This window comes from Gallinula chloropus (genome assembly GCF_964237585.1).
Source record: "Gallinula chloropus genome assembly, chromosome: 6".
NCBI classification, from domain to species: Eukaryota; Metazoa; Chordata; class Aves; order Gruiformes; family Rallidae; genus Gallinula; species Gallinula chloropus.
Window position 1 is genome coordinate 29,385,477 of NC_140091.1, and position 144,179 is coordinate 29,529,655.

Consider the following 144,179-nt stretch of genomic DNA (forward strand, 5'->3'; position numbering starts at 1 on the left):
ATACAGCCATGTATCAATATACCAGCTGTGGGTGGGCTTTTTTTATCTCATTTTCACAACAGTTCTTAAACATTTTCATTTCATTGCAACTGAGCTACAGTAAAGATTTTAAACACTTCAAAACCAATGAAGCAGGCTAAAAATTAATTGAAGTGACTATTTCTTGATGGTTAATGGACTCCACCGTACATGATCCTCAAATCTCCAAGGTACTGAAGTTTATGCAGATTTTAGATCTGCATAAAGGGACCACAAGCTGCCTGTTTTTACCAGGTTGTATTTTCATATCCCCCTGTTGTGAAAAACTCTATAAGATAATGGCCAACAGCAATTCAGGTCCCACTATTGTTTTAGAAGCATCTTCTCTTCATTGCACTTGACATCATCCAGTTTAGCAACATCTGTGACTCCTACCAGGCACAAAAGAAAGATGCAAGGGAAACACATTGCAATTTAGGATTTAATAAGCATGAACAAAACAATGGTAGTGTTGCAGAACTTCAATGCTTTCTGTACTAACAGGGCATGGAGAAATCAGAACTCTTGACATTTTATTCAGAAAAGTAAAAGAGTGTCTGATTGGTAGTTAAATATATATTTAACACTGTTGACTTTGATATATATCAGGAAGGAAGGGTCATCCACGCATCCGATAATAAAGTCCAAATAGTTTTGATGCTGGATTACATAAAGTTGTTGCATGCTCTCTTCTTTCATAAACCCTGTATTTTATACCCCCTGAATCTCATCCACAATTCTCAGGAATAAGCAAGCCAAAATGCCCATTATCCTCTGTTAACTGAAGAGAGGCTTCAGCATCATATTTCACACTCTTATAAAAATTAAAAATGTTTTAAGCATCAATGTGTAAAGGTCTCTCTCCTTCAGCTGCTGCTTACAGCTTGCTATAACCTCATGGCAAATTCAGCATCTTCTCACTAAAATGTAAACTTTATTGTTAAGGGAATACTTGAAGCAGACAACAGTACAACAGATCTCTACTGAAATGAATACAAACTGCACCTCAGAGACAGAACAATATTAGTATTGCTTAGAGGGTCATATGTGACATTTCTAGACAAGCCTTCCTAAAATCCATTCCAAAAGTTACAGAAAACAGCTGTATTTATGGTGAAATGTCTTACAAACACAGAAGTATTTTCACAGGTTTATTTTCTACTTGTGCAACACTCCACTGTTGTAATTCAGAATTCTGCCATACACAGTTTTTCACAAATTGAATAAATATCAAATTGTCAGATATTAGGAAGAGAAATCATCATTTCAGCATAGGAATAGCTACATACCATAGTTTCAGGTTTGTTCCCATCGGTTTACTCCTGTCATTCTGCTGGTCTTGCTCCAATAAAATTTTATTTTTAAAACAAGCTCGTTTCAATCAAATTTGAAAGAGCAATGGAAATATCAAAGGAGGGAAGAAAACAGGCCCTATCTGAAAGTATCTGGAGAGGTAAGGAAAGACTAAAAATTACTGCTGCCAAGGGAAGTAAAACAACACAAGAAACACCTTCAGAAGAATCTATACTTCAGGGTTTTTTTTTCCCCATAACAACTTGATTTTTATTCCAGAGCACAAATAGCAATTTTAATTGCAGCCACAGATAGTATGTCATGAGGCTTCTTTTTGGTTAGAGTGAAGTGTGAGGTGTGAGGAGAGCCTCCTCTTGATTTTGCCAAGTGGTGGACCTGACCCCTTCAGTCCTTGTAGCTTCATCCCAAACCTCAAGGGAGGGACTAATGACCTAGTTCAAACGCATACAAGAGCTATACTCACACTTTTTATGGGTGTTCTAAGGCTGAAGATAACAAAAGAGACAGCAGAAGTCCACCTCTTTACACAAGAAATTGTTACCTTTACACAAGAAAGGTAACCTACACATTTATCTCTTTACTGATCTGTAGCAACATGCTGAATAAGATAGATACGAAAGGACCAGATATAGAAAAGGTCTTTCACCATATCTCCTGCTTGTTAAATTTCAGTCAGGATTCACTTGGAGAAGGTTTTCTACGTTCAAAATTTAAAATTTGCAACAAGCATCTTGTTAGACACCTCTACAAACTTAACTTTGTTACTGGTTTTAATGAAACAGAAAACCCAGTTACATAATATAGTAATTGAAAAGAATACATGAAAGCGTTTCTGGAAATCAGGCATCAGTTAACTTTTAACTCTCCTGCATCTGAGAGACTGTCCCAGAAAAAAATTAACAATTTCAGGTTTCCACTGAATGCAAACCTGACATGGAGAGTAATCTAGTTTGAGTATGTATCAAATACAATAAAAATAACATTCCTGAGCACAAGAGCAAAAAACACATGCAAAATTTGGTGCTAAAATTTAGCAAAATATTGTTAAAGTATAATGCTGACAGAACTTTTTTAAAAAGGAAACAAGAAAAAGGAGAAAGCAAAAGTCATACTACCAGGATAAAGATCACTTTCCTTTCTCAGGAAGGCATGAAATGAAAACGTTGCCACTTAATAACAAGTTTTGGAATCTTTTTTTCAGGGTAACTTTGCCAATTCCTTAAATTGGAAGAATTGTTGAAAAAAGCCTCATCTTTTTAGAGCATGCAACATGAAGCTTCAGTTAGGTGCTTCAGTTAGGTTCTCTGCAGTGGTAAGATCTGATTCGTGCCGAATTACTCCAGATTTTGGCACTGCCACCTAGGCGAGTCTGAATAAATCAGTGCAATTTACATTTATACTTTAAATTATGCTAAAGTGTTTTTCTTAAGCCACAATGAACAAAATACTGTCAGTGTGCATTAAAAAGACAGTTCATATTTTACCTCCTACCTGATTTTTATCTTAATGTCTTTATGATGCACTGAAATGATACAGTACCTTACCAGCCTTGATATATTAAAATGCCCTCATAAGTTATATTAAAATAGCTTTATTAAGTATTCCTAATATAGTATCATACTGGTGATGCCTGAATCCTAAATGTTTTTCTAAACACGTTAGAATTGTTTTTTAGCATTGGATATTCTGGTGTAATAAGACACTCCTGTACTAAGGCAATCAGTGGAAATTAGCAATTGGCATGAAAATCACTGTACAATAAATTGTGTTGGGTCTTCCCCACACTCTATTGCCATTATGGCTTTGCAAACCCTTTAAAAGCATATTAAAGTGGAAATTCACAACTAGGAAAAATGGAACAGCATGAAAATATTTTTCAGAATTAACCAGAAGTATTTTTGATTGTGATAGAGACTACTTAAGGATAATGACAGAAAGAACTCATCCCTTCAATCTTATTTCAAAACACATTCAGCTGTCATTACATGCAAATCAGACACGAACTCATGGAACATATCCTTTGCAATGGATGTAATCCCTGCCAACCTCAGATATAGCACCAAGCTTGTTCTGATACTTCTTTTTTTTTTTAAAAAAGATGCATGTAAAGCTCCCTGCATATAGGATAATGTAGAATAAATGGTGGATGGGTAAGAAAGTTTTGCAGTTTCCTTTTTTTTTTTTTAAAATCAAAACCAGTTCAAACAAAGAAACCTTGTACCCCAAGTGAGTTCTGAGACACTAGCCACTTGCCATGTGAAGTACTGTGAAGTAATGCAAATAGATGCCAACACCAACATGAAGATACCCATCTTGCTTATTTATTGTTTTCAGTTTTCTTGGAAGTTTAGTTTGATACCCATTTCCTGCACCACTGTACAAGACACACAGGCTAAGGGGATCTGAACTAAAATAGTTTTGAACCAAACTATTTATACCACATCTAAAGTGCATTTTATTTTTATTTGCTATATTAAACCCATTCTTCCTTTTTTCTTTCTTAGATGCACAGTGCACTTATTCTGCATGCTGACAGGTTTTTGGCTTCTTGTAAATCCTGAAAATATTGATCAGTTAAAAATATTCGGATGCTTGCATCCCTCAATTCTGCTTACCACAGCCTTTCTTCCTGGTCAGCCAGGAGAGCACCAGCAATTTTGTTATAATGATAAATGACCCTCACAGACAGGTCACTCTTTTTTACCTAAAGCCACAATTTGCTCCTTCCTTTAGGTCACCACCTGATTTTTCAGGGTGACAGATTTATTACTTTCTTTGTGTGCTAAAAAACAAATCACTAACAATTGCTCAAAATACAGTCCTGTCACAATAACTTTGAGCACTTCCCAGCCAGAATGATGCAACACAAGAGGGTTTTTTTTCCTGTTTTCAAAACAGCAAAATCACTTGTACATTTACCACAGCTGTTGTGAAGAGCCATTTGGCTCATTTCATTACACACAACATGGCCGGGCTGCTCCCAAGGAATAAAATATTTAAAACATTATTAAAAGCACCATTAAGTCTTTTCTAATAGGAGATGTTTGAGTTTAAGTAAGGGTCATGAAAGAGTAGTTTCAGACTGGCCAGATTGTGGTCCTGAAGAAGAAACTTTTGGGTGGAAGTAGCAAAAATAATGCTTGCCAGAAAACAAGTGAGCTTTATAGGTACTTTATCAAATCCCAAATACCTGGGATGCTGGGTCAACTCAGGATTATTCTCCATTAAAAGTTACTGCTCTTCGTTTTCTCATGTCTCCAGGAACACTTCTTTCTAATGAGCCTGAATAACACAATGGTCTCTGAATGCAGAAGTTTCCATGCAGAAACTAAGACTTCTTCTGGATTTGGATTTTACTCAGATCCTCAGTCCTTAAAAACTTGGTCCGGCTATAGTTCCCTAAATAGGAAACTCATTATGACTAGAATAGGGTAGCAGGGGAGAACTGAAGCAGAAGAGCTACACAAGGCTTCCCACAACACACTACAGGACACCACGCTGACCTTCCATGAGCATAGCTGGAAGACAGGTACTACATCTGGCAACTTAGCAAAGTCATGAGTAGCCCTGGACCAGGGAAACCTGACCAGAGCATCCCAACTTAATATACCAATATATAGTATAGAGATATTCAGGATCTACACCAATCTAGTGCAGAATCAGTGTCCCCAGTGTCCACAAAGTATCCACCACATTAACAGCATTAAATTACTATTTTGAAGGTGAAGATAAGTAAGCCTGCAATGTTAACTATTACGTTTGGAGGAGTTATGTATGTTATAGGAAAACAGAAGTGGCAAAGCAGCAAGCCAGTGGTTGATCAAGACCAGGAGCTTTGGACCAAATACACCAAATACACACTAGCTGTGACAAGTTATGCCATCTTGTGAGAATCTAATTTAAAAAGGCAAACAGAGCTGAGCTCAAAAGTGTACCATTTACTATGAAAATAGTAATTTTCTGAAGAAAAAGTTCTCTTGGAGTCTCATATCTGTAACCATCTTTAAGATTAAGACATCAGACCATAATCAGCACTAAGCCAGTTCCCCATCTCATTCGGGCTCAGTGAAGTACTTAAGCCACTTCATACCTAGCCTCACCCAAAAACTAAAACAATACAATATTTGCTTTTACCTTCATGTCCTCAGATCATAATACCATCTGAGCAAAGACTAATATTTACCATACATACCAACAGCTAGCAGAACAAGGATATGGATTGTTTTGGATGCCTGAATGCTAGTTCTTCAACCAAACACAATGAATGCTCCCTGATGCAGCTTGCAAATAAATGGGTTCTTCTCTTAACCTCTTTACAAACCTGCTACCAGGAACAGTTTAATTCTATTGCTGAGATTTGCAACATCTGATCGTATAAGATTGGTGATCTGCTTTCAGTGCCCCTTTAATGTGATGCTGATAAAAGGTGATTGCTTTGTGAAGAAAACCCCATATCCTTCAAATATGAACAGTTACACAAACACTCAGATCATTCCAAAAATACATGGTTTGGCACAGCTGAAGTGCCACAACTGAGCTCCAGCCCTATAACCATCACACGGGCAAAATTACTGCCAAGTCCAAGGTGTTTTCCCACATAAAAGCATGGGTACATTTTGATGCACAGGGAACATTTTATAGCTGGTACATTCCCAAATGCTGGTCTGTCCAAACTTCTCATTTTACACAGAGTTCCAAATCCTGATTAGTTCAGTTTTGTAGCTCATGACAATACACTTTTTACTGAGCTGGTTTCCTTACACTATGCAATGTTTGTAATATTACACCATTAAACACACACACTGTAAACACATGCTGCTAGGTAATGCATGGTTTTAGAACACCTTTTGATAGCCTGTGTGTAGTACTGTAAAGTTCATAAGGTAGAAGATACAAGCACAAGGAAATAAATTAACCAGAACTATTTCATTTAGAAACTAGTGCATCCTTTGGAGTAACTGCCAAATGAGATCATTGGAGTGAACAGCAGAGCTGAGACTTATATAAAAAAGAGACTCTGCAGAAACAAGCACTGAGAAGTCCAGAGACAAAGCAATTAAGTGAGGCCATAGAAAAAGACCTTTTTGACATGAAAGACCTCCTTATGTCTGTACATTTGATGCCATTGTAAGCCCAAACATACTGAGCTTGAGAAAGTCCTGATTTTCAGTCAGCAACTGACATTATGCCTCAGTCTTTTACATACAAATAGAGACACACCAGCCCTGTACAGCTTTTTCTCTCTGTGTTTGCCTTACGCTTGGGGATACCAAGGTTTCTCAAGATCTGGCTATAATGGTCACTTTTTCCTACTGCTAATTTATAATGTAGTTGTTTGCAAGCGTGATCGTTTTCTTGCCATTTCACAACAGTTTTCCCTGTTCTTGAGTTCTACCTTGCACATAGCTCACAATACATACAAGCACAACATAGTTGCTTTTAAGGAATTTAGATTGCACTCCCAGCTGCAACCTTGTACTTCTATATGGCTGCCTCCAGCTGGCAGCCCTCCATTTCGGGAGAGCCACATAACACACACACGTTGTGTTTTATTTCTCCCTGATGCTTCTCAGTTTGTCTTGAAGTGTCTTCAATAAAAACATAAAATCACACAATCCTAAAAATTGACATGCAAGACTTCCACTGGCGTCCATGGGAGGTGTGCTTAAGAGCATGGTCTTGATAGAAATGCTCAGATCTACCCATCAAGCCAGGGAAGCACACCATACTCACACTCTTTACATGAGAACACATGTGATAAGTAGCCTTTTTTAGGCTATTTATCTTTACTGATATGCAAGGAAGACTATTTTCTCTAAGATGCTTTTCGTATTGTTGAAAGAAATGGCCAGGTTTTCAAACCTATCCCCTGAAAGGAAAGAAAATAAAGTTGGTGATCATTAGCCAGCTTTATTCTATTTGCTGAGATAAGGTTTATAGCTCTGATACAACAAAATTCTCTCAAGACAGCTCACACTAACCTTTTAGCACAGAAAATATCAGAATACTGAAAGATGCTGTGCTATCATGACAGCTGCTGCAGGGTAGAGACTAAACGAGCAAAAAGTAACCGAGTTGTTCTCTGTTGTGTCAGTTTATTGTCACCAGGCCAGAGTATTCCTCTTGGCAGACAACTGTTTTGCAAGCTATAACAAGACAAAGATGTGCTGCTTTAATGTAACCTGTCTTGCCCTTATTTGTACAGGTCACATTCTGCAAATACACTTCTTTCATATCTCGTGCCTGAAAACTGGCCCAAAAAGGGTCAGTTGAATAAACATCAGGTTTTTCTTTTCTTTCCTGTTAGGGTAACAGGTGAATACCTTAACCAAGAAACTGGTAAGTAAAGAAGCCTTACCCACCTAGAGTCTTCAGGAGGAAAAAAATCTAATGATTTGCAAGCCAGTTTGAACACACAAAACTGTTAGGATGCTGCTCACCAGAGTTGTGAGCAAGCATCTCAAAAGCTCATCTGCCAGACCCTCTCATGATTACAAGCCGGAACGTGCCCATTAGGCTCAGAGCAAAATAAAAACCATACTGTTGTACCAATACAGTGGGAAATGCTAGATTTCCTTGCATGGGTGCCAGCCAGCACAGCTGCTAGAACAAAAGTTAACGTTCAGAACAAAATCACCGTGCTGTGACCTCATTCTGAGCATAGCTGCTTCCACGCTGAAGGGACAGACAAACAAGAGAAGAAGGGAAGAGTGGCCGTGGAGGCCTGCCCTGCTCCCACCTTTGCTCTGGGTGAAGCAAAACTGTGCCTGCTAATCCAGAGGGAAGAAGTGAATACTGCGACATGTATGGACAAACTTTAAAACAATTGTCTCTCACCTAAGTTTTCTTCTGTAGAGTTTGAAAAATAACAAGCAAATGTAAGCAGAATGACCCTTGGGAATCACATATACACTGACCAGTTTAACTTGATTAAAGGGAAACCTTGGGAATTAGTGAGATCTGAAGAAAGTGCCACTCCTGAAACCTAGAGGTTTTAAACAACTCTGTTGGTACATTTGCATTTTTTTGCTCCCAATAAGCCTTCCCCAATGTGTCTGTTTTTTCCTGTTGATTAATTGAGATCACTTCCTCATAAGGGCGACTTTGTGCCTCTTTCCCTTTAGGAATCCAAGGCAGACAAGGAAGTCACTCGTTAGAGAACTCTGGCAGCCAGAATCACAGGCTTCCCTCCCTGACTTGGCTTATACATCACTAAATTGTTGATAGTCTTGCTCACTGCTTCCCTTCCCATTATAAAGCTTTTTGTGGTTTAATTAAATGTTTACCAAGCTGTTTGCAATCTTCAAATCAAGGCCTGAAGAGCATTACTCAGCTAACAACTCTTGAGATCAGGAATGACAAGGATTTGTCTCAGTTTACCTGTTTCAACCAAAAAAATCCATATCAGTGACAAGACAGATAAAGTTCTGCTCACCACAGTTTAACTGCATTAGAATAAGGACCAATGCCACAAATTTCTGAACCATGTTTTCTAACTGTATGTAACACAGGTGATTCTGTGTTTCTGCAACAGCCCTTGTAACTGACTCTCAAACAAATATGAGGGATTTTCACTCAGATTCTCAGTTTTGATTACGTGCACAGGGCTAACTAATGCTCAATTCACAGCTGTAACCTGCCTGAGAACAGCTCAGCTGCAAAGAATGAACCATAGACATTTGTACCTATGAGTATCAGCTGCTACTTTCAGCTAAAGCACCATTTCTGGCACTGTCAATCACCAGGACCCAGCAGGACACACACTATTTGATTGCACAAGACACCTACATATGCTCTGTGGAGCCAGAATGGTGAAATCCCAACAGAGAGATAACCACCAAATGAAAACAGTAGCAGATTTAAATGCATAACGAGGCAGCTTTATCAGGGAAGACAGAGGTTTTGGCAGGACATCCCAGAGCATACCACTCACTTCTCCCCTCCCTTCAACTTTTACATGCCCACCCTTTAAATGCCTCAGTCAGAAATCACTGATTTTTGACTTGGAAAACACAGAAGCACTTTTCCTTGAAGGATCAAATCACAACAAATACTGAACAGTCACACATTTGTTGTCTTTCTGCACACATGGAGCAGCAGCACAATTATTCCTGAGGTGTAGTAGTCCTATATGTACATATATCTATATATATGAAATAGGCTTTCATTAAATGGCCTAAAATTCAAGTGCACAGAACTTGCATTCCCGATGTGCAGCCCAACCAAATAAAGCTAAATGAGACTGCACTTTCTATACCTAAAGCACTTGTCTGACACAGACTCCTTTCACATGGACTCCTCCTAGCTTTCAGTATCTCCTCACAAGTTGCTGAGAACAAGCCTCCCTTTTCCTAGGCAGCAGTAACAGGAATATTTACCCCCCACTCCTATAACCCTCCCAGACTGTTCTTGCTACACAGTACATGCGCATATTGATAATGCAACAAGCAAACTTCATTGGAATAACCAGGCAGCTAAAATGCAAAACAAAGCCACCTAAGACAGCACTTCTCCACACCTTAAATGGTACTGGCTGTTCAGACCATAATAATATGATGTTGAGTTTTACTCTTGGGTCTTTGAACTCCTCGCCCTCCACACGAGATCAGTGAGCACTGAAAAACTTCACATTGGCTAGTCCTCTTTTTAGTTTTTACCTCCTTAAACCTTCAGTTCTCATCTCTTGGCAAAATCCATTTAAACAGGGCTCACAAGTTAATGGTTAAACTTGTTGTTTGTAGTACCATTAATATAGGTCAGGCAGCACAATAGTTACAACTGCTGAGAGGGAAGGTACATAAAGACACAGTAAGCAGTTCAGGACCTTATTACAACACGTCTATCAAATGCAGGGGTACAAACAACGTGCCTGATTCATCAAAAAGATAACTTTTGCTGACAGTACACACTGTTCCCTGGAGTCTCCTATGCATGGCTCAAAAATTAAAATTGGAAGTGTAAACTACACAGACACATTCTTGCAAATGGGAGGATGTTTCAGCACAGTGAGCATTTCTATGCAAAATACCAGATACAGGCAGCGGGACGAATTCAGCACCCATTTACATCACTGAGCACTGAGGAAATCAGCAACAGCTATGACTTTACTCTGCATTTTCTCTCAGGTAACCAAGGGAAGAATCTGTCCCACCAGGCCCAAGGACACACATTTTTCACCATGGGATGCACATGCATAATGCCTACAAGAGGGATTACCTCATGCCTTATTCAAGAATATTCAAAAGGACAGACCTCTATGCCTCAGAAGTTAGTATTTCAGGAATACTGACAGCAAGTACTTTTTCAAAACTAATGGTACCTTAAAGCTTCACAACACAGATTACTTATGCTCAGTGCCAGTCATTCACTGCCTGCCAGTTCAAATAGACATCATTACTGATTTGGCTTCCAAGCCCCCTAACCAAGGTTCCCTGACCAAACTAAATTCCCAGACACTCTGCTGAAGCAAAAGCAGAAAGAATGGCCAGGCCTCAAGACTGACAGGGCCTACCACATGTCACTGAGATACCTTCCTCTTCACACTATTTGTATCAGGATAGCATGCAGAAGCATCAATCAAGTCAGCAATGTAAAGTGCATCCTCTGATTCCCTCCCCCATCAAGACCAAACACAATAAAACTGACTTTTCTGACCAAGCACTTTGAAAGTACAAATAGCATTTCAGCCTCTCCCTTTTCAAAAGGGATACTTCTAAAATCCTTTTTTCTCAGTTTCTACATTAGAAAACTCTGTTCATGCCCAAGATCTAGCAACTGTCGTTCCAAGAGGACCAGTCTGACTATTGTTAATCTACAGGGCAGGTATGAAGTTGAATTAAGCAGGATATTTTTTACTACATACAACAAAATATAGAACTGATACTAGAAAAACAGAAGTCGTGGCAGATTAGAGTTGTAATATGCCTAAGACTAGGCCTATTAGTAAAAATTGAAGGCAGCCTTCTTCCATTTATCTCCCTAATATAATGTTTTGCATTTCTGTGGTGCCTGTTATCTCCTGTTTCATTGCGCTTTATGAACCTTGGACTAGATCTTCAGCAAGCGTGAATCAGCATCGCTCGATACCAGCGTTGACAAACCCCCTGAATCACGCTACCTGAAGAGCCATTAACTGCTATGGCACAGGCCTGGAGACAGAGGTGGGACATGTAACAATAACATGACATTAAAAACCAGACATTCTCAGGTAATGCTACTGATTTTGTTTTACATGAAAACATCCTGTGGCATCATCATTTCAAACACTGCTTAAAGCTCACCAAAAGCATTCTACCTACCTTGTGTATGTTACATGCTACGATGCATGTCACTCACATCTGGCATGTTTTCCAGTAAAATAAATTCTGTGCCACAATTAAAAATGCACTTTTGACACTCTTCAGATTAACTCCAGTGCATCTTAGATACACTACATAATACAGATCAACTTTTCCATTGTATCCATCCTATGAGGGCAGCCCCTCATAACAGCTTGGATTATAAAATGTTTTGCTTCAACACAAATATCAGCATGATAAAGGGATTTTTACACATTCATCTGGATACTTTTTTCTACTCTGTATCACAGGTCGTGTCTAATAGCTTCATATATTGCACTTCCCTCAATAGGATGAGATGTGCTCCACTTTAGCACAGATGTACAGGAAACCCTGCTACAGAATAGTTCCTCCCCATTAACATGGCTGAATCCTTTTTGTGCAGAAACTGTTTATATTAATGAAAACAGCATTGCTTCACACTATTGTTTTCCTGAAGACCAATAAAGATTTAATGCATTTGATAACTACAAAAAAGGAGGAGAAAGAGGCACAGACAAAAAAAATATCCACAGAAAACTTTGAATAAGAAATCTAGGAGGCTACAGAACTGTAATTGCTTGGAGAACACGTGACACGGTTGGAATAAGGGTCCTTCCTTAGGTCCTCAGGGGAACTCTCTGCCTAGTCATCCAGGAAGCATGTGGTGAAGTGCCCTGCTGATGTTCAGATTTCTAAGGGAAGAAGGAAAGGACTTTTTCTTCTCCCACCCACCACCACTGTTTTACCCTAAGATACCTGCTGAATTTCAGCTCATAACACCTCCTCCCATTTAAAATGGGTAAATAACAAGGCATAGATGAATGCAGCAGAAACTGTAAGTCAGCCAAATCGGTTCTATTCGCCGCTGTGCAAAACGTTGTTCCGATTGTGAAGCGCTGTGTTGTATGTCAGGGAAAGTCTCCTCCTGCTGTTATGACTGTCCAGTATAAATACAGTTTTAGGATGGATACAACTAAAGCTGTGGATGTAACTGAAGCACTTGATAGACATTGATATATCAGAACAATTCCACATTCAGGTGTGCTTCCATTAGGTTAGTCAGGACAGTAAATCACCTGTTTTCTACTAAAATGTCAATAGAAATATACCTGCCAATAATGAAGCCCTAATTTAACATCACACCTTAGTAAAACTGGTACAAACTTCTGTGGAGATCACTAAACCATAATAAACCCATTAATATATCTAATGAAACCTAATTGCTTGTAAGTGAATCTGTATACCCACTTACAAAGCAGGTGGATGGCCCTGAGCACTTGCTGTGAAGGAATACAGCCTGTATTAGCAGTGCCTTATCTAAAGACCTACATACTGTGTAGGAAGGGTACCAGTGTTTGTCTCCAAGTTACGTACTTAATTAAGGAATCTCCTTTTGTGTGGCATGCTTGAAATGTGATAAACTATTCAGAAAACTACAAGTAGCAAATTCTGCTTTACAGCACTTTGGTAACCCAGGAGGACAATAGAACCTTTGTGCTTTGGAGTGACTCTAGGACTGAATCATATCATCACAGCGATTCAAAATTCTCTAAATGGCTTCTCAGAACAATGGTATAAAAGCAATTGAGGCTTAAGAAGAAGTACAAAGTACCACACACTACAGACAACTTTCAACACTGCAGGTAATGAAATCAAATAAGATAAAGGGAGGGTCACTATCCAGCCATTTTGGTTTGTTGGCTTTAAAAATGGTTCTTTTCCCCTTCCCTAGGCAGAAAGCTGCAGGTTTACAGGTCCAGCCCAAAAAACTCTGCCAAGTCTGAGTTGTCCTCTTCACACAAAGGTCTTGAGCTGAAGGCTAAGGTTTCTTGAAGGTTTCACTTTAACATGCTTAACTTATTTTCCATTAAGCTCATCTTAAAGATGGTTTGGCAGAATCAAAAATAGAGCTGTGGGAAGTCTGAGATGCTTTGAATTTGAATACATTGGTCAGACTTGAATATAATGAATGGGGTCACAGTGGTTTTTATAGCAATCAAGGTAGAGAAGATGTTTCAAAAGATATGATACCTTCTAGTAAAGATTATTTGGAGCTTAGCCCAACAGACTCCTCCTAGATATGATAAATGTGTATTCACTTTTGATGTTATCAACACAGTCACCTCCTACGTATGAGGCAGTGTGGCTCAGGCAGCCATGTCAATATATCTTTCTCAACCAACAGACTTTGCAATAGGATCAGGATCAGCGTCAAACCCCATAAGAATATATTACAAAGTCCCAGAGCTAAAGCTTTTAGCTTGTTCTGGGGGGATTCTGGGGGGTTTTGTTGTTGTTAGTTGTTTTTTAACAGAACAGGGCCTTTTTATGTGGCAGAAACACTGAGGTTGTAGTTTCACACACTGTTCTGCTCACAGAAAGCTGAAAGGTTTTCCCTGTGCAGCTGCTTTCAGTTCAGATCAGATCAGGAACGGGGTCCCAACAGCCCTCAGCATCCAGTTTAGGCAAAAGGACTTCAGAACTGAAGCCACACTGTGGATTACAACTTTCAGGCAGAACAAAATTACCTACATGCTGTGCTGCAATTGAGGCTGTCCTAGAGTCACTATCAAAGGAGGTGAAGAAATATAGTACAAGTTCAAAGGTTAAAAGCAATCCTTATTCTTTAAAGGACTACAGTGACAGAGTACTGTTTTGGACTACTAGTGTTGCCTGCCATTTTAGTGGTGTGTATCTAGAATGTTTACTGTACCTCTTTTATATAAAGGAATAATTTCTAATAACAGCAGCACTATTACTGCAAGCAGAGCAAAAGCCTGAGTGGGAACATCCTCACCATCTGCATTTCAGAACATTCTCAGTGCAGGTGCCAAGACAAGATTTCAGATATGTATGGGAAGCAGCAGGCAGAGGAAAGCTGTCTGCAGCAGGAGACAGAGAAGGACCAGGCAAAGAGAGAAAACAAATAGACCCAAAGTCAAAAGGGAGAAGGAATAAGATCAGACAGTAACAATGAAGCAGCAAAAGAAAAATGTTTATGTTTGAAGTAAGAAAATGTGGGTTTATTCATGTTGGGGAAACATTTTGAGCTACAACAGTTTCACTTGAACCCCGCTAGTTTCTCAAGTCCACTGTTACTACAGAAGTGACACAGAAATGCTTGACTCCCTGTCCAAGCCCTGCAGTCCACTGCAAAATTACAGAACACTTTCCAAACTTTTGAAACCTCAAAACAATGAAGTCTCAGCTCTTGTCCCTTCCCAATATTTTACACAACCACAGTGTCAGTGACTTGACTAAAGCAGCTCTCACCAAGACAAGTTAGGAAAGGCTTCTAGATTTCTTTTTATAATGAAAATTCTAGAGCTGGTTGGAATCTCCATCCACCAAAGTCAGGGTCTCTCTACACTCGCCTGAACACTATCTTGATTCAGAAAGAACTTCCATTCCATTCCTCTTCTGTCATTCAGTATTTGTCCTTTGTCTCAGTGTGCTTTGGGTAAATAATTGATCCAGAACGTTTATTTTAAGCATAGTGGATGCTTGCTCCAAAACTGAAAATCATCACAAAATTGTGTACATTTTACACTTTGCAAAACTCTCATGCTTCACCAGAGAATTCCATACAGGTTCTTGAGATACAAGCAAGGATCCAGGGAAGGCAAAAGGACACCTCTTTTACAGTCAAATAGGAATGCCCACACCAGCTTCCTACACTCACTATCAGATACAGAGCTTGCCATGCCATTAATATGAAATGAAAAATCAATAGTTATTGTTCAGTCATTACCTCTCATCAGCTGATGTATGCAGGCCAAACATGACAGTCACTTAGTAGTAACAGAGGGGTTATTTTTCAGAAACAGGCTTGATCCACATATTACTCATATCCTGTCTCTATCCTCTCAACTGGGCAAGCACTCATTTCACTCTCCAGGCACTAATAAGCAGTTAAGAAGGGGTGCATACCCACACAGCAACCACCTGGCTTGGAGCTGGTGCAAGTGTTCACAAACAAGAGCTTGTGAAGGTCAGTGGTTCCCTGTCCAACCACCACCAAAGGAAGACAGCATATTCTTAGCTACCCTTTGTTGTGAACTATATGGGCAAAACCCCAAACTATATCTCTATAACGAAAACCCCAAGACAACCAGACTTCTCTTTGAAAAGGCCCCACATTCTAGCTGCAAAGCACATGCAAGTCCCCAGGACAGCACCTAAAAACGCTGTGGAGAAACAGCAAGGGCCAGCTGCACTCCAAGGAGGCAAAGTAGGAGCTAAGGGCAGCAACAACATAGTCTGGATAGGGAACTCACCGTCTCACAGTGCAGGAGATGCTTAAGAAAAGCAGTAGCAGGTCCTACCAACACTCCAATGGTCACTGGGCTAAAGGAATAAAATCAGCCAGGTCTGAAGTCATTCCATGAAATCCAAAGAATAACAAGCCTTCATGCAGCACAGCTCAGGGAAGGAACCGAGTCACCAGCTGGAGCTTAAATGAGCCCCTGGGGCTGGGTGGGAGCACAGGCCAGGTGAAGCTGATCAGGGTCTTTAAGACCCTTTAGTGACCTTTGGGCCCTGACAAAAGCTGCTTTTATTTAAGCATTTTTCTACTATTGTTCTATTAAATATCTCTTACTGGCTCTACATATGTATATATTGTTATATATCATTTTCCAGAGGTCATGATCATGTCTCCATCTTAATTGCACACACTGTTGTCTGGACACTGAGGATAGGCAGTGGTGACCAGAGGAAAAGAAATGTAACAGTTTTAGAATGAGAATAATGTGATTTTACAGATAATAAGGGTACCTGAACATCTGTTCGTATTTCCTGGTGTGGTAGAAGTACCCTGAAGCCCTAGTCAGAGATGAAGAACTTTATCTAGGCACTACACAAACAGAATAGCTGAACATGGGCTAAAGATTTGCATGCCACTGCAGATGCATTAACAGTCTGATTTAAAGCTGCTCCCTGAAAGTCAGGGCTCCTTAGGAATCCCAGGTGCTCCTGCTCTCCCCAGAAATACAGGCACCCAAATTCCAGGGTCAGACACATTTTTTACTGTGGTCTAAGCATGTAAAATTGAATAAGTATACTGTCCAACAAACTCTGTGCACATTATATAAAAAGCTATAAAAAAATTAATTAATAGGTTATACTAATCGATTATTCATGTAACTGCACTAGGGAGACTACGTTCTTGAAGGAATGAAGTCTTTCTCAGATCTTAAGTCTACTTTTTCTGTTTTTTAAGAACTGCAGTATTTACCAAGAGTGGTGCCTAGATGACTTGGAAGACAATGAATGCTTTTTCAGCACTGTATATGCTTATGAAATACATCCATTGGAAAGAATATACGTGATATTTTATTATGAAACCTACATTTACAGTACTTATTGATGTTCAGATTTCAGCATATGCCTCCAGAAAACAGCTACCTTAAATTTCAAATTGCCAAGAGAAAGACTAGTGTTCTGTTTAATTATTAGTGCCATAAACCAGAGCAATATTTACCTGCCTATAACAGAGCTTAGGAAAATCCACTTATCTCTCCTGCCAGGTGCTACATTTCTCACAGTTATTAATAAAATGATCAGAAATTCTTATTGTGAATGGCCTTTCACCTACTTTTCTTCCTGTCCAGTGTCCTTCCCAATGAAAGTCAGCTTTCAAATTGGAACAAATTCTGAACTTGCTTATTGGGAAGACAGAAAGAAGTGGAAGACCTTCTCTGCACCAGATCTGACTAAGCCTCAATTCCTCCTCCTTTCAGCTGGAATGTGGCCCATTGAGTGTGTAACACGTTCTGCACTTTATCAGCCTCTAGACATCCTTCCATTGCTGGTTCAATAAATGAGTTTCAGTAAGGAGACCCCCTCTGCTTAGACAAGAAATGCCATTCTGAACTGCTTTCTTTTGCCAGTCTTTCTCACCTTCCATTAGCATTCAGCTCGCATGTACTCCATGGTCTCAAGCAAAGCCGGCTGGTGTGCAGCAGAGCACACATGCAGCTTCCTTCAGGGGCAGAACTTAGTCAGAAACTCATCAGAGCACTCAGGGTCTCTGGGGATTTAGTTTTCTGAAGTAAGACTTAGTATTTCCACCCTGCCTCCAGCTAAGGTGTCGCAGGGTTTTGGGTTAGGGATGTGGGGGTTGTAACGGTGTCATCCCTGCCCATATCTACACAAAAACCAGACAATTTATCTACCAAATTAAAAATGGTTTAAGTTCCACTTAAGATCCAATTTAAGATTCTTTCTACTCCCTTTCTCCTCTTCTCTGTCCAAATATATTCTGGATATTTTATTAATAGTGGTCTAAGAAGAAACTTCTCTGCTCCCGAGTGCAATGTGAGATGATGGATGAGTTCACAACACCTGTTACTGCTATGTATGTGGAAGTAATTTCCCCCTGCCTGTTTCGCAGAAATCTGTTCTTTTCTCACAAAGTCAAACACTCTGCTCCTATTTCTAGTAAATGTCTCCAAGATAAGCTTTGAAAAGATTCCGTAACTAATTAATATAATTTCTCTTTGTACATCAATAAGTTAGCATATTGAAGAAAACGTGTGCAATGAAATAAAATTGAAGCTGCTTTCAGACAGAGAGAGAGAGAAATAAAATTTGCCTAGACAGCTCTTCTTACACCAAGAAAAGGTTTTATTTCTCCAGAGCAGAGACCTAGCACTAAATCTGTGTCCCACCAAAACTCATGCTACTCCTTCAGTTAAGACCAAAAGAGGACGTCTCTGATCCAAACCATATGATTTCTTCTGCACAGAACTGAGTTTTCCCCCTTAACAGTCCTGAAGGTTGCTCATTTAACCTAAGAAAGTACTTACAAATGTCTGCATGTATGTCCTCTTCTACTAGCAGAAATATTCACTGAAATAACTTTTTGTAAGTAATTATTAGGGAAAAGTCGCAGGAAGCAATTTTACAATTCCTACAATTCATTATTTATCTCCAAATGTGGTTTATATTAAATTGTGCTCATCCAGAGAGAGAACAGAAACATATGAGAAACGAAAATATTCTCATTAATGTAATCAGGAAAATCAGTTTGCATTTAGAACAGCCACAAAGAGCTTACCATGCTTCTGCTTACCAAAGTTGCATTTCAATGTGCTGAAGATCACAAGTGCAGATCAGCATATGCTGAAATGTATTCTAGTGTCACTCCATTCTCTTACTGAGGTGATAAACATAACATGTAAAATATATGTAAGAAAACGAAACTAACAGGGCATTTAATAGTGCAGTCATACTGTAAGACCAAACAGGAATTGAGAATCAAGGGATGGAAATAATTTAATAAATTAGAACTTTACATTTCAGTACTGCAATTACTTCACTGAAAAACCCAAAAGGTGAAAATCACCAGATAATTATTAAAGCTCTTAACTTCTTTCACAGAACTACTAGGGAAAGAACATACAACTGTATTTTTAATGTTTTGGTTTCACACATGTAAAATAATATGAAATTCATGAAGGTGGAGAAAATACACTGAAGCATCTAAAAGAATTTTAAATGCCTATGATAGATCAGGAGGAATTCCAGAATGACTGAAATGAAGAAAATGTTTATAAGAGCGATTTCCAGATCAAAGATGAGAGTTTGTAAATCCCTTTCCACCTAAGCAAACCTCCAGCTGAAACCAACTGGTCTTCTCTCAGGACCAGACAGTTCGTGTCTGGGAGGTGCCGTGCCGGGGTGAACGCCACGGTTGCCCTGGGCTCTCAGTAGAACAAGGTGGACGTTGGCCAAGTTGTATTGATAAAGTTAGTGATACCTTGAGACAGCACAGAAAGACAATGGGGAACATACTGGATTCAGAAAAGCAGTTCCAGGAAAATTACAGACTCCTGACTGACCTCACTAAATTTACACCATCGTGTACAAGATGGGGATGAAAACACTTTGAAAAGGTCACTGTTCATTCATCGAGTCATTTCCAGAGCTTGTTTCTGAACATCCTTACATAGTCAAATGAAATACTGCTACTGTAGATGCCCACTGAAGTAGAAACTCCTTCTGACTCCATTTTTGTGGCAAATGGTTGCAAAATAATTTGATGTGCAAGAGTCAAAGCAGGGATTGTAGCCAAGCTTTTGAAATCAGGTACATTTTCTTTGAGGGACATTTGTCTAAGGGACAAACAAGGGACAATTTCATCATACAAGAACTGGGGGGAGACAGAGGACATGACCTACGTGTTTATTAATTAATTACCTTCCTGAAAGAACAGGGACAGAAAAGCGTATGTGAAATAATAAAACTACCTTCCTAAAGCCCTGTCTCACCCTCTCAGGATGTCAAGGGGAAAAAAAAAGGGGGGGGGGGGGGGGGGGAAGCATGAAAAACACGGAGACTGAAAATCAGTTTACGATGTTTTAACCACAGTTATGAAAAACTGACCCCAGTAAGGCCAGTGGCTGCTTTACCACAGACTTCCATGTGAAGTTACAATTCAAAATTCCTGATCAAACAAAGTGTTCAGCCATAAACTTAGGACCTTAGCTTCAGTGGTACAACTGGTATGCCTCATTACACACACCTTTTTCAGCTGGGGCAACTGTCCTGGAATTGCCCTGTAAGTTTCTTTTTCCCTCCTGGACTAGGTATAAAGAAAGGCAAAGAAAGCCTGTCTGGTTGTGCACCTGGCATACATTCCTCTGGCCACGGAGACAAAGTATCAGAAAGGAAAAATATAACATTTTTCAGTGACCCTGACATTTGATACTGATGCAAAAAAAGGAAAGGAATGACAGAGTTTGAAGCCAAAAGCATAAAGTTTCTTTATATTTCCTATGATTTAGTATCTCTCCCCCCCCTCCCCCCCCCCCCCCCCCCCCCACATATGGCAGATTCCTTTATAGAGACTCTTCTATATGGGCCAACAGTGCTCCGGCAGTGTCTCTGATGACACAGTGGAAAGTTTCTAACCACAGTATCATTTGCAGCATTTCCCTTTTATTTTATCCTCAGTCCCCAAAGCCATGCTTTTTCTGTTGGAATAAATGATCGCTTTCTTTTTTTATATATAAATAGAATTGAAAATCTATTTAATGACCAAATAAATTAGACTCGACAGAGAATCAGATTCTTCAGGTTTGTATGAAACCTGTTGTAAAAGTTGGCCTCCAGCTTTCACTCAGTCTAAATAGATAAAAAATATCAGTGACCCTGAAAAAAACATTCATAGTATCTGTTTAACCAGACTCGTAAATTAATTCTTTTCCCTGTAATAAATAGGAAGCTACTATTGCATTGCATGTTTTGTTTTAAAGCATTTCATAAACATTGCAAGCCAACAATATTCACAGCATTGCTGTGAAGTAACTTGGTACAGTTTGCTCATTTTACAAGTATGATTAAAAGTATATTAAAAAAAAAAAAGAGGAAGAGAAACCTGATTTCTGGATGTTTCTGGTGCACAAATCTATATCATTTCACTTGCTGCATGTACCACAGACAAAATAAGTATTTATGACTGGGACTTATTAAATAGGTGAACAAACTTCTGGTTTATACACTGCAGCATGGTAAAGAAAGCATACAAAATAAACATGCAATTGTTTAAAAATCATTTGGAAGAATCTGGCCATACGTCTACAGCCTGCCATCCCTGGCCCAAGGGGCTCAAGAGGAGGGCTGTGCTGCTCAGAACAAGGGATAATTCAAGGGTCCTGGCTGTAAAACCCAAGGCACTGCAGTTGGCCACACCAGCCCCATTTTCAGACCCGCTCTCTAGTTCTCATCCTGGCCAAGAGAAGCCTGAAAAGCAGTTCAATTTGAGCACAAAATGACTTGCATGCCACTTTATCATCAAAGTCTAACTATCATGGCAAAGTATATAAAAAAGCATATGCTGCTTCACAGCCCTCCGCAAATTTCAAGAGAAATAACTCCTGCTGACTTCAAGAGGCTTCAGATCTAGCCCACGGTGGAATAACTTGTATCTGTTTTTCAAGAGACTTGAAATATCAAATATCATCTGATTATTCAGGCTTGAGTCTGATCTCACGACGTGTGTGCAGACTTAATCTATTGGGCTACAGCTGCAAAGGCTGCCGGTGGCACTGCGGTGCGAGGAGAAGCTGCGCTGCACTCAGGCTGCTGTCAATACAGCACAGTCACGCCCGGGGAGCTGACATGTCCCTGTGCTTCCTCTGGTGAGTGTGAAAGCAGAACCTGACCCACTCCCAGCTGAGCTGAAAAGTCACCCAGCCATTTACACAGCTGCCCACCTTTATAATGATCAGTTACAGCAAAACTCTTGTCAGTGGTTCACACGCTGTGAGCGGGTATCGTACCTTGCAGCCTCAGAGGTGAGAGCAATACTGACTCTGTATCATAATCCTGGGATATCAATGTTTAACCATGCTGTAAAGCTCATTACTGAGAAAGTAGTGTACGCTTTCAACTACACAGCTACAACCTGGAGCTAGTCTCCAGCCTGAGGACGGGGGCAATAAAACAGTTTTGTCTGACAAACCACCACCAGAGATGTGCTGGTGCTGTTACTCAGAGTGTGGAATCCCAAGCACATCCAGAAGCCTCCTCTAAGGAATTAATGCTTGCTTGTTTTGCCATCCAAAGAGTGTTTACAGAAGCCAAAACAACCATGCTTGCTGTCCACTGTGCAAAGAGGTGATGACATCAAGACGACAGGTCACAAGTCTGAGTTTATAGTCATTACACTTACGTTGGTATGGCTTTTCATCCACACAGTATGATCTTATGACCCCACAACTTTACAACCTTCCACTCTCTGGGCTTCATAGCACCTCTCCACTCTAGGTTAATCATTTCTCTGCCATTATCTGCCAAGAGTTCTTATCTCTTTTGCTGTCACTTTATAACAGGGTCCTCTTATCAAGCTGTACAAAATCACGTGACAGTGCCAAACCTATCACAAGTTCCAATTCCTCTGATTAGAGACTATCATGAAATGGGATACATAGTTTACAGCAGGTCACTAATGCTGGAAAAAGTACAGAGTCCACTCAAAGACATGCCTGTTACTTTCTGAATTCTTGGATAATTTTTTTTGTTGTTGTTGTTCATCACGCCGACTTTCACTGAAGGTTATTATAGCCTGGGTCTCAAGGCCAGAGAAGTTTACAGGCTGCACTTCTGTACTCAATGCGGTACACCTTGCACCCAAGGGTACCCTATATTTACACCTAATGATGTCTTCTGGTTCCCACACAGCCATCATACAGGAATCTATAAAACATGGACTTACATCAGTTGGTAAGTAACAGCTTTCTAACTGTTCTGAAGAGTCTTCATGAATATATTAGACTTGGGGCTGCCCAAACTGAAAATATCGTTACAATTGGGCAAGCCAAAAAAACCTGATTAATTTGTATGCATATTTAGGCAAAAAAGAACTTTATGATACAATGTAAAAATGTAAAAAAACAGCTGGTAATTCAGTGAGTAACACTTTTCTCCAGAGATAATGTAGTTATCAAATATATAATCAAATAATTAATGGTATCTTTATTATCTTTTATTACAATTGCTAATAACTGTGAAATTGTGTGTGCATGCATGTATAAACATTCACAAAAATTAGATTTAAATTGCTTCTAGCCTGACTATTCTTGTTGAAGAAAACCTCAGGAATGTTTTCAGGTCTTTTCTGTTACATACATGTCAAATGCAGATTCCTTTTTTGTAGCTAAAAATGCAGGTATACCGTCACCCATGGGGGGTAGGCTGGATGGTTAGACCTCAGAGCAGTGAAGAAGAGAGCATTTTCAGTAGCATATGGAAGCAGCACCCACTCCCCATGAGAAAGCCAGCAGGCACAGGTTGCTCTGGCTTGCAGGCAGGAGGAGCTTTGCACACCCGGCTGTCCGGGGCTGCGGCAGCTGTGGCCGAGCCCAGCAAGTGCCTCTCTCGGCCACCTCCCTGCCCTTCTACTCGCACTCCCTATCTCAGGTCATCCCGCCTCTCGCCGGGCAGACGCTGGGAGCGAGGTGCCTTTCCTGTGACAGGGCGGTAGCATCCCTTGCCTCTCTGCCAGGGCTTAGAAGTGCTGGAGGAGCCCTGCCAAGGGAAACCTCTCTTTTGTGGAGCAGAAAGCTCTTCACAAGCTGGCACAGCAGCGCTGCAGGTTCCACAGCCCAGGGTTTAGCAAGGCTGCGTCTTGGCACAGCAATTTATGGCAAGGATGAAAGAAGGGACCTTTGGCCCCCGAGTCGAATCAGGGCTTGCTCTCCTCCTCTTGCCCCCACAGTGCATCATCACATGGAAGGTGAGGTTCTCGCCCTGATGCTGGGTGTGATATGGTCACCTCACCATCCAGGGAGGCTCTGGCCCTGTGGGGATGGAGGGCACAGCAACAGCTGCAGGAAATAGCCTCAAACATAACAAACCCAACCTTAATCTCCTGGGTGGAGCTGCTGCTTCTCCTGGGGAAGAGTGCCAATGGGAAGGGCCCACCTCAGACCTCAGTGTCCCACGCAGCTGGGCCCCAGGGGTTCCCTTCTCACGCTCTTCACCTCTGCCTACACCTCCCACACCAGAACCATGCCCAAAACCACAGCGAAGTTTGCTGGGCTACAAATGGTTGGCACTGCCAGGCCTGCAACTGCCTGCCTTTCTGGCTGACTGTGCCTGGTGACCTGTTGGGCTCCTGATAACTCTCTATGGAGAGTGTAACCTGTCCACAACAGCCAGAGGCCTCACACAGGATGATCTCAGGCTCTTGGACATAGCTCTGGCCAGGGGGTCTTGTCCCAGCAAAGCCACAGAGAAGTCAAAGCCAGAGATACTCTGGTGCTCCTCTACAGGTGTGGGGTGCTCCTTCACACAGCTCTGCCCCTAGAAATACATGGACAAAGGGTGCCCAGATGGGCCTTGCTCTGGTTTTTGCTGGTTTTGGCTGCTGGGAAGGGAAAGGTGCTGGAGGAACCTCTGGTCCTCTCTGTTCAGCCTTCATGGGATAGTAGAATAATAATACATCTCATGTATTTGAAAATTGGTCACTCAGATAAGGTTTCTTTGGGTGGAAGGATAAAACCCAAGGGGAAGGGAAAATAAGATATTCCTATCTGTCATATTTAGACCAAGTACAGGTCTGGGTTCCCTAAATCATGTGGATATGAGAAACAGGTTGGTGGGAAACACGAGTTAGCAGACCACTGCTCTCACCATACCTCCAGAATGCACTCATGCCTGTGCTGTATCACAGACATACCAGGAGAGCTTTGCAAAGCATGACCCAGAAAAAGCAGATCTACATCCTGTGAAACACTCTGAAATCCTGTGTGCTCTGAGTTAGGGGGAGGAATCTACCCTTGCATGACACTGGATGGTCAGAGCCCACAGTGGCATCCCTGAAAAGCACATCTAACTTGGCATTGTGAACAGATCACTGCATACTTGCAAGGGTTAAATGTAACCAGCACTGCCCTGCCTGCCTCTGCTTGAAGGTGAGGGAACCAAATAGAAAGGAGCTGGATTCTGTTTTTATTTACTCTTGGAAAGTAATTCCTTGGAAGAAAAATATGTCCTCCCAGGGTGTAAGTACACTCAGCAGCAGAGCCAAGTGCTCTGAAGAGTATATCCCAACCCTGGACTTTCACTTTTGCAAGTTCTTGCCAGAGCGTCCTTGGCTTTTTCCTCTATAATCCAGCACAGAGCAGGTGGGTTTGTGAGGACCTGCCATGGTCTCTGCAGCCCCCTATCCTGCCAGCCCCTCAGGCCACAGGCGTTCTCTGCTTCCCACAGGAGCTGAGAGGTGTCCTTGTCAGGGATCACCTGCTTTACAGACATGCACCCAGTGCCTTCCCCCACCTGGGGATAAGGTAGGGTTTGGTATAATCAGTCACATGCCACAGCACGAACCACCTAGCTTTTTCCCCAGCAAGGAGGGTCTCATGCAGCTCCCATGAATGCAAATCAGACCCCACCAACTTAAATGGGAATGGATCTGTCTCTTGGACAGCAAACACAACCAGCCTGGGGCTGGTGCATGAGTGGGCGCTACCTGTTGTTGACACCTGCTTTTAGGCTTATTAGCCATACAGTCAGAGGCAGCTACATCTTAATAGTGTATCCTATCTTCCAGATGATGAACATCATCAGGACTTAGGAAAATGTTGATGGAAGTGCCACAGTTTTTTTTCCATCGGATGCCGGGGCAACAAAAAGCTAGTTGACTAGTTTTATTTTTCCTCTAACTAGCCCCTTGTTTTAGTGTTCTCAGGGAAATTATGCATTTTTATAAGCTTAAAAAATAATATTTAACAGAAATAACTGTTTTCTTAACTTTTTATAAAATGGTTATATAAAAGGAAAAATTACTTGTAGTTTCTTACTGTGATTTTTTTTTCCCAGCTTGTATAATACTTACTGCCATCTTAATTTTAATGTATGTCCTCGGGCAGTTTACAGTATTATAATTAGTGCTCTTGAGTTTGGCAACGGGCTTTTTTATATTACTATTATTATTAAAATGCATATATAATGAAATTTCATATGATTAACAAAGACAGTAAATATTATATATTTAAAGTTTGGATTAGGATCTTGGCCAGCAATAATGCAGGCAATTCTTGCATAGGAGTGAACAGTTTGGGCTGTGTGAGGACTGGAAGATAAGGGCTGTTGGAAATTTTTTATAACAGTGAACTTTTGCTGTTATTCTTTACTTTTATCCATTTTCTTCCCATTAAATACCTGGTTATACTGCAAATGAGATCTCTACAAAACTGGCAGTATTTACATTTACACGCAGTTTTTTTCCAGTCAGTCTGATCTTAAATACCCAAATACATGAAATAAAGTAACAGTGATGCTGCATGTGGTCTCCAGAGGGAAACCTCCAATGCTGACAAAACGCCTCCAGTCACTTGTCCGTGTGGGTAATTTAAAGGTCACCTCTCAAACTTGTCTTCATATAGTGTGAAGGGGAAGAATTATCTACAGCAGGAGTCGTGTTTGGCTGCAGTATGGGGGAAACCGTTACAACTTCTCATGCCAGATTATTATTAACGCCTAGAGTTTTCTCACATATTACAGGAGTACTTTATATATATTACATAGATATCCTACCTTATATATTAATACATTCCTATACACAATGAACAGACATGCATATGTACACAGTCCTTATCAAGATTTCTCTCTCTAGGTTATGCCTGGTTCATCTTCTTATAGTTTGTTGTATAATTCTATGTTTATATGTGGAGAAATCTTATACGAGATACAGATATTTACAAGCTTACACGTTTTTCGTTATAAAGATCAATTATGAAATTATTTTAAAATAAAGTTTTCCAAGCTTCAAAACATAATTATTGGGGAGGAGAAGCAGACCTAAACCATTCTTTTTTTCACCAACAGATCAAGGTCAGTTGCCTCAGAAATTTCATTGTTAAGCCTGTCTGTGCCGGATAGAAATCAGTGATCTGTTCTGATGCCCAGACTGGCGCTCAGCCCTGGCAGGAGCCTTGCTTTCTATACGAATAGATTTGGAGGTTTTGTCTTTCCTGACCAAGCCCGAGCTTTTTTAACTAGATGTCCCACACTCGGCTCCAAAAGGGCAGCACGGGCAGAAACAAAAGAGCCCCGTCAGAAAAGTGACTAGTTATCAGTGCTGAAAAGGGGCGGTGGGTTCACCGGGCAGCCCCGGGTACCACCGCCAGCGGCGTCCCTTCGGCCTGGCCCCGCCGCGGCTCCCGCTGGCAGCGCCGCCGCCCGCGCCGCACCGCGGAGCAGCGCGCCGAGCCGCGGGGCCGCTTCTGGGCGGGCCGGCGCAGAGAGGAGCTCCTTGCTTTTGGATTCACCTCCTAGCCCCCCGGCAGGGAGGAGAAGCCGCCACCCCTGCGGCAGCCGGGCAGCCAGCAGAACGAGCACGTTTTCCCGTCGCACCGTGAGCGGCAACAGGTCCGAGCAGTGCGGGACCAGGCGGCGTTTTCCCTGCGGAAGTCGTGTCATTTATCGGGGGAAAAAAAAAGTAATCTAGCAGGGATCTTGCTTGTAAAACTGGGTCTTTAAGTGTCCTAGCGCATAGGAGCTGCCGCGTGGAAAAGGCTGCTAAGGTTCGCTGCTAATGCCATTGATCCGGGAAACCCCTCGGCTCGCTGCCTCCCGAAAGGCGCCCGGGGTTGCCTCAGCTTTCGCAGCCCCCCGGGGCCTCAGCCCTTCCACGCCCTCCAGTTCGTTCAGCTAAATCCCCGTCAGCAAGCCGGCTCGCAACACCAAGTGACTAACCGTCCCTGCCCACACGCGTGCCGCCCTCCGGGCGGGCGGCCCCGCGGGAGGGAGCGCGCCCCGAGCCGGGCGGGCCGGAGCAGACAGCGGCAGGACGCGGTGAAGTGTTACGACACCTCGCTGATGACTCACTCAGCAATAAGAGAAAGGCAATCACGGAGATGCTTTACCACCCACTTGGGCCGGCTCACGCCTCACTCCGGAGTCTCCTGCCGTTTTGCATCGCGCTGCTGCCGGGTGCATTCCAGCGTGCGGCAGAAAGCTTGGCTGGGCTAGAAAAACACCTTCTCGGTCAGCAATTGTCTGTTTGGAAATGGTTCTCTGTGTCGGACCAGAGAGGATCGACATCTCCGTAAGGAAACAGTGAATGACTCGCAGCAGGAAAGAGGCAATAGGCTTAGGAAAGAGATCTGTGGCGTGAGTTTTACCACAGGCGGTATTCCAGCCTGAAGCACCCACTCTGTTCGGCCAACAGTGGGACACACAGACACACTCAAATATATTGTTGCGTTTGGGGTTTTTGATTGTTTGGGTCTTTTTCGGTTCTCTAGAGGGGACAATTTACTTTCTAAATCCTGAGCTGGAGCCACTAACAGCCCCCGCTCAAATTCATTCCCATGAATAAAAAGCAGTGTTTCCTCGGGAAAGTGATGAGAGGAGCCCGTTGGCTACGTGATTTTAGAAGGTTTCGAGGTACCGTCGCCTTCGTACTGTGGGGTGATCTGTTTACAACAAGAAGCAGGGGGGGAAAGACATGAGATGAAAGGGAGGGGAGGAGAGCAAGGAAAGAGCAGAGAGAAGAGAAGAGAAGAGAAGAGAAGAGAAGAGAAGAGAAGAGAAGAGAAGAGAAGAGAAGAGAAGAGAAGAGAAGAGAAGAGAAGAGAAGAGAAGAGAAGAGAAGAGAAGAGAAGAGAAGAGAAGAGAAGAGAAGAGAAGAGAAGAGAAGAGAAGAGAAGAGAAGAGAAGAGAAGAGAAGAGAAGAGAAGAGATAAGAGAGAAAAGAGAAGAGCTTGCATTGAATACACTTTTCCTGGTACAAACAGTCTCGTAAAGTTAGGCGTGAGAGGTGTGTGAGGTGAAGCAGCGAACTCAGGTGATAAACTTTCCCAGTTGCCAGAGGGGTCCCGTGCCTGCCGTATTGTCACACGCTGCCTCCCCCGGGGCATTTCCCGGGGCCGCGCCTCTCCGTGCCCGGGGCCCTGCCAGCTGTGCCCGGGGCTGTGTGGCTTCGACGGGGACTCTCGCCCCGCGCCTGGCTGAAGCCACGGGCTCCTGTGAGGGATTGCTCAGAGCGGCTCTGGGCTGGTGGCAAACGGGAAAGCTCAGCGGGAGAGGCGGAGGAGACAGGATGCGGATTCCTCTCCTTCTTAAATACTTCCCTCTGAGTCGTTTTGATCGCTTTGGATTTAGACTTCCCAGAAAAAAAAGGTTCAGTCCTCCATTTATGTATTTATTTCATTTGCCTCTGCGAAGTTGGTTTTGAACATTCCTCAAAAAAAAGTTCTCTTTCTCTAGAGTTTGCTTGCTGGGAAGATAAATCAAACCTTCTCCGGGACACTTTCCGACACAAAGCTAGAAGGGAGCGTGCTATTTGTTGCTAACCGAGCAGACTCTCAATGTTGGAAATGTCCCTGCTTAGGGAAAAAAGGCTTTGAAATTTGCCCAGGTTCTGTGGCCTCTTTGAAGCTGTAAGAAATCGGAGCTTGCCTTGAAATATCATCACACAGAACCCTCTACCTTGAAAACAAAGAGGTGGAAGAAGCTTCAGATTGTTTAGAATTAGACCGTGTTTTTTTAATGTAAATGTACATACATTTAAATAGGGAAGTATAAAATATTCCAGGTCTTGCTCCTTGTACTAATCAAGGCTGCTGGAGGCTCCCCGAGCCATCATCTTTTATAATTATAATTACACGCGTCAATCAAGACCTTCAGGCAAAGTCAGAACAAGGCAGGCAAACTCAGGAGAGAAATCACATTAAAAAAAAAAAAGTTTGGAGAACTTAGTAAGGAATGGAGAAGAGATTAGAAGAAAGGGTAATTAAGGTTGCTCAAGGCAATTGTGAGAGCTAGAACTCCATGTTAAATTAAATGTAGCCACAAGGGACCAGGTATCACTTCTAATATGTACTGCCCTAAACTGTTACTTCGGAGAAATGTGGACGTGTAATAACCACTCCAAAGTATTTTCATCCATAACGATAGCTCGCGGAGTGGCTTTACGATGCTCAGTTTGAACTCCCCAAACGGTTCCCCGGCGGAATTACACTAAGCCCATCAGTAGGAGCGAAGCGCCCAGGTACTGGATGCTGCGGCTGTGACCGAGACGTAGAGTTGGCCCGGCCCGGGCCTGCCCCCGGGAATTGCAGCCCGCCTGGACACGAATGCGCTTGGGCTGGTTTCTCCTGCCCTGTCCAGTTGCGGGGTTTCCTTCCCCGGCTTTCGCCTAAAACACGGATGCCTTTCCTCGAGCGGCAATAACGAGAGCGGCGGCACAGAGCGCCCCGGCGGGGCGTCGCCAAGCGGCGTGACCCACCCGGTAGCGAGAGGGACAGAAGGGACCTCTTTCCCCGACGGAGCCCAGCGGGCTACAGGACCCAGGTCCGTCAGTGTCCTGCCAATGCGTACTAAACCTGCCACGGTCTGCGGTAAATGCAGCCGGAGCTGTGGTCTGACAACGCTTCTCCTGCGGGGAAGGGCTGCGGGGAGGCGAAGCTCCTCTGCGAGCCGCCCTCGGGGTGCTCTGGCCACCCGTCGGGCAAGCAGCAGGCTGAAGCTGCCCGGCTGCAGGCTCGCAAGGCCGGAGGGCCGCGGCACTGTCGCGCCACGGAGACCCCCGGCCCGCAGCAGCGACCCGCTCCCGACAGGCGCCCGAGGGAGCGGAGCCTCCGCTGCGCTGCGGACGCCGCCGGTGCTGAGCCGCCCGGGCTCAGCGCAGGGCGATGCTACATGGCGACACCTGCCAGAGGAGTTGTTGGTAATTAACGTATCTAGGAACAACTTCACAAGAGCCGAGATGGGGTCTCAGAGCCAGCATTCCCTCGGGATGGTTTTCAGCCGCCTCCCCTTGGCCATCGAGCTAGCGCTCCGCAGCTCGCGTGTCGCTATGCTAAAACTTACTCGCAGGCGAACTGCTAAACTGTGAAATTACAGCTTGATAAATAATGCCTTGATATAGATCAAGAGTTCACCCGCTGGCGCTCCCGCCGAAAGGGGAATGGGGAAAACGTGAGAATAGAAGGAGCCCGAGAGGTCCGAGCCTCTCTGCCCGTTGCGTCCATCTCCAAAATACCCAGCCCTGCACAGAGAATGAAAGATAAAGACATTTTCTACTCCAGTGGTGCTCGTGTTGGGCTCGTTCGGGATCTGCTCTGAATTAAGCCAAGGTCTTTTCTCCAATTACTGGATGCGGAAAGTTTGAAGTGTCTAGGAAAGAGTTCAGCCGAGTCCGCTCTCTGCACGTGGAGGGCTTGTCCCACCGCTGGTCACCTGCGATCATCACAAACAAGCATTTCATAAGTTACAGCAAGGGTCAGCTTTCACACACTCAGTCCCAAGCGATGGAAAATGCCACAGCCCGCGCTGGAGGTAGTTCCGCGCCTCACTGTCAATCGGAAGCAATTTTCACCGGCAAATATTTTCAGCTCTTAATATACACAACGGAGATGAAAGTGTCAGGGTAGTACGGGCAACCAAGCGTTCGGGCGGGGGGCTCGGATGCTTTCAAAGGCGCAAATATCACTCATGCCACATCCCCAAACCTACGCGACGCCGTGGGAGCGGAACCCCCCAGACGCTACCGGCGTGGAAGGGGCAGGAAAGGCAGCGGGGCGGGGAGACCCCGGCCCGGCTTGCCGGGCGGCTCGGCACCCCACCGCCCCCGGGCCCCCCGCCGCGCCGCGGGGCCGCCCGCTCTCGCCGCTTGCGAGAAACGAGTTCTTTGGGACAACTTAGAAACGAGTGCCGCTTGCTGCACCGTGTGCCGGGGAAGGGAGGCTCTTGCTCAAGCGATGGCTCTGCCAGGGCATTGGCTTTTGTGCAAACGGTGCACCTGCACCCACAGATTTCGCAAGAAGTTTAGAGGAGAGAGAGACCCAAAAGCCAGAATAGATAAAGCGAGCTCAAGCGCGGCTCCCGATGGCTTTTATCAGGCTCCAGGGCTGCGCGGCGGCAGTGTGGCCGCAAGAACTGGGGTTCCTCAAGGGCAGGGGGGTTCTGCTATGCTCCCCCGCCGGCCCGAGGGAAAGCGAGGGCTGGTGTCCCGCAGCTGGCCGGACGGGAGGATTGCCCCGCCTGCCCCAAGGCAGTTAGAACGGAGCCGCCCGTCGGCAAGAAGGCACACGGCGGGTGTGAGGCCAGACCGGCTCGGAGGGGCCGGTGGCCCGTCGGGCTCCGCTGGGGCGGAGAGGGGTGACCGCAGCCCATGCCCCCAACCCGCAGTTAACAACCGGGGCGGGGCGGGGGGGAGAGCGCTGGGCAAGTGTGTGTGCTCCTGTGCGTATGTTGGTGCGTGTGTGTGAGCCGAGGGTGTCGCTCATCCTGCCTCTGCCTTATTGGCTGCAAGGGCGGTGTCAGGGCCCCCCTTCACCGGAGCCCCCCGCACTGTGCAGCCCCCGGGCTCTGGGAGCGCCTCCCTACGAGCCCGGGGCTAGAGGTCCCGATTCGGCACCTCCGCTCTTGTGGCGGGGGGAAGAAGGGGAGGAGGAAGAGGAGGAGGAGGGAGGAAGGGAGGAGGGGGACGGGGGTGGGAACCCTGTCCAGCAGCACCAGCGCCGGCAGAGCGCTCCTGTGCACTGTGCCGCTCCGCATGGATCGGGGCGCCCGGCTGCCGCCGCTCTGAACCCCGGGCGGAGCTGCTGCCGGCTCCCGGGGTTCCTCCTTCCTCCCCGGCACCCCCCGGTCTTCCTCCTCCTCCTCTCCTCTCCGCCCCCACCGCCTGCAGCCCGACTACCGCTCCGCGGCTCCCCCAGCCGCGGGCACCCGGCGGCGCTTCCCGGCGGCCGGGGCCGCTCGGTGCTCCCGCTGCAGCAGGGCAAGGGCTGGCGTGGAGCAAAGGGAGGGAAGAGGAGGAGGAGGAAGAGGCAGCGGCTGCCGAGCGCCCCTTGCTCCAGCTAAATCTGTGCTGCCGTGTCCAGGTGCTGTTGTCGCGGACGGACACGGAGCCCACAACCCGGCCCGCAGCCGCCTTGTCATGCTGCCCAAAGTGGAGACGGAGGCCTTGGGACTCGCCCGGTCGAATGGGGAACAGGGGCAAATGCCGGAAAACATGCAAGGTAAGGGGGGAAAGGCACAGCGCTCCCCCTCCGCGCACGCTCGGGCCCCCCTCGGGAAACCGCCCCTTCGTCCTGCCAAAAAAGTTTACGGCCGCTGACTGCGAGCTCCCTACCCGCCTCCCGCTCCGCGCCCCTCCGAGCCCCTGCCTTCGCGGGCCAACTTCCAGCGTGGCTTGGGCGGGCACCAGGAGCCTGGGCACCCGCGCCGCGGAGACGGAAAGACCCTAGCCAGGAGATGAAACTGCAACCGGGGAACCGACAAGTATTTGGCCGGCGCGAGCCTACCCCGGGTTGCAGATGCCCCCGACGGTCACTGCTCGGATGGGGGGTCGGTCTCAGCCGCGGTCCGTGCGCAAAACTAACTCGAGGTTTACGGTAGGGAGAGTTCTGCCGAGCACCCCGTGTGCCTCACACGGTCCCGAGGGGACGGCGGCGGATAGCCTGCTGCCGGGGTCCCTGCAGCTCGGCCGCGGCTCTGCCCGGCGTGTGCGGTGCCCGCAGGCAACAGCGCAGGTGGTCTCCGCAGCGCTGCGAAACTTCGTACCAGAGAGCCCCGACTCCGCGGCAGAGTTACACCCCTGTGGGGTACCGGGAAGACAGAAGGATGTCCCAGCTGGGGTAGCTCTGGAAATGCGGCGGGACGGGGCGGCGACCCCGTCCTAGGGGGGTCGGGTCCCTGCCGCGGAGCTGGCATCCCGGTGCGCGGGCACTGCCCGCCCCGCCCTGCCCTGCCCCGAGCTTCTCTTGCGGGGCAAAACCTTCCGTCCCGCTGCTCTTTCGAAATTACCGTCCCGGGCGCCTGCTGGGAAGCAGGGGCGGGATGGGCTAGGGGCCTCGGAAGTGCTGGGGGCGGCCCGACCGCCCCTTTCCTCGCCCGCGGAGACTCCGTGCCAGGGCACGGCGCTCGGAAAACCCCTGCTTTCCCACATGGTTTTTCCTGCAAGGAGGGGGAACTTCGTCCCAGCGCCGGGCCCTGGATCCGCGGTCGCGGGAGCAGAGGGGAGGTCCAGGCCCTCCTCCTCTGCCGCCTGCGGCCGCCCCGTGTCCGCCCCACGTCCCTGGCAGGCGGCGATCCCCGGCCGTGCCGAGGTCGCTCTGGAAACGTTTTCCAGGCTGCGTTGTGGTGGGTTAATGCCCCCGTACAGCCCTCCTTGCCCTGCGGAAAGGAGGGGGCGGGCAGCTACCGCGCCTCCCCCAGCCTGGCGCTCGGCTCGGGAGTTTCGGGCGGACTCTGACCGCCCCGCTACCCCCGAACAGCCGAGTTACCGGCAAAGAGGCAACATCCTAAAGCGGTGCCGCTGCGAGGACCGGCGCTTCTCGCCTTGCTCAGGAACCCTCCGCTGCCTCTGCGCCTCCCGAGCAGATCGAAGGTTTAGCAGCAGGGAAAGGGGAAGGAAGCCGGTCCCGCGGTGAGCGGCGGGGGTTCTTTTTGGGAATAATCGGAGCTGCTGACTGGACTCTTCGTTGGGGGAGCCCGGTTCGAGTGACCGCGCTTCGTGCCTTCATTCAGCTTGTTTTACCCCTTCTCGGTCCCCCCTGACTGCCGAGCGCTCCCTGCCTTTCCCTCGGGCGGCAGAAACTTCGGGCGGCCACGGCGCGCAGGTTTCCCGCCAGCCCCCGGTAGTGCCGCTTGGGCAGACCCCGACCGCATCCCCCGAGGGCGGCGGTGCCGGCCCCCTACCCCTCTGCCGACCCGCGGGGAGACGCGTCGACGGGTGCTGAAAGTACCTTCTCCGTCGCCGCGCTGCGAAAGCCACGGGCTGTGTGCATGCAGCGCCCAGCCCATCGGCTAGGGCAGGGGGAAGAGCGAGCGGGTCGGGAGGGGTGGTGGTCACCCCGAGACAACGAGCTCGGGGGGCGCGGAGGATGTTGTCTTAGGCTGGTCTTGCAAGGACGGACCTTGCATCTAGCGCGGCGCAAAACTGCTGGGTCTGTACGATACAAGTTTTGGATAAGTAAATATTTGCAGGCTGATGTTGAAAGAAAAGTTTAAAGGAAACGAAGTGAGTTACTTTAGCTCCACGAGTGACACAACCTTTTCATTCTACTTCGTAAAAGCTTTCTCCTAATCAGTTTCGAATTTAAATTAATTCACTTAGTTTGTAACACCATAAACTAAGGACCAGGGCACCCTGTAAATATAAATACTTAAAACATAAAGCCCAGGGTCTAATGTTTTTTTATTTCACTTGCTAAATACCACGCAGATCTGCTGTTGGCTAAAAGTTGTGTGTCTCAGTGCAAGCTGTGGTTTTTAAAATAAAACTTCTCCCTGACCCCAGTTTGTAGAAGTGTGTGTAAGGGAGCTTTGTCTCTAGATGAGAACACTTGCAGGCAATTTGAGTTATTAATGTAAATTCTAATTCAATGTACTATTTCTCCTTTCCCCAGTGTCTCAGTTTAAAATGGTGAATTACTCTTATGATGAAGACCTTGAGGAACTGTGTCCAGTCTGTGGAGATAAAGTGTCTGGGTACCATTATGGACTTCTCACCTGTGAAAGCTGCAAGGTTCTGTACTAATTACTTCATACAAAAACTAGTACAGCAAAAAGAGTTTCAAATACAGGCAGAATTAAGATAATTAAAGAAAACAGATCTGTAGAATTTTGGCTTATTTCCGATTGTGTCTTGTTACATTCTTGTAAAAAAGAAATTAACCCCCAAAAAGCTCTAGGATTTTAAATTCTCTTGGATAGATCTCATCTGCACAAACTTGGACTGTTTTGCATTGAAGTTTTATCATTGCCTTTAAGTATTTTGCTGTTGTGAAGTGACGTAGTTCTAGGACAACTTTCACTCCTAACTGTCCTAAATATTGATTCTGTTGATTTCTATACATTCAGGGTATTTATGTTCTTGGAGGATAAAGTAGGAAAAGTATCCTCAATACAGATCATCTTTGCCAAATCTAATGCAGCTTTCATAAGATTTCTTCATCCTTCAATATTACAGTGTAAATTTCTGTGACTATAACGGCCATGATCTTTTTTTCATACAAACTGTATATACTGTATACACTTGACACAAAGTCAAGTAGCTAATGTATGATTTGGTTTAGATCATTCATTAATTTTTAAAATAAAATATTTGTAAACACAACTTATTTTTTAAGATAAATCTATCTGCATGGTTCTATTATACTAAAGGATTTAAATACTTATAAATTTGTGACACATCACATTTGTCATGTAAAATACTTTCAAAGTTCCTTATGGTTATTTAAGTAATGCACTGTAAAGGAAACTCATTTGCCAGAGCAATACAATTTAAAATATTTAGTTGCATGGAAAAATTAACTTAGCACATTATAGTTTCATTAAAAATAATCAATAAGAAATGAACAACAAGCACTTATCATGACTTTAGCATGTGCCACTGGGATGTACAGTAGCCAGAGGTACTCTGTGTTTCTGTTCTCTTTACAACGATGTTCCTACTTATGTAATGGAAAATTACTTTAGAAGGAAGACTTTAAACATTTTGCTCTGATTAAAGAATACAAAAGGAACTGGTCAACCTGACCATTTGCCCTATCAGTGTTAAGGGCACAGGAGACTATAGTTGGTCACAGCTTTGATATAAGTCTATAAAACACCAACACAAAAACCCCACTTCTGGAATCTGGTGGTTTTCTCCTGGGTACATCTCCCTGTAATTTAAAATAACCTACGTAACTTTGTAAGTGCTTAAGTGGTGTCTGAAAAATAAGTCCCAATGATTTCCATAAAGTGAAATGTTGAAACATGCTATTGAAGCAAAATAGGCTAACTTTTGTATCTATCATACAGGGATTCTTTAAGCGAACAGTCCAGAATAACAAGAGGTACACATGTATAGAAAATCAGAATTGCCAGATTGATAAAACACAGAGAAAACGATGCCCTTACTGTCGATTTCAAAAATGCCTAAGTGTTGGAATGAAATTGGAAGGTAAGAGCTATAGTATTGCTGATATTGTCAACTATAATATAGATACATTTCTGAAAAAATACAGGATTACGCATGTTATTATATGATTCATACCATTTTTAAATGCTATATATTTATTGTGTTCTTGACATACTAGTAAAAGGTGACTGTACTCAATTTAAAATGTTGCTTTATAAAAAAACAATCTCAAGTAAATGATTATTCACTAGTCAAAAACATAATCCATTTTCCACATAAATATTATTTGATATTTCAGTACTTCAGAGTCTGTGAATGAATGGATCTGGACAGACTAGTTTTGCACCTTTTCAAAAAGAGTTAATTTAGATTAAACATTAAATATGTAAGAAGGGTGCAGAACAGAAAAAGAATAGTCATTGCTATGGAGAGTGATCTAATTTTATTTCTATCTTAATGCAAGAGGGTTTTTTTTTTAATACATATATTCTTCTGACAATAAGGGAGAAAACAAAGTAACAGATAAAATAAGGGTTTTCTCACAAACTTGTCTTTGGGATTAAGGAAATTGTGTCCTATATTTTCCTGATGCTACACCTGAGACGCTGTTAGAAATGAAAGAGAATAAGGCATTTTGAAGTATACCTTTTGACTTCATTTCACTCTCTAACGCACTGAGAACAGTAAGAAGTGTGCAATACACTTTGAGATAACCAAATGCAAAATTATAGACTCAAATTTGAGAACCATACACAGTTCATTCAAACTTTGATATATAAAATGCTAAAATTCAGATTTCACAGCAAATGATGTGTCCTTGACCAAGGACAAGGGCCTAAATTCTTTATTATTCCTACTACTGTACCAAAAAAGGCATTCGCCCTAGACACTTAACCAGGAAAAATCAGGACAAGGAGGGAAACCATAAACCATTAAGGGAATCATAAAGGATAAGACCCAATCACCTGAGTCTGGCAAAGGAAAGCTGTTGATATAACTGAAGATAAACAGTAAAATCAACCTCCTGCTGCAGTTTTATGGTTTCAATACTACTCTATTTGCCCACAAGACTGAGCTAGCACTGACACACTGCACTAGACATCCTGAATCACTGCATGTTCTTCCAAATTCAAATACTGCAACAACAGGACATTTGGAAGCCTTTTCTCATTGTTGACATTAAGAATGAGGATAAAATACTTTATTTTGCTCCTACTTGTTACTTTTTGCAATCACTTACAACGATAAGGAACAAATTTTGGCTTCTGTGAGTACATGCTGTTCACCTACAGAACCTCTATGTAAGTTACTTCCATAGGAGTTATACAACAGCATTTGCTAATCCAATTTGGCTCACAGTTTTTAATTGTAGAATACCTGTGAGGATACTATGTATATGCATTTAAAGTTAATTACATGTACCAGCATGGCAGTTTAATTACTTTCATTTCCTGCATTTTGCTCAAAATCTACATTCAACAGCAGTATCAGCAGCAGCATTTTTACCACGTATCTAGGGAAAGTGCCTGCAGTTTTAAAGACACCCTAGAAAATGTACTTCAGCTTCCTTATCGGCACATCCATACAACTCCTTTTCCTTTGTTTAGAAGATTGGAAGAACACATGCTTCCATAATTGTAAATACTTGTGGCATTTATATGTGTATTTCCCTAATAGTGATACATGGAGCTTTAATGTCTAGTTCATAAATTACCATGGACCAAAAAAAAAAATCATTAAACGTTAAAGTCCTGATGATAATGTACAGTATTATGCGTATCTAGCATTCATAATAAATTTTTAATGTTCTACTAATCCCTAAGATAAAAAGCTGAAGAACTTAACCTCCAGCAATCTCAGCAGTCTCAACATGTCACCAGGCTGTCAAAGGTTCCTCTTTCAATCTAACTGCTGCTGGGCAAGGTGGGCTTGGTGAGAGCTCCTCGCTAGTCCATTACATATATTCCACGGTGACAGACACTGCTGTGACAGAGACCACCTGTATGACTCCCAAGGCAGCTGTTGAGGTGGATTTATTTTAATTATTTCTAATTCCAGAGATATTACAAGCTGGAACAGTGTCAATAGTTTCTGTTTCGTTTCCACGTTCTGTGTGGAAGGCAGCAAGCTGACAGCTTTCTCCCTGCACATTCCAACTGCAGCTAAACATTTCTGTAGAGCTGTTCAGCTAACTAGACACCTCTTCAAGTTTTACACCGATCCGAACAGAACCACCAAAAGGAAACGTTTCCTTTTTGCCAAGAAAAACCTATTCCCCTTTGTGACTACTGAACATTTCACAATTTACGTTTCAGATGTTTTGCTGCGGTGGAAGGCAGTAATGGAATGATTATAATGAGACAATGTGGTCTGCTGGATACGTCTCAGACAAATTCTGGACATCATCCCTTGTTTCTTAATGACATAGTAGCTTGACACAAAACCAAATATACATTGAGATCTCCACATGATCCCATAGCAGGTGTGAAATTCCTGTAGCCAACCATTGTGTTTGTCCCTGTGTCCTAATCAATGTAAAGAGAAGTCCTTCTATGTTAGTAATATATGCATGTGATATTTAAGTTACCAGAAAAAAAGTGACATTTGTTAAAGTCAAAATAATTTTTAAATTTTTTTTTTTTAGGAATAAACACACTGCTTTGAATTTGGAAAAAAAAAAGTTACATTTTTACATTTCTGCTCTGTCTTAATGTACGTTTCATTAAAGAGTGTCGATTCCAAGTTTAATTACACTTTACTTCCTCCTCTCCCCAACAGCTGTACGAGCTGACCGAATGCGTGGCGGTCGAAACAAATTTGGACCAATGTACAAGAGAGACAGGGCACTGAAGCAGCAGAAGAAAGCTCTGATCCGAGCAAATGGACTTAAACTGGAAGCCATGACTCAGGTGATCCAAGCAATGCCCACTGACCTGACAATATCCTCCGCAATCCAGAACATCCATTCTGCCTCCAAAGGCCTACCTCTGAACCATACTGCCTTGCCTCCTACAGACTATGACAGAAGCCCCTTTGTAACCTCTCCAATTAGCATGACAATGCCGCCCCATGGCAGTTTGCAAGGTTACCAAACCTATGGCCATTTTCCAAGCCGTGCTATCAAGTCTGAGTACCCTGACCCTTACACTAGTTCACCAGAGTCGATAATGGGCTACTCATACATGGATAGTTATCAAACGAGCTCACCAGCAAGTATTCCACATCTGATATTGGAACTCCTGAAATGTGAGCCAGATGAGCCACAAGTCCAAGCCAAGATAATGGCGTATCTGCAGCAAGAGCAAGCCAACAGAAGCAAGCACGACAAGCTCAACACATTTGGGCTTATGTGTAAAATGGCTGACCAAACCCTCTTCTCCATTGTTGAGTGGGCTAGGAGTAGCATCTTTTTTAGAGAACTTAAGGTAGGTAACCATCTCTCATTATATTATTATTCAATCTAGAGAAAAAAATGCCATTTGTTACAAGGTTGTAATTCAAGCAAGAAACTCTGGCTTGTCTTTTTCTTATTCTCCATAGCATCTAATTCTCAATTTATTTGGCTTGAGGTAGGCAGACTATTATGAGAAACTTGTAGTTGTCTTCTACCTGAGCCTGTAATCAGCTGTAGCAAAGATTCAAGTTTCAGTTCAGCTCTTCTGTACTCTACTATTTATCACAACTGTTACCAATCTCCATAGACTCTCGCATAAATTTCACTCCTTTCCCTGTCAGTATCGCTCATTGTCTGCCTTGTATTCAGAGTTGTAAGCACACATTTTACATCATTCTACATTAATTTATGTCATTATTTTGTTACCTCATTTACTGTACGAGGGAATGCCGTTTCTGTCCATCTCTGTACACTCCTTATATAAGTCCATATCTGGAATACTCAGTTTCTCACCAGAATGTTATTTTGTGCATGCTTGTGGATGCAGTTAACCAGGAAGACTGAATCCTAAGCAGTGTATACACAGAACAGAAAGTAAGGAGGAACAAGATATCCTAAGGACTCCTTTTGTTTCTCATGATCACTGATACATGGGAGTTCCTTTAATCTAGACTGGCTACAATGACCACTAGGCTCTTAATTTTGGGGTTTTTTTTGGAGCACCCAATACATCTTCATGCACAGCTCTCTGGTTGCCAGAAATCCCTCATTTACATTTCTCAGACTTTTTGTTATGGCAATGTCTCAGTGTCTCAATGTCTCAATGACAGGTCTGTTGCATTCAGGTTTGGAATTTTAAGCCAAAAATTTGGGATCAGACAGTAGAGAGAAGCTACAGTTAATAGCCACTCTCGATAGAGAGATTAGCTCTGGAATGAATAAGAGATCTCCTGTCCCAAAAATCTCAAGATCATGAAACTTAAATCGCATCTGAATTTCCCTATTATATTGCTAGTTACTGAACCTCTGTCTGCCACAACTATTTGCTGCTGAAATCTGTAACGTTTTGCAACCATCCAAAATTTCTCACTGACTCCTGTTGAGCCAAGAAAAAATAATAAATACAGTATCTAAATACAAAAATTACTGTAGAAGTTCACTGACAATTGAATCTACATGGATCAAGAGCAGAGAAGGGAGATCCCATTAAAAAGACGCAGTCAGAGTGCTTGTCACAACAGTATTTCTGCCATAACCATCATGATGCAGACACATGAAATAAAGCCTGATTACAAGAAAAGCAAGCTGTATATGTTGCACACTCCAATTTTTCAAGAGAATGGTTGCAGGAACCATTAAACACTCAGTATATATAAAGATGAGAGGAAGTTTGCTCAGAGGGGAAAAAGAAAACAGGTTCAAGAGAGAAAAGCTCCTTCATTTGCTAAGTTATTTACAATTTTATAGTAAGCTATAAGCCATGTTACCCATGTAAAATAATTTAAAAATTAAACCCATAAACATCGTACTCTTCCAATAGACAGTGTCCTAAATATCAGGGAGCAGATCATTCTACCCTTACACTTCAGTGGTGAGAAACCACGTTAAAATCATTGATACTTGCAGAACAAGATTCTCTTCAGTGAAAGAATTTTAAAGCTATGATCTGTCTTAAAACTCCAATTATGATTAAAGTGAGAATATGAAAAGCTATTCAAGCAACATTTACTTTTTATGGTTCCATGACTTAATCTATAGTCAGGTTTCATAAGCATTCAACATGCTATACTGGGAATAGGTGGAGAGATGGTCTTTACAATGTCAGCTTGGATGATATTCTTCAACCAACATATGTTTGCTAGCATGGACACAAAAAGATGCAGAAATTTGTTTATTGAAAGTGCTGACCACCTTCTCCTGCCTCTGGATGTCTATATATACTACCATGGACACACAGACTTCTGGAAATACCTATATCCTAGAAATTCACTACATAGATCCTTTGACTAGTGAACTGATTTTTAAACGTTTTTAGAAGACATTGGTTTGTACCCTTTGCATCTTAGAAACTGAGAGTTCAGACAGTTTCATGATTTCTATCACACCCAGATAATTTTTGGTGGTTTTTTTTTGTAATTGTGCAAGATTAACTAAATTCCACAACATTCCATCACACTAACAATACATCTGATATTTAGGGACCAGATTATACAAAATTCTAAGACCTTTAAGCTTCTCAGCTTCTTAAAGGTGAAGTGGTCAAAACATGTTTAGACCAGATACTATTTTGTTAGCAGCACGAGGTAATACCATCTCTCTTTGCAGCTAAGAGGATCAGAATTATAGAAAGGGTTTACAAACCTTTCCTGAACACAGCTCTCTTCCATCCATCCATGATTTCAGCTCTGTCTGACCAAGGTAGCAAAAGCAGCTATTACAGATGGCTCCACAGAACAGGAACACCTGTGGGAGAGGAAAAAAATATCCAAAACCTTAAGGATATACAGAGAAATTTTAAATACTGGAGGAAGGTGAAAGCTAATTGTAAAAAAGATGCAACTAGATTTTCAGAATAGCTAACATTGTTCCCTACCTATATCAGCTGAGAGGTATGCATTTGCTTGAGAAGATGCTTTCCTACCATTCCTACTTGTCTAAACTTAACTACTGAATCTTGAGATGTCTTTCCAATAAGACAGATGCATCTGTGGGACTAATTTTAAATCATGCCAACAATCAAACATTTAAAAAGTACAAACGTGGTTTGTATGAAACTCCTCATGATTTTGCCACGATAGTGATGCCTTGCACAGTTGGCCATGAGTTACTAAGCAGCATTATTTTCAATTCTGTATCCTTTCACTTCATTCTAAATTTACTCTTCCACCTTTGTCTCTTCAATTCACGTATTCCTTCCTGCTGCATCTAGAGATTTGCAGCTAGCAGAGTTCATGAGGCACTGAAAAGGGGGAGAACATAAAAAATTCTGTCCCAGTCCACTAGTGGGTTAGGCCACATTTACCTTATGGTGACAAAAACCCACCAGTAAACTACAGATTTTTACCTTTTTCTTTCCATTTAGCTGAAAACTTGACTTTTTTAAAGCGGCATCAAGTTATAACAAACACATTTTAAACCTTTATTTCATTAAACATTTATCACATTTATGCTTATCACTTTAATCTTCTCACCTGTTGCTTTACAAATTGTCAGCACTGCATTTAGAATATGAAACACACATAAACATGTAAAAGGTAATAATATTGACTGGGCAGAACTACCTCCAGCATACACTGCATTTTACTGAATTTGATCTGAATTCAAGTGTGTTATTTAAGACCAATGTTCATACTTGCTAGGACTCTCCCATTTTCATGTTTGGTATCAGAAATATTAATATTAATTAAGCTAAACAGTCAGGATTAGTAATAACATCAGAGTAAGATCCAAAGCAGCCAGTGGCAATTCGGTAACTTTCACTTTAACACCTGCTAAAATCTCAAGCATACCTATCTGTCTTGTGAACTCAGAATACTTTGTGGTTAGTAATTACATCATAAATTCTGAGGACTGACATCACATATTACTTGGTTTTTCAGAAAGAGAAGTATTGTACACAAATGGAGTAAGAATATGGAGATAACCTTCTAGTAGACTTATGATGATACTAATAGTAAAAAAGGGCAGTTTTTGCTATTCTGGAGTTGTTGAAAGCTCAATAAATATAAAAGTAAGATATATCTATCTTATCTTCAGCTAAGAAAACTCAGGAATGCCCTGGGGATGCTAGATTTGTAGCCAGTTGTCTTTGTCAGGTGAAAGGTCTTTGTACAAAGCCAAAAAGAAAATATTGCAAGAGTTTCTAGAGTCCAAAGGTTACCTGGCCCCAAGAAAGGATGCAGACAGTTCCACTGGACTGGTCTTTCCTTGTCAGCCCACAGCAGGGAAAATTCAACAACTACGTCCAAAGCTAAAAATCCTGAATCCATAAAAGAAAGCAGTCTCTGCTTGGGACAGGGAGAAAACAGGACCTGCACTGCAGAACAGTCCTTAGGATATTTTCTCCTAGATGAGGATCAGAAAATTAACTAAATGTTGATAATTACAAAAAAGTACTAAAGGACTTGTGATTCACAAAAAAATACCACCTTGACTTATTTGGCTATTTTTGTGAGGATGTCATAGGTCAAAGTACTATGTGAGCACAAACCCAGTTAGTGAATGATTGCACTAACTGGCATACTTCATGTTAAAGCAGCTCATCCTAGAACTATTCACTGAGTTTGCAAATTCAGTCCATTCACTGATGTCAGACTGTATCAGCCCCAGGACAGATTTCTTGCCTTAAGTATGAAGTTGGCTGTGCTCACACCAGCTGCAAACGTAGCCCTGAAAGAAACAATGGTCTAACCACATATTTCAAAAGGATCCTATGTATAGAACTTCCACTGTACCTGAAAGCAGTAAGTGAACTGAGGTCTACTTTTGTGTTGCATATTCTGCATAAGCACAATTATATTAGCAGAGTTTCAAGTTATTTCTTGAATGAGTGCAAACTTGGTGTGAATCAGATTAACAGAATTGCTAGAGTCTCTCAATTTTTTTTTCTGTAAAATTTGTTTAGATATAGTAATATACCACTCAACACAACAGCTCTAACTTCAAATTTCAGTCTCTACGTAATTATCAAGAAGTCCACACAAAATAAGGAATTACAGTACAGAAATCCAATTAATAAAACTGAATTAGCACAGAATAGGAAAAAAGTAGGGTGTGGTTTCATTTTGTTGGGTTTTTTTGTTTGGTTGGGATTTTTTGACAAGAAAAAGTATCAGCAATGGAATACCTTAAAAGTTCTTCAAGGTGATGAAAGGCTGATATATTATTTTGACTTAAGTAATCAAAGGCAGTTTTATAATTTGAAGTGCTTTTGGACTTTGTAGTATGTGTATCAGGAAAGGAAATGTAAGTAACATAGCTGATGAAATGAAACTTCTGCAGTGTTCTTTCAATCAGGGAAGCTGCCAGAAACCAGGTCCAGGACTTGCCTTAATATCAGTAATCTGATTAGTTACTATGTTGTCATGTGTAGCTGCTGATTTTTAGTCTGGTTTAAGCATATCTGGATCTGAAAAATATACTTCTCAGATATTTAAAAAACGTCAGGGAAAGGGAAATTATTTTTCTTACACAGTCAAATAAATCTTTGCTTTACAGTCATTAATTTAATTTCACAAATAGTAAAGTCATTGCTAAAGGAAGAAGCCTTAGCAGAGAAACCAGGGTTTAATGAAGCATGAGATTATACCAGCCACCTAGCTGAGCCTTGTAGGAGAACACTTCATCAGAAGTCAACTTCATGATGATCTTCTGGTCTCCTCTGGACTGAGGATGTTACCAAGTGCTGTATTTCAGCATGTAGGCATGACATTGTGCAGCCTATCTAAACAGTTTGTTCCATAGTAAATCCCTGGCACTTTTTCTAGGCATAAGAAAGATGAAATCCTTCTCTGTCTGTTCCTGTCGGAGCAGGATAGTTTCACTCTGCTGGACAACATTCTCAGCTCTGATAGGAGGAGACTGAGCTCAGTCACTCTGGGTTGAGTCATTTTTCCATCTAACCCCCAGTGTTCATCATCATGCTGGGACTAAGAATCATGCTACATGCTGGTGGTTTTTTGAAAGACAGCCACTTCTACACCAGTTGACTGTAGCAAACTGAAGAGCCACGATGCAATAACAATGCCTTGTTAGTTATTATTAGATAAAATTTCCAAAAGTAACAATTCCAAAAGGTGTCCATCTCATCCTAATGCTAGTGACAAGCAGATATAATTGGCTGTAATACGGACATGGGGAATTAAACAGCTACAGCCCCCCCCACCTCACGGCCTGGGGCGGACACAGAGGCGCTGCTGGGATGGAAGAGCCACACTTGCATATTTATCTGTGAGCTGCAGGTATTTGTCACACAAAACAGAAGCTTAACAGCACAGTTCAATTGTTCTCCTTCAAACTGCAAGTTTCCAGATTGAGTTTGGCACTTGTCAGCAGTGACAGTAGAAAGATTACTTAGGTGCATTACCACAAGTATATCACACTGCTGTAGGGCAAGGTAAAAAAAAACCCAGTGCTCTTTATATTTTGTGTGCTGTGGCCAGTCCAAAGTGATTTTGGAGTGAATCCTAATGATGACTGGTGCACTGACAAAGAAACTGAGCAGTGGATGCTCAGCTGTGGTAAAATAATCTATTGTATTTCCAGACCACTAGTTTTAACTGTTTTTCTCTGCTATGAGGATTTGCTCTTTTTACCAAATGATGGAAATCGTTTTACACATTAAAATTTAAACAATTCCACTCTCTTGGAAAATCATAGCTGTGTTTCCTGGTTTTGCTTAAGAAAGTCACAGTTTTGGTGGTAGAATGACAAATCTTCACTTGCAGAAAACTCAATTTTTTTGCAAGTTTCTGGCACAAGAAAAGACCTTTACTCTCCCTTCAAATTATGAGATTTCTTACAACCAGGCAGTAAATCTTACTACAGGAAGAGAACTTGTTTCATTCAGATCCAGAGTTTTTGTACAGTACCTCTTTCATTCAGATCCAACACTTGTGTATGGTATCTGTATGATACTTCTATTGTATGGGATGGTTCCCAGTTACAGTGAAAGTTGGCCTCTATAAATCTATCAAGGCTGTTCAAATTTAAGGATATTCTTCTGTTAACCTGTAGTCTTTAGGACCACCTGCAGTAAGGATTAAACCCTAGCCCTGTTGAGGTTACTTACAGACTTCCTATCAGCCCTGGTGAAGCCCCATATGAACTGATATTCTATACTGTCATATGTAGAGTTAAGTTACTCCAGATCAAGGGATGATCTTTTTTTATATATACAGTCTTGTAAGGTCAATAGGCTACATTGCTCTAGGGCTGAAAAACACTGACAAATTAGAAGAAAAAGAGGAAAGTGGGGGTTTTGAAGAAAGATTAAGAGGTCTGAATATACATAGCTTGATGAAGCAACAAGTACAACCACACTTTTGGGTGTACTCTTCAATGGATAAAAAACTGACTGGATGGCAGAGGGAAAAGAGTTGTGAATGGAGTGAAACCCAGTTGGCAGCGGGTCTCAAGAGGTATCCCCCAGGACTCAGTACAGGGGCCAGCTCTCTTTAATATCTTTATCAGTGATCTGGACAAGGGTAATAAGCGCACCCTCTGTAAGTTTGCAAACGACTCCAAATTGGGTGGGAGCATTGATCTGCTTCCTTAAGTTAGGAAGGGTCTACAGAGAGATGCAGATAGGGTGGAGTGATGGGCCAAGGCTATATGAGGTTCAACAAGGCCAAGTGTTGGGTCCTGCACTGGTATCACAGCCACATTCTGCAATTCTACAGGCTTGGGGAAGAATGACTAGACAGCAATTCAGTAGAAAACAATCTGGGCATTTTAGTCAAAAGCCAGTCAAACATAAGTCCTTAGCATACCCAGTGGCCATGAAAGCCAACAGCATCCTGACTTGGATCAGAAACAGTCTGGTCAGCAGGACTAGGGAAGTGATTGTCCTCATGAACTCCACACTTGAGTTTTGGACCACTCAAAACAGAAAGGCATCAAGGAGCTGGAGTGTGTCAAAGAAGGACAACAATGGTGGTGAAGGGTCTGGAGAACAAGTCTTACGAGGAGCAGCTGAGGCAACAGGGATTGTCTAGACTGGACAAAAGGAGCTCTGAGGAGAGATTAACTGCTTTCTACAACTACTTGAAAAGAGCTTGTAGCAAGGTGTGTGTCAGTCTCTTTTCACAAGAAGTGAAAAGACAAGAGGAAGTGGCCTCAAGTTGCACCAGGGGAGGTTTAGATTGCATATCAGGAAAAAATTCTTCACCAAAAGGTTTTTCAAACATTGGAAGGGGCTGCTCAGGGAAGCAGTTGAGTCTCCATCCCTGGAGGTTTTCAAAAGATGTGTAGATGTGGCACTTATGACACGGCTTAGTGTTAGACTTGGCAGTGCTAGGTTAAAGGTTAGACTGGATGATCTTTAAAAGGTCTTTTCCAACCTAAATGATTCTATATGGCAGCCCTATAAAAGCATCTGAAAAAAAAGCAAATACCTTGAAGAGTGAGAAACTGTGTTCTACCTGTAGGAGCACCAGTAAGATGTTTTCCACAACACTCTCACTATTGGAGAGAAGACCTTAACCTGAGAGCTTTTAGATTGTGCTGTAAATTGTAAGGTCACCCAGAACAGGTTTGATGCTCTATACAGATAGATAGCCACAGGAACATAATAGAGGACTTAAGTATCTTCAATTTACTATAAAATGGAGAGAGGGAGACTGTACTAAAACATGTATCTGGTATCTTACTACTTCCAAACTTTGGCCGGTATACATTAACAAGTAGATTTTCAGACTGATATAATAGAACAAATGAACTATTGCTTAGAAATCATATATTATACTAGCCAATAACTTAACTGCATATTTATTATTTTTAAATGCATTGAAACTATGATGGTTTTCTCTATTTCATAGCCTCAAGTTACAGGACAACCTTTAAAAGAAAGCAAAGAGAAATTTAACGTGCTCAATATGAGATTCAGTTGCTTATTCCTCCCACCCTCCACAAGTCAATATGTGAAAATAGCAACCTCAAGAAAGGATGAGTTTTAGTACAAGAGGAAATAATATTTCAAAAATTAGTTTAAACCAAAATCCACCTCAAGAAATATCCAAATGAATGGGAACCATTTTGTTTGAACTCCACTACAGCCAACGTGAAGACAGTAGCAGTCTCTTACCATGGGTGCAGCACAGAACTTTTAGTAAATTGACACATAAAGCAGCTATTTAGTCCCTTCCACTTTTCCCATGCCAGGCTGGAAAGAGCAGTTAAAACCAAACTGAAATATAAATTCTTATCTTTAGGACAGCCTTTAACTGTTGCCTGATTTTTTTTTCTAACAAACCTCTTAATTAATAAGTTTCATTTTAACTCTGAATGAAAATAGCACGCTTATATTCAGAGCTAGTGGTGGCTAAGTCACAACACACTGACTTACCACATTATAAAACTGATCTGAAGCATTTGCTCTCCACATGCCACAGAAACCAGCAGGCACTGCAGCCTCCACCACCTCAGCGTGGCTGAGGGACTCGGGCCTACCGCCCTCTGTCCAAACCCGGGCAGGCCCCAGGGATGCTAGAAGGATTTGCCCACCCCACCACTCTCACATGAGGTCTCGTGAACCCCAGGAACAAGGCAGGATTTAAAGGGACAATGCAAGGGCACATACAGACACCAAGAGAACCTTACCTGTGAGGAAACCCAGTGAGAGCTCAGGCTGTGGCTGGAGGTGAAATGGCATCATGGGTGGGGTCCAGGTGGGACCCTTAGCACCATTAGGGCCTGCAGGTGCTCTCAGGGGCCCATGCCAAGAAGAGGAGCTGTGCTAGCTCAGGACACCAGCAAATAATTCTGGGAGCAAACCCTAAAAATGCAGCTAGCCAAAGGGCTGTAGCTCTTTCTCATTAATTCCTTTTTTCCTGACCTGAGACTGACTTTGTTGTGTAAAAGGGGTGCAGGCGGCCTGCCTGCAGTGCCATGGAAGGCTGGACGCTCTCCCCTGGGAAGTTGTCCCTGTGTTTCTGCACCTGTGTGGCACTCAAACCCTGGTGTAGGGCAGGGCAAGGTGTGCATCAGGCTTGGTGCCCAACCCTCTGTGTCTTGAGGCACATTAGACCTCGGCAGCAGCAGGGCTCTAGCAGCCTGCCTGGGAAAGGGCCTACCCTCTTCCCTATGTCGCCATTACAGTGGGCTGCCAGGGGCTGCCCTGCCTTCTACCAGTCCCGCTAGGCAGCATGGCTTGTGTGGACAAGAGAGGTACACACACAGGCGTTGGGGCACCAGCATGCTGAAGGTGGCCAGAGCTGCCTGGCTTTGTCCTCTACAGAGGTGCAATGTCCTTACTGCCTGTTGAACTCAGCCTCTGCGTATCTGAGTGGATGGCAGCTACCAGGGAAGGAGGAGGAGTCTCTGCTGAAAGGAGAAGCAGCAGTTAGTTTCACACTTTTCTTTAACATTTTTTCCAAATCTGTCTGTGTTCAGTAGAGTTGAAATACATGCACCAATTTTTTCCCTGAGATGTTCTTTATTTGCTGTTTTGAAATAGGGACTGAAAGTTGTTGCTATTGGCATCACTACGGGCACATTTGTAGAGCAGCTACAGACAGAAATAAAAGGGCAGATTTAAGAAGGAAGCAAGAAAAACTAAGAAGAGATAAAATACAACGCTAGTGGGAGAGTGAAGCTATAATTTTGCATGGACATCCTCAATGGTTCTTTTCCATTCCTGTAACTGGTAGAAGCTCAGTTATAGGTGGTTAGGTAAACCTTGGGGCAAACAAATACTTAATGCTGTGTCTTGGAAACACATGAATGTGACCATTACAGACAACAAACACCCAAAACAATAAATAAGTAAAATAAACTACCCAATATATTGTGGTGAAAAAAGAAATTCATTTTGTCTAATTCTGGAATCATCTGTCATACCCATCACTTGGAGAAGAAAGAAACTAAAATCTGTTTTCAGAAATTCAGAAATAGAAAATGCTTTTTTACATCTAAATACAGCTCTCTCATTTGTTGAAAGAGAAGTTACTTTGATATTTGTTGCTAAATAAAATCTTGGATCAAGTAAATTTAATTTTTAAAAATTAGTTAAGGCAACAATAAACACAGGAAATATACATGAATAAAGTGTTCTAAAAGCCAGGCAACTCTTTTAAGACTATAAATAACACCTAAGCATGGCCACTATAATTAGCAAAGAGTGAACAAAAGAAGACATCCAGAAATAGATGGGGAGGGGGGAGGTTGGGAGGGTGAAAAGTCTTGGTTAACCTTATTCAAGTGTTCTTTCCATAGCATAGGAAATGGTTCCAGCTAACTCATGAGTTCTGTTGGTATTAACTGATTTTTAAAAGGACATTTCCATGTTGTCTGTATGCCAAGGAAATTCTTTTACTGGCATGTTTGCTGAATACAGGAAACATCACCCTGACTAAGTGACACTGGATGTGACGAAGAATTGTATCTTTATTCTGGCGTTGCAGTCAGCACTGTCTGTTTGTTTCATCTGGATACCTTCTGGTATTTATTGGGGAAAACTTACTGCAGGCTCGCAGTTTGTCCTGAGTAATGAGCAAACACAGTGACTGGCGGTGCTGAGTCATTATCCCTCACCACTCCAGGAGCAGCTTGCTGCAGCCCTTTGCGCACCAGCTGCTTATTTAGACTAAGGGCTAATTCAGCACTTTAGGGGAGGTAGAGACAGGGCTGTCTAGTCATCTCCTAATCTGCCCTGTTCCCTTTCAAGGTACAGGGAGAAGAGTAACAGAGTGCTGGGAACCACTGACTCTATGCTATGGGCAGAATTCCCTGCACAAGGAAATAAACGTGTACCTACAACTCCTTATTATCCTAAATAGAGAGCTGAACAAGTCAGTGTTGCATATAGTAATTTTCAGTGTAAATCAGGTTGTGATTATGGGCCCAACCTTGTACAACTTATCAAAAGCAAACGTTACAGAAGCCAATGAGAATTTTGCCCAAATAAGAAGTGCGAGTTAAGATCTTGAATTGTATTTCCAGTTTCATTCACAGCCTCTGCCAGTTTCCTGTTTTTTTCTGTAAAGCTGTCAGTGTCAGTATTTAGGTTTTGTTTTCTAGGCGTTATTTTAAATGCCCTTTTTGTTATGTATTAACTCTCCTTTTCCTTTCTCTTTCTTGGGAATAGTGTTAGTACCACAGCCACCAGATAGGAGGCAGGAACTGCAGGTTTATTGTGGCTTCACCGTCAGTGTATTTCTGTGCAAACCCTTTGAACTACCTGTGCAGCCTTTTGGGAAAAAGAGGGCATCTTCGAGTAAAAGGTTCAGAGTGGGTGAGTCAGACAGCCCAGAAATCTCCTTTCCATCTTGGTAGTCCTGTAACTCAGCAAAATTAACAATAAACCCACAAAGATAGTAAATTCAAACTATTAACTTCACTTCAGGTAACAGGAAAACATGTAGGTAGAATAGGAGGCAACAATTGCCCAAAGGCTCTGGTTCTACTCCCATTTGTCTGTGCACTAGTTTTAGGATATAACAACCCTGACATTAGAAACAATTGTGGGAGATGGTAGGGATGTAGTAGACAGGATGCTAGGAGGCATGAGACTAAATTAGGTGGTGGTACAAATCAACTGGCATGCCAGTGGAAGCCAAAACTAATGTGTAGCTAATATGCAGGTGAACACGGTATAAAATTGTTTCAGCTTCTTTTGTAACCACTCCACAATCACTGATGTTCCATCTATCTACATAGGGAGAGGAGAGAGTGAGATAGGAAGGAAGCTACTCACAGCAAATGCTATTGGAGTATTGTTTGGTTAAGTACATATCTAAGTACGTTACACTCATGAAAAGCAAGATCAGGCAATTTTATCCAGCTGAGACTGAGAGTCTTCCAGCAGTATTTTGAACACTGGCTACATTGCTAAGATTCTATGCAGACAGTCTAGACTTCCTAGAGAAATTCCAATTAGCTACAAGGAATAACATCAAGATTTGGAAAACAGTGGTCCTTGTTTAAAATATAGTGAATAAACAACAAGAATATTAACAGCACAACAATAACAACAGCAACAACAATAAAAGCAATTGTAAGTAGAAACAAACACATGATAATTACTTTACTTTGGTTTGGACCAGCCATTCACAAGCCAGGTTCTCATTCTGCAAGTGTGGTCAAGGATAATGTTGTCTCCTGACTGAGAATGAACTGTCTGGGGGACCATTCCCAGTAGGAAGGGTTACACCTCAAAGTCGGTGTTTACATGGCTAGCTCATTTGGTAATGTTGAACAGCACATATTATTAATTTGCATGCTTCTCCTTTAAGGCATATCCTTCTCCTCTTGGCTTCAGTGGGAGCTCCACATGTTTTGCCTTTGATTCCCCTGCATGCTGGCAGCTCTAATTAGTGTTACTAGGAGTTTCAGTGGAGTTTCTCTTTCTCTGTAAAAGAGGATAGATTTCAGTAGTTTATCCCAGCACTGGCTAGTGTATTTACAGATCAGAAATAGGAGCTTTATCAAACTGGCACACAGTATCTTCATTTCTTCTCTGTCCCTGCCAAAGCAGAACTTTACCGTTTTCTCCAAGGTGAATAACAAACGATGTTGTAACTGTGAGAAAAATGACATTGATGATTCTGACAAACTGCCCTTGACTTTGAAAAGATGGCTTAGTATCATCATGGGTGTTTTGAACAGTAGTAATTTTAGCTAGTTAACGTAGCTTTACTCTGTAAATATGAGAGTTAGAAAAGATCAGTTCTTTTTTTGAGACTGAAATTCTCTGGGGCTAGATCCTGCAACTCATACTAAACCTCAGCCTGCTCTGCCCTGCAGAAACTGCTCTGGATTTCAAAGATATTTTATATAGGGACAAAATACTACATATTGAGCAATACTGGAGAATCTGGTTCTTTTTTGCAGTGCAGGTGGTTTTATTAAAAATAAACACCAACCCTCCAAATTCCCACCATCAAACCTTGCATCCTGAAAACAGAAATACTCTTGCATTTTGAGATTTTCATCTCAGATTTGCATACCTACTCGTGCTGACAGACAGGCACAATGAACAGAGGACACTTTTCTCCCTAAGAACTATCGCATGTGGCTTTCTGAGTTAACATAACCTTCTTTCCAATATTACAAAAGACACAGAACTTCCCAGCATGATGATAAAGTTTTCCTGTGTTCCAATAATAAAAGCTGAACGTACCAGTAATTTCCAGTTCCTCTGTGGTCAGGCAGCCTGTGAAGACTAAATCAGAAGTACCCAACCTGCAGTATCAGTGTGGGAGTCGGAAACAGATGTTCACCGGACAATACAATTTGTTGTCACTGTCGATATTATATGGCACTCTTCCCAACAGAAGTTGTCTGTAGCTGGAAAAGAATGTGAGGAATGATTCATGCCCCAAATTATTATTTAAAAATGTTAAATACTCCTTGCTTTCCTTTCTTTTGAATTATTGAATCAGGCAGGGAAAAGCACACAAAAATACAATTAACTCTATTTGTTGCATCTGTGTAGTATGTCAAATAATTTAAGGCTTTTTTTCTCAAAACAAGATACTATGTTATATTAATGCCATTTAGAGTCAAATTATCTTCTCCTGAATCAGGGTGCTGTAAACCTTAATCTTATGGGACATTTGATGCTCAGTGGCTATTTACACAAAAAGCACATGGTGGGAGGTAAATGGGAAAAATAATATAATATGTACCTAAGTGTGTCTTTATAAAAATTATAATTTATTTTACCCATATAATAGTATTTTTATAGATGTAATCGCATTTTAAAATAGTTTCTTTATGTCTTGTAAACTTTCATAAACCACTTGGGCATTCAAATCTGATCAAACACTTGAATGAGCAAAATCCTCTATTAGAGTAGCATATGATGCCCAGCCTTGATTTCCAAATTTCATGAATATTACAAAAGCAGATGCGCTAGATCATGCTTACTGTAAACAGCAATGGATTGGGCAAGGTGCTCTTTAAATTAAATATTAATTTTTTTCATGGATACATCAAATATATATATATACAAGGATGCAGAAAGCCTAAGTGAAATGAGGCCCAAATACATATTAATATATTCAGTAGGAGTGTAAAAGAGAGCTGAAGATCTGACTGTCAGAACTCTGGGATACATCACCTATATTTTACATCAAAAAGTAACACTCTAGATACTTTCAAAAATGAAGACATCCGGGATCTGAATTGAAGTTCACTAAAACCAGTAACAAAACTTGCATCTAGTTGCTGACTGTTTAATCTCTGGCAGCATCTCTTTCTTTGGAGATGTTAAGAAGAGGGAAAGGTGCCTGTAATTACAGGGCCAGAACAAGAGCAAAGGATTTTAGCACTATAAAATCAAACTGTCTTATTTTTGCAAATGCACGTTGCAACTTTTCACAATAATCCTTTTGCATGTACTGTGATTACTGTTGCAGTCTTCTGCAACAGTGTCATTTAATGCTCTAGGTCAGGTTTAAGTCCATGGGAAACACGAAATGCTTTTCCGCTGTGCAGTTCTTTATAATTACTGCACAATTTAGCTTCAAGTCCTATACATAGTTCAACTTTTAAAATGCTTTTTATATTTAGTGAATTTAGATGTGTTTTCGTAGTGGAACCCCTTCAGATGATTTTGGATAAGAGCTTGAACTCTGCAGAAATTTCCATCAGCATGTGTAAGACAGAATGAAATAGCTGAAGTAGCTGATGAGATAATGTTCAGCACACTTGTAAGAAATGTGCTGAATTTTTGTGTGTTTGTCTGCATGTGTTTATTTTTACATACATTCATGGGTTAAACCAAGTTTTTCATCAACTAGGTGTTGGTAAGTGCCAGAGTGATTTAGGATTAGCATGGGACTTAGGCTACAGTTGTATTTCTCATTTCATAATCATGCCAGGGATACTGTGACAGTTGTGGGTTGGTTGGATTTTTTTTTTTAAATTTACAAAATAGACAAAATTAAGTGTCCATACCAGACATACTGTTAGGTTATGAGGAGTGAAAGAGAAACACTGCTACATTATTTTGTCTGTACCCAGCAAAGAAGTCCTGAATGTACAAAACAGCTGGGAAACTTCCTATGTAGCACACAGCTCGAAAAATGAATTCAAGATTTAATGAAGAATCAATCTGATTAGACTTTATTTCAAATTACTGTTATTCTGGTTCTGTAGTATATCTCCTTGTAAAATACGAATCGGGACACATACATGTTATCTAGGTGCATCACATAATTTTTAATACTCTCATTGAAACTGTCATGACAGTTGAATTCTAATAAACGTTTTAGACTCCAAAGACTTCTCATTGCAATACCACAGACAGCATGTGTTCAAACAAAATTTCAGTATTACTTAGTATTCCAAAAATTACTGGATTTAAACAGACCTGTTTGGAAAAGTGACTATTCCACCATTTTCAATGATACTGCTTTTTATGAGTTAATTTTTATCTGCTGAATGACATTTTGGCATCTCTCCTTATCAATTTAATTCTTTTTTGTAAGAGAGAGGCTTCAGAAGGAGGGAAATTTTGACGTTCAGGTTACAGGGAAGATTTTTGAAGAGATGAGAGAAAAAGAGATTACTGCAATTAGCAGGAGTGTGTCCTGCCCGCTGGCGAGCAGAGGGAGTGGTGGTTGGAAGAGGAAACCCTTGGCCACCGCGTAGCCTGCCTGTGTACACCAGAGTTAGTTAGAGTGCTCTGAATCTCATCTTTTGATCTCGGGCGATATTTTTCTCTGTTATGTCACAGAGGTCACCTGGCTCATGTGTGACAAACTGCCTGCATAAGTCACAGTGCCAGTGGCAGAGATTTGTAACCATGTCCCTGGTCCATTGCCTTTGAATTATTTCGCAGGCCCTCTGCTTTACATTTACACTCTGTCGGAAGATGAACAGGGGAAGGGAGTAAAATCAAGGGCAGGGTCTCATCCTGAAGGACAAGGGGAAACAGGTGGAAGGTTAATGGCCCTGGAGCGTATCCACAAGCCTCTCAGGCTTGATATATGGGCCTCAGGCCTAAAACGGGCATTGGCTTTCAAAGATATATTATTTCATTTGAGGAGAGACATTCTGGAGTTCCTGCATTTGTCTGCTGATAGATGATCCTCTGTCCGCAATTGGTTATGGCGTGTGAGTTTTCCTTGGGCCTGCTCCCGTACATAAAATTTTTGCTGAGCTCTCCAACCTTTCGCATGCCTGTGAGAATGGGACGTGTGCGGGCCTTTTGGCAGGCGGCTGGATTTTTGTTGCTGCTATTTTAGTAGTTCCTTTTGAAGCGCCAGGCAAGTGGGGGATGAAAGGCGCTTCTGTTCATTCATACGCGGCTGGGCAGGGGCAGCCTCGCAAGGGACAAAACTGGGGGAGAAGAAGATGTCAGGGATCCATTATGCATACGTGCCTCTGCAGCCCGGGTGGAAGCCGCTCCAGCTAGACTTGTCCTTTATACTGGCACATGCCTGCAGAAAGATAAAAACAGGGAAATCATTTACACAATTTTTAAGACCCCCTGTTCTTTTACTGTATTTCGGGTTTGTTAGGATTTTTCAGATGTGATCCTGCTTTAGGGAAAGATCAAAAATAGCAACTCTGTATCTGAAGATTACATTTACTGGGGTCCTATCCAGGGCAGTTGACTTGGGCACCTCATAAAAATCAGACTTTACAGCCCACATTGTATCAAAGCACCAGAGGACCCAGATCTGAATCACACTTTTGCATGCATTAAAAAATCTCATAACATACTTGAATAAGTAGGGTTAGATACAGAGGTCTAATGGTCTTAAGTGCGATAGGACTGTACTGCGGGCAGGGCGGGGTCTGGCCCCTGCTCAATTTGTTGTGCCAGGCTTGAGGAGGCACCTAGGCATGCACAGTGGCAAAGGCCTCAGTTCAGAGAGCGAGCAGGTCCTGGAGTCACTGCCACGCTGGCATTCCCACAGCATCTTCTGGCATTGCCCAATCATCGTAAATCACAGGGAAATCTGTTTATAAAAGAAAGAGTTTAAAAAAGAATAAAAACCTCTTAATGTATATAAATGGTTTAATGTAGCCTATGAAGCAGCTTCCTAAATTGTTCTCTGAATTAAAAAAAATATGTTTGTAGTAACTGTTAAAGGATTGTAGTTCTAAACCCCATTACTCTGTGACAGCATGAGTTAAGGAAAGTTGGATGTATATATTTACTATATAAAGTATATTAATTTAGAATTTGTTTTTAATAGCAAACAACTGATCAGTTTCAGTGGACAGATTTTGTTTGAAAGAATCCATATTAATTACACTTAAATATCTCCCAGTTCTACCATTTTACTTTTTCCTATACTGCTAAAAATGCAGAAAGCACAGTATATACATCATAAGTTCCAATGTAGTTTGTTTGCTTTGCTTTTGTTACAGTAAAATTTGTACTTACATAAATAAGTCGATTAGTAAATAAGTAGATTAAACTTAACCCTAACTCATGGCCCAGTCTGAAATTGCAATTGAAATGTTGTATCAGTACCATGTTGTTTGAGCAACGAGGATCTGGTTTTGCTGTCACTGAACTCAATTGCCAAACGCTCAGCACTCCCGTGTGAGCAGACCAGGCTGATTCTACATTTCAGTCAGTTCCTGGAGAAAACGTCCTGTTGTAATGTAATTATTCTCTCTTCCCTTGGTGTCCTGCAGAGCACAAGTTAGACAAGTGAGCTAAAGACTTGAGAGACATATTTAGTGTCTCCTGCAGCAGTAGGAAGGAAATCTGAGGACTTGTTAAAAGGAAAGATTTAGAAGCAGAAGTTCTACAGAGAGAACTGAACAGAGTGTTAGCAGGCAGGAGAATCTGCTTTTCCACTTGTTGCTTTGATAATGGATAAAAGGCTGTCATGAACTGCAGGCTACCAGCTGGGAGCAGATAGAGTGATCCCAGCAGAGGGCTGGCCCCAAACTACACAGGCATTCTTTTAAATCTTCAAAACCATAGGAAAGTTGTTTTTCCCCTACCATCATCATCATTATTCACAATCATGTTTTCCACCCCAGTTTAACATGTTGGAAAGTAAATCTACTTTACAATATTTTTCTGTTTGAAACAGAAGCAAATATCACATAGACAAAGGTATTTCAGCTAGTTCATTCAACTACCTAAAGATTCCCAAAATAAATTCCAGAGAATTGAACCAGACAAAAACCACTGCTGCCACAAGAAATCCCTGTGGGTTGACTGTAAAGGTGTATTGCAGCCAACGTGTAAATAATCATAGGAACAATTTGTAAGCTATGTCTTCCTTGTAATCAACACACTTGATAAATGAAGTCTAGAGGATGTGTTACTTGTAAGAGAATAGCAACAGAACGTCACTTTCTAGAAAATGACCCCCCTGTGGTAACAAACACGTGCAAACACAATGACAGACAGAGCCCAGCAAACCCAGACATGCAGTCCCAGCCTTACTGGGGGGCATTGTGCCACCAACATCATGTTACCAACATACTTAGACATGTGCAGGATTGGGCCAACAGCCCTTGTTAGCATGTGTACAGATGCTTGGCGAGCTGTTTTCCTTCAGCCTGAGTTGCTGCAAAGAAAAAAAAGTACTTAAAGCTCCGATTGTCATTCTATACTGCTCATTTTAATGATATATTTAGGGACTTAGCTTACTTTGTATTCTTATGTGTAATTACCCATATAAAAAAACACCACTCATTAGTGTTCTGTTCCACTGACTTAATTATACCCCTTAATTAAATCTTGACTAACTGGGGGTCACTGCAGTGTCAGTGGGATTTGTCACTGTTTGTCAGCAGGTGTCTGGTCACATCTATTTCTGGTTTCCCTGTTGCTGTATTTTGTTTAAGAGCATGGTCTTTTCTAAAGGACAATTACACATTACCTTACTGTGTTTTGTGCCTTGCAAATTAAATGAAACACCAGTGAATCCATTCTGTAATGCTAGCACACTCCCAATCTTTATATGCAGGAGGTGGGGAATGAAGCAAATATAAACCTTTTCAAAACACTATTCAAAACCTCACTTATGCTGCTTTTCAAAGGCTTATTCTTCCTGCACTCAAAAGCCACGGTCTTATTAATTTATCAGATAATCTTGTGTTCAACAGGAATAAAAATATATTGCAAATATTAATCCAGGGATACTTCTCTTTTCCCTTATCTCCTAAACATTAAATAAATTTGAAACACGATGAGCAAGAATGAGCTAAATCCCCGTTACATGCATAACAAATACAACATGCCATGTGCTGATACTGCTGTGTTGCTGGGAGTCAGAAGACCGAGGCTCCTGATTCAGTGTTCCCTGAATAATTCAGTGGGAGTTTTGCATGTGCAATAAGTGCACAATACTACCATTTTTTTTCTATTTCAAATTTGCATGTTTTAGGTTTGGTATTTTAGAAAGTTACTTAGGGGAAATGTAATTCCCATGTTTACGCATATAATAGGCACCTAATGTTCATCTGAATAATTGATTAGTCAAGTCAGGCTTCATAATTAGCTGTTGGCTTTCCAGTATAAGCCCACAAAACACTTGTCAATCTACAGACATTTTTAATATATTAATATATATGTTATCAAAAGAGCTGTAGTAGTTACCTAAAAAGCATTTATTATTTATTCTGTTGAGGCTAAGGAAGCATTTCGATTCTAGACATGCATTTTCAATCAACTGTAACTTTCCCAGAAGATCATCTATTTGCTCTGAAAGTTTTCATGGCCATTCTCTGCCTGTGCTCACTTACACTGGAATTTGAAAAGAACATTTAAAAAAATAAATCCATTCAGACATTTCTGTGTTATGCAGACACTAGTGACATGTTTCATTGATTATAAAATGATGTGTATCACTTGTACTCAGATACCTACCAACCATCTAAATAGATGCCACTAGCAGATATCCCTAATGCAGCCATAGATTCTGTGTCCAGACAGATGCATCTGTTGATAGCACATGTGTGACAGTGATATTGCAGTTATGAGTCGTGGAGCTATGTGGCAAATTGCAGAATTATAAGATAAATTGTATTTATCGTGAACCCTGTGTCCTCATTTGAACTCTATCACTAATCCATATTCCTGACCAGTTTTCAGGTAGTTGTTAAAGGGAAGGAAACCATCCTCTTTCCTCCAGAAACTATGCATTTTAAATCCATGATAAGAAGTTCATAAAACAAGCCACTTGATTATGAAATCCAGAATGAAAATTGTTCTGCTCTTACTAGAAGTAAGTTAATGACTGAACATCTGATAAAACAAGGGGACTAGAAATTGTGCAGCTTATTGGGAAACAAACTTCATGTTTCCATTGGGAGGCAGCATTTACTTCTAGCACTTGTTGAGTGTGAGACAACGAATTTAAAAAAGATATTATTCTTTATGGAAAGGTATTTTAGTTCTGTCTATGCTACACAGTTACTTTCCCTTGCTCTGTTTGGAAGAATCACCTTCATTTTAGCAAAAATATATAAGCGTCTCCTTCCTATCAGTGAGATCAGGACGAATGCTTCAATAAACCTGTAAAGTGCTTTCCTGAATCAAAGTCCTTCTGAGGCCTGTACTATTGGATGTGTATTAAGTTCCTTGCTTTGTAAGTGGAAAGATACAAATATAATATGAGAATTCTAAACCCTTTTTAAATCTAAAACACTTCTATTATAGCATAGCTTTTTAGTTTGTTTGGAAAGAACATGATGTAAAAACCACATCACAGTGGTAGGAAAAAACATATGCCCGTTTTGGCGGCATGGTTTATTTAATTGTGGTTCACCACTATGAATTATGTGGTCTCAAAAAATTCACAGAAGTCCTCTAGCAATACATCTTCCATACCATACGCATGTACTTATTATGCATGTACTCTCTCTCAGCTTCTCCTTAAACACAAAGTAGTATTAGAGTCCTTCTCTTTAAAAGAAGTTTGATAACACCTCCCACTGGAAAATGGGAATACATTTCTAAAAATGCCATTATAAAGCCTCTTCTCCAAAAGACATATATCATTTATAAAATTTCATTATCTGTTTTTGTATTCATTGCAAAATAATAGAAAATTAAGTGCTACATTGCAAAGAACACAATATCTCTGTTGGATTTAGAGCCAAGTTTGCAATTGCTGTTTTAATTTTCTATATAACATTTTGTTCAGTGTTCACATTTCAATCAGTGTTATACTAATATAAGGATTTTCTATTGGGGTATTTTTAAGCATAGTAGTTTCTATCTGGAAAATATTTATTCTTTAGGCTGGTGGAGTAATGAAGGATTCGAGCTGTGGAAGCACTGAAATGTCCCCATTCTCACTCTTAACATACAAAGCTCTCATCAGTTCCCTGTCTATTAATCTGAGAGTTCAGAAGCATTTCCCAGTGCTCTGTATGGCTAGCTTTGTACGTTCTTCCATTTAGACTTTGAAAGAGCATTGTTTTCAAAAAGTGTTTTACAACTGGAAATAGATGTATCTGCTAAACAGATTCATATTTTCATGATTAGACAGGTGATCAGATCACAAGACAGAAAACAGATCATACATATATAAACAATGAATTGGATTGCTAAATCTGTTTTTCTAGGTTACAGCTAAACGAGAGCCATTATGTGGCCATTCAGATAAACTCACAAAGCTCTTATCTGTATAAACCTGATAGATCTGCCATTATTCTCAGTGACTAACAGAAGTTATATCATTCAGTTTCATTAAAAATGCATTAATCCTTTTTAGGAACCTTCTTCTAATTCATTGATTCAATTATACAATGAACGATAAAAATGGTATAATAAAAATACAGTATTAAAATGTGTTATAGACATAAATATTTCATTGCAGTGAGATTATTCAGGGTTTTAAAAATATTAACAATATGAATATCATGCTCTGAGACAACAAAATGTACATATTTTCAGCATCCTGAAACTATATATCAAAAAGATTAAGGCTTTAAAACTTGAGGCCTGAAACGGCTGCTTATATTACTGCTTGTGGTCACTTCGTGTGCAGACTTCCTGTAAAGTTGTTGACATTTACCAGCATAGGCTGATCAAGGGACAGGGACATGCTATAGGATGAATGCACATATTGCTCCTCAATTTTGTGTAGCCAGGCCCCTCTGATCAGATCAGCTCTCCCCAAATCTACTGTCCGCTGGACTAAATGAAAACAGAGCCCCAGGGTTAGATCTTGAGTTAAACCTTCCCAAGGACTGGCAACATTTTGCTCAGCAGACGGTATGCTCTGTACATGGCAGCATCATGAGCAAATTTCACAGCAGTGGCAGCTGCTGCCATCCCACTTAGACCAGCTAAATAATTCACACCACCAGGACTCCAGTATAGCTCTCCACCCTTCACATAAACCAGTTGGATTAATTCACCTAAGACTTTAATTGGTTTTGACACAGCTAGTACTTTTTATCATTTTGTATTTGGTTTCCTTTACTAGATTTTCTCAGCAGAAGAGCAAACCAGCGTTGGTTGTGTTACATACATGTGTAGCTGGAATGCCGATAGTCAGGGATGGCTGAGCAGGTTTCTGTGTCAGACTGTTGATGCTGCTGGTCGCTGTGGAAAGCTGGCATGATTTCTGCAAGCGTTCCAAGACCAGAGGAGAAGAAAGCACTTCATATTTTCATTAGTCATCCCTTTACAGATTTACTTCTAATTCTTTCAGCAAAGCAGATTATTAAAAGCAATGACCTGAGGTCTTCATTCAGATATCAGACTTGCAATCCTGTATAATGTGCACCACAGGGCAGAGGTCAGACTGACGAGTCTGTTAATGTAGTCACTCTGGGATAAGATCAATCTCCATACTTCACCATATTGATCTAATAGCTCATTGGCACTTCCCCCTTTGAATTGATTAGCTCATGTGTGAAAAGAGATTGATGGGTTTCTGACCCTGAGGAGTCTGTCAGGGGCACACCCATGGCAGGGGAAGTGGTTGTTTTCACTGTTTCATTTGGGTGGCTCATTATCTGGATGCCTCATGGGGAATAAAGGTCATAACATTGTTTTATGAATTATTTACAACCAAGTATCAGGTTTTTGCTTCATTTGATGCTCTACCTGTACTGAATCCATTCTGAATAGACCATGAAGAAATACACGTGAATGGCCAAATGTACCAAATATTTGCGTAAAGGGAACCACCACATCTAAGTGACCTTAAAAAGCGATTTTACTAATATAAGGTAATCATAATAGATAGAAGGGTAGGAATAGACTTCATGGGTCATCTAGTCCATTCCCCTTATGCAATGACAGAATATTGATGATATCTAGAAATGAATTACGTTTTTAATTGCACATTCTAGATAAGTAATCACAGTGAATCTAGTTCAAACGTCTCAAGGAACTTCAGGTGCACATTGTGCTATAGAAAGAGGCAACTTGCATGCAACATGTGAGCTAAAAAATAAACTATGCACATTTCTCTGTTGTGAAAACTAACCTAAAAAACCCAGATTCAACTCCATTTATCAAACGGTCATATATTTGCAAAATGCATATATTTGACACAGTAGATTGGACTTTGGTGCCATGTGTGCTCATGCAAGAGGAAATATAAAAGGAGCTGCCAGAAGCTGTATTTAGAAGTTGGCTTACGTTAGGTTGTACTTAAAAAATGTGTGCACTATCAGAGCCTTCACAGATACAAAGCAATAAAAATAAGGACTGGCTCCTCAATGTCTTCTGTTGAAACCAAGGCATTTTTGCATTTCTGCCTGCATATGAGTTGTAGAATCCATCTCAAAAACACTTATACCTAAATAAGTCATCATATATCATCCAAACTCAGCACACTGTATAACGCTATACCTAGGACAGTGTTACTTAGATGTCAGGTTGTTTGGTTATGCCACACTACAAAAAATATTCTCATGGTGTTGTTAGGCTGGTGTTTATACTTATGTAGAGAGATAGCATGCTTCCATCAGTATCTTTTTGCATTATTTAACTGGACATTCTGCATTTATTTTTGGGGCTGGTAGGTTAAATGGAAAGACAGACAATTTTATTTATGGAGAAGTGTCCATGTATGCTCCATACTGCCAGGCAACCCTTTTCTACTATTACATGTACAGTGACATAAACAGGTACTGTATAAAAACATAGTACTAGGCAGTCCTTTCCCTAAAGACCCTATATTCTAAATGAAAGAGATCCCAAGCTAGATTATTAAATAAATAAAGAGCACCAAAGAGACAATTCAATCCATTACCCATCAGTGAAATGATGCTGAATTTTTGAATGATCTTGCATTCATTTATACTTCTAAATCATTCGAGCTATTTTATGTACCAGGAAAATTACCATGGCAAAGCATTACGTAGCCGTATTAAAAGTTCTAATACACCTTAGAAAAACTTGAGGCAGAGACAAGATATTTTTCTTTGATAAGGCTGGGATAAATCTGTGATTAATCAATGCAGCATATTACATTTGTGTATCAAAGTAACATTTTAGTAACGGTAAATCTTGAAAAACAAAACTCAGGTTAAATTTAATTACAACGCAAAGTGTACTCAGACTAAGATTAGTAGTAAATCGCCAGACACTTGAACACAAGCTATGCAAAGAATGATTTTCTGAAGAAAATATTGCAATTTATTATCACAAGCTCTTGCCCTCTGGCAGAGTTTCTGCCAGTCTGATTAAAACTTAACTCCCACAGTTGTGTACGGCAGCACTTGTGGGTGGACAGGGCGTAACCAAAGCAACCTGATTTTGTTGTTTATTACCCTGGTGTCATTCTGAAATGAGCTAAGGAAAACCTAGTAAGTTAGATGTACAGACTGTCTCCCTTTTTCCTAAACTCACAGTTGATCTTCTGTTGTAGAGAGACATGTAGGAACCCGATTTAGAGACTCGCAATATTTTATACCAGCTGCGACAGAAGAGAAAGCCAGAGGCTGGCTGAGCTGTGTCACAGTCCACAGTCATTTTTACCTGTAAGGTTCCCGCTCATTCTGTGGTTTCTACTGCAAAAGTTCTTCTCACCAACAAGCATCCAAACCAAACAAAAAAGTTCCTTCAATAATATTTTTAAATATTAATATTAAAACTAACTGCAATTCTATGTCAGTATGGCACCTGGGCAGAATTGTGACAAGCTTATTTTAATGATACTTCAGAGATTTCCAAATTAGAATATAGGAAACAGGAAGTGGAAATAAATGGAACAAAACCAAATGAAAGGATAAATAGAAAAAAAACCACATTTTAATGCATATTTGGCTATTCCTTAAACATTCATTTAATCAAATTTCCTGTGATTTTTTTAATAGCATGGCTCTGTCTGCAATTTAACGCTTGACTTTTGTCTGGAAAAGAGCTAATTTTTTTTTAAGATGATGTTCATAGCTGAAAAGATCGAGCTAGATGGTAGTAGGCGCATGCTGAGAGTATCCTGCAATACTTTTAAGATCTAAAGAGCAGTACTAAGTCTTTTGGATCGTTCCTGTGTACAGTAGCTCATTGGATCATGTATCACTGGTGCTCACTACTTCTCCACAACCTTCTTGAATGAATTTGGCTTCTTTTGACGGTGTTTTTAAGTAACAACTTCTATCAAATCAGATGGATACTGGTTTAATACATGACAACCCCCATTCATAATGCTGAGTTTTCTTTCACTTTCTCCCATATTGTTGGGTTGTATTTCTCATTTAATCTCCCCAATGACTTACTGTTACTGCTGCAGCCCCTGGGATGTAAGACAACCCTTCTGCATTTTTTAATTCATCAGTATACCATCTCCTTTCACATCTTGACTGAAGATAGTGTTTCTCATAATTTCTTACCACTTTTGCTGTGGCTTTTTTTGGCTGTTCTATTACAAACCAGAGGAAAACACAATGGAATACATTTGCATGGTGACTGCGATGTTTTATGCTAACACCAGCCTCTGACAAAGGTGTATTCAAGGTGATTTTCTGTCCTGCTCAGCATACTACAGGTCTCAGTCTTGAGACCCCAGATCCGTATGTTTCAGTGATTCAAGTATAGGCAGAAGGAAATAACTGCTCTTACATAGTTAGATGTTTGTCAAATGCATTAGGAGTACTAAGAAAAGTAAAATATAAACCAACACACTTTAATTTAAAAGACTGCAATACAATCAAAAGACAAAGAACTTCTGAAATACAACATTGCTGATTTTATGAGAAGTAGCAATGGAATGGAACATCCTATGTGTGGTTTATCAACGCCCAGCCCTGGGTATCATTATACTTACCCGGAAAATTATTCTTCTCCCATTTATACTGCTGTAAGGTTAAAGTAACTCCTTTTTATCTGTGACATCAACGATGATTTGAATATCTCCATCGGTATAGCTGTGAATACAGTCCCATGCTGTATATACAAATCCACCTTTGCAGATGTTACCTGTTAAAAGAGCAGGGTTATACTTCCCTTACGGCTTGCTCTTCCCCTACTCCACATCCCCTTGAGTAGCTGTACTGGAAATAAACACAAACCCTACTAAAGAGAAGAGTAACCACTTAGTGTAATTTCAACAAGATCAAATTTAAATAACTCTTGTGTTAATGCATGCAAAGAAAGAACAGGACCCTTAGTATGTTGAAAGATTACTCTGACAGCTTCTTACAGTATTAAAGAGTCTTTCTGGAATTAGCATATCTCTTGTGTCACAAGTTAAAAATATCTTCCATAGTACACTTAATTATTTTTTAATAGAATATTTATTTGTGGATAATAAATATAGTTCTTACTAGGACTTTGTCTTTAATATTAACAATCTACCTGTGAGTGCTGTGTTGATCTCTCTCAAAATTTGATGCTGCTGTTTTCTAAGAAATTTTACAAGTGAGAGCTAACATAGGAGGTAAAGTTTCCCACTTCAACACTGTTTTCTGGAAATATGGGGTAGCTGTAAAAAAAAAAAAAGAAATCATAATATTCCCAATAAATTACCAAACAGGAAAGGAACATTACATATTAGAAATCCTTTTAGATAATACTAAAATATGTGCAACTTAGAGAAGACCACAGAGACTTTAGCCAAAGGCAGCTTTACAATGGAGTGAAACTGCTGATTCAATATATTGAGAATAATATTTTTTTTTTTTAATGGAAGTCAAAGGACTTATGTTCATGTAAGTTGAGAGTTAGGAATATGTTCTGGCACAATTTTGCACTTAGTTTGTTAGCAGAGAAAAATCAGGTGTATTTCTGGAGTGATTCAAGGAAACAAACCAGCTTTAGTACCAGAATTGCTATACAAACTAGATAGCATTATCTGATGAAAAAGAAAATAAATTCTAGACCTAACTATGCATAAACTTGTGCTCTACTTATATCAGTAGAGATGCTCAAAGGAGTAGGATTTTGAAGGTCAGTTCTATGGGTCCAGACCTGAAGAAGGCTCTGCCTTCAGATGCTGAGAAGAAGAATTAATTTTCCTCTTTCCTTATCTTTGCATTCACTTTGACAGGGAAGAAACACTGCACTGTAAGCAAAATTTTCAGTTGGAACTAAAAAGAAATCCTTTTCTTATTTTCAGTTTGAAAAAACCCACCCAAAAAAGAACCTAAGAAAAACACATTTATAATTCATCAGAAATAATGCTGACTGTGAAATACTAAGTCATTTTCATGCAGTTTGCACAGAGATAAATGTGAGGAGTTTTACATGTTGCATTTAACGCACTATATAATATATATGCACACAAAGTTTGTTGTAACAGCCCTTTCATCTTACCTGTGAAGAACTGAGATTTATCATTTACCTTCTCCTTAATAGAGGGGAATGCTCTCTAGATGGAGTCCAAAGATCCATAAAAGACGAGAGATCTTATTCTTAGAAGGATCACCATCTACTGCTTGCCCATCTCCCTTCAGCAATCAGAGGCCCCTAGGCTCACACATCTTGTGTTATATTCCTGCAAGAAAATGGGATGAATGGGAGCTGATGCTCAAGGCTGCTTTTTATTAAAGTCTTTTGAGTGAACGGAAGATTAGCACAACCCAGGAAATGGCTGGTTGCTGCTGCTTCGAAGCCCTCTTTCACAGTGATCTTGCACACACACAGCTGTCCAGGGGCATGCAAGGGAGAAGCTGTTGCAAAGCTTTACCTGTGCTCATTTGCTGAGCAGGAAACACCACATGCCATTCAGAGCGTGGGCACTACATACTCACCACTTCACATTTTGGAAGGGTAATAGTGTGAGGGTTCTTAAAGGCATAGGGTTGCTTTGTGTTGTAAATTCCTTATCTATAATCTTTAAAAAACCCTGAAAACTGGCTTGATATTCCAAATACTCATGGATCCGCTAGCAGGGACTTCACGACGCATTTTAGTCCTCCTCTCCTCCCCTCTCTCTGGTCTCTGCTGTTGAATAAGGGGTGAGCATATTAGCCTTTCTTTCAGCATGGTACCCAGCAGTTACTTCCCTCTACCTGGATACCGATTCACACAAGGCATACAGGAACTTCCTGTCTTGGACAGGTGAACTCCCTGTTGCAATAAGCTGTCACTGATGGATTCAGACATTCAGCATACACCAAATGTAAGTGCACCTTTATAACAGCCCCTTTACGTGCTGTAAAGGAGCAAGAAGAGGCACACACTGAAGTATTTCTGTATTTCCTTTCATTTTTAGATCATAAAAAGATGTAAAATGCTACTAAACTTGGATGGATTTTATACTCACTTCACACTAGAGCTAGACAGCAACAGGATAGTCATCTAACCCAACACAGGCTTGTAAAGATCACTCCCTGCCTTTACCCAGAAATTTTATATAACACACAGGTTTCTAGTAAAGAGATGGAACAATCATAGTTAATATTAAATCATTTTTTCTTGAACTTTGTAGCGTTTTATTACTGAGGTTATAGGTGGTAATCACATTTTATTAGGGCATTCACTGATTCTGAAAGTTACATGCATTTACTTTTAAAACTGCATTGGCTCTTACATGCTGCTTTTTGACAGCAGCCTTGCACAGGAGGTTTCCCACTGTTAGCAGCAACCCATCTGGAGAGTCCAAATCCTTGCCTACCTGTGTAGCAATCTGGAAACCAAACACACATACAGGAGTTAAAAATTAGCCTCTGGAGTGCACTTGTCTTATAAAACTTTGATTTGGGGTAATTTGCTTCGCTATAGCATAAGAAAATGGAGTAAGAACTTGAGCTGTATGTCTGCAATGACTTGTGAGTGATCTCCTAACTACATTTGAAAGAAAGTTCAACCATCCCTTGAACCTCTATGCTTCAGGCTGAGTAATTCAGACAGATGTTTAATTGCTTCATATTCACTAGGAAATAGCTATTCAATGGCCATAGAACTTAAAAGTGGCACTATGAGATGAATGCTTCATGCTATTTCTACATTGGCATTCTCTCTTAGAAGCATAAGTAAAAACAATTCAGCTGAATCCAACCTGGTTTTATCACATAAATTTCAATAATTGTATTTTTTTAATCATTAGATACCCTTTTAAATTTTTAGTAGCAGAAAAGCCCAAAGCTATAGTGCAATTTGATGCAAATGAAAAGAGATGAAAAAGGATTCTCCAACTTCTCAAAAAGGGAGGTGTAGACTAGGTAAAAGGTGAGTACACTGTTTAACAGAATCTTCAGAAATAATTACAGGGAAAATATTTAACTTAGAGAAAGACAAAAAAACCCCAAACATGACCCTGAAACTTTTAACAGGTAATTCATCCTGTGTCAGGCTGAAAATACCTCTTCAGAAGAAAAATTGTAATAAATCTGCAGTTGTTGGTTACAGTATGCTAAATATTGTGAAACACTCTCCTAAAGGAAAGACACAGTGTGGTTTTGATAAGAGTAAGGTGCATTTCAGCAAAGCATACACATTATTCTTCATTTTACTGTTTGGCAATTTCAATGTTTTTCTTCACAGAAAACAAAAGTTTATAATGATTAATGTTCTGTGCTGTGGGAAGCACACACTACAACAATACTACTCTTGTGTCGCACTAGCTTTCCTCATCTATAACATCAGCACAAATAGTTTTTCAGATGAGTAACCAGAATTTCTGAGATAAGTCCTTCCTTTAACCACAATTGATAACGTGTGATTGTGTATTGCAGTGTCAACAGAGGCCTCAATGAGCCTGACAAACTTCCACTGAGTCCCACACCAAAATCTCAGGCCCAGCTGAGTAGGAGTCCAGGGTTTAGCAGAGAAATGCAACATTCCCACCCACAACACCAGACCATCTTTTTGTCCTGCCAAGAGATAGCGTGTCACCACAGTGCTCAGATTTATCCCTTCACACTTCAAATTGAGAGTCTATTTCTTCCTCTCCTGGAAATATCCAACATGGCATGTATTACATTGGTAAGACAAATTACACAAGCTAATAGTTGCATCTAAATGTATTCTCATGCATGCCTGTTTTCTAATCCGTGTTAGCAGAGAGCACAGAAAAGTGATTTAAAGCCACCTTATAATGCCAGCTGGCAGTGGAGGAACTTAGGCATGCCTCCAGGGAATTCTGTGTTCAAGACTATATACTGATACTTGACAGTATGAAGTCACTGTACAGATGAGCAGTACCACGTGGATCTTTCACAGTGGACACAAAGAAGTGTCGCAGTTCCACCTGGCTCCATGGTTCTCGTAAACCTCTGGGGAAAAAAGGGTCAATGGACTTGGTGGAGGGGGCACATCTCTCTCTCTCTTTTTACAAATCTGGGATTTTAAAGTTTTAAATGGGGCACACTACTTTGTAGTCAAGTTGAAGAGTAAGCTAATGTACAGAGCATGACGACTCTCCTATGCTTGGGGCATAGAGCCTCCTTCTGCACTGTGACACACCTTCATCCATTCCTCCTCCTGGCCCAGCTGTACAGCTGTTGTGCTCTGGTGATTTGTTGAGAAGAGCTGGGATGACCAGAGCTGGCACAAGGGAAGCATGTAGGCTGCAGCCAGTCCTTCCCCAGAGCAGCATCAAATAGGCTGTGCCAGCAGCCATCTTCCCAGGGACAGGGAAAAAGAGAGCGAGCACGTCAAAGGTTTCTTTCACAGAGGTCACAATACTGAAATTAATACTGATACTGAGCACGTTTCTAGCAGGAGGTCACTGAAGAAATGTTTCCAGATCAACAGGGGAAAGACAAAATCTTCAAACCTTTCCAGAATATAGTGCACTGCATCCTGCCATTCACCTGTATGCACGTTGCACAGGCAAACTGACTGCATGGTGTCTCATTCATCAAGTCTACCTGTTTACCTATCAGCATTCCAGGTGTTGGGACACCCTTTTTGCATCACGAGTTATGCTCTTACGTTAGCGTATTCTGCCCAGCTTGGAAGTTAGCAGGCAGCATAGCGGGATTGCGCTGGGTGGCTGTGGCAATGGCCGTTTGTCTTCCAGCTTGTGAGTTGGGGAATGCACTAGTCTGAACAGCATGAGACACAGGGTTATGGAGGACTCCAGATTCTGACATGCTTTCTTTCCCTCCTCGTAAGGATGGGTAAATAGGATTTTCATGTAGGAAACACAATTTACCTGTTGCCATGTATTAATACTATCAGGAAGCTATCCCTTGCTCAACTTTCGTACACTTACTCTTTGAGTAGACAACGCACAGTCCCACTTTCACCTCCAGGACTTCTCCTGCCTGTTATGGCAACAGCCGCCATCCTCTGCTCCTCTAACACAAAGTACTTGCTCCTCTTCTGCCCCCACAGCACCACTTGCTGTCACACAAACCCTTTAAGTCTGCATTTCATCCAAACTACTTACCCTTACCTTCAAGGTTTTACCCAACATACAACTTCCCTTGTGTCTCATCACACTGCCACCACATTCCCCTCCTTTAAAGCTTCCTCCTAAACACCCTCTTTGCTTCCCTTGTCACTTAACAGCACTTTTACAAGCGTGACATTTTTTACTCCTTTCATACTCGTAACATTAATACTCCTTCATGCCACCCTGTGTGCTGCAGATAATCTGTTTCTTTTGAGTCACACACCCTCCCTTAGCTTCCCTGACAACTTTCCTTAAAAGCCATTTCTTCAGCAGTAATTTCCAGTTATGCTATCCCCACTGGTGTGCTTTCATCTGAATGCCCCTGGCCACAGACACCTAAATTTAACCATCTGGGCACAGTATTTACTCAGGCTTTTGCTTGAGGCTAGATATCTGTCAAATAGGTATCTCATTTGACAACTTGCTTAGGTAAGACATGGGTTACATTATCCTTGTCTCAATTTTCTGTTACAGCAAGGAGCAGCTGCAAATTTGGGGAGTGTTCTTGCAGCAGCCGGTTGTTGACTGCATGATGTTCAATTTTATTTATAAGCATTTCCAGTATTTGCAAGCATGTCCTTTGTGGGTTGGGACAAACAACATTTTCTTGTAGTTGTTAAAACATTGATAATACTCAAAGATCTCCAGAAACTGAAAAACTTCGAAGTTTAGTCATTAGCACAAGTTTATGAGCTTGTTTCTAGTTCAGCATATATCGTGATTGAAAATTACATGGATTATAGGGACGGCCCAGAGTGGAGCTAAGTTATCTTGCCGACAGAATCTTATCATTTTCTCCTGCTTACCCTGTTAATGGTGGACTAGCATGCTTTGGCTTTGGAGTCAGGAGACTGAAGTCCACAAAGTACTTTTTCTGCAGAGGACTTTCCTCTTCAGAACTCACTCTCCCCTTCAGCCACCAAAACTTAAGCCTCTTTGCCTTCAGGATCTGTTTAAAGCACATACTTGTTTTGGTGAAAAGCAGGTATTTTCATTTTTCCAGATAATACACTTCTGCAACTCATCCACTGCCATGCCACAGAAACACAAAGCTGTTTGTGTCCTGGCTGAAGTTACACACATCATAAAATTTACCAGGTCATTCTAACATAAGTGACATGACTATTTTTGTACAATGCAATCTATGTCATTTCTATTTTTCATTTTGGATGCATTAGCAGAGATAAGTATGTGTTTTTCCTCATCTCCATGTCTTTCAGAAGTAGGCTGGAATTGATCATTTGCCCTACACGTTAGTAATCCATGACCCTCCTTAAAGTCACTTCTCTTTCTTCCTAGTGCAAACTGGGAAGCATTCTGCTGCCCTGCAAGCTTTCTTAAAATGGCAAAAGCAGCTGGATCCAATAGCCCTTTGAAGGGAATACTGTGTTTCTGCTGTGTATTGTGCTCTTTATGCTATCTATTTTATAGGCTTTCACTGGTTAAATTGCAGTGGACTCAGAGGAGATGATTTTGTGAACCACTGGCAGCTGTTAGCTGTTGCTAGCTTTGTGAGACTTATAGAACAGCAGGAACAGACTATGTGCAAAACATTTTGTGTGTGATTTTGCTGCCTCATACTGTTCTCACAGCACCGGCTCGGTAATGATACAATAAAGCTTGGGAGGTAAGCTTTGATTGAGGACTCGCTGTTGGGGCCTTCAGAAAGCCAGACCTGTAAATGCAGTTTGTTTTCAAAAGCCTGTGGCTGAGACAGATGGGTTAGCTGGAAATACGTCATTTATAATGTAATCAAATGCTTGACCTCTCATTCAGGTATTAGTTGTTACAACGTGGACACTGAATGTTTAAACCGTCCCCAGTTTGTTTTGCTCAGATGTAAACTGTGATAGCTTTGTGTGGAATGCTAATTTTGGATTAAACTATCATGTAAGCTTGATTTATTTGATTTTTGGAATACCTTGTATTACAGAGGAGAAAAGGATCACAAAACAGTTTTGCATAAAAAGCAAGAGTACTTGAATCTATAATTTTCACACATTTTCTTCATGCCTTATATTAAACCTGGCCCATGTTTTGGTCTGGAGTGCAGCAATGGAGTACTTTCCTCTCCTGAACTAAGTCACTTGTTTGAGATGGTTGTGTAGTCAAATACCTGTTGTGGGCAGAAGAAGAGATACTTAATTTGGAGTCAGCCTTGCTCTGTGATCTGAACAGAAATGAGTTATCATGGGCACAGACAGCATAGGATCAGAGCACAGTTTGTGATGGCACGAGCTGCACTTTGCGCGGAATATCCGTCTGCAGAGGCCACACCCCTTTCTTTCCTCCATCTCTATCACCGTAGCTTATAGAAGTTATTTGAACATACATGTACTAACTGTCACTGTCTGTGGAACTGCAACTGTGATAAAAGATTATTCTTAATACTGGAAAGCCAAAGCATGCAAGACATTTGAAATACCAGGACTGAGAGCATTCGCTCAGCACTAACTCAAGTCTTTTTGTGTCTATACATTAAAACCTGTTACACCACAAATGCAGATCGAAGATAGAAGAGGAATAGGAGAGAAAATACAAGCATTAACTAGTTCTGCAGTGCTTGGTTTTGCAACTTTAAGATATTAGTTTGGCATAGATGTTTGGATACAGATTTCCTTGGGTTTTTTCTTCTTTTTGTTTAACAAGTAAATGTGTGTGTGTAAAATAATTTAAAAAAAAACCCTAAACCACCCATGAAAGTTATATCATCCTGTTGGTAAAGCAGTAGTAGAGGGAATGAGTTGTGCAGTTTCCCAGCACAAATACCTACTGTAGGAAAAAGCAAGAACCAGGGGTCCCAGTGCCAGCTGTGGGGGAGAAAGTGGCCCGACCTGCACACGGCTTCTTCTGCCCTCTTCTCCCCACTGTCTCTGCTATCCTGCTCCCTTTCCCCTCTGCTTTCACTTGCTTGCACCATCCAGCAAGGGAGAATAACTCGCAACAGGTACCTAAGGGGGAGAAACTAGGACAAGAATAGCTAGGAAAAGACTGTGGGTGGGGAGAAGGGAAGTTAAGGCAAATGAAGGAGGCAATCAGAGACCAAGCAGCATGGCAAGTGACTGGAAAGAGGGAGACAATAGTAGGTAACTTTCACAGGTAACACTACCAAAATCTATTAGTAACAAACCTAACTTCCTTCTCTACCACACAACAAGGTTGAAAGAATAAAGTTTAAAAATTCATTATGTTGTAGCTGATAAAAGCATGTATTACATTATCTAATTCAGCTCATGCAGATCGCTCCTTATAATGCGGTTTGCTCTGCATTATCAAATCTAGTTCTAAAGCGACTGAAATTAGAACGTCTGAAATTCAGTTTTCATAGTCCATGTCTCAGAAATTCTAAGGCATTTATCCACTTTAAATGTTCTCTTTTCTAGTTTCTTTTTACACCACATATTTAATCCGTGCAGCACTTGGTATCTGTGCAGGTTCTTAGACTCCTTTTGACTATATACACGCTGTTACCACATTCGCAACAGACACTGAATTGTAGCAAGGCTAATGCATGCATGTCTTCACTCTTTCAGTTCCAGGAGATATTGATACCTACACCATGACTTAAATTCATTGTCTGCCTTCCACTAATTTGTGAATTCTTTTCTGCCATTTCCATGGAAATCTTCATTATTTTTTCAGTCTTCAAAGTGACTAAAACTGAATGCAATCATCATGCAATCCAGTGGCAATAGGAGTCAGTTCAGTGAAAGACTTTGTTGCCATACTATGTACATCTCAAAGAATGTTACACAAAATCTTGTGTATGTTCCTTCTATTACAAACTGGAGTCAATAGTTTGTCTCACTGCCCTGTGCCCAGCCCTTTCCTGCCCTACCAATGACACCTGAATTTACTCAGCTACTGTTTATGAAGAAGTTTTCCTCTGCTTTCATAGTACCACAACCACTCTTGGTGGGAATGATCACCTCTCTTCACTTTTACCTTTGCAAGGAACCCATCGCTGTCTTGGGCTTGTTGCAACAATAATGCTCTTAAAAGTTAACATTAGCATTATTTCTGCTGCTCTTGTTTTGGGGAAAAATAATATCCCATTTCCGTGATTGTTTAGTGAATAAGCTATTATTACTTTGCATAACAATGCATAGTGCTGCTTTCCTAAAATGTAATCAGTAGTAAATATTCTATACATTTTACATTCTATACATTTCCTGTTTCAGCAGTGCCTTATTTATTCAGCTGAGAATAATAAATTTATGCAGAGGTAATTTTCTACAGCATTTCTGCTCTTGTGACATTAACCAGATGCTTGAAGGAAGACTGACTCTGTAGTAGGATGTAAGACTTACTTTCAGAGACATGCCACCAACATTCATGTTTACTTTACAGGTTGATGACCAAATGAAGTTGCTTCAGAACTGCTGGAGTGAACTCTTAATCCTAGATCACATTTACCGGCAAGTGGTACATGGGAAAGAAGGTTCCATCCTTCTGGTTACCGGGCAACAGGTGAGTATGTGGGCTCAGAGAAGTATTGATGGCTTTTTAATAATAATTTTCAAAATAGCAGGAGTTTAACTAGGTCAGAAGCACTCCTGTGTTCTCAGAGATTCTCCACAAATAATGTAGATAAAATTACTTGTGCACTCTGTTCCTAGTCTGCTGATTACAGTTAAACTTATAAAAGCAGATATAATCATAAGCACTTTGCTTTTCAAATATACTTGTATACTTCGGTGATTGAAAAATAGCAGATGAGAAGTGTTTCTTGAGAAGCTGTATTTCCTTGAGGCTAAAATGGTTTCTGACAGCAACAACAACAGAACTCCCAAACCTGATGCTTTAGGTCGAAGCAATTATAGCTTATTTTCCCTTCAGAATTGTGGTTTATTCAAAAGAGTCACTAGCTGGGTCAGAAACCTAGAGAACCTGCAGCTACTACCTAAGAAGCATCTTGCTTTTAGTGAAGTATGTATATGTGTGAGAAACTCAGGAGCTGAGACATCTAATCCCAAGAAAAATGACTCCGTTTCTAGGCTATGAATGTAGGTATTGTCTCAGGAGCTGTCTCTCAATATGCACCCTGCAGTTTCTGTACAGCTTTCCAAGGGTTATTTTTCTTCAGGTGTTAGATGCATGGATGTCCTAAAATGCAAAAGCAATGATGGGGCAAATACTAGGACAACTTTGAGAAAACCCCTAATTATATGAGCAAAAATCAGTTTCATTACTCTTGATTTATATTGGCGCTATTGAGAAAATGACTGACTAGTCTTATTTGTTATGTGAATAGCTGGTTTTTAAAGGTACTGTGTGCCTAAGTCCCACTGAAATCATTAGACATATCTACATACTCTTAAATTCTAGCTATTGTCGTCATTTCTCCACACTACTAATCCTTACCTCATTAGCCACAGTTATCTTCTCTTGCAAAAAAAACCCCTCAGCTGTACAAGGCAAAGCTCTCGAGGCAAAGCACAGCATTTCATCACTGTTGGACAACAGGTAGCAGGATGCTTATTAAATGCACTGCTTGCAAATCATCAGCTGTTTTTGGAAGTTGTCTACATTTCCAAGCAGAAGTATAACCTCCAACCAAATTAAAAACTGGCTAAACCAGAATGATTACATCATTTTTTGCTCCAGTTTTGTCAAATGGGTTTAATACATCCTCATTTCAAACTAATTTCACTTTCCTATGCCAAAGTTTATGATTTTTAAGCGAGTGGCAGTACAAGCACCCTGAGTCTCTTAACAGCTGTGCCTTCCTCCCCACACTCAGGCTGCTTGGATGCCAAGGAGCCGCATTACGAGAACACCAAACAAGAACACTACAGTGAGTTTCCTTCCCTATGGAAGGTCCTCTTCCCGCTTTCCAATGGCTGGAGAACATGCTCCCATGCACACACCACAGATTCTCTTTGAGAAGCAGGGTGACACCAGACCTGAAGTCAATGTGTGATCTCTGGCTGCTGTTCTCGAAACTGGAAAGAGCCTGAAATCCATGTATTGCCACTGTATTGTCCTGACTTCATTCAGCTCTGGTCAGTGTCATCTTAGATGAAAAGCCAGATTGCTTACAGGAGTGGGCACAGCTGCACACACTGTGCCTGCTCTCCCTGGGCTGTGAGTGGCATGCATGCTCACAGAAAGACTGCTGGGACCTGAGGTGGTGCAGAAATGCCACTGCTTTGCCAGTATGCAAGTTGTATGTGCTTTGTCATTCAAAAGCATCGACTTTAAAACATAATCTATTTAAATGGTTTTCACCCATGAAAGTCTTTGATTGAAGAATCTCTTTTATCTAGATGGACAAAGATGAGTGAGCTGCACAGAAATTTTAAAATATCTAGAATTGACAGAGCCACACATCTTAAAATCCAGCCTACAGTGGATTTTAAGGAGTCTGTGTTCCAACCCCCTTCTCCAACCAGGTTTCTCAAGGTTTTGTCCAGCTGGGATCTGAAAACCCCAACAGATGTAAAATGCATGACCTCCCTGTGCAGCCAGCATCACTGCCTGGACATCTTCATGGGGAGAAAGTTTTTCCTTAGTTCTGGTCTGAATCTCTCTTTTTTTTTCTTTTTTTATTTTTCTTCCAACTTCTACCTGATGCTCATCACTCTCTTCTTCCCTGAAAGCACAGAGCCTGGGAGACCTTGTCAGTAAAGGCTGAGGCAAATGCAGCACTGGTCTGTGTTTACCACTACTAAATCACCAGTGGAATCCAGCAGCAGTCCCACATTAGTCTTGTTCATCTCCTAAGTAGCAATTTGACATCCCTTGCAAGTCTCAACTCTGGCTGAACACTGGCTTTGTAACATCCCTCCATACCTGGACACTGCTTCTAAATCACTTGTTCTGAGCCACTGCTGGCTGCAGCTGCTGGCTGCTGCCTTTTTGTGTTCTAGCTCAGTTGTGAGTTACTTGTGTAGCCAAGCTGATCCAATACTACTGCTTCTCTTCCTAAGATGGACCACCTTGGCAGCATCAACTCGGTCTGTTCTCATTCTAAGACACAACACCAGATCAAAAGTATTGATGACTGGACTGTTATGACTGTGTCTGTCTCCCCTGTATTCACAGTAAATAATTCTGGAAAGCCACACTTCTAGACCCAGGCTTTACAAGGCTTTGCTATTGCACTAAATGCTGCATACGTTGTAGTCCCTGCCCTGATCCTTCCACTTCCTACAGTAGAAAAAGTGAGATAACCATGCCACCATCTCATAAAAATTAATTGATTAAGGTGTGGAAAGCACTCTGACACTTCAGATGAAAAGTGCTGTAGATGTTTTTATTTACTGCTACCATCAAAACACTATGAGCAAAATTACAGTCCATCATCTGGCTTTCAAAGATATTAACTTTAAACTGAGGACCTGAGCTAGATAGCCTACTTTATTACCTGAGAGATCATGATTATTGTCACAAGTTAGCAAATTTAAGACCTCAGAAGCCTCACTCCTTGCTTTCCTTAATATATCTCTCCATAAAGGCTACTCATAAACACAGTGCTTTCTACAATCACAATCAGGAGGGAAGCTATAAGAGGGGAATTATCACAGCTTAATTAGAAGATACCTGCTTTCTCCACTTAGGCTGCACAGCCTCTGCTCCTCAGATACAAAAGCCAAACTTCACCTAGCTCCCCAGGGCCATACCATTGTCAGTTCTACACTAGGTATCTAAAATGGGCTAGTATTTAGAAGCACACTCAATAATTTTCAAAAGCATTGGCTCAAAACCCATTACCTTAGGGCATTCCTACCACATTTCCATATATCTGCATTTCCCTCAAGCCACTGGCTTACGAGTTTTACCCAGTGTCAATCTACTGTTCCCACTTTGATGGGGAAAAAGTACAGTCAGCAACAAAGTAGTAAGCATTGGCCCTTGCACAAAAAAAGACTGTTTTATTTTATTTTGTTATTTATTTGGTTGGAGTTTCATAAATGAAGCTCTTTTGTGTGTATGTTTCAAGAAAGCACCTTTTTCAGATCATTACAATTCCTCAGCAGTTCCTCAGAAACAAGTTCCTCCCTATGCTGCACACTTCATTTTCTGCACTAAATACTGCCCCTCAGCAGTAGCAATTACCATTTCAAAAGGAAATAAAGTAGCACAAATGCATTTTACAACTCTCCAAATTTCATAATAGAAAACAGCTAAGGAGTGATTTGCAATGTGGTGGTTAATTGTAAATCATTGCCAATATGCTCTCCACATGCCAAGTTTCAAAGGCTTGCCATGCGGCATGTAATTTTGACAGACCAGTTCTAATTATAGAACTTTAATTCCTTCAACTTGAGCACTTTCCCTTTGCATCTTCTACAATAGCAATACACTGCCAGCTTCCAAGATCCAGCACACACAGGGCAGATACCAAAGTGCTGTACAGCATAGCATTGTTCATGCCTTTTCGTGCAGCAGTCGACACACAACACGTGAATTGTAGCCTCGGCCACCCAGACACAGGCTGCTCATTTTGGTCATACCTACACTCTGCTCACCATTGCCAAATCTTCCTCTGCTGAGTTTGGTCAGAGCCTTTCAGATTAAATAGGCTGTCCAATACCATGCTTGAATCTCAGATTTTGATAATCTTTGAACTACTGATTCAGTTAAGTCACCACGCCGGATTTGTTTTCTAAAGCACAGCACCAGAGTAGAGCATGAGAGAGAACCAAAATCTTGACAGTAGTCTGTTCTGAAGCAAATAAAAATTTAACTTCAATTTAGATCAAAATTTTGTGACTTGAACCTCTCCCTAGACAGGCTACTGTATAGATCTTTCATCTGTACATTACTGGAAGGTGGTAACATGTGGTCTGGGGATTTTTCTGTGGCAATGTAATCTCTATTACACTTACCCACTTAGATAGACAGCTTCTACCATCCCAAGGCAGCTGTATTTGTTGAGGCCTTTGGAGAAGCTGTCTAGGAAAGACTTGCAAGTTCAAGGAAAGCTCAGGTTCTCAAGAGGCAGCTGAACTTTCAAACTGTGGTCTACAAATGGTGGCATCACAAAGAAGGATCACCCTTGAAGAACTATCACTGTTGGACAAAAAGTTAAAAGAGCATTAGAGGAAGGAGTGGCTCCAAAGGACAAGAGAAAAGAGCTGGCAAAAAGGAAACAGGCTTTCTTTGGTTTATCCTAAGCAATTACTAGACTTATATACAACAATATTAGGTATAGAAAGCTAATGGATATATAATAGAAAGCTATTACTTATGTTCTTGGAAACTAGTATTTTTTATTTTATAGAATACCATCCCCTCCAATTGGATTTGTGAGTGCAGTCAGCTGGCAGGAAAGAGGTACTGGCATTTGGGGTCCAAATCTAGAAGTCCTTACATAGGCAAACAAACACAGGATTTGATTCAAAGTGGTGACAAACAAGGTCAGGCAATCATCATTTTGCTGTTCAGCACAGTATTTGTTCTCTTGTATCCAGGCTTGCACAGTTCCTCCTTCTAGTGGTTTCTGCCCAAAGGAAAAGAAAATAAGGTTGTGCTGGTTTTCACAAGTGCCTCACACCTTACGAAAAGAGCATGCTACCTGCTTTTTGGGGCTGCACTAGATGGCCTCAAGCTAGGTAAAAGATCAAAATTCAGTTATAATCATGAGAAGCCCTATTCAGGTTTGTCCAATTACTCGTTAAAAATTTTGATCCTTCCAAGTAGCTATGGATACACCTGTGAAAAAACTGATTTCAATTTACATTTGCTTTGCTATGTTGCCATGAAACCATTACAGCACTGTGATTTTGTTTAAAATTCCAGTTCCAGTAAAAAGTTACAGGGAAGACACCCAACATGAACCTTTGCATGCCAGAACTGTTCATTTCCCACATGCTAACTCTGTTGTGTTCAGAGCAAACACATTTCTTCTGCATTCTGTACACACTGCTCCCATACAGAGAACTAAAGCTATTTGCTTGAAACCTGTCAGCATTTCTTCAAGACTGCTAGTCTGCCATACAAGTCCCATACTAGTGAAGTAATTTCTTCATATAAATTCTTGCAAAGACTCATGTTCAATTTTAAGCTTACCCAACATGAGACAAGTTGTTCAGAGACCCAGCTCAAAGAAGAAAGCACCACATCACTCTGTCCCAGATGCCTACTGGAGTAGTTCTACTGATGCCTTCCCATCAGTGGAAGACTGGATGTGGTCAGTTTGAATCTCATTTAAAACAGTAGAGTAGAAATCTGAGTAAGAAGAGGAGGGTAAAATAAGAGGAAATTAATTTACATAGTTAAAAGCCCCAAAAGAAAAAAAGTCTGAGCCAGCACAGCACTTGTGATGTTATCTAAACAGTGATGAAAAATTTCTAGTGATCGTCTGTCTTCCGAGTAGCCCTGTGGATACCCAAGCTCACCAGTGATTCAGTGTCATCTCATCTCTAGATAAAAAACAAAGTGCCTTACAGCACTTTGGTAAAGAAAAGGATTCTATTATACTCCAGGTTAGCTATGGTCTGCACACTGCTTTAACATCTTCATACTAATAATTTGAAAAGCCCCATATTCACCATTACTAAAGTGGAAAATTTAATGCTACTGATTAAAATAGCTATCTGCATGAAACTTAATAATACCTCTATTATTATGTGCTTTATAACATAAATATATCTACTATAAATGAATCTATATATGATCAACTACAGGGCATAGAATTTTTGTAGTCTTATACTAGTTTTTCTGAAACTAAGTTAGACAAAGTAAAGGCACTACTTTGGAGTGATACAATTTGCATATTACAGCTAATTAGCAAACACAATAACATCATCCTAGGGGAAAGGTCCACTGGCAACTTAATTCATTATCTTCTATTATTGTGTATCATGTTAAAATGACAAGCATCTTATGCTGTATAAGTCATCACAATTTTAATTAATATATCCAAACCTGATATAGTTTTGCTTGTATGGAGCCCTCTTCAATTTCTTGGATGCTGGTGCCTCGTCAAAGCATTTTTCTGTGACCATGTGCTTAGAAATTGAACACTAATACTGCTTTAAATGTTTTTAATAGAAGTATTAATTATATGAAAAGCTCCAAATTAATTTAATAGCCACCACAGTTGCCACTGAAATATAAATTTCAGGAAACAGTGGAAGTGTAATTATAGTTGTGACAGTAAATTAACTTGGTTGGTATATACTGTACTGGATGCATCTTTCCGAGAGAAAGGCTCATCCACCCCCATAGCCATACCCTAGAGCCCACTCACAGGCTCTCAGCAGTGTCAGGACATCAAAACCCAGGGCAGAGCACTGAGGGGCACTCCCCAGGCTTCCAGTGCAGTCTATAACCAAGGAGAGAGGGGTGGGGGAGCAGTTCCCCCATCAGCAGCAGCCAGTTGTGCTGGCCAGGGCTGCAGGGAGCAGAGCAGGATGGCCCCTTTGCTGCAGGTCAGCACCCACTGCCTCCTTTGCCTTTGTGCCCCAAACACAGCGATCTAATACATTAAACTAAACATGTAATCAACCTTTCACTAACTTGAACTACCTTAGCCTGTTTGAACATTGGTTCATTATACAGGTACTGTGTACAGCCATGACAACACCTGTATTCCTTGCTAGCACAATTCCTGTTCTGGCTGAAAGGAGTGTCATTCAGTAATAGTACCTGGTATCGGTCACAAACACGTAAAATCACTCTGCTCCTATATTCTGGAGACTGTTGCAAGCTTGCTGTAGCATTGAAATGGATAGTACAGCTTCACACAACATTTCCACACTCCATATCACCCCCCTGTCATATCCTAGACATCAAACACAAGTTAATTTTAGAAGAAGTAAGGAGTCTCCTTCCACCGTTAAATGTTAGATGCCTTTCTGTGGGCACAGAGAGGAGTCGACACCAGAGGCCACCACCTGACTCCACCAGAGTTTCCACCTGAGCCTGATGAAACCAGGGATTTGGCTTCAAGAATCATTCATTACCATGATAAATCATTTGCAAAACAAAAAAGTACAAGCACTCCCTTTATTTCTGGCCTTCAGCCTCAGCATTCATTTAGCCCAGGGTGTAGTTTCATGTTGTAAAAAAGGTTTGTCTTTTGTTCTGCCTCAAACAATATCTCACTGTGTTAAAAGAGACCTTCACATGAGAAAAAAAACCTGCAGAATTAGTCACTTCTATCTCTCTTACTGTTTATCAGTGGAGAAATTTTTTGATAGCTGAATATCTAAAAGCTGCTGAACTCCAAGTGCTTCACTATGATATATTGTTTCAAACTAGAATTTTCAAAACCATTTGGCATTGGCCTAACTGGCTTTCACTGACATGAAAGAGATTTGGACCTTTAAGTAAATCTCAACTGTATCAAGAAAAAATACTCAGTATTGCCCTGCCTGTCTGCAGTCCCATGTAAGCTGTGACCCTCTTACTAATACTTAATCAGCTTTTTTACTTCATTTCCTTTGCTGCTAGTGCCTTTGAGCTAGTGCCCTGCCCTCTCACAGGGCCTGCAGCCTCATCTGCCCAGCCCTTACCTCTGCAACAGGTAGGGGAAGGCCAGCAGCAAACTAGGCAGTAACTGTAAGAGGCAGCCTTAACACGTGCTGAGGAGAGAGGTATGGCATCGATGCTGCCTGTCTGAGAGACTTATGCTGCTTGGGATTCTAGCTGGAAGTTCCCTCCTAGCAATAAGCACTAAGCAAATCCTTCCTCTCCAAACCAAGTCACAGCTCTCCCCCATTTGTGCCCAATACTCATGATCAGAAGACATCCACAAGATGGGCCAGATCTACCTGAAGAAACTTGATATTTCACTCTTTCAGAAAGATGCCCCAATTGCCAGTGTCTAGCCTTACTCACATCATGAACTCTTTGGATTAGAGATTGGATCCCAGATTTCCTATATCTTTGTTCCTTTAGCCACTGGACAGCTACCAAATCCCACCTTTGGTATTTTTTTCTGCCTTAGGTAGATGAAAGCCACGTAGTCCATCAATCTAGAAAGAGCAGTAGCACAAGCTAGACACACAGTTACCACTGTCATGACTTGGGTAGTCCAAGCCATGCCTGGAGGCAGTTTGGCACCCAAAGAGCCAGTGGAGGACTTCAAGTACAGTTAGGTGGCAACAGAACAGGGACAGTAAGTATCTACTTTTAGATTTAGGCACTTCAGTTAGCAAATGGTATACTACAGAGCAGCCTGCAGTGTAACTAACATCTGTAGCAGTGTTAAACATGCCAGTTCGAGCACCAGAAAGGCAAAACAGGCAGCAGTGTAAATTATTCAGCTGTGTTCTGTCTGTGTTGCTTTGGTACCAAGCTGACCCAATTAAATTTCTACCATTACTTCTTCATCATTACTATATTCATCATGCAGGATAGCACAGTGTACTAGTACATGAGGCATCCACACCTCTGTCTGTGCAGCTGTAATTTTATGCCCAACATTTTACTTCTGAATTGGGTAATGTGGAAGCTTTACAGAAGCTTCTGTTTTTGAAAATGCCAGTCAACATACTATCTTCAACATCAAAATCAACTGTGAAATGTAATACTATTAATTGGGAAACAGGAACAATTTATTTCAGTTGTGGATTTGATCAAGTTGTACAATATAAAGTAAATGCTAAGACTTGTGTATGCAGTTAAGCATTTTACTCAAGGTCCAGGCTGTTCTAATCTTTGTCTTTTAAAAGCATTTTTAATCATTAATTGGAAGCTAAAAGAATAAAATGCATTTTACTATCAACTTGTGGATACAGGACCAAACAAGCAGGACAGCACGCTCTCTAATGTGACCACTTTTTCAGAACAGACATTAACGGAAGCTTTTTCATGCACAGTTGATTTTGTGTAAACTGATTGACACCTTTGGGGGTCGTCTTTCCACTGACTCATAATTTTGCTCACTCTTGAAAAAAGCCTTCTGCACACCCAGTATTCTCTAGTTAAAGCTGAAAATTCAACTCATCATATTTACACAATAAAAAAAATCCATTCTGCGTTGTTTTTAATTGCAAATCCTACTCAAGGGACCAATTCTCCTGCTTAGGAGGCAGCCCTGTGCCTTCTACTAGAGAACCAACTGCAGTCAATTATGGTAATGAAATGTCAATAAATATAAAAATTTAATACAGCCTGCTCTTGGTGAGTGGCAGATGAGGACTTGCCTCCCAGACAAATTTGCTGGTGCTGCAAATATTAAATGCACCTGAAAGAGTAGCAGGTTGCCAGAGAGCTCTCCAGTAGAGGGATGGTGGGAGATCCAGGCATCTACTGGGTTTTTCCATTATGGCATAATCGCTGCACTAAGGCCACTGATATTCTTGACATCCAGACATCTTAACTTCTTATTATGAAGTGAATAGCATATTTCCCCCACAAACTGGAACCTCAGAGAGGGATTTTGAGCTTTTTCCCCCTTGACAATTACAAAAGGGAAATTAAGTTGTGAAAGTTGATATCTATATGTGACCAGTTTCTCAATATGATGTAGTTGAACCATGTCACTGTTTGAAATTACTCTTCGAGTAAAAAGTATCTGAGGGATGTTACTTTTTAAAAAAAATTATTATTATTTATATAATTATATATCCTTGCATATAAAGAAATATAATAATGTGCATATACATAAAGACAGAACTTATGAACTAGAAAGTAGTTTATGAAAGATGGTTGGCTGGGATTTCCAGAACCTCAATCCTAGGTTTGTCAGAGATTTCTTTCACCTGAGTTAGCAATTTAATGTCACTACTTCAGTTTTCTCAGGTGTAAGAGAGAGCAATAAAACCTACCCCACAGGATACTGAAGCATTGTCTATTGATTTAACTGAAATATAAGCACAACTTTTAATGCGTTACGTTGGAGTAGTGTAATTCTTAACATCCATACAAAAAGTGTAACTTCATTTTTCTTGTACAGTTGCCTTCAAATCAATGTCTTGGGATCACTAAAAGTACATATAAATAAAATGTCTTATTAAAAGTTAGTAACCTATTGATTATATTAAGGTCATCACTAGGAGAAGTAATTTTTAGTTCCTTTCAATCATCTATCCATATTTTCTGAATGAAATTTTGTCATGTTTAAACTCTTTCAGTTTTTTTCTTGCTTTACTTCTGTTTATACTTAACCAAAATTAATTCAGCAGCTTCAAAATAATAAATAATCTTAAAAAAATTAAAATATATGTTCCCTACGAGTTATTGAATTAAAGTATTTTAAAGGATCAGTACCTGGGCAAACTAAGTTTTGCAGTATTGGTCTGTCTCCTCTGATGATACCTGTCCATTCTTTATTAACTACTTCACCATGGGAGACCTTAAAGACAGGGTTAGAGCACCAATACTGTTAAACACATCATTAACCCAAAGTGTGCACTTAACATGGCTCTTAGTCTTAGTTTAGAGCCAGACTTCACTTACCTTATGTGTACTTACACGAAGTATGGTTAGCAATTTCCTGCTGTTATGGAGAGTCCTAAAAGAGAAAGTTGGTTTTAATATTAGAGCAGCCAGAAAAGAAAATATTTTTTTAAATGCATCAATAATGTATTTAGATGTCAGCCAGTTGGCCAGGAGCAGCTCAAGGCAGGAGCAAGCGACACACCAGCCCATTTTCATGGACTGTGGCCCTCACAGGGGGTATGTAACACACTGTGATGAAAACAGAGCTGAGATGAGCTGAAGGCATTTCAGCTGAAGCATTTACTCACATCACCCCAGTACCTGACACACCAGCTACACCCTGCTCCACACTGCTGTGGCTGAACTGGTGCTGCCTGGTGTCAGCACCATTGGCCCTGCCTCAGAGCCAGCTCACCTTGGCCCCAGCACCTGTGTACTTACCATCACATCACAGCATCCCCATAGGCTGTGGTATCAAAGCACTTCTCCACTGGTCACTGTCCCATGACAAAGTGTGCAAAAGGTAACAGTGCATGTCTTCTGAGTGGCAGAGGCTGGTACAGCCACCTGCATGGAACCATCCCCTGCATGGGACTGGCATTAGCCAAAAACATTTCAGTGTGCAAGCAGTGGGAAGGTTCCCTGAGATTCAAAGATTGCCCAGAGATGTGCTGGCTATGGCAGGTTTTAAGTACTTTGCTTGTTAATATTAACTTTTTTAATATGACAAAACATAATAAAATTCAGCTTTCTGCTGGATCTCTATATACAAGTGTCACTTTGGAAACCTCATAGACAGGTCAGCCTTACCCGAGAACAAAACAGGCAGCATGACCAGGGCAGCAGAGCCCCAAAGCAGCCTTGCTTTTTCCTGTGCCCCAGAGCAAGTAGTTTTGTGCACTTCTGCTGGGGACAATGCATGTGCAGCTGAGCTGGGTCACGCACCTGCCTGCTGCTCCTCCTTTGCTAGCAGGGGAGGACCTGCCAGAACAAGTCTGTTGGAACCAACTCCAACACATACCAGGATTTTGTGTAGCTGAGGAGAACAGAAACCACCTACACAATGCCTCTGCTTCCTGTGGGAATAAACCGACATTTCTGGGGTTGAATACATGTTTCTGGCCAAGTTATGGACACTGAACCATTTCCCATGAATACCATTATGTCTCTCTGGACTAATACACCCAGTGTAGGCACAAAGCTCACTTCATCAGTCTTTCTGTGCAACACCACACAATTACAATGAGAACAGGAGACACCATGTGAATAAAACAAAGTGATAGGGGTCAGCTACCAGTGCCATAAGCAGTTCTCATATGTAAAGCTTCTTTAAAATGCTAATACAGACAAACCAGCATTCACAAAGATGTGACATACCATTAAGATATATGGTTTAATAATATTTTCGGTATATAACATTGTACTAGAATTGGTTTATATATAAAATCATCCTGACTTGGTAACATCATTAGATGGAGAGTGGTTCTTTTATTCAGGAGCATCCCAGTTGTGTGTGATTGCTTGAAACATCCTAAAGTGGTTCTGCAGGCATGACAACCAGACAGAAATACAATTCTCTCTTACAGGTGGATTATTCTATAATAGTATCCCAAGCTGGAGCAACCCTCAACAATCTCATGAGCCACGCACAAGAACTAGTGGCCAAGCTCCGTTCCCTGCAGTTTGATCTACGAGAATTTGTATGCCTCAAATTCCTGGTGCTGTTTAGTTTAGGTAGGTACACTCTACTCTTCATACTTAATAGAGTTGTTATTTTTTTTTTCTAAAGCACTGAAAATATTTTGCTTTTCTTATTCTTTTTCTTGAAAAAAAGTATTTCAAAATGTATTTAAGGAGGTTCATGGTAATCTGAGGTTTGTTTTTTAATTATCACTTGCAGGAAAATAATGTATAAGGATTGAAAGTGGGTTGGCATGGAAATGACTCCTAAAACCTACAAAATTTTAATAGAGTATTATGAGCTTTCTGTATGTCATTTCTGAACATATAAGGTATAAGGATTAAAAATAGGTTTGTATGGAAATGACTCCTAAAACCTGCAAAATTTTAAGAGTATTACGAGCTTTCTCTATATGTGATTTCTGAACATTCCAGGATAAAATTTTATTAGAAATTCTAGAGAATAGAGGAAAATATAGATTGCCATGTTTTCCTCTAATAAAGAATATAGTTATGTGAAACAGGAGGAGTGGGGATATGGTTGAAATATCCCTCTTTTTCAAAGGCATCTGTGGTAAGTATAAACAATCTTCTTTGCATAAGATGGCTGTCACATCAGAACCCATAAATCAGGAATGTATCTCATAGTTTTTAAAAAGTGAAAGAAACTCTTAAAGTGCAAATTAATGATAATAGCTTTATGACAGATCTGGCTAGGAAATAACCTTTAAAGGGAAGATTGTTTAGTACCAGTGAAGAAGACACAGAATGGGAAAGATACCTATGCAAGACAAATTAGTCAAACCAGTGCCCTCCAATGAATCTGTCAAGAAAAATCACCAGTGCTAGGAATAAAAAAAGGCTTAGGGAGATGGATTCCTATCGACTTCATAGGAAGAGATTTTTCTGCCTGTCCTCTCTTTCAGGTTTGCACTTTGTTGACTTAATAAAGCTGGTCTAAATAAACTTTGGGCAAGCGAATTGTTATCTACTGGCAGACAGTTGAAAGGAGAGGTGTAAAAACATAAATAACGTCAGACCCAGCCACAACTCCATAGCCAAAACTCCTGCTCACTCAAAAGGTACTTTGTCTACAAAGAGAGTGAACAGTTGAGCCAAGCACAACAATGTCAGAAGTATCAGCTTTGGTGACGTTTAGTAATGTTTTTCTTTATTTTTTCAGTTAAAAAAAAAAACCCAACTTCTGTAAAGGAATAAAATTTTACTAATAAATTAGTGTAATATAATTGCAATTAGACTAAAAGGAACCATTTTGGTTACACTGTAAAGCATCAATTATTGTCTTAGATATGTCCCTCCATGTTATATTTATAGAATTTGAACCTACTTTAGAAAATTTTAGATGAAGCTCTCTTTAAATGCAGGGAGAATAAAAGATCAATATTGCAGAGGTATAGGACATAGAACATGTAGGGGAAAAAAGAGAATTATTTTAAAAATTAGGACTATGCTAACAGAATTGATTGTTACAAAATACACACATTCTAAATCCTAGGAAGAGATGATGGATTTCCCTGGTAGCTATTAACATTTTGTATTCAGGGCTTCATTGCTTTCCACATCTTAGATTCAAAGAAAGAAAAGCAAGCCATCTGTTGCACAAATTATATTTTCTGAATTAATCTGATGAATAACAAGAATTCAGATTTCCTAATTCCTAATAATCAGGTTTTTCAGTCATTAGACAGTGGCACAGAAACATCTAAAGAGCCTGTAGCTTTCCTCTGATCAAATACTTAGAGAATTCATCTCAGTTCAGTAATATTTTAAATTAGCTGAATAGGTGAAGTGCATTTGGAAAACTCTCGCATTTAGGTGGCCTTTTTGTTTGATCATTTCATCTTCTCTTCTAGTACTTTGTATTGATTTAGGAATTGTTCTTACACCTTTAGTTCTAACTCTGCCAGGTTGTGTGCTCAGCTTCTGAAGCAGCTGGGCAGGAATGCCTTGCAAGCTTGCACAGAGCCAGGCTATCCTATTTTTCTCTTATTTACTATGAAAAGAGTTAATTCTGCTGCTAATCGGAGTCTTGGAGCCACACCACTTGCCTACGATGCCGCTAAGAAAGGGTCAACACCTTTGAAATCCATTAGTGCGTTATTTAGCATACTGCAAAATTGCACTTGGCAACAGTCAAAGCTAGGTGCTACTCTGCAGAGGACCAAGGCAAATATTTAATGAGAATGATGACAAAACTGAAACAGAAAGCACAGATACCCTTTCCTGCTAAGTACTTAGTTTGTGCCCAAAAGTATGAACGAATCATCTGGCTGAAGTTTATAAGATGCCTCACATCCTAAAAGTAAGTCAGGTTTTTGAAGACACTGATGTGCCTAACAATGCTTGTAGGCATTCAGCAGGGCTGTCAAAACTAGCTAAGCATCAAATTCTACACAAATAACTGAGAGCAATTATTGTACCTGAGTATCTAGGTGCATTTGACACACATCTACATCTCAGACGTCCCAACAGAAAACTGGTCTTAATGCCAAAAATATATCACTTAATAATAAAAAAAATATTCAAAAACCTCACCTGGCTCTTCTTGAAAATCCAGCCCTGTAATTTTAATGGAATAAAAAGTGCTTCAAGACATACCAGCCTTTATACATTTCTAAGAATGTTCTTGCTACAGTGTTAACCAAACCAATAAAACCTTAAACTATTGTTCTTTAGTGTAGTGTTTGGTTGAAAAATAAATGTCTAACACAAAGCCTCTCAAAGGCAACACAAAGTCAATAATCCACAGAATTAATTTATTGAGAAGCTGTTTGTTTTTTATAACCATACAGACATGAGGCTGCCCTGTAAAGCTGTTTGTTATTCATGGCTGTACCACATTGTCTGTCTCTTCACAAGATGGCAATCTCCTTCAGGGCAAAGAGTTTTTGTCTTTTTTCCTAGCATTTCAGAAGTGATTATCTTAGTTTACTAACAGTAAAATAATATTCAAAACCCAAAGCAATAAAGTTTCAAAATGCAAATCATTTCACTTTTCCTACCTAGATTTTAAATGAGAGAGGTAATTGTTCGTTATCTACCCATCAAAGGTTCCAAAGGGTTTATACAGGAAAATGCTTGTGACTAATGGCAGCATTAAAGAAGATGCTGCTGAAGCTTAGAGAGGTGCATATTTATTTTAGCCTTTGCAGCCAGCAGCACACAACTCCTGCTGCAGTCATACTGTATACACCCACTCCAGGCACCAAGAGCTCAGCTCCCTTCTCCCTTGAGCCATCCAGTCTGTCTGGGCCCATCTGACCAACGCTGTGTGGATGTAATGGTACAGTTGACTCAGCAATTATTCAGTAAGTCAGAACAGTTTGGTAACTAGTTTCTGAAGTGTGACATCTCTTCAGTTTAATTCTATATAGTAGCAATATAGAGAGAGTTAGGTAACTTTTACATTACCTCCATCAGTTATAAAAGGCAAATGTCTCTACAGCTAGGTAGTTCTTACTTCTCTGTACATGAAAGTCTTCTTTCATTTCCATACATCTTCATACCTGAGTGGATGCCTGTCTGTCTACCCTCAGTAGTTTCTCATGCCATATTTCAGTCCAGTCACTGCCAATCTCTGGAGAATTGCAAGTCCATCATATCTGGAATATTGTTATCAGCAGATAGCCAGTTAGCTGAGTCAGTACTTCAGATCTTGTGCTCCCACAGGTTAACAAGTCAGAGAACAAGTCACTCTCCTTACAACCAGCCCAATCATCACATTCACACTGGAGACCACCATTCTGTGCATGGTTTGGATTCAGCTGCAGTTTAGATTAGCAAGAGCTCAGGCTCATAAGGGTGTTAACACACCAGCAGGGACCCCTTCCTTCACCGCTTCACTGCACCATCAGTGGTCTGTCAATTACTCTCACAACACAAAGGAATTTTGGATTACATTTCAATTTCATCACATTGCTCTGATCCACTTACATGATCTACAACCAGGGTTCCCTTAAAGTTACTGTCCTTGCATGAGTCAGGTCCTCTGTGGCAGCTCCCTTGCTGCATACCTGCTCACCACACAACACAGGTATATTGTTTTCCTCTCTCATCGCACACCAAAACAGCATTACACAAATCAACAAGTCTGACTGACACCTGACTTCACAGTTAGGTCTCAGATAGAAACAGGTCTTGTGATCAAAACTGTCCTTCCCAGTTTTGGTTGTGTAGCCTGGTATAGCTGCTAAGCCACCTTCTAGTCACTTCTTCCCTTACCTGATCTCTGACAGACATGTTTGAATTGTGTACCAATATCTGTCTTTACTGCAATGGTACACTAGATGCTGATTGAATGTTTTATTTGAAGATGAGCTGGACTGCTGAAGCTAAAGCATTTTATTGCAAAGGAGCGATCCATCTACCAGCAGGATTTATTTGAAAGTCCTCTGTTTAGATGGCCTAGAAATGTTCTTCTGTTATCAATCCCCATTTCAATTATCTTGAGCTATTAGTTTGCTTTGAAGTAAATCAGGACACCAGTTCTGATAGCAATTATCCTTTGCAACCTTTCTTTGGCTGAGGTTTACAACATATTTGCAAACCCCATATCATGCCTGTTTTCTGTGGCATCATTCCTGTGTTTTCATATGTAGAAGTCTTCTTGCCTTAACTCTGGCAAAGAGAGTGAAGGTAATCAACATACCAAACCACAGTTTAACTTGGGTATATTGGCCAATTTTTCCCCACAATCTGAAGATAGGTGGATTTTTAAAAATCAGTAGCTCAAGAGATACACAAACCAGGATTTTTTGACTACATAGTTGCATTTGGCAGGTTTTTTCAAGCAAAAGAGCCTAGACAGAGCCGTGACAATTCAGCAACTGCCATCACACAGTTGGTGGGAAGTTAGAGACCAGGCACAATGTTGCAAAACTGGGAAGGAATGCAGAAATATTTGACAGATTTGATTGCTAGCCTACTTTTAATATGACTTTATGAACTCGTGTTTAAAATATAGAAAAAGCTCATCTGAGAAAGATGCTGATCACACAACTGTATAACTGTTTATCAAATTTACCACTAATTGAGAATAAACATATCCAGCTTTCCCAAAGCTAGATATAGTGAGGATAATGCAATTTATTTACCCTAATCCCAGAGTAATAATACATCTATTATTTCTGTAGCATATAACCAGTATAGCCCACAGTTCACATTATCAGAAAATAAATACAAATGTTTTCTTTGTCTTTAACAACTGCTGGTTTGAATCAAGATACACTGCAGATAGGAAAAGCAAATGCATCAGTTTAGCATCCTCTTCATATTTTTACTACTGAATTTGACACTAGTTTAGAAAGTCCCTTCTTTCTTTGTGATAAATCACAATTAGAAATTGAGAAAAAACAAAAACCAAAAAGACAAACCACCAAAATTCAGCCCACATGTGCTGCTGAATTCTCTAATTCTGGGGCTGAAATAGGAGTGCTATGCTCCACTGGGTTGAAATCTTGGCCTCGCTAAAGAGAATTTCACACTGGTTTTGCTGGAGCTTAAAACCAGTGTCTCACTGTTTCTTTGATTTGCTTCCTGACACAGTGTAAAGTTCAGATCAATTGTTTAGCAATTAAATTTGCTAAATGATTAAATTGCAATTATGTTTGAATCACCAAATGTGTGCCTTACATGGAATACTTTCTATCCTCTTCTGACACAACAGTTTTACCATCCGGGAGTTTTACAGACCAGTCACTTAACCTGAAATCAGCCAGTGTTTTCTCTTTACCAAAACTTCCCATTTGTCCAGCTACTTTTTATTATCTGAACTCAGCAAGGATGATTTGTCAAACCTCCCATCAGAGCAGTTTGTAAAGTGAAATGCCAATAGGAAGAAAGTTAGACATCATTTGACCCATGTCCAGCCACTTGTCTGCCCGTGGACCTAAATGCTAGGCTAGGCAGCAGCTGACTGGTACTGCTCCCTTATCACTGTCAGGACACAGACAAATGTTCTTCATTTAAGAAATGAAGGCTTTATCAATGGACAAATAATTGCAGAGCCACTATTGATCTCACATCTCACTTAACATGAGAGAAGAGGGTCCTGTGGAAATGGTAAACATTGAATTGCTGTGGATGGCAAACAGGCTCTTGCTTAAACAACAATAAAAACAAACACCTACCCCCCAATAAAACCTCAACAACACAACCAAAAAACTCCGTGATTTTCACACAAACCACAACCTTACTTAAGGGTTCAGCAGAAATCCACTGGGACATCCAATACTCCATTCCTGTTTCCATTAAATAAGAGGAATATTAGCAAATTAATCTTCCCTTGCTTTCAAATCTACCTGAAGTGTCAGAGGTGAGATGGGAGGAGGTACTGGAGGTACTGGCCTCCACCATTTGCATGTTTAGAAGAGAAACACGCCTGTTAAGATCTTCACACAGATAAAACAGGCTAAAATGAAGCATTCTTTGAGGCAGACTGCACCCTCACCATACACAGGACTAGAAGGTGCTTTCTGCAAACATGCACCTGGGGAGCAGCAGCACAAAGGCTGCCTGTGCTCTGTTCTACCTGGTTCTATAAACTCACATCTATACACTTCTGCAATATTCTGGAGGTGAAAACCACCCCCCTTTATATTAGCTGTTGCACTTTTAAATTTACTTTATGTAACATCTTTGGTCTATTAGATTTACAGACCAGCCAGAATCTCTGCCTCAGTGAGCTTGCAATCCAAATACACAGAAAAGATAAGGAAAAAATGCAGCAGCAAACAATGATGAAACAAGAGGCTGCACAGATTTTCACTTCCACAGTTTCTGCTGAGGGTTTAATTCAGGGTATCATGTATGCAGATAGGAAAATAAGTGTGTAAGAATCAACAGAAAGTAATACAATAAAGAACATTGATTACATGTTTGTAGTACTTTTGATGCTTAAGGGCCCACAAACAAAACCAATAGGAGAATGAAATGAAGGAATTAGTGAGGCAGGGAGTTTTATCAGACCAAAAGGAAAATGGGGAACAAGACTGGAAAATTAGACAAGAACCAATTCATGCAGAACTGTAGACACCAAAGCATAATAGAGACATAAAGGCATAACCTAGCGAATTCTGGCATTTATTGCAGTCATCTGAATGATCACGTTATACTTTCAACAAATACAGATCTGCCTTTCATAGTCTCCGTGTAACAAGGCAGCACTAGCTTTTCAAAGTACAGGCTGTGAAATATGGGAAATTACTAACAACAAGAATTAGCCAAAGTGTTTCTTCTTCCACCCATCATTCTGATATTTTAGTACCAGAATGAAAGTAATTAAACTAGCAGGCGACTGACTCAAAATCCAAGAATACATTCCTCAACACAGCGTATCATCCAGTTCTGGCACTCCTTGCTCCAAGATGTCACAAGACAGTGAAAGATTTTTTGGTTACCAAAGTCATCTGGAGAACTTACTGGAAGAAAAATCCATTGAAATCTATGAAAATCACAACCTATTACTGCTGCCTGTTGCAAAACTCCAGCTTGCTGGAGCCTGTGTTCCTGGGGGTATCACTTTTCTTCTTCTTCAACTGTCCCGTAAGGCATATGCTCCTGGTCACTGTCAAAGATGAGACAGTGGTCTAGATGATCCAGAGTGCCAGCATCACAATTCTCATGCGCTCCTTGGGTAGGTATGAGCCATTTCTAGCGTTGAGGGACTCTATTCCCCTTCCTTTAAAACAGGCCTGGTGGTTCTTTGGTAAGATACCAGTAAGCTCACAGATAACACTACTTTGTCTCTACAAAGCACTTTCAGTCCCAGGATCTGGGGCCCCCAATACAAGAAAGATGTGGAACTGTTAGAGAGGGTTCAGAGGAGGGCCACAAGGATGATTAGAGGGCTGGAGCACCTCCCCTATGAAGAGAGGCTGAGGGAACTGGGCTTGTTCAGACTGGAGAAGAGAAGGCTGCGGGGGGACCTCATTGCAGCCTTCAAGTACCTGAAGGGAGCTTATAAGCAGGAGGGGATTCGACTTTTTAAAAGGGTAGACAATGGCAGGACAAGGGGGAATGGACTAAGGCTAAAGGAGGGAAGGTTTAGATTAGATATTAGGGGGAAGTTTTTTACAGAAAGAGTGGTGAGGTGCTGGAACAGGCTGCCCAGAGAGGTGGTGGATTCCCCGTCCCTGGAGGTGTTCAAGGCCAGGTTGGATGGGGCCCTGGGCAGCCTTGTGTAGATCCAGGCCTGGAGGTTGGTGGCCCTGCCTGTGGCAGGGGGGTTGGAGCTCTATGATCCTTGGGGTCCCTTCCAACCCAGACCATTCTATGATTCTATGATCTGAAGTGGGTGCTGTGAATTTGAGAAGTCTTGAATGACAGTCTTCTTGGCAAGCCATAATGGAGCACTTATCCAGGGACGGACCCCTCATCATAAGTGTGTTCAGTTCTTGCTCGCAATGACAAACAGTACTTAGGGTTTAATGCAGCCTTCTTCAAAGTAGTCACTAGCTGGTTTTACTTTTGGTAGTTTGTAAATCTTCAACTACTTTCACATCTGGTTTGTTTATATATACACATATATATATATACATTTATACGTTATTTACAATACACACATACAACTGGGCCGTTACTATGAGGTGGTTTTATTAAATTCATTGGCAGTTTCGTGCATTCTGTTACCCAAGTGTACTTGTAAGATTGCAGCTGGTAAACCCCAGTAAGTGAGCAGTAAAGGGCTTCTGCATTCAGCCAGGGCTTTCAGGACTTCCCACATTACATCTGAATTGAGAAAAATATCTACTGCACCCTTGTCAAATCCAGGCTCATATCTCAAACTTAATGCCTAACTACAGTAAGGATTGGAGGATAATACTGGCAAAGAAACATTTCCTAAACTTTATGTACTCATTTGGGATTCAGGAAGGATCGATTAGTATTCAAGAGATGTGACTGCTCAATATTTATACCATGGAGACTTGGCAGAAGCAAATAATGGTACATAAAGCTGATGCTTGTCTTAATTAAATGCAGTATAATAGGTGTTGGGGATTTTTTTTCTTAGTGAAGAGAGCAGTTTAGCAATGACCAGATATAACTCATTCTGAAGTTCAGAGTTTAAAACTAATCAATATGTATTTATAACAAGGGAGGGTCTAAATATAATTTATTATTAGCTGACAGTCAACCAATAGAGAACCAAGAATTGTTTAAGTATGTTTTTCCACACACTAATTTATGACAAAATATTTTCCCTCTTGTATTTTTGATTATTCTTTGCTGCAGTAACAGTATTCATTTGAAATGTATGTCTCATCTGCAGATAGGCTGGGGATGAAACCAGAGCATGTAGAGTGAGACATCTAGCTAAGACGATCCTTTCACTGTGACAAACTTATTAATAGTAACATTTCCTAACTTTGTGATTAGGAATCCTTAACAGCAGATGATATTTTAAAAGTCTCCTTTAAAGTATGCAATCTACATATGTGATGATGAACAGGTGTTGACTGGCAGACAAAGGATGATGGGCATGATTCCAGCGCACTTACAGCCCAGGCTTGTCTCAAATGTCACAGCAAACACTTTTGAGAGGTAATATGAAGAAGGTGGATAAATAGATCTGGCATATTAGGCATGAGAGGCAGAGTGGAGAAAGCAGAAAAATACTTACTCTGTAAAGGTGGTGAGACTGGGAAATGGAGATGTCATTGTGGGCAAGTCAGAGGCAGGACATGACCTTATGCCAATGAATGACTGATGACAGGTAGGGAAGGAATAGCTATAAGATCTTGAAAGTGAACACAAGTTACATCTGATGTAGCAGGGAATAGGGTAGATCAAAAAGCCAGGGAAGCTCAGAAGGGTACCTTGGCAGCACCATTCGCCAAGGCCAAAGGAAGAAAAGCTGTGGTAATAAAAAGGCAATATTGTGAGACAACATGGTATCTGCTAAAAGTTTAATCTAGTAAACAATCACTCCCATGTACATCCTGTGGAAGTCAGTGAGAACAGATTTGCAGGATTAGCTATGTGACAGTCATTTCAGATTAGTTATATTAGAAATAAACATGTTCACTTCTTACTCACAGTGACACAGTGTCTAGAAATAGACTAATTTAGAGGTGAAGATCACTGTCTTTTGGAAGCCCTCATTTCTGGATATATTGGAGGCTCCATTTCTAGGAAATCTGAAATTGGGATGACCGCGTCTCTAAATTATTGTGATGCAGCTCAAAAGTTGTAGACTTGATGTCCAACTGCTGGGTGCAGATCTATGGCTTGCATTGAACAGAAGGCTGACAGAGGTAATGATGATGATTATATGGGTCCTTTCTATTTCCCAAACAGTGAAGGGAAATTTCATAGGCAAGAAGTTTAAATCTATAATGAATCCTAATTTCACAGTCTTTATCAACTTTTCTCCATTTGCCAGTTTGAATTTGATAACTTATGTGAGCAGTTGTCAGCAATTGTTTATAGTCCCTCACTGCTGCATGTCCCACATTGCCTTGGAAACTAAGGATAAATCTTGCTCTAGAGATGATGAGGTCCAGAACATTTAAGTGGCCAGTCTGCTCCTGGAATGTGTAACTCTTCTCTAGGTCTCAAGCCAATGAGCCAGGCTACTCCACTCTGTCACTACTTTAATCCTCTGAGCAAGTAAAGTAAATGAATATGGACAAAACCTCATTTCAGAATCATCTCATGAGTGACTTTCTCCTTTCATGGAGCCAGCATTGCCCAACAGAGAAATCAACACTCTTGTTCCTAATTCTGCTTCTAACCCCATTACTGACTATGGAGCTTTGAAGTCTCTTAAATGATATCTCAACTACCCTATCTGATATATGAAAACAATAGTTATCTACTATTGTAAATAGTGGTGAAATCCAGAGTATTAAAGATACTATGTAAGGTACAATCAAATTGAAACAATGTTTGAAACACCTACAGATACCATTAACAAAGGCCATTGTAAAAAGGAGCCTGATTTAAAATACCTTAGATAGATTGTGAGAAATTACTCAACATAAAAATAGTTCCTTGCTGTGTTTTTATATTAGGGTCTAAAACTTTGCAAAAAATTTGAAAATTCATCTTTTGAAAGGCTACTTTTTAGAGGTGAGTTTTAGCATTTTAGCACATGCAGGACAAAGTGGATTTTCTTTTGCCCTGTTCTTTTATTTCTCTGCTTTTTCTGATTTCTTTATAGAGAAGCAAAAGCAAAGACATAATCCCTTCACTTTATCTGTCAAAACCTGTAGAAAATCCAAACAATTAAATATCGTTCCTTAAATTTCTTATAGACTGTAAGTGATGCTGTATGAAGTGATGACTTTGATAAACAGCCATTTGCTCCTAAGAACACTTTTTCAGGGAGCTGACAAGTTTTACTACGGCCTCCCATGGAGGTTCCACACATTGTGCAAGCAGTATGAAAGCAGCACAGTGTCTCTCTCACAAGCATCTACCTACATGAAATATTTGTGAAAAAAACCATATAATATAAAAGGAATAAACTACAAATGCCAGGGTTATAAGGTATAGTTAAGAATAAAACCAGTATATTTAATAAATAAATCTTTGATCATTCTTCATAGGAGTCATGAATTATAAAATTCTTGCAGGAATTCCAGAGATATCCTTCTGTTCCATGGCTGAGTTTTTTGAATGAACTATGATAAATTATAGTGGAAAATTAATAATCACTGTTGATTAGTCCTGATTTTATTTTACGAAATGCAACGAATGTTGCAAATCCATCTCTCATGTAACTTCTGAGTACAATGGCATCATTCAAGGCATGAATTTGATCCAATGTGATCATTATTGGTTTATCTTGTCTGATTAAGTGACAGCTGCAAGATTAACCATCTTCAGCAAGTACTTTTTCTTTTCATGTTGCTTTTCTCCCCCCCACACACCAAAATGCATATTTTACAAGTTTGTGAAATAACAACAGATTCAGACACTTGAGAAAAAAATAGGTCATATATATCTTATTACAAATCTTGCAAGTAATTAGAAACACTGTTATGAAGCAATATTTGTATCCTGTACTGCTGCCTTTGTGTGGAGACAGTAGGGATTTCAGAATAACCCCATCAGTGTGCTCTGCACTTTTCCCTCCTCTAGTATTTTTATAGAACACTAGTGGATATGGCTTGGAATCAGCTCCTGTAAGGGGGGAAATGACCTGCACATAACCCACATTTACACGTCTCTACTTTTGCAACACTTTTACAATTTCTGTCCCATTTTTATTACACATTTTAGATGGCTAAGGTCCAAGTTTAAATGTATTATATTTGTAACAGAGGAAGCATGGGATTATATAGGATCTTTTCTCTGTTATTGGCAGAAGTGTTTAACATCAGCGGCTACATTTGTTAGTCAAATTTCCCAACATAACACGGGAATAAATGGCTATATGTTAAGACACTGAAAAAGGAATTAATATCCTTAATCTGGGAGCAAATAAGATCACCCTATAGTCTTAACTGGAACATGTGCTAAGTGCTTCACTGAACAAGGAACATGCTAAAGGAATATAACAGCTGAATTCACTTTGCAGTAGTAACAGATAACTTATTACATACTTTTAAAAGCAGAATGTATAGACTAGACTAAAATCTGCCTCTTGTGTGTTTCTAGTTAAAAAGCACACATCATGGCACAGGCTCTTACCTGAGAGGTTATATATAAATTACTGTCAGCCATTTATTGGAGACGCACTGTAGACTATGCCAAATTCCCCTCTTCTTCTTATCCCCGTGTTGCTTGTGCAAGATTGGACACTGGAAGAGAAAGGAAAGCAACGGCTATCTCCAAGGGACTTAAAAAAGGGAGGTGAAGTACTGTAAAGAAACAATGAAATGTAGCAGTAGAAGAATTAAATAGGAGGTCTGGGGAAAGAAAGAACCTATGAGTGATGGGAGAAAAGTGGCAGAGAAGAGGATTATCTGGGTAGAGCAGAAGGGGTCAATGAAAAAGAGGGACAGCATGATGTGGATCAGAGGAATGGAGGGCGATCGAAGGGCTTGAAATAGGAAAGGAGTCAAGAAAACAGGGGGAAAAGGCCAGGAAGGAAAGAGAAACCATGGAGCTGTGATCAAAGGCAAGCCAGAGGTGGGGAGGGAGGAAATAGAAGCAAACAGGAAAGAAACAATGAAGGAAAATTCAGCAACAAGCTTTATGGCCCAGCCTCAAACACAGCTGTGACCATGAATTGCGAGGCAGAGGGGACCGTGCCAAAACACTTTCCCAAGCTCCTGACTAGGAGTATGTTCTGATGACTTTGGGTGGCAGGAAAGGAGAGGAGAGATGAAAATTGCAACTCCTTAGGCTCTGGCAAAACTGCTGTCAAGACTGGATGAACCTCTCAGAGCAGGGGCTCCCTGCATTGCTCTGGTCCTGCGCAGAGCTGTCATGCATGGGACAAAGTGAAAGAGTAAGGCCCAAAATAGTCCATATGGCAAAAGTTTAATCTGTACATGGCCATCCTCCTAAATATATTTTAAGAATTGTTCTTTATAAGATTAATCAAAGACGAATAAGCAAAATTCTACATTTAACATCATTGCCAGTACTGGGAGTGATTGGTGTTTGTTATAAACCTACAGCACTTCTGCTTGCCAGGTGAAGGAAAGTCTCATCTCAAGAAGGAGAAAGTTTTTAACATCAGAATTGGGACAGATACTAAAACAGCCTCTCTCTCTACACCAAAAATTGTAGTGCAGACCAGTGAAATGGTCAGAACAAGACAATGCTATCCAGTCTTTCACTGGGAGAAATCCCATGGTCTAAGAGGCAGTCTGGATGGGTGGCAGTTTGAGAAACTCCTTTCTCCTAAGTCCACCTCTTTTGGGGAGACATTTGGCTTTAGAGAATGGAGTCAGCAGCAAGGTTGAAAAGGATGCGTGTCAGACTCATTCCCTAAAGCAGTGCTGGAAAACATTGCACACTGAAAATATTCTTTCATAGAGGAACATTACTAAGAGGTTACTGTAGGAGTGGTGTCATGTAGACTGCACACTGTGCTCCACCTGGCCAGCTCTTACCTGCATTCCTCACTTTCTGTTTTGAGACAGGGAAAAAAAGACCCTCACAATTAATTAACACCATAGCTAAAACTACCAGAGATGAGGCAGAGAGTAAAGAGGAAACAAAGCAATTAAGAACATTCCTGCTAAAAATTCACTTGGCATAATGTAAAATTCAGAGATCGTTGTGCCCCTCAAAACTGTGGTGGAGAGAAACACACTTAAAAGAGCTTTCAATTACTTACGTGCCTTTGGCTTCCTTTCAGGATGCTGCAGAACTGGAAACAGCCGTGGTAAATGTATTTTCTCTGCATTTGCCTTTCTTGAGAAAACAGCTCCAATATTTTGATCTCAGGAATAATCAGCTCTTTTGCGGTTCCTTTTCAAGTAACTGCAGACTTTTGCAAGTTAAAAATTAATGACAATTCTTTTTTTTTTCTTTTTTTTAAACAAAAACCTCCTGTGCTCTCTTCTGGAAAAAAACCCTCTTTTTCCTACAACCTTTGAGTACTAGTTTAAACAGAATTCAAACCACTCTTTCTCCCTCCTTCTACAGAAAGACACAAAACAAATTCCACCACAACAAAACAACCTGGCTCGTGGAAACCATTATTTTGAAGATGAAACATTGTGTTGTGTCCTTTGCCACTATTACAGGCAGTCAGTCTGTTAGAACATATTGGGCGATTATAGGCTAGTCTTTTCAGAGAAAGCCATGGGTTTCAAGTTAGCAGTAACCATCTATCAATTCTCGAGATTATGCCATGATTTACTGTCACAGCATCATGTATTCTCTGATTTTCTGCCTCCTGTGAAACATTGTGCTTTCCTTTTCTATTGATGTATCAACTATAATAGTTACAAGCAGCTACAGAAAAATCAATAGCAAACTTTCATTACTGTGCACATAAAGAGTACCATGCTGTGAGAGCACCTAGCTGTTAAATAGTCACCAGCAGTAAGGTGCACTATAAATGTCTGTTATTTTGGTCTAAATGAAGAATGTCTGAATTTGAAACAACAAATATCTAGGATTTTTGACACTACTGGATTCTATGTCAAGTTTTTCCAGCATGTGATTTTTTTCCCCAGCTGTCAGGCTTGATTTGTATTTGCTGTGCTGGGATCTGTGGGGTTTTTATTTTTTTAAAAAATTGAAGCTGACACAGGAAATTAATTTCAGAATAAATAAAGTATTGCCAGGCTGTATTTAGCTGTAAGCTCATTAAGCTTGGTTTGACAGAAGTGGTAAGAATTGTGTTAATCTTTTTTAAACTAGTCTACATCATACTAGTCAAAGTAAGCTGACTTTGTTTAAGGTGAACAGACCAATAGTCTGTGTTAAACACACCAATACAATAGAGGTGAAAGAGTTACTAGAGTGTTTCTGCTCTAGGAGAAACACTAAGCTGGTTTTCAATGCACAGTTCGAAAAAAACCTGTGTAATTTTTTGTTTTAATATATTTATTTGCCTCTGGGAATATATTAACTTTCAGTTAGCAAAGGTAAATGAAGAGAGGCAACAACAGTGAATGTGAGTTACTGCCTTGAGCTTGTACAGGCCGTTTCTCCAGCTGCTGGGTAGGAGTCTCTGCAGGGTCAGGGTGGGCAGGCAGCTGTGCTGCAGGAGTCAGTGGTTATTTTGGCCTTTTGAGATGATGGTGATGCACAGCTAGAAACATGCTGCTTGTTGCTGAGTACCATAGGTTTTAGGTGCACTTCCATGAACCTAAAGCATGAGGATGCACCTGTATGCTTACATGAATTGCATTCTGCCAAATGCATATCCCACTGTCAGCCATGGCCACAAGGTTACAGCAAAGCATTCTTTCTTGCTCTGGACATGACTTTCAGGAAAATTAACCTTTAAAGAAAAAAACTAAAATGTCTTCTGCAATTTTTGTAGTACTAACTCATACAACTTTTACCATAAAACAAAAGGACCCAAAGTCCATCCCAAATGGCAATTCACAACCCTGTCTGTACAAAAAATACTTACAGGTAGGTAGGTAGGTAGGGAAACCCCCCTGCTTTGAAGACTACAGTGAGATCTAGCTAGAATCAACCTTAAGTTGAGTCTTGATTTAGGTGGAGGTGGATCTGGAATTAAAAATCTTTCCCAATTATAAGTTATAAAGGCAAAATCCAGAGCTTAATTCAACAAAGCATTGAGGGACTCAGCAGAGCATTGCTGAGACCCTGGGGATATGCATGTCGCTGGTGGGGTGAGCCTGGCCAGGGCAGGAAAAATGCAGATGTCAGTTTGCATGAGACTAAGCTCCCTCATGTTCCTGAGCCCCTCTGCAGGCCATCGCAGCAGACACCATGCAGTGCCAGCAGCACACTCGCTTCCTTCAGCTGGCATGTCACATCAGGGGACCAAAACCTACCTCTGCCCTGGTGCAGGGAACATAAGTTTTTTGGCATCACGTTAGAAGCAGCTCCCAGGGTAATGGGGATCCGTGATTGTGAGTGACTATGTGATCTATGGAAACAACTCATCCATATCTGACCAAACATTTGGTCTGAGCTGGGCAGTGAGAACAAATCTGGAGATTACCTGATCGCTGTTTCTACTGAGCAACTGAAGCATGATGAGGCACCATCTTATCTGAGAGCCTCCAGTCCTTTCTGATGAGGGCTTCTTGTCAAGAAGACCTAGCTGAGAAATAAAACTCTTAGAAGAGCCTCATATTTGAAATGCAGGTGTAAGAGTATTTCCTCTGTTCCACACTTCTCTACTCCATCTGTTTAACTGATGGGTACCCATGTCAGCAAGTGGCCTTTCAGGTGGACTTTTCTTTAGCTTTCTTATTTGTGTGTTTAAAAGTGTAAGCAATAAGGACAAAGAAGAGTGGTTTACACATCAAAATCTTTAGAAAAAGAGTCCAAAGGATGACACACATCTGGGTGCTTCTCCAGTGCATCCTGTGTGCCAGCAGTGACACTTGCAGAGTGCCAGTGTGTTGCAGATGTGCCCATTTGAGCTTCTGCCAGCCCTGTTTGCCAAACCACTCCCACAACTAAGCGCAGACATATGTCACAGGAAAAAACAAAATCTGCAACTTCCACTCAGATCCATGTCAGACAATATGCTTTGAAATACTGCTGGAGAAAATTACTTGCCTTAGTTATGATCACTGTCCATGAAAGCAAGCCTGAGAGCACAGGAGAACAAAGTGTTTCTTTTCCCCACCACCTAGCAGGAAGCCCAGGCCCTGGGCCAGACAGAGGGACGGGGGGATGTGGCAGGAGCCCTGGCTCAGGGCCACCAGCTCTCCTGTTGCCCAGTGAGCACCATTCAGTGCATGGTGCATTGTATTTAAGCAAATCTGTGGGCTGTTACAGTCAGGCATGGTAATGATCTGATAACTGACACGTGTATGATGGGACCAAACTCATCGGCACTTTTCCTCCAAGCCAGTGATTTTTTTGCTGAGGCTAATTTGATAGGGAATTGACACAACATCTGAGAGACAGCAGGTTCAGTGTGCCATCAGTGGTCCTCTGAGCTGCCTGCAGTTACATCTACATACATATATAGCAAAGAACTATACCTGCCCACAGTGATGTCTAGCTCTTCTGAATAACATGAGTAAAATTCAAACGTCTGGCTAATTGGAGTCAAATTTCTTTCTAGAGTAGTGCTTTCAGCACCAAGCAATTAAATGAATGCCTTTTTCTTTATATTATTTTAACATAATTATGGAAGAAAACAGTTCTTTCACTGATTTCCACTGGCCATATCTTACACAGGCAGAGGTAATGATCTTTTCCATGTTCTTTCTAAACCAGAACCAGCTTCCACTGATATAACTTAGTTGTAAACCCTGTTAGTGCAAATATTGTCACATAAAACTACTAAAACCATGTCTTTAAAAATATCAAAAAAGAGGGAAAATAGATTTTGGAAACCAATATGTCTGAAAGATGATTGGCTGATTGTCTCACATTAAGCCCTGTTCCAAAATATTGCAAAAGACTTAAAACTTTGAGTTATTTCTCAGTTACCTTGACAGAAAGTCAAAGTGTTTTACCTCTTCAATCAGCATACCACTAAAACACCTTCACTTGATTATATTTCCTTCCCTTAAAGAGACTGTATCATAATAATTTTTGCTCCCAGGGGACTTTGGATCTCAACAAAAGGATAAAGCCAAACAAAATTTACCAGGTAACAAAAAAAAAAATTAAGTTCTACCCTTATGTGCAAACAACTATAATGATATAACTGGTTGGTCTAATATTTTTAACCAAGTTCAAAAAAAAGTTTGAAATATAATAATTAAATGCAAATACAGTCCTGATCCCAAAGACCAGAAGAATGCCTTTAAGCTAGTATTTATAACAAGAGCTACTCGACTGAGCTCTCTTGTAAATTTTATCATACCTGAGGCAGTTTTCCTCAGTCGATTAGCTGGAAAGCTGAATATATCCTGAGGCAAACCAGACATCTAGTACAGGCTAAATTCAACTACTGGAGCTTAAATTTGGCTTAATATATCCCCACTTGGATCTGCCTGTTTAATTCTCTTTCATATGATAACGTTGGTTTATTCATAGTCTGGACTTGCCACCTGAACAAACTGTACCTCATATCTTATTCTAATGGAATAAGAAAACTTTGCAAAAACCACAAAAGTTCCTGACTGAAAATCAAATGCAAATTTGGGATTAAAAACTGTTTTGTAAAGTGACTACAAGATTAGTACAGAGAGATTTTTCCCCTAAGGAGTACTGCTTTTTATGATCATGCATTTTTTATACTCTGCAGAGACAGATGGGCTTTATAAAAGGATACAGCCTGCTACTCAAAAGGGTTTCAGTGGCAGCTGCACTTCTGTGTTTTAGCCTCAGTAGAAATTTGTATTCAATATTTTTCCAGAAAATATTTATATTTCTTCTTTTAGGACTATCACCCCTTGCTGTAGTTCCAGTGGAGGCAGTAGACATACCTCTGAGATTAATCCGGTCCATTATTCCTCTTTTAAACAGCACTTGAGGAGCAGGAGAGTGATAGAAAGGGAAAGGGGAGGTAATGTGCAGAGTTCTCATGACTGCAAGAAATCAAATAATTCAGAAAAGTTGCAAATGCCTAAGAAAAGGCAGAGTAAATATCTTCCAGATAAAAGCAAATCTTTCTAAATTTTTCATTCCTTTTTTTTTTCCCTAACCATTCGGTTGCTTCTCAGCTAAATAACAGATTGTTTCTTGCAAATTGCATATAACACCCTTTCTGCCTCAGTTCATAACTTCAAGGATTTTATATGATGTCCCTATCACCATTCCCAGGAACTTCATAAATATTTATGACATCTTAAACAATTCAAACCCTACAAACTGTAGACATTGACAGCCAGTACCCTTAAAACACCAACAATCCCATATTGTTCATGTGCTATTGAAGATTAAAATGATGTTTCAGAAATTAATTGTAGAAACCATTTGGTTCAATAAATTCACTATTTATTCTAATTTTTTAAATTCTTAACAGAGGCCTAATTTCTGCTTTTATCAAATGTGATACTTTTTCTGGTAACTGGAAGTGTGATATAAACTAGTGCTATGGGTGTAGATTTGTCTGCATTTAAGCATTTATATACTGAAGATGCTGATACCACGATTCCATGATATTTAACACAGTAATTTTCTTATCTGTGCTTATTCCAACTGAATATTCAGAAGACAAATATTTCTAGCCCAGACATAGAATATGAATCTGAAATTAGGTGAAGAGTTAAGATAAATTAGTTTTGACTCACGTGCTTTCTCAGTTTGTATGTGAAAATGTGAAACCTTCACTGAATCACTTCTGTCCTAATTTGTCAACAAGTGCCAGCATACAAATATGACCATGGCTCCATGGGATACTGGTAACACAGTTTTTCCCTGGAAAAGGGAGTTAGATTGACCTTTTTACTTTTTTTTTTTTTTTTTGATCGATCTGTCATTTACCTTAAGTGGTCACTAACTAGACCAGATATACAAACAAACCTGGAAACAGGAACCAGAAACAGCCCAGGCAGGGTCCCTCACCACCTAGAGCTGTGGTGCAGCAGCAGAGCTTCAACCCAAAGACTGGAGCAGACCTTCACTGAGCACAGCCTGCAGCTAGCAATAGCTAAGGCCACCCTCTGGCATGGTGGGACACTCCAGTTGTTTGGGGAATTTCCTTGAAGACACAACAGAACAAGTGCTGTTAAAATTCCTGCTCCTCTGTCATGTCAGCAGCAGCTACTCTCTTATGTGGAACCTAATCCTATCAGCAAACGCTTAAGCACGAATCAAGATACAGAATAAGCCTTCAGGCAATAGGCTGCCCTCAGTCCCAGATGAACAAGAGACAAGCAACACCTTGTAGTGCTCACCCAAAGACAGCACTGATGTCTGGGACATCAGTAGAGGCGTAACTCCAGGCATGGAGGAAGCTTTAGAAAGTGAAAGTGAGGTGGCACTGGAGTTTAGGCATGGCTAAAATGAAATGCCAGCAGTGGAACCACTGCCTGGGACTTAGTGTCTGTGGTCTGGCCTGGCATCTTCTTGACTGGGCCACAGTTTTGTCATCCCAGTATCCCAAATGACTCCACACCCCTGGCTGTGTGGCTGTACCTGGCCATGCTTTTCCTTCATGAATCTCAGTGAGAAACACTGCACTTTGTATTTATGGGTGTAGCTGGCAGTGGACTTTGGGCCAGGGCTTGTGAGCAGCTCTTCCTCCACAGAGGCCTGGCAGGATCTGGTTTTATTGTGTTTCAATGACCGCCATATTGTGCATGCCTCATTTGCTAGTAATAAGGATGTAGGTTCCTGGGGTGCCAGGACAAGAAGTAAGTGGAAATTTTTGTTTGTTTGTTTAACTTTCGAGTCAGTAAATTCAGCATGAGCTGTTGAAAGTCAAGCTGTGATGACTCAGTAATTACACCAGTCATAAAGAGTCAGAAATCAAATTAGGTTTTGCCCTTTGTCTTTACTGGGTCTGCAAGAAAAGAAACAACCGAAATTTAGTAATAATTTCACAGTTGCGCAAGGAGAGGAATTCATCCTGTTTCCCTATAGCTCCCTCTCCCTTGCAGAGCTAACAGTAACTAAAGCAATTATAAAATTATTCACAGAAGTCAAGAAGCACAGTTTTTAACAGACATCAGGAGCTGATATTCTCAGTAACAAACTACCATTTTGCAATCTTTTTAGAACAGAAAACCATGCTTCGATAGGCTAGATAGGTCTAGAAAGAAGCTTACTACAACTACAAAACAACATCAAAATATGTTTTATTTCATCTGGATTGTTCTGAAGCAAACCAAAGTTTCCATCAGGATTGAAGACTGAGAGGATGAAATGAGATTCAGACTAAGAATTAGGAGATTGTTCTTTCACAAGCATCTAATTCTCACTTTAGAAATACATATAATTGTCCAGTACGTAGACATGAATGAAAAGCGTTGCTATAGAAGAATATAATCAGGATTTTCAAAACAGTGTGCCCATTATCTGATGTTGTGTTCAACTGAAAATGAAAATTACTTTATGACCCTAGTAAATAGAGATCGATCGTTGCGCTGTTGCAGATAATTTAACCACTGCCAAAAAAGAATCCTTCTAAAGACAGGAAAAGTTTTTACACATTCAGTTTGGACTTGAGTGTCTTAAGAAAATAAAAATGGGTTTTGTTGTTATAATGTGAAAGTTTTCCAAAGTTTGGAACACGCAAAATATAGTGCCATGCCACTGATTAACAAACACATCCACCAAGAATTGTTTCCCATGACTTCTAAGTGAATAATATTCAGCACAACCCTGCTGTAATAAAATTGAGGGGAATTTTTTGCAGTAAGGAGCTTATCTTTACCATAAATCTTCCTTCATTATAGCATTTTGTCTGTCAAGAAGGCTTAGCTTAGAGAATGGCATACATCTGCCTTCGTGACAGATGTGCTATATAGAACCGCTGTTGTCGCCATTAGATTCAATGAAGGAGAATTGTGGGTAATTCTCAGAGATTGGCACTTTATCAACCATTACTACTCTTGCCCTCAAAAAAATTGTTATCACATGTCAAAAATCGACCTGTGTTTTAAGCCCTGTAACCTGCAGGGTTTGCAGAGCTAGCAGAAAGCAGGGGGGAAAAATTAGGAAAAAGCCGTGTTAAAATAGAGGAACCTTTCGTGACGTCACCTCAGTTCTGGGCACTCCCCTGCCTTTGAACTACTCTGGGGAAAAACCTGTATGAGAATTCACATATTCCATGTTCAAGGCCAAACAGGAATTGGCCTGACACCAAAGCCTGATGAGAACCCCAGCTTCGGGCTGGGGATGCATGGTGAATCTTTCCCTGATAAAGCTGAAGTTTCTAGCAGGGGCAATGCTGCTTGTTAGACCATGCAGTCTGGCAGGAAAGCACAGAGAAACATCTCAGACCACGAGCCTGAAGCTCAACCTGACCAAAACTACCATCACTGGAGTTTGGAAGACATCATAAGCATCGGGCCTGGTTGGGTTTATTAAAGTCCTTAAACGATGGGGCTCATCAGCCCATTCAGGGTGAGAAAGCTCTACCCCTGGCTGGTATTGAGTCCTATTGCCTGGAGTTATTTGTAAGACTGTAAGCCTTGTGAAAGTGAGACGTTTCTCCCCACAGAAAAGCCTAAGCACAACCTCATTTTATCCGTGCAATACCAGGACTTGTGATAGGGCAAAAGTCAGAGAGGCAGCCAAGTGGTCTGTGTGCTCACCTCTTCCTTCCTTCGTGCAGAACGAGTATCTGATAAAAGACATGAGCTGTAAAATTCAACTGGCTTTCTTTGGGAAATATTGATGCAACTCCTAAAGAGTTACTGTTTTTCAAATTTAAATCTCTCATTCTGTTTCATTTTTCTTTGCAAAATTCCCAGACCAAGAGCAGCTCTCTACAGATTAGTACACCACCAAACTTGCAGTATTTCATGTTTGGAATATGAGAGGGAGAAAAATCTCTCTGAAACCTAAATATTTTCCCCCTCTAAAGACCAGACCCATTTTTGGGGAAAATATGCAAAAGTGTTCTCCTCGGGCTGAATGCTGTATGCAGTTTCAGCTTAATGCACAGCTTTATAGCAGATGTAGAAATAATCAAAATGGGAGATTTCTGGGAATACTGGCAGATCTTTACTGTGACTGCAAAGCAGATCCTGACACAGTATAATACTGTTTTTGTCTTAATCATCAAAAGTAAGCTATAGAGAACAAAAATTCTTTGTTTGACAGAAAAGCAATTGCTATTTCTTGTAAAACATATAATATATTCCAGAAGACCTAAGGGTTTACTTTCCAATAAGGATAGAAAAAGATGTGCGCCCCACTGTGAGCTCACAGTAAGGCTGTTTCATGTAAAAAGTTGGTAATTAGTCCCTGAGTGAATAAAGTAGAAGAGATAAGAGACTGATACTTACTGTAGCAACACAAAACACTTTTTCTAGCTGCTAGGATTTAAAGGGTGTGTGGGTGGGAGGGGGGACCTATTCCTACTCATTTAATTTACAAGTGCCTAAACCTCGGCAAATTATTTCTTGCATTAAGCTTAAACATGTGTACTTTAAATTGTTACTAACAGTTGTAAAGATTGATAAGAGACATTCTGGTTCCAAAAAGCAGAGAGGAATGAATCCCACGAAAGCGAGACAGACTCTTGTGCTGTACACATCAGCAGCAGGTTTCACACTCATTGTGCAGCACTGCCTTCAGCACACTTACACCAGGATCACTTCATGTTTCACCAAGTTAAGTCATTAGCATTCAAAGGATCTTTAGCAAAAAAAACAGAAGTTATTTGGCAACTAAATCATGTACCTTTAGCCAGACTTATACAGTAAGTACTGAGGATAGAAACCAATCCAAAGCCACAGGAAAACCATCTACTTCTACACCAAGTTTTGATTTATTAACATCTGTATCACTATCAGCTAAATAGCAAGTTCCAGAAGTGAAAACTGCATAGCATTTCTTGTTCTGTGTGGGGAAACCTGGAGATACTGGAAATAACAATATTCCCATTTTCCTTAGCTGTTATTCATCTTTACTAGAGCTAGAGTTTGGGATTCTCTCTCAAAAATAACTGCAATTTATATCACAAATATGCATTCAGGAAACCTTTTTTAGCAACACACAAAACCTCATATGAGAGTTTAGCCCTGGCAACAGAGTTGTGCACAGCACTCTCAGCCCCTTCCCTTGGACTTCCTCCTCTCTGTTCAATTTGTCTCATTTCCTTTACTGCAGCATTTGTTGTAAATATACATGAGATGAGGGCACTTATCAGAAGTCACATCCAGAAATCTTGGCTATTTCATGAAGACTCACTCCAAAATACCTATTTGGTTATCAAGGATACCAAGGCTATCAATTTACATCTCCACTATTAAAACTACAGTCCCAGAAAGGTCTAACCACAGGTGAATTCTGTAGTGATGTCCTAAATGTAGTTTTTTGGGCTATGACTATCTGATTCAGCATAGAAACAGGAAAATTCTACACATTTTCACTGGTTAACTAATAACATCTTGTTTACAAGCACTGAGCCTCACCACAAATATCAAGAATTTGTTTAGAGGAAATACATTAAAAGTATTTCCTCAGGCTGGATGTGGTATGGAAGCCCCAGAACTCCTCTCTGTTTACTGTTCGCATTAATTGGACTTGTTTTTACATCTGACTTCAGCGCTTACATTGCCACGTATGAATATTTAAAGAATTGTCCACTGAGATGAGGGAAAAAAACTAACACAGACCTTCTTCCCTGTAGTTCTGCAACTTCCACACAGTTCAAGCCAGGCCACGTAGCTGACAAGTGTATAGGAGCACATATACGATGTGTTAATGCACCTACTGCCAGGAGCCACCGATCCTATGAATACAGGGGGAACAGAGAAAAAACGTTATGCTTCCTTTTGGCTAGGAGCATGATATTAAACCAGCTGAAGACAGGCTGCATCTCTATAAAACATACATCCAATTCACCACTTCTGCAGGAAAACACGGAACATTTGCAGTTCTCAGATTTTTTTTCTTCTTGATCTTTGTAAAAATTGGTGTTGTGATGGTGCAAATAATAACACATTCCACACGGGAACGTTTGGAAAGAGAGCAAAACATGAGAGTGAACGTGGGTTTGGGAGAAGTCAGCACAATTTAATCTCACAATACCATTCAAAACAGACAGGCAGCCACAGAAAGATGCACTTGGAATTTAAAGTTTCTAAAACTTCCTGACGTTTAAGGTGATTTTTAATGGGTGAAAAAAGTTCAGAATACTGATTCTGAAATCATACCATTTGATCTTGCCGTTCAACACATATTAATCTCCAGCAGAGTCCCTGTTTTCTGTGGGAATTTCTTATGTTCTAACAATTCATTCATGTTGCATTTTGCACCTGAAATCAACCCATTTAAAATAATTCTTACTCTTCCTTTCTTAACTTTATGAAAATACGTGTAGGACACACAATATTTAAACCAGGTTACACTCGCTCCAAAATACCTTGGGAGTTTTATGCAGGTATGTGAAAAAATAAACAGCTACATTTTGTGTGAGAAAATGTCCAGTGTAATACATGAAAGCATGACCAGCCAAAGATCTCCAGAGGCACTGCCAGAAAGACCAGCCAAAGGATAACTGGGATTAAATAGCTAAGTGACCAGGCATAGCAGCTTTGAATTTCCCAGTTCTGGATAAGGCAAAGTTCAGATGACCTTTCCTGGACAGCCATCATAATTCAAGTGTTGCTAGTGAGTTCCTTAAGCCAGCTAGCAAAATTCAGATGGAGGTCGTGTCCCCAGTTCCCAAGCAAGCAGCACAAATCCAGGAGCCGCTCACTTCATTTCCACAGTGAAACTGGGACAGGAAAGAGACAGGCAGTACTGACCCCAGCAGGAAACACTCGCTACAGCTCAGGCAGGAGTGAATCTGAAGTGCAGCCAGCATGCTCCAGAGAGGCTCCTCCTCAAAGCCTGTAACTCAGGCCCTGGAGGCTGCTGCCCTGGGCTGCCACTAGGATCCTTGGCGTCCTTGCTATCCTCTTGTCCTCCTCCAACCACTTCCCCTTTTCCCTCATGTTCCAGCACACAGTTATGCACAGGTACCAATATTTATTTAAAGTACTTCTAGGAAAAGGTGCAGTGACACCCAATTTCCACAGCCTCACAGGTTGCTGCTGGACTGGGGGACCTACGTGTGTTCCTGTTTTGCAAAGGAAACCACTCATTTCCCCTTCAATCAAAGGCTGGCATTTACAATGCCAAATTCCCCAACTCCTGTGTTCCAAGAATATCCATAGAAGAGCAGATCTGTCTTCAGAGTGGATCAGCAGCAGAGTTATGCTCAGCATTGCCATGTTCAGCATTACTAGAACTCATGTTACAGTACTCTAGATGGTATAAGTGATAAACACCAACCCAAACGAGTTCTCCCAGCAAGAGCACTTTGATCACTTCACTCTTTCTGCATTATAGCAGCGCTGCAGTTGGCAAGCTTTGGAATAACTGCTGCATTCTCTAGACATGTCAAAAGACGATGCCATCCGAGTAACTTTTACACGGGGAAGCAAATAATGAGGAGTTAATATCCTGGTGTTTATCTCTGGCCAGCATTTCCAGCGCTTGAAATTGCCATCTAGAGATAGAAGATAATCAGAGGCAGAGTGAACAAACTCTACCTGCCTTAGTGATGTAAATGCCCCTGTTGTCCAATAAAAAAATAAAATAAAATAAAAAATCAGCGTGTGGATTTCAGAAACCATATTCAGGTTAAAGGGCACCATTCTTATCTGGTATTCCACCCAAAGGACAATGATTTCATTTTGTAAAGATCATTAGTCAGTGAAATATATATTTTAGAGAGTTTCTAGTAGGGAAGATTATTTTGGCAGTCACTGGAGTGTACCAGATGGTTCATTAACATAGGCTAGACAAGTCAAAGGCTTTCAGAATCATTTAGAAAATGTCAAACAGAAACAAGAACCCTGTCACTTTTTATTAGAATTAACTACATCATACCCTGGACACAGATTTCACCTTGGGTCAGAAAAATTAATACAGAATTATATGAATTGTGTAACACACTAGGTTAAAGATAGGGCTTCCTCTCGGGACTCATTTGCTAGCAATACATTATGGTCTTCTACTTTAGGAATCCTCAACCTTTCTTTTTGTAAGCTGTGAAAAGAGCTGACCTTGCTCAGACTCCATTGGTGTCTAATTGATTTGAGGTATATGCAGAATTTCAACAAGACACTCCGCTAAAGCTCTTTTGTGATCATTTTCCCAGGAAAGTTGGCAAAAGGGTTCACTGAATATTCAGCAGCTTGTAAAGTATGCTTTTGTCAGGAGGAAAAAAAAATACAGCCATTTAGTGAAACACTGCCTTCATAAACAGGAATTAAAATGCAACTGAATTGTTACCTTCTTTTTTTTTTTTTTTAATTATCATTCAGATGTCAAAAATCTTGAGAACTTCCAGCTTGTGGAAGGTGTTCAGGAACAAGTGAATGCTGCTCTGCTGGACTACACAATGTGTAATTACCCACAGCAAACAGACAAATTTGGGCAGCTCCTCCTGCGACTACCAGAAATCCGGGCCATCAGCATGCAGGCCGAAGAATACCTCTACTACAAACACCTGAACGGGGATGTGCCATGTAATAACCTTCTCATTGAAATGCTGCATGCAAAGAGAGCATAAATTATACCCATTAGAGCTTCTGCTTTCAAGGAAAAAAAAAATAAAAATATATATATATTCTGAACTGCTCCAAGCAACACTAATTAAAACATGGTTTTAAGACTTTGCAAAATGGTATAATAATCAAATACTAATAGTAAATAAGTGATGTATCAGGGTATTTGTATTGCAAACTGTGAATCATATGCTACACATCCCCAAAGGAATCTATGTAGGACTTGATACTGGAGTGAACTTACCAAGTGGATACCATCAACAATGTCAATATGAAAAAAAAAGACAGAATGATTCTTGTATATTTAACTCTGCTGATTGCCGGTATGAAGAAACTTAGGAGAAAAAACCCAAACTGATCTGTATTATCAAGCTAAAATAGTGGGGAATTTGAGTGCACTGAATTCCTTCACTGTACAGCAGGACTTCTAAAACAGTTATAATAGATGCAAAGCTGCATCTATAGCATCTTCTGTCATCCTTCCAAGGACCCAACACTTACTGCTATGATAAATGATGTGGCATCCACTCAACAAGCTGTAAGAGAGAGCTGGCATAGGCCACGTGCTATGTAATATCGCCACCAAATCCTGAGGCTGGTTTTGACCGTCGGTCTCTCAGGCCTGCAAATTGCTGATATGAAGAGTCTGTTATCCAGTTAGCTTGGCATTCTTACTATGTTCTGAAGTTTGTTTTGTCATGTGTTCATGTTGCTCTATCAGGCAGTATCCCTCTTCTACTACTGTTAAACAGCTAAGATAAGTACTCTAAAACAAATTAAGAATTCATCTATGTATTTAACTAGCGCAGTGGCTAAAATAAGGCCCTGCTATATGTTCATGGCCATTTCCAAATAAAGGAAATGTAGATATTTTAGCCATCACAAGCAATAGCTTCTTTGACCAAAAAAAAATAAAATAAAATAAAATGTAGGACACCAAATACTGGCATTAAACTATAAATAAAATTCCAACAAATGCATTTAGTGACACAAGAATGGACAAATTCATGGTATGACCTGATGAAGCCAAGGAGCTTATTCAGAAGTGATCTTTAAATTTGCCAGTAATTAAGAAACTACATTTCAACTCAAACTTGTAATATGTAACAAAACTTTTCCTTTTTGAAGTAATACATGTCTTTTACACAAAGAAGAGTGATACTGCTGTGTCTATGTAGGCCAAAGTCTGCTGCAGAACAAATATTAGAGAAGAACAAACATTTCTCTCTCTGTCCAAATGAAGATATCAGTATTAACATGTAGTGCCACAGGTATAAGTCTTGCCTTATTTCATTACCCTTAAAGGTAACTGTGCAGGTGTGGATCAACATAGGTTTAAAATAAAGTATTACTCTCTAACATTAACAAAAACATAGTGTTTACATTCTTTAGGTCCTGTGGGGAAAAAACTGTGATAAAATTGCAGAGCAGTGATTTCCTTATTATTTCTTTTAAATTGGTAATTATTTTACCAGTACTTAATTACTGTATGTCGTGAGACACTAAAATCAATAGGGGTATTTCATTTTGACTTTAATTTTTGAGATTATCGGCTGCACAATCACTTGTAGAAACTGTATAAAATCTTAATCCTTTAATTTTTTTTCATGAAGATTGCTGGCTTTTGAATAGTTTATTTATATTGTATATGATAGTTTCCACTGTAGACAATTATGATGCTAATTTATTGTTCTTTGGTTTCAACTTTATATAAGATATAGCCAGAATGAAGAAGCCAAATATATGTGTTTACTGTAGCATGTCTTCAAGTTAGTGGAACATAGTTCAGGGACACACAAGGGTCTTTACAAATTAAAATCATTCACTTGATTAAATGTCTGTAAATCTTCATAATCCTAAATGTAGTTTATTTAAATCTATTGTAAATTATGTGAGTTATAGCTTCTTCTGTTTCATGTGAACTTGAAAAATGTGCATTTCTCTTCCTTTTTTTCAAACATTCATACATTGTATACCAAAGACATCAGTTATTACATCTGCATTAGTACAAAGCACACTTTTAATCACCTGTATTAATCAGCTCTAATATTCTCTCCACGCATCGGGTACAAACACAGCAAAGCCTAGTGTCTGTGACTCTTAGATGCCTGTCTTATATCACAGAACACACGTACAGTCGTACAGACCAAAGCTCCCTTAGCCATCCCACACAGCAGACATGCAAGTGTTATTTAAATAACAGCCTTCTCCCTCAAACACTCAAAATAAGCAGAAAGTAAGATGTGGTGGCTGTGAAATGTGTACACACATGTACAAGATACACGTGGTCATTCCGTTTTGAGAGAAAAACAAAGCATATTTCAAGTGTTTGCATTCTGCATTTTCTGTTTTCTTCCTGCTGAAATGCTACAGTGAATTTCACTGAATATTAAGGAAAAAAAAGCTTTAAAAAATGTTGCTAACTGTATTCACAGCACCAGTATCTACATGCAAGACAAAAGAATTAAAGGCATAGAAGAACAGAACAATTTTTCATACACTTTAACGGAAATAATTCCAGACCAGCTAACACATATTTGCCCACATCTGTGGTTCCAAGAATCCCTCCAGAGTGCCCAAAGTACACAAGCAAAACAAACCAAAACTACCAAACCCCCTCCTCATGTTAATTGTTAACTACTTTGTAAGCAGACATTTACTTCTGACTGCCTTATTGATTACAGGACATATTAGAAAAGCAGACTAAAATTCAAAGGGTTTGGCTTTGGCTGGTTTATTATAGTTGTTTTGTGTTTGTAAACAGACAATCTGTAAAGTCTGACTATTTGTATTACAGATGTTCTGCAGCTGCCTTGGATTTAAATCCATGCAACTCTTAGAATGTGCAGTGAGTTACTTGTTGAAGTTGAAGTTCTCTTACTGTATCGGTGAAATACATATTGTCATGTCAGTTCTTGCCAGGAGTTTCTCATCACCAATGGAAATATTTTTTTTTTTCAGTATTTCAATAAATATTGATATGCCCGTGCTGATTATAATTGTCTTTATAACAACATCATTGCACTGAAATGAAGCACCAGTCAAAAATCAGTGACTCAGGAGACTAAAATGCAGGAGAAGTAAGAGCACGAAGGAGAATGTGATGTAGAGCAGAAGACACAAATGGGGAGAGCAGCACCTTCAAAAGCTCAGACAGCAATGGTGCAATTGCCTAGGCTGAACCGAATTAATTGCAGCTAAACAGATCAGAAAAGCTGAGTCTCTAATTAAAAAGGAATTCACCAGTCAGTACTTACAAATTAATACATTTCATTTCATACGGCACATGTAAGTTTTGCCTCGCATGTTACCCATAAAGAGTTAAGCAGCCAGAGCATCAGAGAGGGAGAATGACAGAACAAAAGAAAGTCAGGTAACAGGATCCAGTGGAGGCAGGATAACCTCTCAGCAATGTAAATATGCGGCAGGGCCAGGGGCAAGCCCACACTTCCAACATGACTGCCAACAGAGGCTGCCAAGGAGGCAGATGTTACTGCTACTAGAGAAAAATATTTTCCTGAAGCTGCCCTCTGGCTCATCTGATTGCTGTTTCGAGAGCAGGAGGTGAAGTGGTCCAAGAGAGCTTGTCAGCAGTACCCTACTGCTTTGAGACCAAGTCCACCGCCTCCCCTGAACCGTCCTGTAGTTGAAAGGGGACTGGTCTCCAAGGTGCCAAATGATAATGCTTCAAGGGGAAAAAACAGGGCTATAATTAGTTATTTGTAAATCCTGCACTTGGACAAAGCAAAACTGGTTCAGCCTTGCAAAAAAAAAAAAAAAGAGAGTAAAACAAATAGGAATGGGTGGCTTACAAGTGAGGAAGGATTATTTTAACTTTTAGGACTAACTGAAAACCACAAACTTGCCTAAGACCCAGGGGAGATTTCAGGTTTGACGTTTCCCTTACAAGAGAGATATTTTTGAGTGATATATTTAGTATATACACTACACATTTAAATTGTGAGGGGATTTATTTTTAACTGAGTTTGACACTGGTTCTGGAACAATATGCTGTATATTTTTATTGGAAACGTGGAAAGAGTGAGTTCAATGTAACACAGGTCAAGTCAGTACAATACTTAGTGATCTTGACGATTTCCTGGAAAACTGAATAACACTTTTTCTTAACCCCTAATTTGAAGCCCATAGTCTAGATAAATCACAAAAGTTCCAAGGATATTTCTACCTTCTCTAATATAGCTGCTGATGATTTCTAGGGAAATTATATAAAGGTGCATCTGTCAGAATCTGGAATAGCAGACAAATAAAACTAACAGCAAGCCAAGAAAGTTATAGGTAAACTTTTAGGAGCATCAGATCCAAGTGCTGTAAAGCCCTGTGCTGCTGGCATGAGCCCAAATACTGCTGTGCCAGTCCAGCAATCTCAGCGGCATGCGAGTATGTAAAGAAATGATGCATTTTCTAAGACAAATTTGCAACAATGTGGAAATCCTCGGCCCAACAACAAAGGCAGAAGAGGGCCTGACCCTCAGATGGTGCACAGACATGTCTACCCCAATGTCAGTGGACCTAAGCTGAAGTCAGCAACACTAGAAGCTACTTGATAGACCTAGTCTGGTCCAGCATACAGTGTGACAAGACAAAGCTTCCCTTTATCAAAGATACTTTCCAAACCTCTGATACTTGCTCCTCTGCAGAAAAAAGTCCCTCTCCATCTTATCAACAAACCTGAAGTCTGGCATGCAAGCTCATAACTGCAACAGTTGGTGAGTTTTCACCGTTGCCCCAGTAAGGTCCTGACCCTTATTTCCTATTCACTGTGACTTCCTTCAGTCCTAGATTCACTGCAGGGCTTATGGCAGTTTCGGCAGTGTGTGCCCTGTGCACATCAAAGGGGACAGTTCAGACACAAGGTAAAGAGGTTGAATGCAGACTCTGAAGCTGTCTGTATTCATGGTGGTTCAGCTGTGGTGCCCTGCTCAGACCACTGCTGTCCTGCCTTGGTAAGGATGACAGGGTTTAACATTCTTTAGTAATAAAGCACAGCAGAAAAAACTAGTGTTGGAGTCAAAGTTTTGTCTGTTCACATTTTGCTCTTCTTACACTTCAGGATCGGTAAATCCTCTGTAAAAGGGTGAAACAACTCTTGGTTTGAGATGCAGGATGTTAGGACACTTCCAGTAAAGCCAATTGTTTTTCATGCTGCTATTACCCAAAACATTCACAGAGCAAGTGCCTCCCTGTGCAGCATTCATGTCAATCACCCTGTGACTGATGCTGCTGAATATTTGCTGAATACTACCAATGCAGGCTGTCAGTTGCAATTATATAGTAAAACAGGGACTCTGCACCAGAGGGAATAATGTGTGTTTGTGGGAAGGACCCCAAACAAGCCACTGCTTGTACAACAGAAAGTGCTGAGGGCCATTCGGTAGCTGCTGGCACGCACTCACCACATGCCACCTGCGGGGATTCCTAGCGCACATTCAAACACACAGTGCGGCTGCTCCTGCGTAAAACGGTTCGGGAGGCAACTGCTCCCCGGGGGGCACCGAGCTCCAGTCACCCGCACGGCTCCGTTCCTGCTCCACAGGGCTGCCTCCCCACTCGTTTAAGCAGAAGAGTGTCAGTGCAGAACAACAGGAAAGTGAGGCAGGCCTCTCTGATTGATACCAGGGCGTTTATATCTTGCACTACATCACTATAGCTGTCCTGCTCTTTACAACTTTATCTCAACTTACACGTATCAAAGAAGTAAGTTCAAAGCGCTCTGCTTCCTATGGCAAACCAGCACCTTCCAGCTGTAGGTGAAGAGAGAGTCTGCAGGACTGCCCACGTTTGAATATCACAGCAAGAAATATGGAATGCTGTAAATGTCTATTATGATCCATAAACTGCAGTAGAAAGCAAAAGACACAACGGGGGAGGAACAGCTCCAAAAGAAAAGAAAATAAAAAGGAAGCACATGGACGTGAAGGAGACATGAGGATATTTATGTTTCATAAATATTTAAGCTCGGTTCACTTTTAATCTAAAAGAAAAAAACTACATAAAAATATGCTGGATTATTATCATTGCTTTGAAGTATTAACAAGGCCTGAATAAATTATCATTTATATATTTTAGGGACCTGCCACAGTAAGTGATGTCATTTTTCATTTTAATTTAATAAACATAGTATTATTTTACAATGTATATAAATTTCAGATAAAAACATGGCATGGAATAATTGATTAATACATTTAATCAGTTCATCCAACTCATGCTGTGAAAATGGAAGCTGATTATTCGAGTATGTTTTTATTTAAAATCAAACGCTGTAGCTGCTCCAAACTATGTCTAATGGCTTTTTCACTTAGGAAATTCAGTTGAAATATTCTACAGCAATGTCTTACTCTTCCCAAGAGCAGCTTCCTCTGAGTTCCACAGCACTCAGATCTGCAGCTGCAGCCTCCCCCAGGTCCTGCCCATCTTTGCATACAGAACCTCAGGTGCTGAAGCTGAGACAGGCACTGACCCCAAGAAGGTGGGGCTGGGGCTTATCTCTCTGTTTCTTTCTGTACATTAGTCTCCCTCCTCTGCTCACACACGTTACTGAAAACTCAGCTGATCCTCCCCAGTCCCTCCCAGTGACAGCCCTCGCTTTTCACATGAGCCTCCTTCTGCCTTTCGTACCACTCAGATTTCCTCCACCTCGATTCACGGCACACATTTCTGCTCATTGCTGCTTCTAGTTTCCTTTTCTTTGTATCACAATCAAAACTTGGGAATGAATTTTACCCAATGCATCAAGATTTTCAGCAGTTACCTATATGCTGGGAAAGGTCAGGGCACGATATTGTCTGCATGTTTTGAGCAGCAAAGTGACTACAAATGTCAAAACAGGAAAGTGACTGTTGGACCTGGTCAGATCAGGCTGAAGAAACCTCAGCCAAAAGCAAGACAAGGTCACCTGTCAGCATGCTACGTCTTGGCTTGCAATGACCACCTCTACAGTCCTAAAGAATCAACAATTCTTACCAAACATTGTTTTCAGAGGCAAAATAGGAAGCATCCAAGAATTTTAGTTCAGCAACAGCACATAAATATCAATACTGGAATTTAAACAGAGGAACAACATCAGGGCTAGGCTTAAATTATTTTAAGATAACCTGTTTTGCCCCAACAACACACTTAGCAATATTCAACATAACCAAGAAAACAGCCATTGCTAAAAAGAGTAAAGAGAACAAATTTTTTCTTTCCCCCCCCTGCTTGTTTTTCTAACATATCAAACTTTGACACAACTTCACCCCTTGGGCATCCTGCAGGGGAAAAAGAAAACTTTCAATAACCCCACCCCACTGTCCTTTCTGGAGTGACGGATTTAAGACACATTTCCTTGCTGTCAGAAAAACTGTCTGGTACCTCACCTGGGGCTCCAGGAGCCTGAGGAAGTCTGGCTGAGCAGTATCAACGCTGTCTTGGTAATGTTTTGTTCAGGGTGGAGCAACAACACTGAGTTGGCACTGGGGCACTGCTCAATGCAGGCGAGCGCTGCACAGCCTGACCGCGCCGTGAGTGATGGGACAGCACGTCCGTGTCAGGGTCGCCAGCCTGTGAACGGGTGGGAAAGGTAGAGTTAGAGAGATTATCTGCTGCTCTAGAACTCGGTTCCCTCACTTAGATACTTGGAAATAATGAATGATGCAGAACCATTGTCTGTGTGGGAGTTGTGGGAGTTGTGAAGGAAATAGCAGAATTTTAATAGCAGATATTTTCAAATAGTTAGACTGTAAGTGGTTTGCTCAAGGATCATGGTACTGATGCTGTAAGCTTCACCCCAACTTACCTCTCACCTAATTTGTTAAATTTCCATTTTGGCACTGTTTGGAGGTCGATTTCATGTGAACAACTACACACAGAAATAATATACACAAAACAAGAAAAAAAGTTCCAGAAAGGAAGTGATCACTTTAGGGTGATAAAATTGAGGCCAAGGACACTAGAAAAACACTGTTTTCTTCCTGGTAGTTACTTTGTAGTTGCCCTGCTTTGTTTTAATGCCTTCTCATGAAAGCTGTACGTAACACAATACCAACTAGTGTAGCCAGGAAGAGAATGATAATTCCTTTATAGTTGGAAGAACTATTTTAGAAAAAAGTGTATGTACAGACATACTGAATGTGTTTCAGAGGGTAGATAATTAGCAGAAAGTTTTATACTGCTTTTTTTTTCTTAAAAAAAAATAAATTCTGTTCTACTTAAATATATCTGTAGTACAGTTAGTATGAGACATGATTCATGGAGATGCAGAGCAGACAACCCAGGAATCCCTGATTCTCTTCAGTCACAAACTCTCCTGTAATCCCAGAAAATCCCCAGGATGTACTGTCTCGACATTCCCACCTGCAGCACACAGCCAAGGCTGACCTACATCCTACACTGTTCCAGAAACACAATAATTTATCACAACAACGTTTAAAACCTGTAAGGAACACAGAAATCACTTGCATTGTGCCATCAGGATGTGAGGTGTTACTGGTGCATCCACCACACTGGAGGGAGCCTGGCTCCTCGATTGCTCCCAGGCAACTCCAGAGGCACAGCCTTGAGAGGCTGGATTTACCAGGCAGGAGGCAGCTTCTGTGCACATCTCCAGGCATTCATAAAAAAGCCTGTCTTTGGGGATGCTTTATTGACAGACTCCCCCTGTCCCAAGGTACTGAGGATGGAAAGAGAAAGAAGCGAAGAACGAGGCAAGCTCGCCTGGGAGGAAACACAAATGAGGACAAATTCCCTCTTTCCGTTTCAAAGGATTTTTCTTCAAGTTATTTGATATCATTTCAATGAAATGCAAGCAGAGATTTCAACGTGTTTCTTCTGAGAGTATCAGCCTCCCTAACAACTCTCGCGGTCTCTCTCTCCCCTCTGATTTCCCCAAACACACAATGTGCAGTCCTCAGCGTGCTAAGTTAACTGTTCCTCCCTTAGGTCATTATTTCCACTCTTTAATTGTTCTTTCAGCCTTCTGTAGTATTATTGTTATCCAGATTGTGCTGGTGCTGCCTTCCAAACACAGATGAGTAACAGTTCCTGCCCTTAAGAGTGTATATTCTCGAAATAAACCCTTCAAATTCTCCACCCAGGACAAAGCACACCAATTACATCTGTAACAGTCTTCAAAGGGTTTTCAGACTCTCTGAATTCCTACTTCTGACACGAAGCCAAATGCACATCTTTCAGTAACGTAAAACTAAGTGGGGCCTTTTCCAAGAAACTGGGCTTGCATTACAAAATCGATCTTAAGAATCTGAGCTTCCCCAGAAATAAAATCTTGAGTGTTAGACCTTTGCCGTGCCTCATTCCCATAGGCACCACGTACCTTGGAAACTACAAAAGGATCTCTGTGCCCCAGCCCAGGTTTGTTTACGAGCAGCACTCAGATGGCATGTGTGCAGTGGGTACAACACTGCTGATGGAAATCTGCCTCCTTCTGCAGGCTGGGCTGTCCAGGTAGTTAGCAAACCTATCACACAGGTAAGTTAGCAGGGACAAAATTAAAAGGCCAGGCTTTAGAAGAAGCCATGCAAAGCCACAATAGCAACACATCAAAGTCAGTCATTGCAGTTAGAGCAAACACAGTAGCTGAATGTGACTCAGGGTAGTCAATTCACTTTATTACACAAAAGTTTATTTCCCCAGCCCTTTCAGGCAACACAGTTTGTTTGGGTTTTAGTCACTGTAGTGCACTGCACATGTAAACTCCACAAGCTAATCAATCCAACACTGTGCCTGTCTAAAAGAGCTAGCAGGGAAAAAGATTGCATGGAGTCATTAAAAAAAAAAAAAAAAAAAAAAGAAAAAAAAGATAAAAGCTGCTCAGGTAGATCTGTGTGTTTAGCAGAACAGTCACCTCCAAATGTAAAACTTAGCAGTTAGTTTAGGAACGGATCTTATGCTGCTGAAGTTCTGAGAGTTGAGATGTATTTGGCAATATGGACATGCTGTAAAACACCTCTCAAGCAGGCTGATCTTTGATTACTACATGTAGGTTTGTGACCACTGATTCTCCTCATTTGTTTTGCTACTGTGTAATTTCTTCTAAGGTAAAAAAAAACAACCCTCCTGCTCGAGTCACAGGAGAACATTTTCACAGCATTTGATGCACAAGAAGTTTTACTGCTGAGCTTTTGGAGGCATTTAGCTCACCATGCAGATACTCAGTCTATTGGGTCGCTGAACTGTAATAAAAGACACCATTAAGTGAAACATTTGATGGAGGTACTTGGCTCATTGGGTCAGTGGTTACAGTTATAAGGAACAACTTGTGAAGCTAATAGATAAAAAAATGAGCTCTTTTGATTTCCAAGACCAGCCTCTCTTTTTAAAGAGGGATACATAGTGGTTTCTAGTAATACACATAATAACTTAAGACATTTTCAGGAAGATCACACGCTGCCACTGTCAAAGTTGCAACAGTACTTCAGTCACTGACATGTACAACCAGCATCATCATCAAAAAATGTACATTACAAAACTTGCTGGGGCCCACGCTGTACTATTACAATGAGAGTTTCAGTGATTTGTAAGAATTCACTCTCCAAATCAGACAAATCCACTGAAGTATGCTGGTTACACATTTTTTTTTCCAAATGCAAGACAATATCCCACATAAAGCTACCAGAGGTTTGTGCCCCTCGCTCTTCTAACCTTTGTCCTATTCATTCTCCACCTATCTGCACCACAAACCCTCAAGCCTAGCTCAGGCCTAACTCTGTGGCCAACACCAGCACTTGGGTTTGATTTTTGTGCTTTAAATGGAGCATAGCCAGCACTAGAAAATTTGGTATTAGCTGGCCGATGTGCAGCTGGCCAATGTCCAACCACAGTGCAGCTGCTATTCCATTACTACGGGTACCTCTCTAAATCATAGAATGGTCTGGGTTGGAAGGGACCCCAAGGATCATAGAGCTCCAACCCCCCTGCCACAGGCAGGGCCACCAACCTCCAGGCCTGGATCTACACAAGGCTGCCCAGGGCCCCATAAGTAACTACAGAGGTCACCAGCCTGTTGTCCCTGCCCCACCTCCTCTGCTCTGCAACATCCCCTCAGGAGATGGTTGGAATAGCGAGCGTGACCATGTGGGCACAGCTCTGCAGCCAAGAGCCATGGGTGGGAAGCCGAACACGACACAGCAAATCTTTTAGAATCATTAAGTCTGTGAAAATGGAAAGAAATATGTTGACAATGTAGGATCTAAATCCAGCTGTTGAAGAAACGGAGTCCTGGAACACAACTTCCAGCTTTTCTTGGAGAAAAGAGACTAACCTGGAAACACATCCCTAAGAAAACTTTGCTTTGAACTTCCTAGTTCAACCACAGGTAACAATGAGTCTCCTGTGTTCTCTGACACCACCAAATGTTTCCTGTCAAATTATGCTGTAGGTGACAGTGCAAACTACAGAACTGTTGGGAAGGGTCCTCATGTGCATCATGTTCACAGCTTCCTTGGATATGAATCCAAATTTCAGAGGGACTCCTGATGTTTCAAATACATCTGTATGGACTGGATTGACCTGTGACTAGTGACAAATGACTTAGTAAAGAGAAAACCAGCAGAGCACAGCTCTTACAGCTCAATTATTAATGTGGGGTTTTTTCTTCAACTTCAGATATTGAGAACAGTGTGCCCACACTCCAGCCCTGGCTGATGCAGCACATAGTAAATACATTACGAATGAGGAAGCAACATGGAATGTCAAACCATCTCCATGAGTTTTTCCACCACCTCACCTTAGCAGTGATTGTTATTTTGTTCAGAGAGGTTTAAATACATCATGTCTACAAGTGGGAGGTACTGCTCTCTGATATCACCAATATGATTGCTGTGACAGGTTGGGGGTTTTGTTTCAAAACAACACCCTATGAAATTTCATCCCTTGTGCAGGAAGCTGTATGTTTATCTGTAGCATGGCAAAGTCCTGACCTGGCTGAGTATCTAACTACTACCCCAACATGCATTTGAAAAAGTTTAATCCTTTGTGAAGGAGCAGCAAACAAGAGATGGCACTGCTCTCATACTTCTCTACTAGCACCCGAGTGAAACGACTCAGGTACTTTGTTGCCTCAATTTTTCAGACTCTGCTACTTTCATCCTTCTGCCACCTCCTGCCTTGATTTTAATCAGCATAATTTAAATAACAATCACAAAACAAAAGACACAGTTTTCTGAGAATCCATTTACCTGTCCGCTCCAAGTCCTGTGTCATGTCACTAAACTGCCATTAAAATAATTGCCTCTAATAGCAGGTTATAAATGACTCCCCAGTCAAAGACTACAGCTATCTGTATAAAATACACTGCTGTACTGGAGGAACACAAGCGTTTTCTTCAACAATTCAGTTGCTACTTCTGATATTTAAATGCCATAATAATGCAAATTTAAGGGGGAGACACCACATAAGGTATTTTAATCAGCACGTTCCTGGAAGAAGGTGCTACTACTGATCTCATCCTGCTCTATCACAAAGTAAAAAGGGCTTTCACAGCCTTTTTTTACACAACCATTCCAAAAGAACCAGGATCAGTCAGTGGAAGCCAATTTGGTTTTACTTATAGAATGGTTTGGGTCAGCAGGGACTGTTACAGAAGGTGTGGGACATCGCCAAGGAGAAGCCTGGTTCCCATATGACACAGGCTGCTATCTCCATCTCAGGTGGCATCAAGCTCTGAAACAGAAACACCACACATGCAGCAGCAGACCCTCCCTCCCAAGCACCAGACTAGCAAAGCAACACATTAGGTCTAGGAACTGCAGTTTCACTCAAAACATGTCAAACACTATATCACTGACACCACTGGTCCACTGTTTGATTTGCCATCAAAGCCAACAAGACACACAGAAGCCACCATGACTGAAAAAAACATTGGAAAGGTTTGAGGTTTGCTTGTGTGTGTTTTTTCCTCTCACTTCTGTATCAGTAACAGCGTAACAGATCGAGCTGCAAAAGCCTCTCCTACAACTTTCACCCAACTTCCAGTATTGCACAGGTCAGCAGAAAACACCTATTGTTTCCCAGACTCAATACAAACAAGCCTGCATTTGGCCTACTAAGAGATCTAAATACAAATTCCTTTTCTGCCCAAGAGAGAAGGGTGTGAGAGGGTGTGAGGAGGGTGTACCAGCCAGGGCATGTCTTAGTCCTGAGGCTGGAGCACACTGCTGGAATCCCAATTGCAAAAATAACCAAGAGAGCGACATAAAAAAAAATTATATATATATATATATATATATAACTTTCTTCCTCATACATTTTTTTCCAGATATATTACTTCTCACAATCAACTTTCCAAGATTTCATCAAGATCTCCATCTAGACTTTTGCAAACATGACAAAATGTTACATGAAGCCAAGGTCACACCAGCACTGTTAAGAGGACAGCAACATGACTTTCCAATTCCAATACCAGCTTTCAATTCTGCAAAACACCGTTCTGTTGGCCTGAAAAGGATGTAAATCTCCATACACAGATCTCTTTTACCATCCCTGGTTGGTAATGCCAACTATAACCGCTTCTTATTATGAGAGATGCCTGGAATACCCACTAACATCATAATTTCAGATAATTATAAGCAAGAGCAGTGACAGCATCAGATCTTCACCGCAGTAACGCCTGTTAACAGGGATTATCAGAACACCAAAAAATCCCAAGACAGGAAATGGGGTTCTTAGCACTGTGAATGCACTATAACGCAGCAGCTGGCAGGTACAGCATTTTCCATGGGGTATACTTGGGGTTGCTGCAGGTGCAATCTCAGCTGTCAGACTCTGACCACTCAATTGAAAGCTTCTCAGTAACAAGAATCTGCTACATAGGCTGGGCCAACATTTCTGCAGCGACTGCACTGTAATCACTGAAGACCTCCTGAAAATTCAGCTCTTGGTATGGCCTAACTCTGGGTACTTGAGGATTTTGTGGTCTTTCTGAATGGCAGGAAGGAAAATGGGGGCCATTGAATGCAGGAGGTTTGAGCATCCTCCATCTCCTCCCCATTTACACCAGCAATGTCAATGCCATCTACTGGCCAAGATACTGCGATGTAAAAAAGTGGGTGAAGTTACACAAATAATTGCTTGGGGTGAAACCCAAGAAATGCAATGTTTTATACTGAATACTTAATGCCTATCATCATAAGGAGCAAAAGAGAAATTTGTATCAGAAAGGTTGTTTTTCAGTACCTGGAAATGTTCCTGAACTTCCCCCTCAAAGGTTTCAGCAAAGAGTGCTATTTTACATCTGCCTCCTCATCCTTCTGTTTCTAAACACAGTATAGGAAAAAAATGTATCAATAATAAGAAAACCTTGCACATAGCTCTATGAATGGCCAAAAAAATTAATTAGATTAAACTGTAATATATATATTTACTAAATATGTAACATTGCAAGCCAAGAGCATTCATGAGCTGGATTTTCAACAAAACCAGGCAACAAATACAGTGCACTCAGGGACATACGAATGCCATCAGTAACATCCATAACAACGACACTGCCCTGCAGTTAAAGAAGGCAAGAAATAGAAAGTTCATAAGGACAAATGCACAATTAACACCTAAAGCCTTTTTTTGTTAGAACACAAGGAGATGAGTATTTAACATCATCATCATCACCATGATCAGTATTTAACATCACTGGTTTTTAACAGGTTCTGTAACACCTTTTGTTCAAATTTGACATCCAGTTCAGGGTGAGGAGGATTTTTCAGTTTGCTTCAAAATGCTTCTCCAAAACTGGGTAGATCTGGAAATGTACAAAACCAAACCTTGTTGAAAGACAGTCACTGCTTACTAGAACCCACCCTACCTTCCCTTCTGAAACCAGAAATGGCTCACACACACACCAGAAAATTAACAAATAAAAACCAAGGTAAAAGAGCTTTTATGCTCAACTCAATTTTCCTTGAAAATACAACAGCAAATTGCAGGCTGTAATGCAAATTCCAAAAAGTACCCTGGAAAAAAGTCACCTCAAGACATTTTGGAAAAACGATGAACTTGTTCTTGTATCACGTTATGCTCTGAAAGGGAACAAAAACTCGCCACTGGTTCCAATGAAGGCAGTTTCTCCTCCTGTCCCCATATTTTCTTTATGTCTTTCAGACAGGGATTTTGCAAGCACACAGCTCTGACCTCAGTTTTGGTCCCACCCTGCTCAACTCTCTTTTCAAAAGCCCCTGGTTTTCACATCTGCCTAACTTGTTCTTGCACAAGCAAGATTTTTTTTGGAGTTTCACTGTAGTTTTAGGTAGAGAAACACTACTTCATACACAGAGATGTTTGTGTGCTAACCCAAACCAGTTGGTAATGTTTTGAGTAATGCATCATAAAAGCAATGGCACCTTAACGATGTATTACATTAATACATCATCAAAGCTATGACACTCTTATGATGTATTAGTTTAATACATCATAGCAGTGCCGTATCTTGGACAATGTATTACTCAAAAACATAAGCAAGAGCAAGAAAGCTCTCAATATAAGTTTTGTGGTTGTTTTTTTCTTTCCAACTTATTTACATTATATGAGTTTGGGTGGTTGTGTTGATGGTTTGGGGGTGGGTTTTTATATAATTTCTCAGAAATAACAAGAGTTCATTAGGAACAGGAGACTGTAGCTATCCACTGATAAATATCAATATTCCCAAGAAGCTATTTCACAGTCCACCACCTAACACACCCTATTGCACAGCGTGGATTATTGTGCTTGGGAGGAGGGGAGTGCTGGTGTGCACTTGCTTTCTGCCCCGAGCCCCTGTGCATGGCAGCTGGGGAAGGGGAACTCAACATGCACTCTGCAGCCACACAAAAATGCCACACAACCAGCTCCTCCTCAAAACAACCAGCAAAGCCTCTGGATGAAGGTATCTTAAAGACTGCCTTTCTCAAAAAGGGATGCTGGAGAGATGGAATTTATTTCAAGAAAATTCCCTGCCTTGAAACACATTTGCAGTGGCACAGCTGAAATCCCACCAAAACAGAGAGATGCACACTCGTACACCATCCACACACCCCACCAGTACTCTTTCCTACTACCCACCAGTCTCTCTCCTCTGCTGGCACTCTATGGAGAAACTTGATGAAATAAAAACTTAATCTTTTAGTTACTCATTTATGACAGCAACATAGAACACAGCCCATACCAGTGAGCTATAATTTAAATTCATAATAAAGATTATTTGCAGAAAGATGGAGGGGCAATTGTCTTAGAGAGCTGTTTGAATTCCTGTAAGAAAAACTTTAAATGATCTGCATCACATGCCTTTCCACAATATTATGATACTTTAGTTGGTGCAGACAGTAACACCCATCATCACCTGGCAATACAGGCAATGTTCATACGAATAAACCATACTAATTGCTCTGATATAAAATAATGGCATTCTACTGTTTATACAGAATATGTATCTCCTCTAGATGTTTTCTTGTGTGATTGCTGAAGTCAAGCTAAAAATATACCAGTAAATCTATATGTCTACAAAGTAAATCAGGTTACCTAGGCATGTTTTGGGAAGGGATGTTTTGGAAAAGTTCAAAGGTCAAAACCAGAATACACACTGGAGCACAACGGAAAGTACCAAAGTTAAAAGAAATTACCTGCAGCAAAACCAAGAGAGAAAGGACAAAGCAACATTATCATCTGGCAACAAACAGAAATTTTAAAAAACCAAAACGACAACCAAAAAAAAAAAAAAAGAAAAAAAGCCTCAAAAATAAAAATAAACTGAAGGAAAATGAGAAGTACCATCCCCAAAAATCTCTCAGAGAACTAAACCCAAGCACCATTGACAAGAGAAAATTTCAGACCCATGATTTTCTGTTGCTCCTTTTGTATAAGCACAAAATGGAGTATGGATAGGGAGAAGCTCTTTGAGGCATCAGTCATAGTGAATGCTGAATCTGAAGCTCCCTCTATCCAAGCTTTCAGGTATTTTGATGTTTGCTTGATGTTATTTTGAGGGACCAACAAATCCTTTTTTTCCCCTCCCTCTTAACGGACCTTGGGAGGCACCAAGATTGACACAGGAGGCAGCACAGCAGAAGCCCAAGAGGGTTGCAGAGGGGAAGCACAGGGCTGAACAGGGAAAGATGCCTGTCACTCCACAGACTAATGCCCCACACTCTAACATACAACTACCATACTAATTATATGCTAAATGGGAAGTTAAACATAATCTAAGCTTCTGGATGTTCTTTGGGACTACAGAGCCTAATATACAATAGTGAAAGTTTAAAAACTCAAACCAAAATTGTTTTTATGGCCACAATGTAAATCTTCCCTCCTATTATTTATTCATAAATTATTCATAAATTTCACTTAAAGCACTTCCAGCATAATTATGCAGGTGCTTTTGTTATTGCAGAAAACAACAGGAACAGATACAAAGCCTTTAGATGCATTCCCTTTCCTCAGAACTGCACTCCCTTTCTGGCACCAGAGAGGTGAGCTTAGAGACAAGCCCCTGAGACACACAAGGGGAGCAAGGACTGCTAAGGAGGAAAGCAAGAGGGACAAGGTGGGGAAGGCAGAGAAGATGAACGGGAAACAAGGAGACAATGCAAAGGCCTCTGACAGAAGTCAGTGCTTGCAGTTTCCCGAGTGTTTGGAGGTAACTGCATCCCGAGTTCAGAGCTCATCCTTTGGATGAGTCTGGCTGAAGACATAAACACTCAACCCCTATAATAAAGAAATCCATTTATACATAAATAAGCCAATTTAATGCTTTTTTCCTGGTCTTATCTCTAAGATTCCCTACATTAATATTTTCCAAAGGTCTAATGTAACCTGTAAGAGACATTATTTTCCCTGCCTAACACATCAACTCTATTTCTGAAGAAAAAATACAGTTCTTATTGTTTGCATGCAGGATAAACTACATCATTACTAAGCTACAGTTAAGTTACTCTCTATTAAATTACACTTGTACACATTCTTATAATTTACAAGCTAATGTGAATCTGGATTCAATTTTTATTTCCCTTCATTTGAATACATTAATATTCTTCTATTTCTTTGATACACAGTATTCTGTATTTTCCCACAGTGCTGAGTAGTCATGACATCCTTGGGTGGGCTGGGGTATAAATGCTACTTACACACATTTGAAAATCACAAGTCTTTGCAGAGAAGGAAAAAAAAGACATATTAGCAGAGTAAGAGATTAATGAGAAAATATAGCCAAGAAAACAAAAAGAGGTGCTTAATGTTCAAAGGGTGGGAATAGCCTCATAAAAATAGGTTTGCTTATGTATAAAATTAACTGCTGTATAACAGACCTGGGGAAAAAAAGAAAAAAAAAAGGCAGTCCTTTTCCCCTGTAGGTCCCCAAAATATTTCCCCTCTTTACAGTTACCAGGGGAGGGGGGGAACAAAACCTATCCAACCTAAGTGTCATTGTACAAAGCTAGAGAGTAAGTTTGGGAGTGTGATGGAAAAGAAATAGTTTTCACCTCCTACCCTGTCTGAGCTTAGCCCTCAGCATTCAATGTGCATCACAGGGCGACGTGATCCACAGGGCTCTGCCCTTCCAGCTACACTTGAGAGCAGAGCAGGAGCAAAGGGTAGAGCCCAGACCCACACGGTCCATTGAGAGCAGAAATAGCCTCTTGAGAAGGGGGAATTTATAGCTCCAGCAGAATCCTCTTGGCGGTTTGGGTTCATGCTTGACTCTTCTAGTGCATCACTCTGGGATATAACCCTTGCACTGAGGCAGAGATTTGCCTGGTTTTTCACCCATAGGGCAGCAATGAAGATGATAATAGAGTGGAACCTTTAAAAACTGTGTGCCATACCAGAGAAAGCAGAGTGCTTACTGGTGACCCCCTTGAACATTTCAGTACATTAAGGAATATTCAGGTATCTTTGGTGTCAACAACAAACACCCAACTAGCTAGAGGACTTTATTGAAGTCATAAAGAATGTTTTCCAGAGGGTTTTAGATTTATGCACTGAATTCTTCTCTCATATTGCCTAGCTAGCAAGGGAGTACAAAGCTAATTTTTCAGTGTTAGATCCACATGAAAATTTGCTTTCTTGGCTATCTTCAATATGATACTGTTTTAGGCCATAAAGCCTGTGCCCAAAACTTATTAATGTTCCCAGTAAACTCTATTTTGTGATTTTGAATTCAAAAGAAAATTTTGCTCCTTTTCATGGAGTCATCCGTATGATACACATGACAAAAAGACACCAGGTAATGATAAGACAACTTTTACCATATCCTGTAATTAAAACATCATTTGATAATTCTAAGCATTAAACATGGCACCTTACTTGCATTGATTCCATTCCAGGTGCATTTGGGAGGAACCTAACCCACACTCCCCTGAACAGCTGTCTGGAGCTACTATCACACCACAGGGCAAGACTGCGATTTAAGGAATTCCTCCTGCTACCTCATGGCACTCCCAGCCCAAAGCCCACCAAAGGCAGTGTAAGTCTCTAAAAGGTGGGCATGATGATGGCTTTGTAATGAGGGGTTTTTTGCAGAGGAGATGATCAAGCTAAAAGAGCAAAGGAAATAAAGCAGTCCTGGTGTGCTTCAGTGGCAGGGTCAGGGACAAAACCTGGGCTTTCAACCTGCGCTGCTCCCTCTGTCTGAGTCCTGGACTTCAGTGTGAAGAGCCAAAGCAGGCAGCACACCTGCCAGCACTGGGAAGAGCCCAGTACTAAGCATGGGAGGAAAGACAAAAACACCTTCTACGGCTGAAAAGGGCAATAAGGACAGCCAGGATGGACTTTGCCACTGGAAATCCTTAAGACCTGCACCTACACAGCAAGTTGCAAGTCTGGGGTGTGCAGCCCCCAGAGGAGGGCTGTGCTCACCCTGGAGGCAGCCACTCTCCATTGGGAATGATTGCTCTACTCATAATAAACATCCTGTTCCTCTACAGACTGCAATCTCAGGGAACAAAGTAAAGCCATAAAAAGGTTTTGCTGCTCATGATAAATTCATGTCCTTAGGGACGGCTCCTCTGATTGACCTGGCCAGTCTTCAGCTAGCAACTCTGGCCTCCAGCCATGAACAGGGCAGCAGGGATGTGCCGTATGAGGCTTCTCCCACCAGCAGCCAGGGCTTCCAGACTGGCACAGAGGAGATGAGGGGGACGGGGGACAACCTCTGAGCAATTAGAGGGCCTACCAAGGCTTTCTGCAGAGGTTTTTTTTCTGTGTTATAAGCCCAGAGGACATCTGTAACAGATTTACCACTGATTCCCCGCTTTCCCTGGTGAATTTTTAAATGCCATCTAACTCATACTGTAACCAGCTCAGAGAACTTATGACAGCTTTGCACCAGATCTGGTTAAAAACTGTAGCACAGCTGGAGCCTCACCTGATTTGAATGCATTCATGCAGAGTTAGTCAACTATTTCAAGAGAAAATTGAAAAATAAACCCCAAAACATTTACTTACATGTAAATCCAATGTTTCCCTTATTGGGGAGCAATCCAAATATTTTTCTGAGATCTGTTGCCTACTAAAGCAGTCATTATATACAAGTCACCTGTAAAAACTAAGCAAACAAGGAAAAACAAAACAAACATATAAAGGGCCATGCAATGTTAGAAATCTCCTTATCTGAAATCCAAGGTTCTGAATGATTATCCAAAAAGTTTCAAGTCCTTGTTACCCATCATATAACGCAACATGTATTTAAATTCCTCTGGTGTCAGCTCTCCCCGCTAAGTCTCATTCAGATCACCAAAGGAATTTATTGCAAATTTTGCAAAGCTTTTGACCTGTATCATCTTATTAAACTTTTATGAAAAATCAATGGAGTTCAATCATGTTATGAGCTGTTCTTCACACACGTGACAGTGGCAAATGGAGAAGTCTATTTATCCCAAAGTCTAGAGTGAAGATGTTGAATTAGATACAAGTCTCTTATAAACCTAGAAGAAAGATTTAATAAAATACAATATATGTAAACTTTGGAGGAAAATATGAGACTGACAAATTGGAGTCTATGTTTTTTGAAGGCAGGATGGGTTACAAGTTCCATAAATGCAAATTAAGTAATTGCATGAAAAACGTTCCAAACAGACATCCTAAGGAGCTATATTTTGATTGAGGGGGAAATAGGCAATTTCATCACTAGGAGAAAGAGAAAAGAAGATGGAAACATACTTTCCCCTTTTCTTTTTTACTGAGGTCACTTTTATTTGCACAAGCTGGATCACGAGGAGTTGGTGCCCTCACCTGGGCTGGTGCACTCAAAGGAAAGGGCTCCCCTGACATGTACTGTGGCTCTGCTTGGGAGCAGGAGTGCAGGGTGGTCCAAGCACCTCCAGAAAAGACTTCACAGGAGAGTGAGAGACACCTCACAAGGGTATTGATGAACACACATCCAGACAACCTGCCATCACCTGCACCTGCCTGGTGAGTCCCATAAAACACTGGTATCTGCAGGGGTAAGAGAAAAATAAATTAACAAATAGACTGCCTCTCCATATAAGCTATCACACCTTGAATGTGGACTCTGGGTTGCAAGGCTACTTATTGCTGGTTTACTGGTTTTAATACCCATTTTCTGGGCACACAGACAGAACTAGTAGTTCAACACTGTGTTTCAGTTGCAGACACTGAAATGCATAGAAGCCAAATTCTGCAGAAAATCTCACAGGGAAGTTTTAATATTTAAGCTCCAGTATATTAAATAACCAATGCACAACACATTAAGCTTTAACAGAAAAGATAGTGTCTTTTGTTTGTTCTATTTCTTTATTTTTCTTACCTATTGTTTTGGTTTTAATTTCCGTGAGTAAGCAGTATTGGTATCCTGCTGGCTTCCTGCTAGCCACAGGAGAAGGAAGGGGAATTTTTGCAATAATTTAAAAATACACTAAAAGTATGGAAAGGTTAAGAATTCTGGAAAAAAAACCCCAACTAAACAAAGGCAAAGAAACCCAACAAAATTAGCCTTTATCAAATAATCAAAGCAGATGAGAATTCTACAAAGAAAAGGCTGGTAAACCTCGGTCCTTTGTAAAAATACTCATATGATATTTTAAAACAAAGCTGTGAACATGGCTCGTTTTGTTTGTTTGCCTTGGTTTTGTTTGTTTGGTTTTTAAAGTAAGAAAATCTGAGTGGTCTCCAGCAAGCCATCCCAAGGTGCATAAAAGCAAGATTACTATTCACATTTCTCTACTAGAGGCATAATGCAATATTCCACTGCAAATGGAAGATAAATCTTTTGAAACTAATGACAATCTTTCTGTTTATCATCTTGCCAAATCCACAGGCTATTTACTTTTATGCCAGAAGTGGGTTTTTTTTTCCTCCAGGAAAAGGCAGCCAACATGCTTCTTGTAGGCAAAATGCTTTTGCTACAAATAACAGAAAAAAAAAGTGAAAATCATAAGAGGAATACAAATATCATGGTTTAAGATTTTCAAAGCCACAAACATTTCACACCAGCTCTTTCACCTCCTAAATAAAGGCACCAGGCTCAGATTGATATTAGCCACATTTACTAAAACATCTGGAAAGGTTGTTTACACACACTCTGCATTTAATTAGAGCCTGAGACATTTCATGCTGCAAACATACCTTAGAGCAAAGACCTGCAGGTTTAGCCAGCTAGAGTGGACGAGGGTCAACAGGCCAGCTTTGACCAGCAACAAGTCTGAACCTAAGGAGCTTTCTGCATAGCAACACATTTTTGCTAAATTAATCTACAGCCTTGTGCTTTTTACCTCAGCCTCCTTTGGTGTAGGAAACTGAAGCCACACTACAATGGATTGTAAAAAGGAACTAGTACCAGGGCTTAGTCTTTAACAAATGTTGAGTTCATTTTCTTGCTGCATCCTCTGAAGGGAGCACTGTTTTGCTGTCTTGAGCCTTGATTACTGTGGAGAAAAGCCCTAAACAGGGTATTCTTTTGGCCTGATAGACAAAACATGTGTGTTGATGCATCTCACAATGTGAGCATGGTCATCAAGGGAATTACTGCTTAGCCATTCTAAAGTTAACTTGGGTACTGCAGAGTGTTTTCATGATCTTACGTGTGCTCAAAAGACAATTGAGGAAAAAAGCTTTAATATGTTATTTTCTGCAATTTACATTAAGTGCTTCAATAATGTAAGCAGCAAACAACAAATGATTATAAAAATAGAAAATTACAGTCAAACAATACTCACTTTACTCAAGATATAAATACTCTCATCAGCTGCTATTTAACAGAATTTATCAAGACAACCAGGAATGTCTGGAAAGAGACTCTGACCACCCTTTTGACTTCAAATAACATAGGAAATAAACTTGATTGCATTTAATGATTGGTTTAACATCTATTAAAACCAAATTTCCAAACCTCAACTCTACTCTGTCATTAAATATAATCATCCCTTGGGAGAAAAGGAATTCATTCAGTTGTGTATATGAATGATATTTTCTGTAATGACTTTTCCAAAGCCAACTTCTGCCTTGGAGTGGTTTGGTTTTTTTGTTGTTAGAGAGTTTTGAATAGGGGACACAATTCAGAACTTAAGTGTCAGGTTTGAATCTTTAGCTCTTAAGTGTGAAGGATAAATGGCTGAGCCCACCTCAGAGTTGGGATTGGAAAAACCAAGGCCTCCAGAAAAGACTCAGTCTTAAACTGTTACACAAAGCTGCACAGTTTCAGACTGTAAAATGGGAACAATGAGATTTTTCTACCTCATAGAGGTATTACTAAATTAAAACTCAATCTTTGGAAGGTATTTTGATAATGTAGTGCTGTAAACAATATTAGTAAGCAAAGGTAGCCCTAGAGAGTTCAGTGGAGCTAATCACAAACTAGGAATAAGTGATAAAAGGAAGACATTCTTAATTTTCATTAAGGGTGCTTAGATATTTTTGTCAAAATCTTTATCAGTATCTCAGAGGTGATATTCTTCAATAGCTTAAAGGGCAAAAGGACCATTCATTTTGAAGCTAGGACAACTGACCTCACCTGAAGATCACGCCTAACCCTGCTTCTACTGAGTACAGTGAAATGTCATATGACTGCCCCTACTTCCATCAAATTTGCAGAAAAGCTACTTACAAAATACTGTGGTTTTTCCCCTTCCAATTATGCTGGTTCAACATGCTCTGACTTTTTATTATACACTTACTCTCCTCATAACATATCATTTATTTTATGGGAAAATCTACTAATAGATTAATCAAATCCCTTCCAACTTCAATCTGGTGCTTTTATATAAATCAGTGTAGCATGTGTTAAAGACTAATTTCTAGTTACAGTAAAGCAACAAAAAGGTAGAGGGAGAAATATGTAGTTAATTGTCAGTCATTTTATCAAATAGCATCCACATTTGCTTGGAAGTAAGGTTTAATTAGCAATCTCCTTGCTCAGTAACTACCCTCCTTTAGCTTTTAAGCCAGATATGTAGGTAATTGACAGAAGCTCTTTGCTATCTATAAGAAAGCCCATTAAATTTAGTAAAACTTTAGCTTTTAAAGAAAGGCATAAGGTAGCTAATGCAGAAAAACTCTGACAGGGCTAACCTGAACATAATCAGAATATTTTCTCATTGTGCTCCAATTTAAGGGGATGAAGTCTTGTCAGGGTTTTGGGTCACTTTATTGGAGAGGGGTGGGGAGAGACTCCTTAGGAGCTATACTGCTGAATAACCATAAGAAATCCTAACTATCTCTGTGCATAGAGTAACTTCATAAATGTACCAAGTAACCTGCCCTGCTAAACACCTCTTCATGGTGCAAACATCTTTAATTCATCTTACAACAGATAGAAAAATGTAAGTGTGTAATATACCAAAAGCTTATTTTTAAATTACTAGACCAGGTTTTAATTGCTGATAACCTCAGGCCTGATATACAATAGGCCAGGTCTCTGTGAAGCAGTTAAACTTGGCACCAGTTCTCTACATTCAGGCATAGTCTGATCAGATTTTGTTTTGCAAAGGTCATTTAACTATTAGCATCAGTAACTCTTACTACTTTAACATTATCTTCATTTAGCTCATGATACAGGTTTGCATGTGCTAAGTAAAACAGGAATTAACAAAATTCCCATGGCTTACTTAAATGATAAATAACAAGCCATTTTAAGGAAGAAATCTCCTAGGGAGTGCGGAAAAACCTGCAGCTGAAGGCAAGCGAGTCAGGATGTGTAACTCTGCACAGGCATAAACAGGAAACAGAGCAGCTTGCGTTTGGATTGACAATCTGGCTCCAAATGGCTCATCTACAGCGGGCACAATGCTTGACCCCTGTCAAACATGAGAACTGTAGTTTTGTTAGCATTTTCTGTCCTGATACCTCTAAGAGCTACCTTAAAGTAAAATCTTCCCTTCTCTGTCACCTTGTGTGGTCAAGAAAGATCTTGCTTAGTGAAATACTTCAAAGGAGTGACGTCACCTTTACTCTAAAACATTCCCTCGTGCAACCTCTTCCTATCCTTTTGGCAATAACCCCCCCCAAATGCAAACATCAGAGATAAATAATTTTGTAACACAGAATAATATCCATCTCTTTTATTGTCATATTCCAGCACAACATAAGAACTAGCTTGACCTCCTAGAAGTGTCTGCCCACCGGTGTCACCAGGGTTTAACCCTACTTCTATACATTTAACATGTTTCTGAGGCACTGACCCCATAAGAATTACACACTGTACACGTTCATTGTGCAAAACCTTACCCTGGTGTTTCTAGAACATGCATCCAGTTCATCATAATGCTAGGAGACTATCCCTATGCAAAGCAGTGCTGTATACATGTAAGGTTCAAGGATTCAGGGAACAGGAAAATCAGAGAACAAGTCATCAGGACAATAAGGTGAATCATAGATCTTTAATGAGATAGATGTATCAGACCCCTTACATTATAATCCATAGAAAAAGATGCCTGTAAGCAGCCATTTCATTGTTGGAAATGACGTGGGCATTGCAGAACTCAAATGAACTTACCAGCAGTAACTTTATTTCCAAGGATGTTTACCAAGCCAAGGATTTGGTCTTTGTATAAGAGCCACAGAACTAAGGAAAGGAAATTTAGCCATGCAAAAAAAAGAATGGCAGCAAGAACAGCATGAAAAACCACAACGTTTGTTCTGGTTCCCTGCAACATTTTAGGGGGCAAAAAAAAGCCCACAAATAAGATTTTCAAATCAGTAGCCTAAAGTTAAATATTTTATTAAAGCTCAGAGTGAAATGGAACTGACTTCAAAAAGTAATGCAGACCAAATCTGGATCTGGGAACTTTGTATTCAAACTTCTGAAAACAGGAATTGGTCTTGTATTCAATATAACGATTATCAGCTAGAACACACCAGGAAAAAAGTGCTATTTGCCACATCACTTTCACAACTAATAGTGAAACCAGATATTAAAATTTAATATTTTTATCTTACATTATGATTGTATACTGTTGTCAGAAAGGAAAACAGCCCTGTAACGCATTACATTTCATTAAAAGTACCTTTGTTTTGTATTTCTTTTAAATTACCAAGCAAGATTGAGACAGCTTCCATCATTCATTCATACATTTACACTAGGGCAGTCACACTTAGAAAGTAACAAATCACATCATATTTCTCAATAGCGAAATAAAAGTTATTAGTATCAAATTCTTGTATTCATCATTAACAGGTTTAGAAAGCAACAACTACTATTTGTAAATGCTC

The 144,179-nt window shown here is 40.7% G+C and overlaps 1 protein-coding gene across 2 annotated transcripts; it reads left to right on the forward strand.

Annotated features, from left to right (window-relative positions):
- Nucleotides 1-22,816: 22,816 nt before the first annotated feature.
- On the forward strand, nt 22,817-119,015 carry NR5A2 (nuclear receptor subfamily 5 group A member 2; the record flags this gene model as incomplete). Of its 2 annotated transcripts, XM_084266366.1 has the most annotated exons (8): nt 22,817-22,880; nt 32,993-33,130; nt 35,522-35,640; nt 36,921-37,062; nt 39,799-40,445; nt 77,161-77,280; nt 89,736-89,883; nt 117,306-119,015. In XM_084266366.1, 8 exons carry the CDS (start codon nt 22,817-22,819, stop codon nt 117,551-117,553), a joined length of 1,626 nt encoding a protein of 541 aa, XP_084122492.1. In that variant the 3' UTR covers nt 117,554-119,015. The 2 variants fall into 2 exon arrangements, with proteins under 2 accessions (XP_084122492.1, XP_084122493.1); XM_084266367.1 differs by lacking the exon at nt 32,993-33,130.
- Nucleotides 119,016-144,179: the final 25,164 nt, after the last annotated feature.